The sequence below is a fragment of the Helicoverpa zea genome, chromosome 19 (assembly GCF_022581195.2).
Source record: "Helicoverpa zea isolate HzStark_Cry1AcR chromosome 19, ilHelZeax1.1, whole genome shotgun sequence".
Taxonomy (NCBI): domain Eukaryota; kingdom Metazoa; phylum Arthropoda; class Insecta; order Lepidoptera; family Noctuidae; genus Helicoverpa; species Helicoverpa zea.
In genome coordinates, this window is record NC_061470.1 from 8964252 (window position 1) to 9108430 (window position 144179).

The window sequence follows — 144179 nt, forward strand, 5'->3', positions numbered from 1 at the left end:
CGCTTCTTGTAAAGCACTGGTACTCAGCTGAATCCGGTTAGACTGGAAGCCGACCCCAACATGATTGGGAAAAAGGCTCGGAGGATGAATATGTTTTAGCACTATTCATGTGAAATCATGTGGATCCTACATTGGACATTTGTCATGCTCCTATAAAATTAAATTATGGTATCCACAGTGAAAATCATTCCTACTTTACTTTGTTATTCTCTTTTGTTTAATAATGTTTTTATATGTAATACTATTCGTTTTTCTAAAATGAATGGTAAAATTCATCAAACTATGATATTGATTGTATTAATTTCATATTTTGAAACATAATGTATAAGTTTAAGTTACAATGGGTCAATCCAAAAACATGATAAGTTATTATGTTTTTCTAGGTTTATTTACTTATGGTAATTTGGCATTGTTTAATAAGTTGTAAATATTGTAAAAATGCCCAATGAAATAATTATAATTATTTGAAATCGTCATTTTTGGTTTTCATTTATAATTCTCTTTTTGGTTGCTTGGGAGAAAAATGAAACTAGGAAGCTGTAAAAATAATATGTATTGAATTACTAATTAATTACAATAAATACAATTAGAATCAAATTTCTAATAACTACCGAGCTTCAAATCCAAATTGTTTTCGTTTATGTACTTGTGAATGTCTGTCATCTCCTCTGAAAAGTCAACTGTGAACATTTGAAGTCTTTCACACATTTGTATTACTCTTTTTACGACATTCTTTGAAACTTCCAAAGTGCAGTCCAACCACAAATAGCTAATATTCTTCAAATGTCCTTTTTCTATTAAATGCAATAATGTGTCATCTATATTAGTCTTAGTCTGATATTTCAAAACTAGTTTTTGCAAATTATCTGTACATTCTACGAAAAAGGTCAACATTTGATCTATAGAAAAATTTTCATTACCTATTGTCAAATTCCTGAGTTCTGAGAATATTTTGTTTGGTCGCCGAAAATACCTGGGAATGACCAAACACTTCGACTGAGTCATTAAACAGAGTGTATTCAAGTTTGGGCAGCACCTTCCGAGCGAGATGACCGCGTCCAGGGTTAACGAGTGATCTATCTCCCACAGGGAGAAGTGTGTGAGGTAGCTGCCCTTCACTGATAGAAGCTGCTGCATCGAATCCGAGTACGAAAAGAAAGAAAGATCCAGCCTATTCAATCTCAAGTCACTCACTGAAATCTGTTCTAAAATCGCATCTTTATTATGTTCTGATAAATGTGTTACTGACAATTCCCGTAAGAATGGACATATTTTAATTAATTTCCTAATACCCGCTGCAGATGCGAAATGACAATTCATTTTTCTGAGACTAAGAGGCCCTATATCCAAGACACTACTGATCAACGTAGACCCGATGTCGCAGGACTCGATCCGTAGCTCCTCCAGGTAAGGAAGCTCGTTGACCAACAGAGTGATACCTGCTTGCGAGACACAACGCCCGATACGATTCGCGCGTTCATTTCTGGGAGGGTCCATTGCCAAGATTCTTAAATGTTTTAAATTCGTAACGAAACAAAGCCCAGCATCTGAGACGTTCCTAATCAAAACGGAAGCATTAAAAAGGGATTTGCAGATGTCTACTCTAGAGACAATATTGATTTCTTCAAGTAAGGGACAACTTTCACCGATGACCTCGAGTATCTCGTCGGTGCAAATGAATTTGAGATCGAGAACGACTAAGCGGCTGAAGGTGGAGAGTGTGGCGATCCAGAACCGCTGGGGTATGCTGTTATCGAGGTCGCATTTGCGGAAGACGGTCATGTTGGGGTGCGTCAGGACTTGCAGCTGAATGCGAGGGTCGCCGCGATACTGGCAGCATGTTCTTTCAGAACAGAGGACATCGAATAACCTGAAAAAAGCAATAACAAGTAAATATTTTTATTTATTAGTGTCTTAATGGCTAAAATATTTGGATGAATAAAATGCTTTTATTATTTTGAACCTGCCTCCTGTGTCAGTATATTGTAAATATAATTTAGTTTACAATATAATATTCTTTCTTAATACAGTGTATTCACACTCATGACGCTTGCTGCTTCCATAGGAATTAACTACTTTATAATTGTAATGATATTACTAATTATTGGCAAAAACACATTTGTCTAACGAAAACAGAGATAAAACTCTAAAAAATAAGTATGAATGTCCAAATCATATTATCCTTATTTATTAGTGACTCAGAAACAAAAACTATTTGGCACCATCAAGGTGACTAAAGGTTACAATGTGTAGGTGGGTAGAACATAATTTTATTTAATAATTCTCTCAGCTTTCACCATTTACATGCCCTTTACTTTAGATAAAATAGATTCTTTGCCAAGAATTTAGAATGACATGTGAATTAAGACAGTCTGTCATAATTACAGTATGAAAGTACTTTCTGTTCATAAACTTTTATTTCACTATAGTTCGGCCATTCAGAGAATGCGTTCCTGACACGTCGCGATTGAACTGACGACGTAACTTTGCAATGGCGTTGCAGTTACGATAAAAATATTTTTGCTGGTTGTTTACCGTTTTAACAATTGAGGAGCATTAAAACAACATTATTATATCAATAATCAATGAATGTTATTACGTCGTCAGTTCAATCGCGACGTGTCAGGAACGCATTCTCTGAATGGCCGAACTATAGATTCATATGTGATTTCATAAGATTTTATTTCGTTTGATTTAGTGAATTTGTAGTCATGTGCTGTTTGGAACTTAGCCAATGTTCAAATTGTTTGAAACACAAGAAACAGGTTTTTAATACATTAATGACCTACTTGTAAGACAATTAACTTATTATTATTTAATTAATATATGCCTGATTTACTTTATGAACAAGTTAAGTACATAATTGTTATTAACAAAAATTTTAGATCTTTGCATTTCTGTAAATTCTTGAAGCGAAATTATTGAAATTGCACCATCAATTAATTAACTGTTTTGGACCACAACCCATTTAGTTAATTAGTAAAGAACTAATCAGTAAATAAAGCATTTTCTACTAGCTGTGTTTAGCTAGATAAATAAGGCTAACATGGCTAACAAGTGTAACATCTTTGTTTAAAAATTATGTTGAATAGATAATACAGAATAATTAACATTAATAGTACATGACGCGATATAATTATTAGATAAGTGATACTTCACACTTTTAGAATTTTTGTGTGCATAAGTCAGCAAGATTTAAATGAATGAAGGACAACAAACTTGAAATTTGAGTACATAACATTATCATATTGTTTAATTCTAAATTATTCCAGTTTACAGTCAGACGGTCGTATTTCAAACAGAACTGGATTTTAATACAAAAGTATAGATAAGAATAAACAAAGAATGTACCTGGCTGGCAGCATCAACATTAATTGGCATTTTAAATCAAACGCCTCCCTCTCACACTCGTGGAATTTATTCTCAGGATACGTCTTTTCAATAACATAACAAGCTGAATTAATAAGACTAATGGAACTTTTAACACACAACTGAAAAAGACTACAGGGCTGCTTTGGAGGCGACATCTCGACGCCCAAAGCGATTCTATGGCAAGTTAACTTGTATTGTACTGTATGAGTATGATAACTGAGTTTATTACATCGAACAACTGAATTATTTTAAACATTTACTAATCAAACTAATTTCTACTTTACTTTGTTATTATTGTGAACAATATTTTGCCATTTATTGATTCTTATTTTTGACAGTTATCTGATCCAGTTTGACAGGTTTGTAAGCAACCATAGACATAATATTAGTAAACAGGACTGCGCATATAAACCCAAAAAACGAGCCGAGTGAAACAGTTAGTACGGAGGCTGTCTGTCCCTTTCTAATAGGGTGACTATGAGATTAAGCTATGTGAGACAAATCCGAATTTGCTAAGATTATTAAACACAGATTAGTATTGAAGTTTTAACTTACGCAGTTTGTGACCTTAAGATACTAATAAAGGCTTTTAATAATTAGCGGAAATTAGCAGTATAAAAGCAGGAAGATTCGAAGTGAAGACTGTTTTTTTTTGTATTTCTACTTCATATATAGACTGCTGAGCCATTTATGTCGCCTTTCTTCATTTTTTGGGAAGCTATAACAATAGTACAACAGTTTTAAAATCCATCACCCATATTTTGACTCGTTACAAGAATTCATGGGCACCCTAGTTGTTTGGTTTACGAAAATGTTATTATTAGCTAACCTGTGGAACGATATATTGCAACCACCATAGGATTCACTTTTGCAAGTAGAAACGCAACACTTTTTCACCATTTTAATAGTTTAAATTGATTTAATACAAAAAAATATAAACAAAATTTTAAATGCTGATTACGCGCTAAGAATGTTCAGGGTTACCGCTAGAAAATAAAAAAAAGCAAAATAAAAAATTATGTTGTTTATGTTTTAATAATAAATACGAATAAATTAATGCGATTGTTATTTATTTGTTGACTTACAATTGTTAAAATAAGATAAAAATATAAGTGATTCAATTGTTTTTGGGAAGACAAAACTTTTGATCACAACATTTTTTTATGCTGGCAAGGTGTTAGAAAGAGACAAACAGCCTCCGTTCGAACTATCCCTCTCGGCTCGGATTTGCCTCTGTGTATTATGCAACCAATTTAGTACCTTATTGCGTTAGAATAGAGTTCATTTTCGTAAATATAAATTTTGAGCGTGCGCAATCTTGTTTAGTAATATTATATCTATGTAAGCAACAGATATCCATGGCCCTAGAGATGGGCTGTCAGAATGTCGTTCTTTCATTCACTACGAACAGATTATAAAAAAATATTTGTTTGGTAGGAAATGAGATAGATATGAGAAGACTACTATCCTGGGTGTGGGATTGGGAGTGTAACTAACGAGCTAGCTAATGTGTGTAACGGGGATCCCCAAGCCTGAATCCCATCAAAAAATCGAGTCTAATTATTGTTAAAAAGTTTCAAACCCACATACCTTCGTACACATAGGCTGATCGCGTCGGCTCGGGTCTTTGTAAAGTATCGTGCATTAAAGAATTCTCTCATCATTTTTACGCTATTAGTATGACGCGATACCTCTGGTCAGATCTACAAATAGCGAACCAATACGGCTAAAAACAGTGGTCAGGGAGCGTTCAAGTAATACGTAATGCAATTTGGGGGGAGGGGGGGTCTTGTAAAACGTTACGATGCGTTACAGGGGGGGTCTTTCTTACAACACATTACGTATCTAACATTGTTTTTTTTTTTTTTAATAAAAAATTAGGGAATTAAAACTCCAAAACTGGCAACCCTTTTCATTTACGTTTTACAGGGAGTCCCTTGATTGTATTAGTCTGGTCGTCATTTTTGATTTGTTCTCGCAAGTTGGCAAACATTTTTGTTTATATTTCACGGGGAATCCCTAGATTGTATTGCGTCATTTATGGTTGTTCTCGTTGTCAGTATTCGTTAGTGTTTAATTGTTTATGGAGAAGCACATTGCTATAGTCGGTGTTGAGTTCATAGTGTTCATACTGTAATGTCCTCAAAAGAGGGAGATTTGTATCATCAGCTGTTTCTGGCCTATAAAGGCTCTCATGCTGTCTTGCCAGCGCAAGAGTGTCAAAAAAATGCCAACGCAATTTGGAAAACGGCTAAAGAAAAACTAAAAAATAAAGAGAAGTTTATAGAACATATAAATGAAAAAATAAACAAAAGTACGCAGGTGTTGCGGATTAAAAATCTCTTGTTTTATTTACTATGTATTATTACCCTAAAGGCAATTAAAACTATACCAAGGATAAAATCTGTAACATACTTTTTTGCGAGTTTAGGGTAAAAATGGTCACTTAAGTGTTACGTAACGTTTAGGGGTGGGGGGTGCAGAAAAACGTTACGGTGCGTTACGAGGGGTGGAGGGGGGGGGGGGTAAAAAATCTTAAAAAATTGCGTTACGTAATACTTGAACGCTCCCTCAGGCAAGTCCACTTCGATCACCGGTAGCTAGGTAATTACTTACCTCAATGCGATTATGCGATGTGGGTTTTCTTAAACTTTCACAAAGCAGCCCGTAGTCTGGAAGTTGGTGATTGATTCACCCGTGCATCGGAGAGCACGTAAATGTCGGTCCTGCGCCTGATCTCTTTCCGGTCCTGTCGGATTGCCGCCCCATCGGGTTAAGAGAGTGAAGGAATAGGGAGTGCACCTGTGTCTGCGCAAATGCTCGTGCACTATAATATGTCCTGCGCAGCTGGCTGATCTCCTTAGGTGAGAACGGCCGCCGTGGCCGAAATCGGCCGTGGACGCCATTATTATTATTTATAATTACTTACCTGACTTAAATCATTACCGGTAACATTTAATTCTTAAGTAGGTATGTTTTGTGCTAAATAGGCACTTACCTAATAAAGTATTAAAGAACTGGTTGGTTTATTGAGCAGGTAAGTAATAAAAAAGACAAGTTAATTTTTAACATTTTATTTTTATTTCCATTTTTTTCGTATGAGATTACACCTAAAACTAATAATTAATGATTAATTAAAAATATACATTCTTCATAATAAATACATCTCACGAAATAAAGTCTGGTTTTCTTTAAATTAAAATATGTCAGTGTTTAATACGAGTTTGTACAAAAGATCTTTGAGAATTATATTACTCTTATGCTGTTTGAATTACGTAAACGAAATGTACATTTTTTTGTACTTAATAAGTAAAGGAAAAAGCCCTGAAACTTTAATTTATTAGGGTCAATTCCCACTGAAAGAGCAGCGGCCGGCAGCGGCCGTAAATGCAAGTGATTGAGCGCGAGCGCGGCGGGCCGCGCGACGCCGCGCCGCGCCGCGCTCTTACATTGTCCGTGCTCTTACGGCCGCTGCCGGCCGCTGCTCTTTCGGTGGGAATTGACCCCAGTTGAATAACTTTTAAAGTCAATAAAAGAAAAAATAGTTTTGCTCAATCATACAAACTCGTATATTATTTTATAATGAAAAGTATTCAAATTTGTTAGAAGGTAATAGTTAGGTAGGTACATATTTTTTCTGGAACTCAACAAAGCTTGTGCTACGGTAAAAAACAATAATACACCTATAGTAATAAAGTGTAAAATTGTACCCAGTTGTTTAGGTTCAGTTTATTTTAGATTATGTAATATTAAAATTCGGATTTCTTTGTTTAGTGCATATTCAGGGCAAGGATGTAAGGGCAAGCAATACTATTTTGAATTAATAATCTTAGAAAAAATATGAAAATGTAAACCATTAGGTACCTAATGATGACAAAATCAGTAAACAAAATAAATAGGTAAACTTAAAGTAAAAAAAAAAAATGGTTTTATAAGGTCAGAATTATCAAAATAATATTTTTATAATATAATAAGGAAAGGTAGGTTGGGCCACATAATTGTATTTTTTTCTCATTCCAGTCATTTGTTTTTACATTTGGAATACCTATTAAAACGTCTTTCAATGTACTTAAGTCTTCATTTTTTTTTAAATCTACTAGTTTCTGATTTTGCTACCTGTTCTATTTATTATGGCTTTGGCTAGGAATTTTTAATAAATGGAAGTAATTTAGATCCTTGAACTAAATGTTTTTAATAGGTTCCCAAGTATGAAGTGAATTCATTCTTATGTCAGAATTTAAAGGGTATAATTGTATCCTCCGCTCTTCTTTTTCAGAGGCATGTTATAGTGGTAGGTAGGTATATCTATGTATTAATTATTGTATTATTTAATCTCCAAGATCTAAGTTGAGAAACTTACTCTGTACCGATATATTTATTAATCTCTCTAGTTTCTTAAACATTAAGGGATTAAAAATTATGATTTATTTGTTATCAATTACTATCTTTCAGTTAAGCATAATTGATACCTATAATAATCTAAGTTCAGTGATTATCTAAAATCTTTGTTGTTTATAATAATTCTCTAATTAATAGTTACATTCGAATAAACGATTTATTTATGACATTATTTACAATAATTGTAACATCTACATAAATTATTTAATTTAAAAAGATTCTACTATAAATAGTTATTTGGCACTAATATTAAAACAAACGGACTTTTAAATTATATATTTTTTACAACTAGCTACCTATCTACTTAGTATCAAGAGTTCGTAAATTAATAGGATTTTTTATTAAATGTTAAATATTAATAATATAATTTAATGTTGTGCTCATTTTTATTAGGTAGGTACACAGCAAAGGAAATGTCTTTGTTTTAATATTCGTTAACATTAAAATAAAGTGTTGCATAAGTTATTTACGCGAAAATAAATATAATTTATTTAGTAAATAACCATTAAATGGTAGATACATATTTCTTGCTTAAGCTCAATAACATTTCAACTCAAGATAACAATAACATTGCATTTATTAATTCATAAAACTCTCAATAAATTATATATTATAACAGATACTTAAAAGACATATTCAATAAATATATGTAAAATAACGTCTACATTATTCAAAGTTTTGCCGGAAAGTTCGCCAAGAGAACTTTTTAAGCTAAAATTAAGAGAATTAGAAGGAACAATAATACGTTTTTTAAAACGTTATTCAAATATAATATCAATTGTTCATTTTATTTGTGCACCATAAAACAACAAGACTAGAATATGAACAGATATTTATAACTTAACAGATATTAGACTCTATTATCTATGTGCTAAGGTCTAAAGTATCTACAATAGACTTCTAGATAGATAGAACTACGACAAGAGTAGATGAAATAGAAACAGTATAGATAGATATACTTCTTGTGTGGCACTTAATAATTTAGGGATGTTTAGGTACTTTAAGAAGTGTCCTTTCGATTATAAGATTTAACGACACTGGAGTAGCATATATTTTTAAGGAACGGTTTTACCATTTTTGAAACGGTCCGAATTCAAAAAAATGTCCCCAAAATTATCCAGCGCCAAACAGAAAAACAGTCACACATTATTTCTCATTCATAGCACAACACATATCACTTATTGTAGTACTAAGAAAATTACATAGCCAAAATCATCATCAAACAAAATAATGACGATCAGTAATTGACCGCTGACTGACAGCTGATCGAATATGTTCGGATTCACATTCTCTCGTTCGTTATTATCTTTATGACTAATCTCTCTATCATTTTGGCCTCCATTCCCCGCTTGCGCTCCTTGTCCTACATCATTATAACCTACACTATCATTTTCACGTTTACCTCCACTATTAACTTTACCCGCATTTTGATCACATTTACCCCTATCTCGATCTTTACCCTTTGGTTCATGAGTTTTTCTTACACCGTCCTGCTTTGCATTTACCTGAGAACTTTGAGCCGTATCGCGTATCACATATGTTTGATTTGGACCTCTTTGGAAGGCGTGGGACTGAGCGCGTCCGCTCGGCCAAGCGGATCAGAGTCTCTTGTGCGAGTCGGTGCTGGCGCTCTTGAGGGAGCCGAAGCGGCGCGCCTGCGAGGTGGTGGGCGCGCTGTCGCGGTCCAGGCTCGCCGCGCGCAGGATCAGGCCTCGTGACTGACGGAGGGACGATTCTGGTCGCACCTGGAAAAACGAAAGGCGATAAGCCTTAGCTTCCACGGGATTTCTCAAGGAATTTGCATCAGAATTAAAGGGTCCCATGTCCTTTTTTCAAACCCAAATCTGTTAAACTGTTATAAGGAATGATATGAGCGGTAATAAAAACTTTGGATACTACGACTTTATCAAGTCCTTCCTGGAAGGTTATCATGGTGGTTATTTAGTGTATGATTCCTATATGTGTCAAAAATCTAAGTTACTGGTACGTACCGGTTCTCCCACAGATGCAACACGCCTCTGCCTCGGCTCCCTGCCGGTTCTGCTGGTCTGCTCAGTGAAGGAGGTTTCCAAAGATCGCTGCGAAGCATCACTGATAGACTGCGAGAGAAGGTGGGTGGTCGATGACGAGTTCGAGTCTTCGATGTTCGAGTACTCGTCTGGACTGTCATCTCGCTGGGGGGTGTCTGACTCCTATAAAAGTAAAATGAAATGCATAAACTAATTGTTCTCTAACGGACGTTCCCAATATACCATCTACCTGTTGATTTCCATACTAGAGACAGAATTTTGACATTAGCCACAAACAAGTGACGTCTATAATACCTCCCTAAGCGAACACCAGATAGATACTGGATAAAATATTGCTAGGAACGATAAGTTAACTACATAATGTATTCTGATTCCATGAGTCGATTTATTCGATCGATTTTAAAGAAGTTATTATACCTCTTCTAAATCTCGGAGGGTGGTTGGGTAAAGGTGTCGCCTAGCGTCTTCTCTCTCCTTCTCTCTTTCCCTTTTTTCGAGCTCATCCGCTAACATCATGACCTCCCAATCACCTCCACTGCCAGGTAACGCTGTAATGGAAATACCATTTTTTTAATTGCTTTTAACAGAAAATGCCATATTATTATTTTAGGTTTATTTTTTAGAGGAATTCGCTTTGAAAAAAAGGATCGAAGGCTTCTAAGATAGGAATGAAGATTTTTGCTACAATTATATTCTAGCACTATTTCAGAAAGTTACATAGAACAAATGATTCTGCAAAGGATTTACCTCTAATTGGTGACGAGCTACCGTGACTCGAGCTGCTGGCGCGCCCTCTCCGGGAGTTGTTCTCCACGAACTCTTCAAACATAGGCGTGCGAGGTAATGACTCCGAGTCGCTGCTAGATGATGTTGAGGCCCTGGAAGTTACATCATATCCCGAATAAGTATTTATTCCCTTATCCTTGGACTCTGCAAAATTTAAAATTAAATTTAAGAAATGGCTAATTGACAAATGTTTTTATTCAATAGCTGAAGTACGTCGAGAAATATAGAAAGTTATTTGTAATTTTTTTTGTTACATCGCATTTATTTATATACATATAATTTGGTTTGTCGAATATGCCTAAAGACTTTGTTTTAATATTCAATATTATTTTAGATTTTTTAAATTGTAATTCCACATTATGATAATGGTCATAATAATATTTGCATGCCGATTAAACGGCGAGACATGTGAAACACATACCTACTGTAACATCTTGTAATACCATACCATGTTTCTAGCAAATAAAATTTCTGATTTCTGATTTCTCTAAAGAGCTAAATAATTACCATACGCTAACTATGAAGGGTAGTCAGAAGCCAGAAAATTTAACAGCCAGTCTTACCATAGGGTATCAGGTAGCGCGGGTAACGGTGTTGAGGCGGTCAGATTGGTAGTCGCTTTATGAAAAAGTCGGTACTAAGTTGCACGATTAAACTGGGAGCCGACCCCAATTGAGTGAGTTGCTGTTGAAGTAGCGTAGTAATAAGGATCCACTTACGCGTCACTCCAGCTGCAATCACTGCCCATATCAAGAACGACATCATTGCAGTTGTTGGTAGGTTTGTGAGTCGCTGTCCGATGGAAGAGCGAGCCCAAACTAAACTTGCGGTGCTGCCGCGGACGACCTTCTGGAAAACAGATGCCTAAACATTTTAATAGAAATAAAGATATTACAAAGCGATCCATTGTAACGTGTAGCCTTTGTGAACATTGTGATATTGCATGCAATTTTGATAACGTAGCGGTAGAGACAAATTACAATAAGCATATTCTTAGGTTTAAATAGTATCGTGCATTTTCATCTAAAACAAATCACGTTAGAACGCCAATCAGAACAAAAGACTACACGATAGAGTTAAAATGGGACGCAAAACTAACTCCTTTCGTTTTTGCCAGTGTGATGCATCCCCGTATCCACTGAAAGGGTCTTCTTGATCTTGGACTTGGTGTTGTCTAGGTGTGAGCCGAAGAAGTGGAAGGTTCTTCGACCGGAACGAAAACTGGACTGCTCGGGGCTCAGGAGGGAGCGGTCTTCCGATGTGGTGTGTGGAGACAACGGCCTGAAAGAGGGAGTGCTTCTGCGGTCTGTAGGTGAACTCTTTTTTGTTTCTAACAAAGTCGAAGTTAATTAATTTAGAAAACAAATAAGACCGAATTATGATTACATAAATTATCGATTAAAACAAACAATTATTCATTTGGGGAAATACGTAATGATAACATGAATGATAGAGAATATTTCCAGAGATTTAGAAATAGATATTGTATGATTTTATTAGATAAATCTTTATACCTTGTTAAATCTTGCATCTCCATGCTTTCTTGATCACTCTGATCTTCCCAAGATTTCCTCTGCCTTAACTTAGCCGCTCGTTTTCTCGAATACGTCCCAGCTTTACCATCTAGGTTCAGATCTAACCTCTTTGATTTGCTAACAGTCCACTGTTCTTTACTAGATGAAGTTTTATCAGTTTTTGAAAGTGATACGGCTAAGCTTTGCAATTCTGCGTAAGATAACTTCGATAGTTCAATTCCTTCAGTCAATTCTCTTAGGTTCTCTTCTGTGAGGTCTTCAGCTGATAAAGTTTCTCTTGCTTCTGCATTTTCTCTTTCTGGTGATCTATCCTTTTCTGCTTCATCAGCGCTGGCTGTTGGTGGAGATGTTGCGAATACTGTATCAAGCGAGTCGCCTCTCTGAAACGTTTATGCAAGTTTATTAAGATGGTCGAAATCAAAAGTTTCTTTTGAAAACCTTTTGTATATTTTTCTTACCATAAATCCTTCTTCAGCGGCCGAAGCATCTTCACTTCCTGAGCTACCACTCTTGGAAACAGGTTGACTAGATGATGTTGTTTCTATTGACCCCATTGTTACAGTAGGCTCCTCGCCAGGTTGATGCGACGTAGGACTCATACCAGCCAGTCCTAGTTTTTCTAACTCTTGAATACGCTTTTGTAGCTGACTAATTATTTCGTCTCGTTTTCGAACTTCATTTTCTAAACTATTGAACCTTAAAAAGAGAAATTATAATTTGTATTTTCGATCCAGAGTTAGAAGATTTCACAATAGGTATATAACTCTACATAAAGGATTATGCTACATACACATATATTATTAACCGGATGGTAAAAGTTGGTAACATACCTTTCTTGAAATTTTCCTTGCACATCGTGTAGATGTCCTTGAATAACTTGCTTGATTCCTAATAGTACTTCTCCGAAATATTCCTGTTCTTCTAATGAGCCTGTCAATGAATACAAGCCTTAGTCATTTATTAATTGTCTTTTTTTGCAACATGAATGAAGAAAATATATGTTAGAGTTAATATTTACCTCGCAATAATTTCCTTTGGTTGGCAACCGCTGATATTAACGTGAGTTTAGGTTTGTCTGAAGGCACTTTTATTTCTTCAGGTCTTAACGATTTTAAATCTAGCATTGGGTCAATGTTTTGTTGCAGTTCATATTCAGCTCTTATATTTAACCCATAGTCCTGAGTCACATTTTCTTCTGCTGATCTTGCAATTTGGTTATTTGGGCATTCGGGTGCTGTTACTTCGACATCAGGAGGCAATGGGGGAGATATTTGTGGTATTAGATCAACGCTAACTTCTGGCATCGTGAATACATCATCATTTTGTATATCAGCTGGTGCACTTCCCGGAGGGGAGGGTAATGTGTGACGATGGAAGGTAACACTTTTGGCAAATTTTGAATGTCTTGCCGCATACCCTTCTAATGTTGGTGCTCGAATTAACCTTTTTAACTCATTACTGCGTTCAGGACTTTCCGCGGGGGTTACATCCTCTGACAGTTTCTTTAAAATTGATTTTAGTTCTCTTCTTTCTAGAGTTTCGTTAGATTCGTGACTTCTGCAAGAGTCAATGGATTTCCGTTTGAATTTTCTTTTATCCATAGTGCTACCTTCTGAATGACTTCTAGTTAAAGTATCACATAGTAAATCTTCCGACGAGCTCGTACAATCTAAGCTTGAACTGCGTATTTTTACAACTTTTTCTAATTCTGCTAATTTTTGCCTTTCATTCAAAATCTTTAGCTTTTTAACAAACGGGAGCCCACCGTATTCTGGTGACAAATCATCAATTGACCTATATTTTTTAACTCTGGGCAACAGCATTCCCGGTGACATATTAGTTTTAGTTTCCGCCGGCTTTGTGGCGTTAGTAACATTCTTCTTTGGAGATAAAGTTAATAAATCTACTGATTTCTCTTGGACGGGTTCCAAAGGGCCTGTTAAGCAAAGCTTAGGTTTATCTTTATCATTATCACTAGCAACTTCAACATTATTATTGTCTATTTTAACAAGCTCCGCCGTGGTAACTATAGGCACACATATATTTACAACTGCCTCTGCTATACCTTCTTCTTTTTTCTCACTATTCGAACTTAAACTTTCATCTCTTTTTTCTTCTAAACTAGTTTTGCTTTGGCTTTTCGATTCCCCTAATATAGCTGCCTTTTTAAGTTTAGTCCAAGGTTTTTTACTTTTAGGTTCTTCTTTAACTTCCGTGGCAGGCGGCGGCATGGGACTAACTTCTGCTGGAGTTTTGTCTATTGATGAAGATTTTGGTTTTTCTGTGGCTAAACTATCAGTATCTTTTGGTCCACTTTGTAATAGTTTTAGTTTATCTCGGAATGTTGAGCCTACGGCTTTCGCTGGAGACTTGATTTTGCTAACAACGGAATGTGGTATTGAAATTAAGTTGCTTTCTGACTTTGGTGTCGGTTCTACTACCGCCGCTGGTTTCTCACTTATATCCTTATTGAGTGGTTGACATACTGCGGTGCCATCACTCTGCACTTGTAATATTTTATCTCTAAAACTAACTTTTGGGCGAGACGCACCATCACTTGACCCGGATGAATTTTTCCTAGATGTTTTAGTAGTTGGACTTTGTAGTTTACCTGGGGAGCTAGACTCAGAACCTTTTCTAATTGGGCTAAGAGTCTTTATCGTTGGACTTAAAGGACTTTTAATTGAACTAGGGCTAATAGTATCGGAGCTGGAGGGCTGATTGCTCATAGTTGGAGTAAGCTGGTTTTTATCTCTTTCTTCCTTTGCTTTTAGTAAGAGTAACCTCTGAATGAGTGGTAGACCAGCTCCTATCACCTCTGGTTCGATATCTGGAGCGGAACTTGTTGAAGGAGTGGGTTGTGGTGTTAGCGAGAGTACTGATGATGTTGAATGCCTTTGTTTGGCTACTTTTTCTTCACGATCCTAGAAAAAGAGAAATCATTTTCGATGTAATAATAATTCCAGGTTTATCTGTTTATGTTATTGTTGTTTTGAATTGTACCTGTTTTTCTTTGAGAAGCTTTAATCGCGAGAGTAGTGGTAGACCGGCTCCGATAGGCGATATGCATTTCTCACCATCTTTGCTACCAGAAGTGGTTTCACCATTATTATCCTGAAATAAGATATCAATGAACACCAAAGTACTTGCTCAAGACCATTTATGTCCTCCGATATGATAACTTACTTCTTGATTCTGTGGATGAGCAGAATCATCGCTTTCCACTCTCGGCATTCTTCTCAACATCTTTCCTTCTGTAGTGCCTGCTCTTTCAGCTCCAGCCAAAGTCTGTAGTTCTAATGATTCTCCAGACCTACGCCCTGCTCGAGATCTACTACGAATAGCGTTCCGTATACCCTGGAAAGCGTATTAATATACTTTATACATACATGACTTGAAGATACGCTTAAATTAAATTATCACCATATCTCGTTAGGTTAAAATCTGTCAGAGTTGTGATAAATGAATTGAAACCTAACAATTTTAACAGTCCACGCAAACATGACATTAAATTAAACACAAATGAAGTTCCATTGCTCTGCTATCACAGTGGTTTATTAAATCCATTCATTACACGAACATGTTTGCTTCCAAATTTTCGCATTCAAATTCCAATAGCTTGAAATATCTACTCGTATAAATTAAGCTTTGGTTCATTCATTTTGCTGATGTTATTTTATTCATACGCTAAGAAGTTGTTCAATGTGTGAAAATTGATATTAAATTCTACGTAACATCGTACGCATGATTCCCCTGAGGGATACAGAATACAGCAACAGATAACGGCTTTATGACGTCGAATTTTCTTACCTAGACATAAAATTGGTGATGGGCTACCTACATATTCTTATACATACATTCACCTAGATTGGTCTGTTTCCGTTTCATTACAAGACCCTTAGACACTTTTGCTGAGTGAAAAAATTGATGAAGCACTTACAACCACCTCACCAACGACGCATGATATTAAAATTCCAAATCAAATATTGCTTCCAATTCAGAAACGATTGGTTAAAGTTTTATAACCCAACCTACCTTAACATCACTTCGTAACTTATGCACTATCCTTTTCGACGTGCTGTCGTCCCCAGACATCTTATCCGGACTGATCTCGCCTAGAAAAGACATTTCATTAACATTTTGCTCCGTCAATATCGGAAATTAGATTTCTCATTAGCAAATTGTAAGGCATTATGAACAAGTATTTACATTTATTTCGCTCTTATTGGTTTCGGGAATATTAATGTAGGTTTGTGATTAACTCCGAATGTCTGACCTTTTTGCTGGGTAATTTTATTTCAAGCATCCTCCCACTCGTAATTAATTTTAGGGATAGCAGAAAATGGTTTCTACTTATCGTACTTTTTATTAAAAAGTTCCTGTTTACTTTTGTATAATACAATATCTTGCCTTTCCAAGTTACAAGCGTGCCCTTGTAGTTTCAAGGTGAACAGTTAATAAAAAATCTAATAATTACCTACCTATTTTATTGTTCTCACCTTTGACTTTCTTCGATACTGTTTTAGCTTCTTGACGGGGCTTCCTTCCTAAAGTTTTTAATAGGTTCCTTATTTACAGACTCTACTTTATATTATACTTTTATTTGAGTTAAAGGAATAGGGAGGGGTATTTATAAGCATTAATTTCATTTCTCCTATCGAGAAATAATTAATGAGCTGCCAGAAATAGATTTTAGCACTAGAAATTAGCGTTCGCTTACCCTTCCTAGCCTCAAAATGTAGAATATGATTGCGATTGGCTTTACCTTTGCATTTCTTCGACATATTTTTAGCTTCTTGCAGACGTTTCCTTCCTAAAGTCTGCAGAATTTCCTGGGCCTCGGGGTAATCCTTCATTGCTGCTAACACATCTTCCCGAGACAGCGAGAAGAGTTCGGAGTACCCAACCGATCTTACGTCTGCTGTACGTCTAAATAAAAAAAAGTTAGGAATAAGTGTCAAAAATAATTTTCATAATCTGAGATAAAGTTGATAGTGGTAAAATAATTACACAGCACTTAAAAGATTGAAACGAAAGTACAATAAATAAATTTTAATTCAAAGCGAATACATATTCAGGAATCAGGAATCCACAATCCCAAGAATTGCAGTTACGAATTCACGAGTTTTTAAATTTTAAACTGTAGACCAACGATTAAATATTCAGTGTAATATTAAAGTTACACCATTTATCGTAAACTTTGCATGATTACGTTAAAGGACCAATATTTATATCGCTTTTTAGATAGAAATTCAAATCTTACTTGTTCAGTCCATCGAGGTTTAAAATCCCGATTTCTCCAAAGAAGTCCCCTGCTTTCATGGTAGTTAGCACCCGACCTTGTTCCGATATCACTTCAAGTATACCGTCGGCTATTATGAACATTTCACGGGCGACTTCACCTGCAACAAAGTGGAAATTATGTCACTATGAAGCTAGTCTTGCAACAAATTTTCGTAGTTGCTTTGTTGTATGGGTTCAGGCAAAGCATATTATCTACTTCTATTTCAACGTTCTGTGGTATAAACTAAATCTAAGTCTTTGTTATTGACCATTTGTAAGCTACTCTTACTTTGCTGAAAATAACAGAAGTATTCCAGCCACAAAAGTTTGTTTCTCTAATTGAATCCGACAAAATCCCAAATTAGTTTTACATTGATGACATTTTAATATCTCAAACTTGTCAAACTTCCAAAGGGCACTCCCAACGCCTGAAATACCCTTTGATTTCCATGATTCGTTTCTATCAAAAGAGAAACGATTGGAATAGCTTCCCTTGTGCACGTAACACGATTTCACGACTTACCTTTTCTACAAATGGAATCACCGGGAGTGAATATGTATGCTTTCATTTTCAACACGAGGTCGTGCAGGAATTCCGGCTGGCACTCTTGGAATATTGTCACCTGTGAAAACGTAATTAATTGTTCAAAAGTTCATTTTATCGCTTTTAATGGACTATGGTTTGTTTTTTTTTTTTTTTAATTTTGGAGCATAATGAATGCAGAATTCTTTTAAATTTAGGTTTTAAAGGCAAAAAACTAGTGACAAGTAGTCGTTTTAACAGTGCACTTAGTGCTAGAAGTAGGTTGTAAAGTGTCCAATATGTAGTCACAATAATTACAACGAACGGAAGTAAAATAGAACTTAAACTGGGTTCAATTTAAATATTCAAGAGGGCCAACTTGACACCCTTACTTCAAAGAGACATTTACGACTAGTAAAGTTTTATGAGAAACTATTCCATAGTGAACTAGAAATTAAAGAACCGTAGAATGTTTGTTGACCTTCAGACGTCTCGTAGACAACCGAGGGATATAGGTCACCCCGGTGTTTGGTAGCTAACTACTAGTAGACTAGTCTCTGTAATTAAGTACCCTTTTTTCATGTCTTGCTACTCTAATAAAGGGGTCTTTGCAAACTCACTACTCTTGCTACTTTTACATCCTAAAAGGACTATTTCGAAGTCCTCTTTTGTCAGTCTCATTTAATGATTTACGGATGATTACGAAGCCTTCTGAATTTCACACATTTTCCTTATCAGATTTGCCATGTCATTTTATCATCATCTTCCAAATCCTATTGAAAAGCGAGTCATAACGAAACCTTTTTTTGCCTTTCACATACCTTCTTCAGCACACTAAGATTGACGTGCAAAGCGAGTTCGGTCTTCAGTTTGTCAGGTAACAGTCCCAGTGCGGTGTTGATGTCCCCTCCCCCTTGTATCCGACCCCTGGACCAGGAGTAATCGTACCAGCGCAGCACGCGTCGCTTCATGCCACCTGGCACCTGTTAAATATATCACCTCGTTTGTATGGCGCGGGAATGTTTTGCTTCAGCGCTCTTTGAGTTTCCTTACTTATTGCTGAGGACGTTTTTATTTAGGAGTATATTGAATACATATTTAGATGGAGCAATTTTAATTCTTGATGATTGTACATTTCAAAAGGGTCTTAAACCATTGTACGACTGAGTATCAAATGAAAATAGTGTAAAATTAAGTAGAAAGATCTAATTTTATATATCAGCTTTTTAACGGCAATTTATCAAATAAATAAGGACTAATTAATCTTTCCTGTCTACTCAGCTTTCGACTCGTTTTTGTGACTTTGGGTATGACACCCCTAAAGTATTTTTGCTCCTGACGTTATCCTCTTGGCTCCACTAAACTTACCTTATGGTGTCTCATATAAGTTTTAGCGCCATCCAGCAGTCTCTCAAACTCGAGCCTGTTGGCGTTCCTATTGGTGATGACATTGCCGACTTGCCCCACTATAGTGGCGAATATGAATACGCCAATCAGATAGCTCACTATTGTGAAAACGTACCTGAAAATCACAACATATAAGGCCAAAGCTGAATAAATAAATCTCATTATTATATAAAGAATTAATCTCTATATTTTTAAAACGTTTTAAAATAAATTGAGGTGTCGAAAAACCAAAAACAGTGTTGCTACATTAAAATAATAAGAGACAGATTACGGAAACCAAAAACTATTCAACAACCATCTACAATGAAGTTTAACAACTAAAACAACAAACAAAATATAAATAGTGCAAAGTTTTCGAACAGTTGCGATAATACAAAACACCCCAAAAGCAATAATAACGGACAAAATAAGCGATACGTTTGACAAAATGGCGGAATCAGTGAAGGCTGTTCGAAAACTTTCTAAAACTCGTTGTACGACATCGATGAGTGATTTAATAAATAAAAGTAACAAATAAAAGAAATACAGTTTATGATGGAGTAACTAGTCACATTTATAGTCGTCCGAAGTTAGTCGCTGCGAAGCGAACAGCCTCCAAATTTCTGCCGCCGCCATTTTTATTTTTATTACGCTCCACACTGGCTGTTTCCCTCCAACAAAATGTTTGAGACAGTGTTTATGTCGAATTTATGAACGGAGAAATTTATACGTGGTACCGTATAAAATACACGGTATTACAAACCATTGTGTGTTGTAGTGTGTTGCTCAAATGTCTCGCACGATTGCCGCCATATTTCTGAGACTAATATTTAAATATTTGTTTGTTCTACTGAAGCTCTAATAAATACGACAATCCTATTTTTGTGTGCTTTGCAAATAATTGTGTGCGAAAACTTCAGCAGTCTTTTTCCACATAGTGGCGAAGCTGTAAAATCCTTTCCGTGCAATAAAACGCGTTATTGCGTATCTTTATATGTGCAATACGAGTCACTCTAACATTTTAATTCCGTCCTTATTACCAATAAATAGTGTTTATATTCGCATGCAGTAAACACTGTCCACAAAACACATGTCGTAAGAAAACATTTGAAACGTTATAATAATTTATATTATATGAGAATGGTGGTGTAATTTATATAAGGTGTTTACATTTTACGGAAGCCTGCGATTGGTCAGATCATAACGATGTTCTAAAAGTGTTTGTTCCATAAAATTATCATAACTGCCTTGTTATGCGGGCTCTTATTGAAGGGAATTAGGTAGTCAAAATACTTTCATATATCCTGAAACGTTCTTATTGCGTTAAGAAAGTTCACGTAGGTACCTAAATGTTACTTTGGTATAGTTCAATGACCTTATATCTAATGAAAAAGATACAATCAGCATGTATCTTTGAAAGAAATGTACGCCTTTTTTATCCCGAAGTGTTATCCTTCGCTTTCTTCACAGATTACGAAGGGTACTGAGATATTTCGAAACACAAAATTAATTGGAAGCTTAATCTAAGTCGCGGCTCAGTCGCACTTGCAAAGGGAAATTCACTTTAGAAAGAAAATGAGACAACATTATGAAGACAGCGAACCTTATAAAATTTGGTTGAGTGGTCGTTTATGAAAAAAAAAAGAGTGGCATTCTTAGTTATACCTATTAAATTCAATTGAAACTTGACGTTTGAAATAAATATAGAAAAAACAATGTGGTTATGGTAATTATTCTGTCACCTACTAGGCACCCATTGATTTAGCATCAAGTTTAAATTATGTTGTATTTGTGCATGTCAAAATTCGAATTCCAACAAAACATAAAACGACTGACTATTCGAAATTCAAATTAAAACGGCTTCACTCGAAAGTTTACCGAACAGTTTGAATTTGACGTCCAACCTCTATGGAAAACAAAACACGCCACAGACTAACAATATTTGTCATTTTTCAACCCACATTGGGACCAATGTTTTACGTCCAATACTAGAAATTCTACTTAGAATTTTCGTTGAAGCTTGGCCCTAATGTTTGTGGTATGTCAAGCGTTAGGCTGTCGGTTCTAACGTTAGTCGAGAAAGGTATCGCTGTAATTAAAACTCGCTTTCTAACGAGACAGGGAAACACCGGGGTAGCTCGTGTTTTGTTTTTAAAGTCTTCCACTTACGACTTTCTACGGAATTCTGTTTTACACATTTAGTAATGGCTTGTGCAATTGGACGTTTTATCGATGTGGTTACTTTGCTTGATCATGATAGTTACAAAAATTTTGAATTACGAGATAAACTACTTTAATTAAAAAGTTGCAGAAATGTTGATTTTAAAACCACATATACAACATGTAACGTAATTAACGCACACCCTAAACACCCCAATTAGAATATTATGTTATAATCATAATACATACACTGAATTTTTAATTTAACATGTATATGCATTGTTATTTACTAAATTAGTTATACCAATTCTTGGAGAACTTTTTGGTCATACTACTACGCACGCAAAAATCGCGCCGCGCGCCGCTCGACTCGACACAACATAACGAAACTACGGAAAAGCCGACAATACACGAAGTCTTATTACTTTGAGTTACGGTCTATTTGAATTTGTTTTAACTGTACAGGGTTAATATGACAATAATTTCCGTAGTTTTAATTATTTTTGGGATAAAAAATTACCTATATTAAAAATGCTATAAGTCGATTCAGTAAACGATTCTGAACAAACAAATTTTAGGATGTGCGTTAATTAAGTTACATGTTGTATATAAAAAGAGTTATTATTTAAAAAGATCAATAGCAATGCAGTATTTTAATACACAAGTCAAACATCATGCCTTCAGAACGCATAATCTAGAATTTCATTGGACAAAACAATTTTCCAGTACACCGACTTGTGAAATGAACTAATTCAAACTTGTACTGAAATGTGTATCAACCGTTAGTTGTGTACTGTGTACTTGTGTACAAATGAACTTTTGACTTCAACTGTACCTGTGTTTTATTATAATTTCTATGCCATTAAGCAATAAGCTGCAGTTCGAATTAACAGATGAAATATTATATTTACTTTTGAATAACTTTTTTGACAATGATGACAAAACTTTTGATGTTTTTAATTAACTTTTTTCTAATAAGGTATTGTGAATTAAAATATTAGGTTGTTTTACCATTTTACCACATTAAAATATCTACCGCCTACTACCATTTTTAAGCTGAGAATTAAAATAACATCACTTCTATTTGAAAGCTTAACAATACAGCAAAAATATGGCTCATAAATCCCGCATTAAATGAGTGAGAAAAGTAATTCAGTGCAGATCTCAACCATTTGAAAGCTAGAAGTATCAGCTATAATATCCATTTCACCTGGCCATTCAAACGGTACTCTCTCGTCTTTTAAAGAGCATTAAGAATTTAATAAATTTTCTCTTTTAAGACACCTTACTCGTGGGTTCTAAATGTCATACATTCATATTGGCGAAGTGTCTTTTATAAACGCGTGCTGTAAGCAACTGCTTATGTGCCTATTAGATGATTAGATTTTATTTTCACTAGCTATTTTCCCGCGGTTTCACACGAGTCCCGAGATAACTGCTTCCCACAGCCGGATGATGACAAAAACAATCCTATGTTCTCCACCGGCTACCTCCCTTCAAACTGCCAGGCTAAACGGTTCAGCCATTCTCGAGTAATAAGTAGTGTAACAAACACGACTTTCTTTTATATAGATTTGCATCTCCCTTTTTCTTTAAACTTGAGCACATGGAACAAATGTGCATTTAAGCGTCAGTGAATATAAAGCTTAGAGATAATTGAATAGAATTTCACTAAACTCACAGTCCCCCGGTGTGACAAAGAGATTTTGAAGTAAGAAAGTGGTTAAACTTTGTGATGTTTGATTTAAACTTAGAGAACTTTTTGTCAGTTTAACAGCAAAGTTAGAACTTAGACCGTCATCTAAGAGGTCTGGAGTAAGTTTCAGTCTGTAGATTGTTATTTTTGTGAAGGACGAATTCAGTGTAAGTAGTAGTAAATCAGTTAATTTTATATTACTTAATTTTTGAGGCCAAAAACAAGCCAAGACTAATTAAAGTGGTTCTTGTTATAATCCCATCCTATTTTTTCCAGTTTGTTTGAGCAAATCGAAAAGGCCACTTTCATAAAGCCTTCCGTAAACCGGACCGGCAATTTCCAGTATCAAAAGATTATGAAACTAAATCGAGAAGTCGCGTAATTCCTTGACCTTAGCAATGACGTTTAACCTTTCTCAAGGGGGTGGTTTATCGCTAGATCTAAGGGTAGTTTTGGGCCATCATAAATCAGACATGGACAGGAGATACTCGGGCAGTGTTTGACCGCTGGTTATTTATCGGGAGCCTCTTCATTTTCTACGACAGATTTATTGAAGTCCACCCATATTATACCCGCCAATTTTGGGGACCGCCATTAATTTTTTTGACCTTTCCGACAAGATTTTCGGGTGCAAAGCCACCGAGTGTTGTTGAGCTAGGGTTTCGTGAAGGATTTAAGAAAATAAGCTTTATTATTTAGTGTTCAGGAACGTCGATAATTGCTCAGTCGTTAGCAATAACCACAATACTAAATTAAAATTAGATAAACAAACTTGTGTTTTGGAAAGCAAAGTAACTTTAGAACAAATTATAAATTGTTTGCATAGTTTTAATAACATCGTTTTTCATTCGAGATAAAAACGTGGTGGAAGACAATCTAGGTTAAAGTTTTTAGTGCTAAGTAATGTCGTGGTAATTAATCACAACATCCTTAGACAGTTAAGAACAATGGAGAATTTTTCATTGTGGATATGCTCTTGAATAACTCATTAAATATAAAGAAGGAATGAACCCAACGATATGAAACATCGTAGCAAATACATTGTAGCGATTCGGAGCAATTCGTAGGCCTGAATAGCATACAACGCTACGAATCAGTTTAAGATTCGATTATTGAACTATCATTCGATTCTTTTTAAATCGATTTGTGTAATCGTTCATATCCGACCAGTATTGTCGATTGGCTCCTCGAAATCGCGCACAGATAGACTTGTCACTCGGTTTGATATCAGACATGTGATGCAAATCGATTTGTCTGTGGAACTGAGTGGAGCCCAGTGCATTAGAGAGCCAATGAAATGGGACGAGAACTCTGCAAGATTTTGTTATATTTTTCAAGTATAGTTATATCAATATTTGCACGTGTTGGAAATGTGAGAGGATTTTTCCTTTTAACTAAATGGAAGATGTGCATTGTGCAAAATGCATTCTTAGTAGATTTTGTGCAGGTTGTAAAAGCTTTTGGGTGTTATTACATACAATACATATATGTATAGTGTCGTCGGTGTTAATGTAAAAAATGAATAAAAATAAAAGGTAGTAAAGGTAGTAGTAAAACATTAACAAGAAAAAAGTAATCCTGAAAGTTTTGTTTTTACAAAATATTTTTCTAACATCGTTTAAAGTAACACAGGGCAAAAAAGTATGCGTAGATAAAAACATGTATAGACGCTATAAATTCGAGTGCTTTCCTTATCTCATTCGGTTTAGCGTAATTCCGTTAGAAATGTTTACTCCACTGTGAAATTTGGAGAGAGGAAACTTCTTACATAAAATGTGCTGTGTTCATATTTGTAACTAGATGTGAAAGAACTGTTATTTGTGAAGGTATTTGACCTCTAAGAGTATCCGCACACTAAAAACTTTTAGTCGGCCGATAGTTTGTTCGAGCTCATAAATCAGCATGAAGATTAATGTATTAAGTACCTACACATATTATCAAGAGCAGTCATAAATAGATACAAGAATCAAACATAGCCATATCAGATCAACTGAAAAATTTGAATTAAATCAAGATTTTCTTGCTAAACAAAATTCGGTCGTCATCGGGTCAACTGTCGGTCGACTATTTATTTTGCAGAATAGAACGGATTTTTGTATCTTCTTTTGTTTTTGAAGAAGAAAAAAACAGGATCAGTTTCTCAAAATTAGAAAGTAATACAAGGTCTTTCGAAGGCCGAAAAACAATGTATCGAATATTTTGTCACAATTTATACACGTATTACGTAAAAGCCACGTTTATTTACTTTTAGTCCTGACTCTAGGCACTTTATCAATTTATTACCGTACCGAAATAAACATGTATTCATACTCTCGCTGATCACATTAATATGTCTTTTCTGCGACACGCTCAATCATATTTTGCTATATTGACTGAAATTAAGGTGCCATTTAAAAGGCGAACCTTTTACGAGCATATTATTACTTTATATACTTATAAAACTTCCTATTTTTGTATTTTGAGTTTCCTTTTTGACGTTCCCAATATAGTTATGAAAGTTATTTTCAGAGCAACGGGTATGTTGCGTTTTTGACAACATTTTTCTGTGAAAATTGAGTGTTTTCAAATAAAATTCTTAAAAATATGTTTAAACAATCTAATAGTAAAATAAGGTACGTGTTAAAGACTAGCGACACGTACAAAAATACGAGTAGTTAATGTACCTACAATTCTATGTCCATTTTGTGTATCTAGCAACATCGTCGCCTCAACTCGCAGAGAAAAATAGACGCAATTAGTTAACATCATAAAGACTAAATTGTCTTGTTTATCTTATTTATTTTGCTTGGTTCGTGCAGCGTTTTCTTACGAGCTCTAGAACAATATACAATTGAGTCTAACTAGATAATTCAAGGCATTTCATTAGGGGTAATGTACGTTGAATTTATGAATTCAAATGGTTTCGGCTCATTGATTATCCTGGGATGAATTCTAGTAAATCAATATCTCTAGATCAGTGGTTCCCAAACTTATTTTGTCTACTGCCCACTTTGAGAATAAATATTTTTTTAGCGCCCCCCATTTTTTTCACCTATTTAAAAACCACTATAACTTCAAATTAAATTAATTAATTATTGTGACCTATATATGTTTATTAACGGAGAGTTCTAAACGAAACTTTTACTATAACCCGCAACTTGAAACCTGAGCGCAGGTAGGTAACATCCCGCGGCGCTTAGGTCTCAAGTTGACTCTTACAGTGGCGGCGTAGCTTCGGGTGGCACCCGGGGCGGACTACCTATTGAGCACCCCCCAAAAAAACGACAAAATATGGTGCAATATGGTCATTCATGGTGCTTTTTGCCTGGTTTAACATAAAGAAACCGGAGACAGATCTTTTGAAGCGCTAGCGAAGCGAGCCCGTAATTTTTGAGTTTTGGGACATAATAGAACCCAAACATGTTTTATAAAAACCAGTCACAAGTGAAAAAGCCGCGAGCGCAGCGAGCGCGAAATTTTCGAGTTTTGGAAGAGTACCAAAACAAGTTTAAAAAATCCGCGCAAATTGTTTAGTTTTGGGGCACAAAAGTACCTCAACAAGTGTGGAAAAAAAAACACTGAAAAGAGAAGAAGCCGCGAGCGCAATTTTTTTGATTTTTGGGACGCAATGATACCTAAAGAAATTAGAAAATAGTCACTGTTAAGTGAAAGGCGCGAGTGCAGCGAGCGCAACATTTTTTGACTGACTCAAAGGGCGCAGAATAAACCAGAAATGTTGAAAAAACTGTTTTTTTTTTATAACTTTGAGGAATTAATTTAAGTAAACCAGGAAAAAACATAAATAAACGAGAAAGAGAGGGGTGACAGCCGGACTGGCACCCCTCCAGTGCCGCCTCGACGTCATGCCTTGTTTGCGCATGCACTGTTGTAGTTTTGTTTAAAATTTGAATAATGAAGTGAACCTAGGCTTTGCAGATTAGAATGGCACCCTCAGTGACTTGTCTCTTCTGCCCGTGCCATCCTGGTCGTACAACTTGAACCAGCCGACTGATACAGGAATTCACAATTCGGGTTATTTAACAAAAACTTGTTAAAACATGATAGATATCTACGAGTACTAATAACTATCAAAATGCGATAGTGTGTCTGTTGCCTTTTTATTTGTTTGTTTGTGTCTACTTTAATTACGAAACGGAGCGACCGATTGACATTGACATGATTTTTATTTTTTCTATATTCAGTAAAATAGGACAGATATATGAACTACGTGGAGAGAAATATAGAACAGAGTCTGAGCAATCTTGTAATTCATATTAGTTGATGTTCACAAGTCGTTGTCTAAGAGGCCTCCTAGCTAAATAAAATTACAAATCACCCCCCAGGGGCCCGATTCTCCTAATTTTACTTAAGCGTCATACGATTCACGTTCGACTCGATTCGACTGATATCCAATCCCGACTCGATTACGATTGAAGCGTATGTGGCATTCCGCTATTTTTTCTTTGAGATAAACGTTTTTATCCTTTTCGTCATTCAATAATGAATCATTTTGTCTGCAAATGATTTACGATTGCAAAATGATTGTACAGCAAACTACCGTATAGACCAAAATCACCAAAATAGCAGACCAATCGCACACCAATCAAATGTCAATCGAATACGATTGGTCTTTTATTAGTAGCAGAATGCCCGATAATGGTTAAAACTGATATTACGATCATATTGCGATTCGATTTCTATTCGATTTTGACATTATTAACTTAGGAGAATCGGGCCTCAGGCCTCTACAAAACGCCCCTATTTTCTTTCTGGGTCTCTTACCGCCCCCCTTGAGACCTGCAGCGCCCACAAGGGGGCGTTATCGCCCACTTTGGGAAACACTGCTCTAGATATATAAAAGAAAGTTGTGTTAGTTACACTACTTATAACTACAAGAATGGCTGAACCATTTAGGCTGACAATTAGAGGGGAGATTGCTTGCACCTGGGAGGACATAGCAGTTTTTGTCACCATTCAGCTACGTGAAGCAGTTATCTCGGGATGCGGGTGAAATCAAGGGCTGGTCTAGTATAACAAATATTTGACTGCTTATCATTCAAATGTCCCTCCATATTTCCGATCCGTCAAATAAATCGCACGTTTTATGGAAATAGAAAAGGTTTTATACAGGGACTGCGCAATGTGGAAGTGATGTGATGAGAGTGCAGAAATACGATATATACAGGGTGCTTCTATTGGTAATGGGAGCCTGTCACTCAGCAAAGGTTTTTGTGTGAAAACAAGATGGCGTGAACCCAAGTGCTGTTGGAGATTTTATATTAAATGTTTTCTTTTGTAACTGAAGAAAGTGAGGAATGCCCTTTGCCTTTGGTAAATAATATCTTTGAAGGGATAAAAAGGTTATATTAGTCGTGGAAATACTCTACGTATTGTTCAGCGTTCTTGTATTAAACTTTTAAATCGTAAAGTGTACGAGATACTAACTTCTAAAAATTTCTTGTTTGTCAGATAATTTGATGGCACTAAGTGAGTAACGTTACATACTTTAAGAGGCAACATACAAATTGTGTTTATCAAAGTTTTGACATTGTGATAAACCTTAAAGAGGTACAAGTTTTGTAGGACCCCTGACATGTACTACTTAACGGAGACTTTTTTATATATTTTTTAAACTTTTGAATAAAATGGCCGTTTAATTTAAAAGTTTGCGAAAAAAATTACCAATGTACGTACCGTAAAACAAACAAAGTACATAAAACAAACATGGAAAGTAGAATATCTAATAACCTGGTTTTAAGGATAATCCCTTGTAGATGAGTGACAGTGATTTTCATTTCATACAATATTCGAAGTTAGCCAATATTCTGAACTTTACGTATCATACCACGAATTTTAGCCACGCTTTAGCCTTGCTATTATTATGTTTGTAGGTAGTTGTTGCCATATCCTGATTTAAGAACACCATAACATCAAAAACATTCATTTTTCAAACATGTTTTTTCTACTTTTGATTGTGGTTTACCTTTTTTAAAATACTTAAATCAATCTCAATCGATCGATGACAATTTAAAATTGTCTACATCGTCCACAAAATGTTCAAGATAAAAGTTTAAGGACTCCTAATTCGATTTGACTGTTGATATTTGTGTCTTTCTTCTTAAAACGTGAATCTTAAGTGAGTAAACAATACATTTTATTCCTGCGGCCTTGACTTAATTAGGACAACTTCAGAAATTCAAAGAATTGTTTTCCATAAATTTTGAAATAAATAAAGCAATGTTATTTATTTTGTGATTTATTATTGTTTCTCGGTGAATCCCTGACGAGATATGACGAGATGTAAGTTGGAATACGTAAATGTAAGTTGTACAAGGATATAGAGGAACTAGACTCCCCCCTGGCTTTACATGCAAGTGATGGAGCACGGTAAACTCGTCGGCTTTAGAGTACACGTAGACGCTAGCCAGCCGGACTTTGTATAGATCTTACCGCAGAACGTTGTAGGATTATCTCAAATCTTACAACACTCGAGTATTTTGAACGTGTGTTCTGTATCGTTTTAAAATTCGTAAATGGAATAAATCATCGATTTAAAATTCGAACAATGCTTACTTAAAATTCGATCGATGTTGATTTAAAATCGAACAATGTTTATTTAAAATTCGAACAATGTTTATTTAAAATCCGAACATTTTTTATTTAAAATTCGATCAATCTTTATTCAAAATTTGAAAAATAGAACCGGTTATTTGAAAATGATCTGACCAATCGCTTGCGCAATGAGACATACCCTTTATTGGACCTGAACTGCAGCAGGCGGGATTTGAGCCCGCGGCGCGGCAGAAATTTGGGGCCTCCTTGCGTGCTACCACACATACAACCTCTGTTAATTCTGTTAGTTTCAGTTAGATACTGTTACTATCCGTAATACACGGTACAACGAGACTGGTATTGAAACAAGTGACTGCAAAAATGGTAGAACTATTAAACATTGATTTCAAGGTACGTTTTGAATGCTAGCTGCCGACTGCAACTGCCGACCGCACATGTCTGAAAACAATCGATATCTAAAGGCGACTGCACGTGCTGCTGCCGTTTCAATCTGAAACGGTTTCATGTAAATTGAGTAACATACAGACCAGTGCAGCTGCTGCCGATTTGATGCAGTCGCAGCATGTGCTTTCGGCAGTTGCAGTAGGCATTCACAACGTGCCTTTAGCAACGTCAGGTTAAAGATTCAATAGTTTCCATCCCCATTTTAGCTGTACAACACTCCATGCAAATCCATTGGCTCGACAGTAGCTTGTTTCAAAGCCTAACCCTACAATGCTACCCGCTCTTTACCGCGAGAAAGATTGGACGAGAAAACCCCTCGGAAAGCAATCTCGGGTAATTGTATTTTTACAAGAGCTGTGCTCGGAACAAAACAGTTACTTTTTTGAGGTAAAGTGCGTACGTGAAGAGGGTTAATCACAGCAGTATCGTCTTTCCTAATTGAATTACAGATTGTAATACCCGGCTTAAGTATTTGTTAGTCGTACTTTTATTATTTCATTAGTTGCAACGTATTTTTTCTCTAAGAAACGCTTTACGTAGGTACATGTATCTCTCTTAAATTCCTCAATGTGTTTGTTAGATATCTTTTCTAGTTTTGGCAATAAAGCATTGACAGTAGAAAAATGCCTAACCTTAATACAGTTAAACGTATTTGATGAAAAAAGTTTTGGTCCGAGTTTCCAGGAAACTAGTTTTTAGTTAGATAAGAAACACAAAGAAATAGATTCTATGAAGTTTTCAGCCAAAGGTTTTAGTTGAGTAGTTTTCAGGCTTTAACAAAAACTGTTAGAAAAACATTATTTATGGTGAAAAGTGATGTATGGTAGTCAAAGATTTACGTACAAAAACAACCTTTTTTTGTAATCAGCCACTTAGTGATTAATTTTTGATCGATATTCGACCTTATTCGAGCCTAGTTCTAATTTGTATTTGCACTTCCACTCAAATTGGACTGTGTCCTAATGTGATAGAATATTTTATTCGATTCTCTGGCCAAGAGTTCGTTGGATCAATAAATTAATCATGTGTTTTAGGTTCCCCAGACTCAAATATTAACGAATTTAGTAATTCTTATAATATGCTTTGCCATGAAGAAACGTAACCTACAAATTAAATAAATAATTAACTCCGAAAGTACATAAATGTTGGTGTGAAAAGAAAAGAATGCCTTAGTTAGATTATATAAAAAAAAACACATGGTCAAAAATAAAAATGAAATGAAAAATGAGTGTATGAAATATTATGATCATCATAAAAGCATTTAGAACTTTCTTTATGACGTTATATGAACGTTATGTCCAGTATAAAAACCGGACCAGAAAATTATGTTATCAAGGTATTTTTAGACTTTTTTATAGAGATAAAAGCAGGAAATTGTTATTTTTATAGGCTTCCACGATCCTATGTCTATTCATAGCATTTAAAGTTATTGCTTTTCAATACATTATAAGGGTATATCCACGTGCGATGATAAAAAAGTGGATCGGTATTTTCTTTATCCAGAAAATATAATGACCATTAATACGTAATAATACCATTCCGGAGTTTATGAAGGTGTGATGTACCTTCAGGCAAGACCTAAATGTCGAAAGCAATGTACCAAATAATATTACGGTAATAATGAATCCCAGTAATATTAAAGGTTATCATATAACACGTTATGGGTAATGAATGTGAAAAGAAAATCGAACAATCGAGATTTCTAATAACGTAAGTAATTTAAACTTAAAAAACTTAAAAGTAAGAGTACATTTATTTGTTGTTGTTTTTTCTATTTAAAGAAGATTGCATGACAAAGTAATTTTAATTATAACCTTCATTCACTAATCGCTTCTTAGATCGTTAATACTTGATAACAATTTTGGCTTCTACTTTTAATTACTTGCGTAAATTCTTGGAGAGTTCTGCTGTATTCTTAAGTTCGACATTCCAGTTTTTAATGATCCGGGACCGTACTAATGATTGGGGGAAACCGAAATTGGAATTCAACCCGACGCTTAATGAGGCTGTTTTTAAGGGCATACTGGTACAACATACCCTCGTTTCGTTGTTAACCCGTGCCGTTGCTATTAATACAAATGACGTAACACTAATTTGGTTAATGTTAAAGACGAAAAAATTAAATACATACATAATAAAAATTTCTGTCGTGGAAAACTTTGATGTTGACTTAGTGACATATTCTACTCAAAATTATAAACAAATAAATAAGGACCATAAAAGTTGACCATTCATAAGAAAAGGCAGCATGATAATGATTATGTTTTTGCTCTAAACGTGACGGAAATAATAAAAAAAGAAACAAAATGGGGTCCTATTATCTTTTCGAAAATGTCATAACGTTACAAAATAAAAAGCAAGAGGCAGGGTAATTGAAATTATATAAACAAGGGGACGCCTCGGTCTCATTTTTTCTCGACGAAAAAGAATAAAAAGTTTCAACGAAAGTCGTGAAGAGCCTTTTTTAGAAACTGTCACCTACTTGAGTCTGTAATGTTGGTACTTGGTCGGAGTTTCTGAAGGTTGGCACTTGGAAGAAGTGGAGTGATATTAACACAATAGGTCATGAGTTTTGGGGGAATGTGGAAATCGCTTTTAAGGTCAAGGGTGTTCGTTTTACCCTTGTTTCACTGAAATGTCTACTCTCATATGTTGAATACATACAACCTTTCAAAAAATTTTACATGAATAAGCGAGACTGCTGTCTTAACCCTCCACATACTTTTGAAGAAACGTTAAGAAAGTATACGCGTTCCTTAGATAAATAAAATTGTTATTCTATCGATACCTATATGAATAATATGTAGTTAACGTTATTTTAAGTTTTTATGGAATATTTTGTAAGACAGTCCATTTGAGGGAATATTCTTTCATCTAGTGCTATTTGGCTAACTCCACAGGTCCTAAGGTACCTAAGATAACCTAAGATATTGTAAGGTATGAATAATTAAGGCATTTAATTTGTCGATAGTAATTTTAAATGCACATGCCTATAGTGACAAAAAGTTAATGACGATATTTATAGTTAAAAGTTTAACCGTGGTAGCGTTTAAGAGTAAGCATATAAACCCTTCTTATTACTAAGTAGTAGTATATTAATTGCCCAATACAACAGCAGATAGCGTAGAAAGTTTACGCTATAGCACCCCTCAACAGTGAGTAACCAGCGAAAAGTTGTTTGAAAGTAATAAAACATGCTTGTACTCACTCGGCGTTGGTTTCAGGAGTCGGTAGATCTCCTATGGTGGTCAGAGTGAGAGTAGACCAGTATAGAGAGCCGAGGTACTTCCTCGTGAGCGTGGCGTAGTCTCCCGGCCGGTGGGGGTACACCCAGTCGCCCTGAAAGAAGATTTGTTTGATAGACTGTTGGTGGTATATGTAATACAAATGAGTGCGGGTCTTGTTCCGATTTGATAATAATGAGGATAATGTCTTCTTAGCCGAACATCGGTAACGGAGACTATTCTCGTATACCTAAGATCGGCTGTCTGCATGGGACATAAACCCGACTGCTGTGCACGAACGACACTTCGTGCACAGCAGTCGTGTTATGCGACAGCTAGACCAACGAGGCAGATTTGATAATAATGTTGGTACCTACATGCTATACATAATTGACGATATATATAAACCTTTGATGAACGAAGTTTGTATCCGTGGTTAATATCAAGGTGCACTATGAATCCACCAGGCATGTACCTACTCTTCTAGCTATTGAGAAATTCTACATGGATAGTCAAATTAATTACACGGGAATCGAACATAGCGTGATCCAAACTCATTCCCAAAAGTCAAGTGTGAGAGCAACTGACTTCTGAGAGACCTAAGTCCTAATGTAAGTTCATGTTATAAACCACTGAGTACATCTCATGCTTCACACTTTCTGAGTATTACCTCTCGTTCTGTGACAGTTCATGAATATAAATAAGACATCTTGTAGTGAGGTATGTCGCGAGATTTTTACAACATAACGAGCAAAGGTATCTCGACATAAGTCGTGAATAAATTATAGCAATCTCACGGTGCAGGTAATTTCAAATGAACTTATTACTTTCTTAAAAAAACGAGGAATGTTATAAATTGAACGTCAGATTTTTCCACGGTTTCTATATGTGCCAAATTCTATCAATACCCGCCAAACGATACATCATTTCGACGTACCAGTGAGATAAAAAGTAATCCTTAATTTATCTCGGCCGACTAATACGAAATGAGGGCTACTCCGCAAAAACCTTTTGAGGGTTTGCAAATCAGCTTAGCAAGGATCCAACAATGGCGCCTCGTCATTAGAGGACGGCTATAAACTTAGTTTTCTACACTGACCGTATATTTGTTTGGTAGAGAGTGGAAGTTTAAGCCATGGAGAACAAAATGACTAGTGGAGGTTATATAACGAAAAATCGGTTATCGCAAGTTCGGGTAAGGAGGAAAGTAATAAGATCTGCCCTTACAAGCATTCTGTGGGACTATCCCATTATTTTTAAAATAAAATGACCAGTCAATCAAGACCAATCTTTGACAGAGTAGTTTTGTTTTGACTAGGAACCCGAACGTCTCGTTAGTTCTAGTAACTGATCACGCCAACAGTTCGTTACTTGACCTACAAGAAGTCGGCTGACCTATCTTCCATGGCGTCTCCGCTATCTTTCCTTTACTCCGTGATTTAAACTCTATTGTTTACGAGTGACATATCTTAAGTGGGATAATAGAATGGTTCGCTACAGGGTCATTTGAAAATGTGTGACTGTTTTCAACTTTTAATAGGGTAAACCGATCATTTATGTATGTTAATAATTTAGTTAAAAACGAGTAGTTGGTGAAGCTTTTGTTCTAGGTACTTTTCCATTTGAACACTTCAAACGAGAAGCAGTAACGTACCTAAAAAAAGCAATGGAGAACTAATTTCGTTTTCATGGTATCTATTTAAGAAATTTTAGGTACATACCTCGTACATGCAAACAGATTACACCCAGGTACATTTAAATATGTTTTCTTACATAAAGTTTATAATTTGGTCAACTCGAAAGTTCCATGGAAATGTAGGTACCATTTACATATTATTTTCATAAAGCGTTTTTCCGTGCCGTGTAGATTTTAACAAACAATATTTTTTCTGTGTGTATCAGTAACATAAATTCACCTTTGATCTTGTATTTTGTACAAATAATTTTCGAAACAATAACTTTATGGTCGTGGAATAAAACCAGTACATGTAACAACACTATTAAAAAGACCGTGGTCTTTAAACTTATATTCTCCAGTATAAAAGAGTAAAGTATAATTTGAAACTGAAATTGCGTCATAATGTAACAGAGAATATAGTTTAAACTACAGTCTGTTGTACCAAAGTTCATACATTGTTTGTTCTACTTTCTTGAAAACTTCTTTCAGCATTATAATTAAAGCAATGAGTCTTATTTTAAGACTGGTTTCAGTCGCGGATTCGTCCATACGTCCCTCACCCGGATGACAAGTACGCAGCACCTACTTTCGACTGTACATATGTCACCATGTCATATGCTATATAATATGTATATTATCTATCACTATGTCAAACTTTTCAATCAGTTCAGCCGATTTACCGTAAAAGCTTTTTTTTCGCATTGTTATGTCGACGAGTGGATCGAAATGTGTTTCCTACGTCTCACAGGTGAAATGATCAATCATCATCATCAGTTTTATATTTACACCGAATTTCTATTAGGTATGTAACGCAATAAACGTACTTGAATATTTTGTGGTTGGTCCTGAGTTTCGGATCTTAACACTGAAATAGTAAGTCCTGATTAATATCCATGATTTTCGAGATCTTTTGGATACTCCCGTGTATTCGGGAGGACCAAATACACGGGACTACGTCAACATACGTCAAACTTCAAAATCTCAAAACTAGACAATCGTTTTACAAAATCTCCAAAAGGACGTAAAACATTACGTTTGTTCGCGGCATTAACCGAGTGTTAGTACCGTACTTTACGTCCAACGTGTCGTAATGAGAACTGTCGGCTACAAATTAACGATCCTCAGTTCCGTGACCTAGGGTTTATATCTTGACTAATCTAAGAACCCGTTTGTAGGGTAGTTGGATCTAGGAAACGTATGTTGAAGTTCTCAAGTGTGTTTTGTCTCTACGGGGTTGCTTCTACTTTCTTTTACGATTTTACCTCGTGTTTCTTTATAAAATGGTTTGTTTGTTCAGTTTTAGGTGACAGCAATACCAGTTGGTTTTCACCCACTAGTTTTCATTTCAGAATTGATTTTGAGTTCCTAAGATGACGTAATCAATTCATTATATTTCAGAAGCTATGGCTTAATTTCCATATTTAACTCAACGTCATTCTCATTTTACTTCCCTTTATCTTCAACTTTTTAACTTCATCATCATTCTGTAGGCTTATTCATCTCTATGCTTAGGTAGAGAAGTACCTAAGAAGTCCACTCCAGAAGTCCAAAACCCTAATGTCGTCCTTAGCTTATATTATCATCCTCATTCTACCATTACCATCGACCTAATCAATACTTTCAAAACCTGTAATAAGCACAAAACCAAGAAGTGATTGAATTACTCCCACCTATTAACGTCACACGCTAAATGAATAAATCACTCTAAAAGATTTACGTCCCGAACCATATCGACAGGCATTTTCATTACGTCGGTTAACCGCGGCACGAGATCCGGCCTATCTGAATCTCGTTCAAATCCGTATATAACCATTGTCAAAGGAATTCTATGTCCTGTATTCAATATAAAAGTTTTTAGGACACTCAAACGTGGAAGGACATTAAATGGCTCTGCTATAGATTCAAATTGAATTCCTAAGCTGAGTTCAATAGACAAAGTAATATGAGTGGTTATAGTCAGACGTAAAGATATAAGTCTTGGAAGACTAAACCTCCACTTAATCATGAGCATAAAAGGGGGAAGTTTGTGGATAATACATTAATAAACTAGTACGACATTCATTATTATAGGAGTTTTTCATTAGCCATATATTTTATTTTTCTATACGGTATGATTTAAATGTGTTCACCAAGCGGTGAATTATTTATAACGCATTTAAAATCACATCTGTATAAATACGATGAATATAAATATACCTACATGGATTTTCGATTGAGCTCAGTAACTTGATGATTTTGAGATAAGTTTATCGACTTCTCTAAGAAATAAAAGTTTATTTACTGTAGTAAGTAAAGTCTAGAAAATAATCTCAAGGGTACTGTCAAATATTTTTTCAATCAGTGTATTTCAAACATAACGTTATATTTACATAGATATTGTCTACACCCAAATAATTTAATCCCTGGATAGTCGTAGGAGTACCCTAATAATTTGAAATTCAAAAGCAAATTGACTATAACCGTGAATATGATATGCGTTACCTACGCCCTTTGCAAATCTCATCATAGAATTGTGTGTTTAAGAAATCTAGTGAATATGAAATCTAGATAATTTCCAAGTAATTTCATTGTTTATGTAATGTATTAATATAGTAAATAAGTGTCCTGATAATAGTACGTAACTTGTCTTACATTTCCTCTTATATTCGATTATGGATTGGGTCGTGAAACTAAGTTGTACCTATTATGTATTTTGCAGAAGCTTCAATGTAACTGGCATAATTGAATACACTTTCTGAAATTCGGCCCAAACTTGTGAAGTAAGAAAACTTCAATCTCGTAAATTATTTATTAATTACTTATTACATCTAATTGCGCGTGATTTTAATAAGAATCTTAAGCTTAGCACTAGTTTTGCGAAAAAGCCTTAGGTCATCTATACATATAATAAATCTGTAGAAAAGTAATTTTTGTACATTGAAGAAATTGACAAAAAAAATAGCCAGCATGTTAAAGGATAACTAACAGAACCCATTTCCATCATTTTTGTCATTTTTGTCTGTTTGTCTGTTTGTCTGTTTGTCTGTTTATCTGTTTGTTTGTTCGGGATTCACGTAAAATCTACGAATTAAATGCAGACAATGCTTATATACAAAAATTCTACGTAACTTGGGGTATTACTTAGTTTTTGTTTCATCGAAATCGATTCACTCTATCAAAAGATATGATTAATTTTGTGAATTCAAGATGTAAAATATTACGACACGCAATCTATTTGTCATAACTGTACATTTGAATGTTGTACTTATATTAGTTGATCGGCCTATTATTAATCTTTACACCGAAAATCACACCTTTATAAGTAACATCGGAAGAAAAAAAAAAATGAAAATTTTGTTTAGCCAAGGTTAAAGTAGCTCCATCTGTGGTAAATACAATACATCATCAATTTGTCAAAGGAGCGAGGTGGTAAATTACAATATTACCATACATTCTTTATAGAGGATTATTATTTCAACAGATGGAGTTGTGTATTTTCCGTAATTCACCATATTTTAACACGAAGTGTAATTTTTCGATAGACATTTCAATAGTGTTTGTCAGTTTGCCGTGCCACATCAAAATCCAACTATAATTATTACCTTGATGAAAGGAAAATTAATAGTTCTCGGCCAAATTTAAAACGGTGCCATCTAAATAATTTTTTGAACATTATGTCAAAAATGATGACTTTAGTGGAACAATTAATTATCATTTAAAGTTACAGATGGAGTTCATATCAGGATTTTTTCATAAACATAGTTTAGCTTATCTTCCACTAATGTGGTGGCCTTAAAACAAAGTACTTTGAGTGAGTAGTATTAAGTAGACCTTAATTATTTTTTCTGATGCAAAATATGTAAACTTAATCCTAGAAGAAATGAGGATCTATCTCTCGCAAGCGCTGCTAAGCGTGAGGAAGGTAATGTAGGATTCTGTAGCTTTAAAAACAAGCCCAGATACAAAGTGCAGATAAGAAATGGGAGCTCTCTCTATTTAATACCATCATCATCCTCCGAGCCTTTTCCCAACTATGTTGGGGTCGGCTTCCAGTCTAACCGGATTCAGCTGAGTACCAGTGCTTTACAAGAAGCGACTGCCTATCTGACCTCCTCAACCCAGTTACCCGGGCAACCCGATACCCCTTAGTTAGACTGGTGTCAGATTTACTGGCTTCTGACTACCCGTAACGACTGTCAAGGATGTTCAATGACAGCCGGGACCTACAGTTTAACGTGCCATCCGAAACACAGTCATTGGTGTCTAAGATATACTTAGATAGTACTTACAAACTTAGAAAAGTTGCATTGGTACTTGCCTGACCTGGGATCGAACCCGCGCCCTCATACTCTATTTAATACCATACACACGTAAAATGCTTTATGCGTCTGAAAACGTACAAATTACGCGCCGCATACCAGATACATGCTTACTTTCAACTTCTGATCGCAAATACACTGTTCACGATTACGAACAGTCTCAGTAAGACCCGAGCCAAGTCTAAAAAAACACCTTTTATATAAAACTACGTTTGATATCATTTAATCACAAAGACAGAATTGTTCTCTGTTGCAAATCCTATCCACCTATATCCTATCCTAATCCAGAATGCATTGCAGGTGTGCATTGCGCAAAAACCAATGGTATCCTATTCGAGAAGTCAAAAGAGTTGACCTGCCAACGTCAGCTTCTGCGCTAAGCAAGTGTTCTTAATAGTACCATCAGAATTGATCAGAATTACATTCATCGTTGAATGAGGTGAATAAATGTTCAGAAACCATCCATTTTCATAGAGCTCTGATTGGTCCCAGGTGACCAAGTCAGGTCTGATTTGTTCGTTCATTAGATCTTTGAAAGTGTTTCGGTGGATACTTACTGTCGTCCTGTTTACGTGTGACACAAAATATGGTATATAAACGTCCTCCGCAAGAGCGAAATTTTCCCGGTGTGCGGTAGTGACGCACAGTATACAACACTTATGTTTCTTTTGATTTGCTGGCTCCACCAAGAAATGACAAATTGCGAGCGTGCATTTTGAAAATCTTGGCAAAACTACAGGTTTCAAGTACGAACACATGAAGTGGACTCTCACAGATACGTACATTTTGCCTATTCGTGAACTAATGCAAACATTTCGGTGGAGTCCTGGCTTAGGCCTTCCCCACATTAGGCGTGCGCGATCCTCGGGCGTGTGAGTAGCGCGGGCGCCGCGCGTGCGTCGCGAGCGCGTTGCGTAAGCGTCGCGTTTTGTTGCCCTGCGGCATTTGCAGCGCGCTCGCGGCGCGCACGCGCCGCTCTCCTTGACGTTTAACTGCTAAGGCGTTTAGCGGGCGGCGGGGATAGCAGGCGAAGGGGTAAGAACGCAACTCGAGCGCCGCGTGCTCGCCGCGAGCGCGTCGCTTGCACTCTTCACACATGCCGCAGGGCAGCAAAACGCGACGTTCACGCAGCGTGCTCGCGACGCCCGCACTACTCACACGCCCGAGGATCGCGCACGCCTAATGTGTGGTCAGCCTTACCATGAGTAAGTGAAACTATCCTACCCTATGCGCCTGCTGATGATGATGACTCATTTTATCATCCATCCAGCTATTCCCCAACTATGTTGGTGTTGGCTTCCAGTCACCGAATCTGTTTTAGTACCAATATTTTGCTTGGAGCGACTACCTATCTACAATCCAGTCAACTACACAAGACGATATCCATATTATGGTAAGACTGACAGACTTTCTGGCTTCTGATTAGTCACAGCAGCTGCAGAAAATGTACAAATGACAGCTTTATCAGACTCAAAGCATGTAGACATAGATTATAGCTGTTTCCTGTGAAAATTACTTACGCACCATACGTAATAATTTTCCAAATTGGCTGAACAACGTCACAAACTTTACTTCTTTTGTTTAGATAAATGGTCACATCCACAACACAACCTTGATCAATGAATCTTTGCGACTGCGAAGTGCTAATCCTAATTATACTGTCACGTGAAAGAATGCACCTACGGGATAAGTAGTATTTTGACGATTCTATATTGCCCACGCAGACGAAGTTGCGGGCAACAGCTAGTTAGAAATATTGATCTAGACTTTATTAGAAATATTGATCTAGACTTTATCTCTTCTCTGCACAGGTCTTGCCACGTCTTCCCTTTAGGTCTTAGCGGTATTACGGAACCCAGCTCAAAATTTGGGGACTACCTACCTACTTGAAAATTTGCATATTTTTTACTAATAATACATTCAGGGAAATTTCATTAGTTAAATCATATTCTAGGTAGCAATTGAGACGGGTTTGATATTCCAAGCCTCTTGTGTGATATGGTGAAGAAAATACGTACAAAGAATTGGATCACGCTATGCTATATGAATAAGTTTTACAGCGATAATGCTAATTCAGAATTGTGTGAGAGTGATAATTTTCATATTGAGACATAAAAAACAATACAGCTTTGCTTCAATTATATACCTAAGTGTGACAGAAGTAGGTACTAACCTGGAACCCTTCCGCTTCTGATAACAAGAAGTAGAAGCAGCCGAACCAGTGCGCCAGGATCAGCAGGATATGGATGAGGTTGATGACGCGCCAGAAGTTCGGGTACACCGTCCTGGACTCCACTATGTAGTAGAAGTCCACTGCTCTGTACACCTGGAAGAAAGACTTTATTAGTTTTGGAAAATAAAAAGATGTGAATACACGAAATGACTTTCAGTTTTGGAAATTGCTGAAGTGAGTTTCTTTCAAGTAATTGAAAGTATAAATCCTGACTCAGAATTTGTCCCAGCTGACTTATGAGTAGTTCTTCGGAGAAGTTTCGGAATCTTAATGATCATAGCGAAGTTATTATAACCAAGTAAATACCATCATAATTTGATAAATATTCATAAAAATGCAATTATTTCAAGTCCAAATTACTTATATGCATATTGCGCGGTGGTTATTTGTGAAGAAATAATGAAAAGTCGTGGTGGCCTAGTGGGTAAACAACCAACCTCTCGAGTATGAGGGTGTGGGTTCGATTCCAGGTCAGGCAAGTACCAATGCATCTTTTCTAAGTTTGTATGTACTTTCTAAGTATATCTTAGACACCAATGGCTGATAAAAAGGTGAAGGAAAACATCTTGAGGAAACCTGGACTATAGTCTGAAATCACCAACCCGCATTGAGCAAGCGTGGTGATTAATGCTCAATCCTTCTCCGTATGAGAGGAGGCCTGTGCCCAGCAGTGGGACGATAAAAAAAGGCTGTAACAGTAACAGTAACAGTAAGTGAATGCGGAATATTAAGATTTCCTACGTTAGCACCTTCTTATAAAATTTTATAATAACGAGTCTCGTTTTACGTGACTGCTCCATCTTGTAGTATTAATAGGAAACCGATAATATGTGCTTACAGACTATAATAGTCCGTTCAAGGAAGCTATTGCACCTATAATAAGGCCTTGCTATAACTATCAAGGATTTATCACGGCACACCATTTTCACCTTTAATGTGAAAGTTATGGTCTTAGGAAGGAGTTTTATGCCATAAAGTATGATCTGGAAGATGCATGTCATTTATATTAATACTATATATAAATATTATATTCTAGTTTTTTACTGCAGTTTCACTCGCATCCCGTTTCAACTACTGCACGCACCCGGGTGGTAAACTATAGCCTATGCCACCCGGGACACTGTACTTAGTGTAATGATTGTTTAATTCGTTTCAGTAGGCAAAAAAATGTTTCTTCTTTATTATATACCAGCGGTTTTCCCCTGGTTTCACACGCATCCCGTGGGAACTAATGCCCGTATCGGCATAAAACATAGCCTATGTTACGCGTACCTACTGCTAATGTAGCTTTCTAGTAGCGAAATAGTTTTAAAAATCGGTCCACTAATTTTTGAGTTTATTTACAAACAAACAAAAATATATTTCTTCCTTTTTATATTCTTAATAAGTACCTATAGATTTATAGATGAAACTCCATTTGGCAGATTTTTTATTCTTGGCCTATCTTCTAGTCTAGATATCCAGTGATTGAGCGTCCTTGATCGAAAGCTTTTATCGAAACATGAACCCAGTGCCGTAGGCTCCGTTGCCTTATTTTCTATTCTGTGTCAATAGACAGTACAGTTTCTCGTAGATTTCAGTCAGGTTTTATTTATATTCTTCTATAAAATCATTTGCATGTTACAAAAGCTTAGTAAAAAAAAAATTGAAAGCGATTATCAATATTCTATAACTGTAATAATCAAAATTAAAACAGACCACCCTTGTACTGGTAATATCCACATTCTATTATCCTTCAACCACAAAGTTCTACAATCTTAAAGTTAACTCAACGAAGCAACGTAAAAGTATTTCAATAAACAACATCGAATCACAATGATTACTGTCGGAAATCCAAACGTTTGGAGACCGTAACATAATGAACAAAGTCCCAATCTTACAAATATTCATTGAAATTAAAGCTATTCAAAGCGAGTGTAAAACCGTTTTGATTGCAAATATTTCATTCGTAAAGGTTAGTTCACATTTGGAACGTAACGTTGTGTTGCTTGTGTCACTGATCCTCTTGAAAAACCTACTTTAAAAAATGTCTGTGATGGTCTCCATTATTTTATATGTCGGATGTCTTATAATATAAAATCACATGCAAGCCATCAACCCCACCTACTGCCCGATTTTTCAAATCGCCAGATGATTTTATTCCGAAGAATAAGTTTTGACATTTGACAGCTTTTGTGTAGAAAATATTTCAAATCGCCATATTTTATTCCTCAGGTTAATAAGTTAACTGATGATTACTAAATCGGCTTAGATGTATTAAGTGTTATGTTATGAACGTCGAAAAACGGTAGGTCAAAGGTACTTCACACAGCTTCTTAAAGGAGTTGATTAAGTAGGGTTTTTGAACAATCATTTAATAATATAATTCAACAAAATACCAGCAGGTCTCGCCCAGATGTGGACTAAGCTTTATGCTTGTTTCCTCGTGAAACGATTTTGAAGGAGGTCTTAATTACGACTGTTACATTTTATGTCTAAATTAAGAGTTTATGTAGCATTCAGTACTGAACTGACGACGTCTTTCATTTGTTTAAGTAAGTACGATTACACGGAGTATTGCCCTTAAGCAATGTTTTGTTTTTGTTTATTAATTTGATTACATTCTTGGTTATTACTAAATTGAATTTGGAATTTTCCTTTTATAATTTTGTGTGAACTCTATTTGCATACGATTAAGGGATTGAGGAATAAATGTAGTTACTTGACATATTTTCTATAGCAACAAAAGCTATCAAAACGTCAAACTATACTATTTTAAGTTATTTGCGCTTGTAAAATCGTTCCTTATGGATCCTTGAAAATTATGTTTGACGTATTGACAGCTTCTTATGTCAAACCGCTTCCTCAGATAAAAGTTATCTATTGAAAAATCGGCCCTGAAGTTATACCTTCTGTTATTCATCCCCTAAAATGCCTTGCCATACGATGACACAAATAGGCGCCGGATCTAAGTAATAAGAAAATATTGCGTGCTTACCTTACAAAACCTAGGGAAGCGGATGATGGGGTTGGTTCCGATGTGGAGCTGCAGTAAATCTAGGGGAGCTAGTGACACTATGTCGAGGAGGAAGTTACGCGACTTCAGGTAATGTTTCGCTAGTTTCTTCGAGTCGTATACCTGGGAACAAAAATTGTGTATTTGGTTAATATATGCAATATTAATAATTACCTGCTAAAACTATCCTTACAGGATTTACACGATTTACGTGCTTTTTGCGATATCGTCGCTATTTTGTATCTGATATCCTTTCTGTTGTTGACAAAACGGCTAATTACTTTAAAACGGCTGAGCTCATTTTGATGAAACCTGTCTCTTAGAACAACACAGATAAACCAGCTTTCGAATAAAAAAAAACCTGCATCCAACTCGGTTCATCGCTTTAAAAGCTTCGGTAACATGAACGGAAGTACAGAAAGGTTGAAATAACCTTTTTTACGTCAGGACTTAAAAACTGGTAAAGACTATAAAAAGTAACATAGTTATGCTCACCATCAGTCCCTGCTCCAAGTAGCCAGTTCTGAGCTGCACAACGAGGTCCAGAGCGAAGACCACGTCGCTTATACCGTCCACCGTCAGCCAGAAGAAATGACACATTATCTGTCGACAGAAAGAAAAAACTTCAATCCTACCTGCGTACTATTTTATATTAAAAAATTATAGTGCCTGTGATTTTTAGTTTGGCGATTGACCCAATTATTCGGCAGCTAAATTCTGAATTTAACGTGTGGTATCTCGACGACGGGACCCTGGGAGGCAACAGAGATACTGTTCTTAATGATTTAGTTTTCCTAAAAGATAAATTCCACGACATTGGCCTCGACCTCAACCTTTCTAAATGTGAACTTTTTATACCCGACTCGACTGACAGACAGACTATTCTTCAAAATTTCCTCACAATAGCTCCTGAAATTAAACCGATAGACCAAAGTTCTCTTTGCCTCCTTGAGAAGAAAATTCAAAATTTGAATGATGTTTCGGAAAGGATACTCAAAATTAATATGCATGCAGCCATCACCATCATACGGTACTGCTGTGCCATACAAGTGCCATCCAACGTGGCAATGCTGCCAGTCTTTTGGGTACATTACCCAGTGACAGCGATGAGGAGCAATTTTTTGATGCACTATATTAGTTTTAAGTTGTATACAGGAATTAATTTTAAGCAGTGCGCAAAAAAAACTGGTGGTCCAGAATCGTTAACAGAACATATCTGCATCATCAGAATAAGAATTTTTTTCATTCTTTTGTCTGCCCTAAAATCAGCAAAATATGGATACCAACTATTCTTACGCGCGCCGAGCGGTGCTCCGTCAGTAAACCGGTTTCGCGTTGCCGCCGTGCATACTATGATGACTGTGACCATACTATCGGTTACAAAATAAATATCTTTCGTTATCAATAACTTTTCCTTTTGTACTAAAACACTACAAAATAAAAATATACGTATCTATAAAACTATAGCGTGTGGCTGTATGTCGCGCAAGTAGTTTGCCGCCCTGTTAGTTAGTTACACGCGCCGCAAGAGGGCGCGTGGAAGGGGACGCGACATCGCGCAGCCGCTCACGCGGACAGTGAGCAAGAAGCGTGTGCCGCGAGTGCGCGTCGGATGCGCCTCGCTTGAGTCTCGTCATGTAGTTGAATACGCTCGCCCCATTGTTTCAACTCAGGGTTTAGTTCATTAGTTAGTTTTGTAACGTTCGTGGTTGTTGTCCAACTGTATAACTGTTTCGTTTCGTGTTTTCTTTGAAATAAACTTAAACTCAAACAGTATCCAGTGGTTTCCATTCGTTAAATAGCCTAGTTTAGTGACGCCCATCGTGTGTAGGGCTCCGCTAGGGCTATAAGTGGCGGCCCAACGTGTGATAAGTGGCTGCCCAACGTGTTACAAAACTTATTTAACTATAAGTCGACAAAGTTTGCGCACTGGATAAAATTCATTCCTGTATATATATAAGTTTTTTTTTTTTTTTCAATTAATGTAAATATTTTGTGAATAAAATGCTTCAAAATTTAAAAGCAATAAAAAAAATATATATATAATGAAGAAAGTTTGTGGGTTTGTATATTTGTTTCTCTATTGGGCTTTACCTAATGACTTAAAGAATTACGATGGACAAAATGTAGCTTATACCCACATCAGGCTATAATATAGTCTGATTTTTATTCGAGTACAAGAAGTATTCCCCAAAGGAACGTGAAAACCGCGGGCAGAAGTTAGCAGAAAAAAACTTTTACAAAAAAAAAAAACAATTAGGTATGTAATCGCCAGAGACTTGTATAAACACAGTTTTATAAAACTTTTATTACTTTTCTTTGAAAACTCAATAAACTTAGATATTCTTGTCAAATTAAATAGAAATGTGTTTCCAAACTTATTTCACCTGTCAATCTTAATTCCAATGAAGAGAATTTTATTATTTTTATTTGTTCAAACTTTTATAGAAAATTACATTGAAATCTCAGGATGGTCTAGAGCAGTGGTTCTTAACCGGTGGTCCGCGGACCACTGGTGGTCCCTGGAGGCATTCCAAGTGGTCCGCGAAGCTTTGCTTCGCGACGTTGCTATCCATCTTACTTGACCAACAGAAAAAAATTAAGGTTTAAAATGTAGCCCTTTTACGTAATTTTGGTTCTGAGTCTTAAAAAATAATTAAAATTTCCCGCTCGCTTCGCTCGCGCATTCAGAAACTATATGCCCTCGTTTTTGCATTTCTCGACAAACAAAAAGTTAAGTAGGTACGTTTGGGCTACATTTTACGTCCGTACGAGTTCGAAAAAAATTTCGCGCTCGCTTCGCTCGCATATTTGTAAGTAGAACTGAACCAAGAATTCGGAAGTTAGCTAAGAGAATGCAGTCACAAAAATCTCATTAAATTAAAATCTGTAGCTTTTTTGCTAAATAATAAAGAAATGAGTGCTAATTATAAAGTGTGCTTGTATTCTTTATCAAAGAACCCTCAATTTAGACAAACCAATGGGGTGGTCCCCGGCAAGACAAACTTTTGGTAAAGTGGTCCCTCATGACAAAAAGGTTAAGAACCACTGGTCTAGAGTAAAAATAATATGTTATCTACCAAGTATTAACAATTAAAGAAATGTTCTGACCAGGTCATTCGGCTTATTCCCACGTGCTTTGCCCAACTACTCCAAAGCTTTTATAAAAAGAACCCCTTTTTCCGAACTTCTAAATATAATAATATAAAGACAATAAAAATATTTGGACATTATGATCACAATTTTTCAATTCGCATTCGAATTACAAAATTGTATCATCAAATAAATATGCATCGAATACCTATACCTACAATATTAATCAATTACGGAACTTTTTAACATTGCATGATTTTAATACAAAGCATCATCAATCATTTACTTACAATCTTATTACCAACCATGTAGTAAGTAATCCTAACTAATATTATAAATGTGAAAGTAACTCTGTCTGTCTGTCTGTCTGTCTGTCTTTTCTTCACGCCTAAACTACTGAACCGATTTGTGTGAAATTTGGTACAGACATAGTTTGGAACTTGAGAAAGGACACAGGATAGTTTTTATTTAAAAAAAAAAAAAAAAATTATTCCGGACATATAGCGCCATCTATTGGTCAAACCAAAAATATGCCGGAAGTCACTATTCCATGCGAACGAAGTCGCGGGCAAAAGCTAGTATGCCTATATGTACAACCATATTACCAACAAATACATTCGTTAGAATCTGGATATAATAACAATGAAGAATATAAAAGAGGATCAAAAGAAAGTTACTAGACAGTGAAATCTTTTATATTTCTATTTTATATAGGTACGTTAGTTAGAGGTTATTTATAAAACCTAGTCCTATATATTGTAGGTAATAAGTACCTACACATTCTGAAAAAAGTTTTTCACATTTATTTTTTATTTTTATTGAAACATTTTTAATAATGCTGTTGGAATTTTTGTATTTAGAAAAAATAAGGTGGTTCAGAACGTTTATTTTTTATTTTTTCTTTGAAAAGACAACAAAAAATATTGATAAAAAAGAGGTTAATATACGCACAATATTAAAAACGTTTTTGTTCTCTCGCCTCTGACTTTCGGAATTAAATTAAATGTATGGAGTAGGAATAATACCTAAAATAACTTCGTTTTACGACTTCGCATAAGTCTTGTGCGTAAAGTTTAGCAATTTTTCATTTTATACGTTCGTCGGCGTTATTAACAGAAATACTTATTGTGGAACTCTCTCAGTTCAGGGATAATGTAGGCATTTTTCTTATTCACACTCAAACTGCTGTGTTTATGTAGATTTGAATTGCTCCCTTTTTGTTCAGTGATACTCATGTCCTTGATGGGTTGGTATCTCGTGGGAATTATCTTCTTTTCATAATATCACATATTTTGTGGTGTAAGTACTCCTCATACTAACCTACTTATATTTGATACCAACAGTTTCATTGTAGAATGTCACAACTCATCTGATCATTGTAAAATGTCATCACATCAAGCACTAAATATGTTTGTTAAATGATTATTTTCAATAAATATTTTTTTTACAGAATTGTAAGATCATTCATATTTACGTGTTTTTAAGTTTATCGTTCAAAAGAGGTAAGTACTTATACTTATTCATAAGCAGTTGTTTACGACTTTTGGGTGTTACACTCATTTTTCCTTTATAAGCAATAAATTACTCTTTTCACAGCTTATATTTTATACCATTGTTAGGCACCCCAAAATACCAGCATAAATACGTAAAAAAAGATTTCTACTTACAAAATGTAACCTCCTTTCTTAAAAAAATGTAACCCAGAGTAGGTAACATAGATAAGAGATGACAAGTGGGATACGAATGAAATCGATAGACGTTTTATGGCTTGCCTCGGGGTTACGCCCTTAAGGGAAAGTTGACACTTTCGCGGCCCCTGTTTACGTGGCCATTCCCAAGAGACGAAAGGGTTGACTGCCCTGTAGATATTGAAAAGACTGTGAAAGCGATGGATAGAAAAGTTGTATTTTGTTTTCGTTGTTTGTTTTAATAGGTCCCTTGGTTTTAATGGTAACAAGCGTGACTGATGTACACTGGCTCCATTCTTGGGTTTGCTGAAATCACTTTGTGGGTTAACAGCTCAGAGTTTGGAAGTCGGCGGCGTTCCACCCTCAGGCACTGTGAGGACACGTAAACCCAATGTCCCCGAACGTTACCTACTCACTAGCATATTGTTAAGATATGACTTCCGTCTGTATGTTTTTGCCATTTTAGTTTTGAATATAAATTTAAAAGCTATAGATCCTGATACCACAACATTTTTTTATGTTGTAACTGCAGTTGGAACCAGAAATCATCATCATCCGAGCCTTTTTCCCAATCATGATGGGGTCGGCTTCCAGTCTAACCGGATTCAGCTGAGTACCAGTGCTTTACAAGAAGCGACTGCCTATCTGACCTCCTCAACCCAGTTATCCGGGCAACCCGATACCCCTTGGTTAGACTGGTGTCAGACTTACTGGCTTCTGACTACCCGTAACGACTGCCAAGGATGTTCAATGACAGCCGGGACCTACAGTTTAACGTGCCATCCGAAACACAGTCAATGATGTCTAAGATATACTTAGAAAGTACATACAAACTTAGAAAAGTTGCATTGGTACTTGCCTGACCTGGGATCGAACCCGCGCCTCCATACTTGAGAGGTTGGTCCTTTACCCACTAGGCCACCACAACTTTCAGTTGGAACCAGAAATAAAAAGCAAAATTGAATAAAAGCAAAACAAAATCGTAAATAACAAACGAAATATTCCTCTATTTGTCTACATTAGCTTACATTCAAAATTCGAATACATATTTTATTTGAAAACAGAACGCCGAAGCTTTGACGACTCAAACCGACCGAAGCTAGACTGAACAATAGTTTCCTTCGATGCATTTTTATTCTCAATTTAAAAGTAAAATCGTCCTCGAACAGCCAATGGCGCGCAATAACAGGCTTCCGATACAGTAAACTGTCAGTATCTGTGATTGCATCGTTAAAAATATTCGGATCTACAATTTCTATTCAGTTTATAGGATAATGTCTAAATAAAATGCTGGGAGTTATAAAGAATACTATGGCTCGATTGGCTCTTATTTTTTTAGTTATATTTACATAGGCACATATGTAATTATAAAATTGTTGTTCAAAATAAAATCAAGTTCCACAGATAATTACTCCAGGTATTAAAAAATACATTGCACCACTGCCTTCTTTTCAAACTTGCACGAAAAGAATATTTTTAACTCAGACCATTTCATACAATTTCACGGCCACCAAGCAATTCTACAACTTAATCGCTAGGTTTAAGGTTCATATTCCTCTGTAATTGGACCGCGAGTTTGACCTGAATAATGGATTATCCAATAGAAGACGCGACGTTACATTGAACTGCTGTATTTTCATGACACGATATTACCTACTATTGTTGGGCGAACCAACTGTTTATCGTCAATATATGTTATTATCGTCAATAGACAAAATTGTCGAAAAATTTGTTTGTAACCAAATATACACATTTTATGGAAAAAATTCTATTATAAATGAGTCACAATATGGTTTTCAGCCAAATAAAAGCACTACTGAGTTGCTCTCAAAATTTACAGATCACATTAACACTGCACTCAATGAAAAAAAACATGTTCTAGCACTATTCATTGACTTCTCCCGTGCATTCGACACTCTAGACCACCACAAACTATTAGAGAAATTAAAAGACAGTGGATTGCGGGGTCCAATGTACGCCTGGTGTGCTGACTACCTAAAAAACAGGAAATATCACGTTAGAATAGATAACAGCCTAAGTGACCCCGTGTGTGTGACCAACGGTACAGCTCAAGGATCCGTATGTGGTCCTCTGCATTTCCTGGCTTATGTTAACGACATGAATGCAATATTTCTCAATTCTAAATCATATCAGTTTGCTGACGATACATGTCTCCTTATCGAAGGGAAGGACTTGACCCTTATAGGTGCACTTCTACAAAATGACTTCGACAGGCTTAGTATGTGGTGTCATGATCTGGGACTCGTAATGAATGCCCAAAAAACAAAAATAATGCACATAAAATCAGCTTACTTGAAAGATAACACCCCAATCTTCAAGCTAGTAGCACACTCACACAGTTGTCTCCATGAAAATCCTCTTGATTGTGATACCAAATGTTCAGTTATTGAACAGGTTGATACGCATATGTATTTAGGATTACTTATTGATAGTAAATTTAACTGGCGTCCCCATATTGCACGAGTGTGTGATAAGTTACGTGCGATTCTTGCTAAATTTTATATTATAAAAAACCGCCTGCCTTATAAAACTAGACTCATGTTGTATAATGCACTATTTGATTCAGTCATATCGTACGGGTTATCCAGCTACGGACGTACTTTTAAAACCTACCTGGATCCAATTCTTGCATTACAACTCAGGACATTAAAATTAATAATTTTACCTAAAGTCAAATCTACATTAACACATGACCTTGAATATTTTAAGCACTGCGAGACATTACCTGTACACGATAAGTTTAAGTTTAACATCCTAAAAGAACAATTTTTCAATAACTCAATAAAGTTCGAAAAATGTCATCCTGTATACACGCGGAGCGTAGCACAAAAAAAACTTGTCACCACATCTGCAAAAAATTTCTACGGCACAAGAACGAGTGCATATATAATACCTCGATTAATCAATTCTTTACCTACTGATACTCGTGATGCCATAACAAAAAATAACATAAAATATAAATTAAGAACACACTTCTTCTTAAATCTGTAACAGAACACTGTCGAATGTATTCTAAGTAGTGGGTACTTGGAAAATATTCGGCAGTGTTGATTAATTGTTTGTGTTTGTTATAAAATGTGTAACGTAACGTTTACCTATGTATAATTTATTGTGTGAGACGAATAGAATTGTGAAGTATCACATACAAACCTGAGAGGTTTAAGTGATGCTGAATCAGTGAAAAAAAAATGTAAACATTATTTTTGATAATTAAATAAATAAAAAAAAAAAAAAATTATGTATTGGCTTTTTGATAGTTTTGGTTCAGTAGCGTGGGAAAGAATACATTAGTCTTATTCATAAATGATTATTAGCTGTTACTGTAAGCTTTGATTTTGTTGTTTAGAAATTTACTTACCGACCTCTTTTAAAAGGGTATCGAACAATTTCGATTTCAATTTTAATCTGACCGCAAAACGAGTACCTAAGTATAAAGTTTCTCTCTATTTATGTCGTTATATAGGTAGGTACTAAGCTAAACTGTTGCAGGTATTACTTCTTCTGACGACTAATAAACTGACGTCTGCCTTTCATCCCTTTCAATTACATATTAATTAAATCTCAATCAAAACATAGTATTGAAGACAAAAATAGCAAAAAAAGCTTACCTGTAACTCAGGAAAGCTCTGCCTAACGATGAGGGTCCAAAGATTATACAGCACGAAGACGGTGATGAGCCACAGCCAATAGAAGAAGAAGTTCTCGTCCGGGTTGACAACGGTGCGCGGCGCTCGAATCTTGCGCCGCCTCTGTCGGTTCGTGGATCTGTGCTCGCCTGCCGCGCCCTCTGATCCAGTGTCTTCTACCTATGTTGAAATAACGTGAATTATATTTTTTGGATGGAAATTAGAAGATAGGAAAATCAACATTTGGAATAAAAACGGCAAAATTTGGTCTAAGATTTATATTTGTACGTCTAAGAGGCCAAACATGATGCTTACTTTATATTATTTTTATAACAAACTGCATAATTCTATGTGCATATTATGTCTATAATATTGAAAATAAATTATGTCTAACTTTTACCTATTGGTATTCAATAAATATCAATTATTTGTGGAAAACTGATGTGAAAAAGAAAATTATCTAAAAATAATTACCTTAGGAATGTGGTTCTATGCTTTCTAATTTTATCCTATTCTACAGGTGTAGTAGGATATTAGACGAAGATAGACGGAAGTAGATTAATATCAACGAGGCAAAAAATTATAATCAATTAATCAGCATAAAAGCCTCTTCCGAAAATACCTTAATCCATTTAGTAGTTGTAATGTCCGTAACGTGATCCATCACTCAATTTAAATCTAATAAATACACATTGGGCTCACGGTAATTCAATTTGGTCTCACTGCATATCCGATAAGGTTATTACTAGGACATATACGATGTGACATGAAATTCAGTTCAAAATTTCCGTTGCATAATTGCCAAAATTTTATATTCTATACTCGTTTTTATCTGATATAGTTTTTATGAATGTTTCAACTTTTCTCTCATAATATGCTATATTTACTACAGCATATTATATGAAACAAGTTTTACGACTACATCATAAAAACACCCAAAATCGGAAGTGTCATTTCAATTTACGTGCCCCAAAAGTTTGGGGACACGCGTTACCACGCTAATATAAAGTGACTCAAACTACTTCCATACAGTCTGTAACCTTAATCTGTACTGAGGCTTCTAAATTCAATATCGTTTAAGGTACGTTTTGAATGCCAGCGACTAGAACTGCCAACCGCACATGCTGCGACTGCATGAAAACAATTGATATCTAAGGGCGACTGTATGTGCTGCCGCCGCTTCGATCCAAAACGGTTTCGTATAAATATTTAATCATCATCTCCCAAGCCTTTTCCCAATTATGTTGGGGTCGGCTTCCTGTCTCAACGGATACAGATAAGTGGCAGTGCTGTACAAGGAGCGACTGCCTATCTATGTTAAGTGACAGTCATCGGTGTTCAAGATATACTTAGTATATGTTCTCTATACAAAGAAAAATTGCATTGGTACTTGCCTGACCTGGCATCGAACTCTCACACTTATATTTAAGAGGTTCTTTACCTATCAGGCCAGGCAATAGTGCAGTACAAACCAGTATTGCAGTATTTTAATACAGTCACGGCATGAGCAGTCGGCAGTTGCAGTCGGCGGTTGACATTGAAAACGTACCTTTACTCAAATGCATGACCTAGTGGCAGTTGATACGCGTAACACGATCGATGGTGTAATGTTACGCTTCAGGGTGTAACATTACAGGGAACGGGAATTAACGCGTAACTAGCTGAATAATTGCCAGCTTGTTTGGGTGAAAATTGGTGTGAGGTTTGTGTAAATGTGTTGGATTCTAAGGTTATTGACATGATATTATGTATTGTTGTTAAAATGTATCTAGGATTAAAATTGGAATTGGTACATACATGTGAAAGATATTTAAATTTAGAGATTAAAGTTGATTGAAGTACCTATTTAGATGTTATCATGTTATGGGAATAAATTTTTTTTATTGCAGATGCACAGTGCATTCAACGAGATGACCTGACATGAATAAAGCTGACAGAGAAATGACAACATCAATTAAACTCTTTGGCACAAAATGAGATTGATTGATGGTAGAACGTGGAAAGACCTTGTTTCATTGTAAAAATACTCACAGTTTCTTGCGTTAACGGTGTTTGTCTAGTGGAAAATCTCTTCAAGAAGGAATCTTCTCTCTTGAGCGGCGGTTTCTTCTGTATCGCGGAGCTGAGCTGCACGGTCGTCCGCAGCTTCATCCATCTTTGATTCGATTTTGTTCTGCAGTCATACAAGCTCGTCAGTATCAAGCCAACTCGCCACACTACAGTAGGGAGTTTAGTAAGCAAAAGTAGCCATGCTTTCAGATAGTTCAAGTATATTAGATAGACAAGAAATGACAGGATTACTTCAATTACTCTCTTAAGCACAGATTTCTGGAAGATTCTGTTCATTTATTTTTAAGGAAAGTGTTATTGACATTGGAATATACAAATCTCTATTGTTACTTTGTTATGTGCGGTGATGCACTAGAACTTCGTGAACAGAAAAATCTCAAACACGTGCAAATAAATTACTCTATTTCGACATGCGGCATGGCAACTCACACTAGAGAAACAAAAAGTCCAACTCGAATATAATAATATGATAGTTTGTAGAGTGAGATATCAGTGAATTGAATCTATCAGTTCTAAACTAGTAACTAGGCATCTAAAGTTAGGAGCTCGAAACTATTCGTCTATTGAAACATTAAAAATGCAGTTAAACAATGAAATAACATTGAACACGTTTTTATTGTCTCAAGTACAGTAGGAAAGTAGAATCACTTGGTGAACTAGTAAGACACAATATTCACAAGAAAAACACACATAATCCAGTGAGTAAAGTACCATTCCCGAAGTTCCTATACACTGACGAAGGTAGCACATTAGTGGGAAATCATAAACAAACAATGAAATATAATAACAATCGACAACGATGCGGCTTTACCGGTGGTCCGATTGTGTTCGAACCTCTTTATTTTCCTGAGTGCTTGGTAGTATGCCATGACAGCTTGGACGTGTCTCCATTTATGGCCGCGTTTGTCTGTGTCTGACCCCGCCCTCTCAGTGTCCTGCATGGACTTGCGAGAGCTTGACGAACTCGATGCAATGATCGGTCGCCTATAAAGGGATGTATCGTGTTATACGGAGACAGTGGTGTAGTGTGTGCAATGTTGGTGGAAGCCTGCTGTGACCGTTGCGCGCTTTGGTGGGCCCGAACGGTAGCCCTCACGTGCCATCTAGAGCTAAAGATCTATGAGTCTACTGATCATTCGGAACTAAAGTCTAATAAAATCTATAGAAGCGGTAGCAGACATTAAGATTTAAAAAAGTAAAAAAGAGGTAGTTCGTTCCACCAAAGCGGACAACACGTCACAGGACACGATACATTGTCAACGAGACTTCACAAATTATCACATGCATAATGCCTACATCTCGTCAACGGACAGTACAATTTAATAAGTGTTTATACAATATTTTAGCATTAGGTGTCGTCTACACGGCCAGCTGTGCAAGGTCGTGAACTAACTTCAACAGTTATACTATTGCATTATGCACAATTATCGTGTAGGCTTAGGGCACCAATTACGTATCAGTCGTTCGTATAGTCGACGATTTAATCTGGCTATCAAGTGACGTATACAATGTCTTTCAACTAAAACTCGACACGCAATTCCGCCAATTTTTCCGGTTCATATTTGAAGATACATATTAGAAAGTTCGTCAAGGGTTGAAATTGATTGTCCGTGTACGTAAGTCATTGCAAACGTCACTGATAGCCTTCATCTATCGGGCATACGTAATCAATCAGCATTGGTATTGGATCGTGCTCGTTGCTAGGGTCGCAGCTAAGCGTATCCAAAGCGTACTGTGCTTACATCAGGCCACTTACATATCATCAGGCCTCGCATTTGGAGTGAATGGAGATAACTTGCTCAACAGCCTGAACAGGTTGGGAAAATTGCTTATCATCAATTTCTATTACATTTTTAATGTCTATCGTAATTTCTATGACATGGAATTAAAGCCTCAGATATATAAGATATTTTAAGTTTAATTTTGTATGCATGAAAGTAATAAATCATCTTTATAAGATGAGATATTTTGTAAAATATGTACTTTAATATGTTATGCATACTCAGTAGGTAAATTAATGTAGAAATTATGTAAATATTTAACGCACGATTTCAGGTGTAGGTATTGCAAATTATATTTGGCTTAAAATTTACATATCTTATATATAGGGTTATATAATGAATAATTTGATATTGTACACTTAAATGACAGTAAAGAAAATAAATGAAATATAATTATGATGAGTTATAAATTATTTATAATACAGGTTTATCTGGTTTATACACAAATAAAATATACATCTTATAAATATTGTTAAGCTATTGTTTTGTTAAAAAATACTGTTATTTGCATGGACTGAAAAAATATAAGCGTCCTTCAAAACATTATGGGATATTGTTCATATTAATATATCTTCCTAATTTGACCATACATCAGTCTTTATGGCATTCTATGGAGAGATCCGACATAAAAATGTCGTTGTCCGTTTAATCTTGGCCATTTGGGGCAATTCTCCCATAATTACCACCCGTGGTATGCTGCTAATGGTGTTCAGAGAATTGTTAGCGAAATAACAATATAAACCAACTAATGTATTAACGATTAACACCCTTAAGAACATCTTGTCAGATGTTCTATAGATAATTGGAAATGGATCCATACAGTGCTTTCACACTAGGGGTATTTTCAAGCGACAGCAAACAATTGACAACTACCAGTTTTGACGCCACACGTGAAACTAAAATGATAACCCTAAAAAGCCCGACTATTTTACAAGTCCTTACTAAACTAACTTCTCTTTTCAAATACCGTTAAAGACCGACCAATAAAAACCTGTAGACTTAAATTGAATTTTCCGTTAAAATGAATTTAATTGAACCAGGTAATTGGATTAACCCGAGCAATTAATTACTTTTGGGCGTAAGAAAGTTTGCTAGTGTTGAATTAGTTAAGGGTTGGTAATGCCCCGCTATTATCCGAGTGTCGGTTCAATTTAAAGAAGATAAATGGTTAAATAAGGGTCAAGTTATAGGCTTAAGCGATTGAGGTGTTAAAAGTAGCTAGGCGATTTTGATTTAAGTAGGTTTTAGAGGTCGTTGGATACCTGAGTTAAATGGCCAAAAAGGTTTTGTTAAATGCTGTCTTTCTGAATAAACTATATGGAGACATTTACTATATTTTTATAGCCAGCCAGGATTTTCTTTAGAGTACCTACCCACACTATCTGCCGTCAGTCGGTAGACAGTTGATCCGATGATTGGTAAAAAAGAAAATTAAAAGAAAATTTTGATTCCAATGAATGTTTTTTCAGTCTAGCTGTTACCGGGTCTGATCTTTGTAATATGCGTACTACTATTCATCTTCATACTAATTTATGAGCCAAAACAACTTACGGCGGACTAACAGTTTGCAGTGTGCGGTTACTCTTACTACCTATAATTTATTCTTAAATAAAAAATATTTCCGCCAAAAAGAATGAATACAAAGTTGAATGTCTTAAATGCATTACCGATACCGATTTGATGACATCGATATAACCTATATCCTACCGCGGGTTACCGCATAAGCCACCGAGCGCCGCCGTCTATAATCGAGTTAGGAATCGAGTCAACTTATCGATTAGTTGTATTCGCTTGAATATGGGGCGCCTACTGACATTGAAGTATAATATCTCGATGATGGACCACTGGTTGCTCAGTGGCTGCCATCTGGAAACTGGGGCTGATATGTACCTAGTTGATCTTTGAACTTTGATTAGGTCAGTTTGGTCACGCGTAAAATGATTACCTATAGAAGATATACCTATAGGTGATAAAGGGTAGTCCCGGGCCATCATATTATGTTCATAATACCTACCTATAAATAAAAAAATTGAAACCCACATAAAGCCTATACATATGTATGTGTATTGTTTCTGTGATCTAAGTAATTCAATTTCCTGACTTAACGCCGACTTAACCGTATAATACAAAATAATAAGTAATTCGTTTATTGTTATAGGATTTTTCAAAATGATTTTAGAGTCGAAAGAGGAACTTTTATCAAGTCACCTCTGGTCTCTAAAACAACTCCGTCTCTTTGAGCGAGTACCAGGAGCTCATAAAAGTGCAAGAGGTCACTTTACCATCCTTCACACTTTTAATGTCTCCCTCAGACGAAGTCTATTCCGCAAGAAAATTTTAATTTTGTCATTACCTTGCTTCCTTATTGTAATGAATTGAATTTCTAAGCATAATAAAAATGTACATTAAATTAACTTTTCTGCAGAAGAATATTAACAACCTTTAAACCATTCTAAAGCTTTGCATTTTATGGTTTATGGAGAAATAAAAGTTCTACTAGATCGACATATATTTTTAACTGAAAGAATATTTTGCTTTTGAAAGCAAAATTATCGAGGTATTAGTATGGTTCTAATCAAGACAGTTATTTATATTTTAAACCAAATTAATGCTTTACAAAATTCAAGATATTTAGGCATCTATATGCCTATTCATTTTAGTGTCATAGACATTTCTATGATAATAAATTAAGATCCCAAGTTTCACGTGTAGGATTGCGAAACTTGTAGATAGGTAATGATCCTAATTTTGCTGTATCTGACAAACTATAATTTATTGTCTATAGATTATTGAAAGATGGTACTTTATACTAAATCTTATTGCTTAAAATATATACCTACCTACTTGCTTCGCTGCACCCATTCGATTGAATTGTGATAATGTAGTAATTTTTACAATGAAATGATAAACCCCATTTCACATTTTATGAACAGCATTGATAAGCCTTAAGTGCCAATAAACGTGTGTTTTGTAATAAAACTGTATTATATTGTACATATTTTACATTTATAACATAATTATAAATCATACACATGAATATACAGTAATATACTTAGTTACCAGAATTATAATATTTAGATATAGAATAATGGCATAGATTAAAAATTTGGAATTGGTCAATAGATAGGTACATAAAAAGGTATATTCAATTAAAGAATTTAGCTCATATTTTTACAACTACATTGCCGAATTACCACGAACTTTTCGACCACATCTGTCATAGAAATAGCACTTTAGCTTTCAAACCGGAAAACTCACAATTCTAATAATTACCTGACACGTAGAATTCTTTTAAAAAATACTGAAAACCTCAAATAATTTGTTGACGATGATAAAATGCTGAACCTGATGAATGAATGGTTAAAAAATAAAAAATAAATTTATCAAACTTAATCTACCTACTCAGAAAAGGGACCGGGGACATCGCAAACATTTGATTTCTGATACTGATTCAGTATTTGGGACTTATAGATAGTAGAATGGTTATTACAAGGTAATAATGGCATATTTCAGCTATTATTAGGTATTTTGGAATTGTTTATACTTATTGGTTTAAATTCACTTCGTTGATACGAAACACATTTTAGCCTGAATATTTTGGCGTGTAAAAGTAAAATGACTGTTAAATAAACTTTTTTAGCGAAAGTTAATATTAAAAAATAAAACTATAAGAATACTTAGTTTTGTCTTGAGTAAGCTTCTAGTTCAAGCCTTATTGAATTAATTTAGTCTAAAATGTAAATCATTGTTTATTTGTTTTTCATAAAACTCGACATATCACAAACATGTTTCAGATTTATTAACAATATTAAAATTCGAATAAAGAACATAATTTTACCGATTTCGTATCATCGAACCGAACTTCTTGGTCTTAAACCTACTTAATTCAACAGTCATCAACACTCCTTTCAACGTACCTCTGCCCAGGGCTCTTGCTTTCACTGCTGGCATTGTTACTGGAGTCATCGTCTTCTTCCCTGGAGGTGGCCGCCGAGAGTACCCGAGAGGAACCAGCATTAACCTCGCTCCCATCATTGTCCTCACCTTCGGATGTGCGGTTTGTGCCTTCTTCTGCCTGCCGAATAAAGAAAAAATAATGAAGTTTAGTCTGTGGACGAGTGGTAGATGGAGTCGTTCTATTTTTGAATTTAGATTTAGTTTTAAAATCTGTGAAAAAGTTTTGATCATGCGCTCATGCAAATTGTTAGATATGTTAAATTTTGTTTTTAGAGTGGTATATGTAGCTATAGGTATGTTTATTTTTGTGCGGTGGAAATTGAAATGAGAGGCTTCGAATATTTCATTCAAGTTAAAAGGAAGAGTCTGGCTCGATAACTTTTCTGGTATTTATTAAGAGCTAACAGAACAAAGTACCTTAGGTAGGTATAGGTATTCTTAGAAAATGGAGGTTCCTGTTAAATTAGGTTCTATTCATTGCGATAATCTAAAATTTAATTACGTACAAACGAAAGCATTTCTCATTTCCGTAACAGAAACATTTGTAGGTACCCTCTGTAACAGGACCTCTTAATTTTAATTAATCGAATTGCATCCCAAAAAGGCCCTCCTTTTATGAACTAATACAATCTTGATAAAATATAAAATCCATTACTTACAGCTAAGTATTATCAGGGCTCGCGGAAATAAGCAAAATCGAATAATTTCCGGCCGGCGTTATCCTCCATCGCTACCTGACCGTCTAATAGAAATAATCATTTCAAAAGAACATGAAAAAACTTCCAAATGAGGAAAGGAAATGATAAATTAAAATAATAAATATGAAGTTCACGAGAGTGACTTTTTGAATATTTTGTTTATTTACTCGTTTTTGATAGACAGGCTTCCATAACAATTTTATTTTGATTTTGTGTGTCACGTTTTGAATTTTAATGTCAAATTAATGTTTTAATCTGTAGTGACAGAATATGAGTAACTTGACTGTATCTTTCAGGAAAAAAAATATGATAAGTATGTATCATGAAAAAAAAGACAAACTACGCATGAATAACCGCGATTTTTTCAATTAAAAGAGTTTTTAAGAAACAACTAAGAACTTGGCTAAGTATATTCTACAGACTTACAAAAAAACAGAGGTTCCTAATTAAGTGTGTGATGATGATGATGATGATGATGTCCTCCTAGCCGATTATCGGCTACAGCGGCTGTTCTCATGTAAGGAGATTAGCCAACTGCGCAGGACATATTGTAGTGCATAAGCATTTGCGCAGACACAGGCAGAAGTATGTAATAAGTACCTACCTAAACAAAATGAACTCATTCAATATGGCCAGCTAATTGTTTGATAGTTAACCGAACTGCGGTAACCTATCTCCTAATGGTAATTGATAGAGGAGTAAACGTTATTTAAGTCCGCCATTTTGTGAATGTTTGCCCATTAGACGACAGGTGGACTCTAATTACATTTTACTGCTAAGTATTCGTGTAATGTTCATCAATACTCGTTTGAACGGAGTCATTTTTCTAAGAAGTACATAACATGGAAAAAGTTAGAATGTTTTTCAATCACATTTGTGTATGAAAACGCAAATACCTACCTCTACCTAATATAATAAGCAGAGGAGAGAATACTATGATAAAGAATTTCCATATATTTTCATTGCCTTAGGTATATTAGATACCTGATAGGAATGAGGAGAGTACATAAGAGGGCGTTTGAAAGCGGTACCGATTACCGAAAAATTATGTGGAAACCGGCTGTCATGGTATGGGTATATAATTGGAATAAGGGCCGGTAGAAGGATAATGCTATCAAAGAGTTACCTAATAATTGATTAATATAAATTAGAAATTATTTCTTAGTCAAAAAACTTTGTTTATTTTCTAAACGAGGTATACTTAGGTACATAGATAAGACATTGGTCTATCAAGCCATAGATAAGTAAATATGTACTATTGATTGAGTGCTGTCGAGACGTCTGGTCAAGGTTATGGCAAATTACACAAAGATACTGTATAGTGTATACTTTCGCCATCAATCCGCCATATTGAACGACTCTTCTAAAATTATTGAGTTCGATAAAAGGTCATCCGTTACAAATTCTCAAAATAAATCCGTCTTTTCATTTAAAAGTATTTCTTTTCTTATTCTTACATTAATTATCTATCATCCTCCGAGCCTTTTTCCTAACTATGTTGGGGTCGGCTTCCAGTCTAACTGGATGAAGCTGAGTAAAAGCGCTTTAATTATCTAATTCGAGCTTATATGGTAGACTTAATTTTCTCAAACCTCAAATTATTTCTGAATGTAGGCACTTGTACATTGTTCAGAAATTATGACTCTCAAAACTTTTTCAATTTAATTTCCATTCGCGTAGCAATTAACAATTCCATGTTCAGACATCAGAATAGAGAAATGTGATAGCAATTTATTTTATTCAAAAAGCACATAAATTCTCTAAAAATTTAATGATTTAAAAACGAGAGAAAGTGCCTATATTTCAGTTTTTTGTTCGAGATAATGCAATAAGAATGATCAATAAAAGACATTATGAAACTATAAAAAATCCCATAGCAAAATACTTGAATATCAACAAAATATAAACATTCCAAAAACTTTTAACGAGAAAATAACTATTCGAAGGCCTCTTCAATAATTTCCGAATGTCGCCAAAAGTTTTCCGAGAGCGCTTAAATTATACCAATTAAACTTAATTCTTCAGCTGAATTCTACAAGTTTGGGAACTTACCTGGATCCTTATAAGTGGTATAGTCTCCTCTTTGTACATAATATTTGTGTTTCAGAGTTAAAATCACTTGGTTTCTTTATTAAATTACATGTATGTATTTGGCGGGATGGCACCACTGTTCATTGAATATATTTACCGCTAAATACCTTTTATTCATAATTTTTTTCTGCATGACTGTAAAAACAGAGAATGTAAACAAATAGAGCATCATAGGAATAAGTATATTTTCTAGTTGATGTGGTTCTAGTAGAACTATTAATAGTCGTATTTGAAAAATATCTATATTGAATTTATATTGACTCTGATAGGTACAAAAACTGTTTTAAAGCATTTTACAGCAATGTACGGCCGGTTTTCTTGTGTCAACTTTAAGTATATTTAGCGGAAAATATATTTAGTGAACATTGGTGCAAGCCCCCTCAATATTGTATATTTTACAGGAATTTACATAATTGTGTCATGTTTCTAAAATGTCTAGGTAATGTTGTGTTATGATCATGTGATGTTGTTTGCTTTACAGCACTAGGTTAAATGTGGAAGCTATCTCTGTAGGTAAGCACAGGAGTTCAATAACTGTTTAAATAAGAGTTCTCTTGAAACATAACCAGCTGTTATTCTTATTGACTCTATCAGCCGTGTCTCAACGTAACGAGTGAAGCAAAGCTATACTTGATGAGAAAGTAACATTTGTTACTATATTTTGATTAGATATAAATGCAACGTAAAGTGTCATTGAATTCCTGTGTCGGGAATGTCAGTGAGTTAGGGGCGATGTAAGTGTACCTCATCTACTTACTTACCTTACTATAGTATATACTAATATATGTTAAGATACCCGAAACGGATTCTTTCGTTCATAAGGCTTCAACATAAATCGGTCGTTTACCGTTTCAATTCACGCCTTGATGAATTATTTCATGTAGCTATTAAATTTACATAACCCGAAGACATTTATGACCACCAAACATAAACTAATGTCATATAGTAAAGTCAATAATAACAGCACATAAAACCAAGATATAGTTATAAAATAACTGGAACTGTAAGCTGTTTCACGCGTACTAAAATATTATTTCTAACAAGACTGGATACCTCGGGCGAGTATGCAAATGTAGAAATTGAATTTGAATAAGACGTTCAGATGTACTCCGCTACTGGAGATATAATGAATACAGTAAGACGGAGAGAAAACATGTGGGTTCTAGTAATTGAAAAACAATTGAACGTCTTACAATTGTAGGAGATAAGACCTTGTGAATGGTCTATAGAATTTACACTGTAATGCAAAATGGGATTACAGGTAATTTTAAAATTAGGTTTATGAAATAAAATATGTACCTATGTATATTATTCCTATATAATTAACGCTGTAATGCAAACCTCGGTTAGGAGTAAGTAATTTTAAAATTAAGATTTTGAGAATGTCTGTTAAAGACCTTTAAGAATAAAAATAGTTGCTAAACGCTACTTAATTACTTACCTAAGTTGTAAAATAAGTTTAAGATTGAAAATGTGAGTGAATAGATGAGGAATTAGCGATATTGATAAAAAAGCATGCAGTGCAAAATAAAATTATAGTGAAGAGATAATTTGTCAAAAAACGTCCTCAGTAAAAATACCTATAAAAAGTGCATACAAAAAACGTGCATGAATAGAAAATATGGTAAAATTATGTACACTATAAATTGTATTTAAAAAATCTTACACATAATAAATACACCAACTACTTGAAGAAAGCTTTAAAAATGTTTATTCGAAAAAGCAACTTCAATACCAAATTATGTTTCACGATTCTTTCTTTACGAGAAATTAACACATCACCTAGAAAGATACGTACGTATCGATATTATTTCTTCATTTCAAAATCCTTGATCCATTACGTGTTTGAGGAAAAAAACATTATAGAGAAAAACAAGGGCCTTGACCCAATTTTACGGTCATCTGTCCATTTCCCGCCTAAAGCCGAGCGATATAGGATACATTCCATGAAGCAAAGAAAGATGAGCGGAGATGCTATAATGCAAGTAGGTAGGTTAGGCGCCTTCTATTAGGTCAAAAACATACGGTGGGCATGACCAAAAGTGGACTAACGATGCGTTCGGGTTAGGCCATGTTTCAACGATTTCTGGTATTACAAAAAATATCGGGTCCATAGAAGGTGTATAAGGGCGAGAACAGTAACGTTCCTCGTCCTCCGGTTACTTTTTCGACGCACTACGTTCTTAGGAGATTTCCTGTTATGGCTCCTCCGCTAGTTTTGTTCTCCGTGATATAGCCACTAGTGTCGGCCATGTTTTGTTCCAAAGGCCGATGAAAAACGTAATCCGATTGGATCTGTTTGAAGGGGACATTGACAGCTGACGGCTACCGACCGGTGTTGCCACATTGGATTGACGAATATTTTCACGATAGTGTCGTGTTGTGTTCATAGGTAAATGGAAACAAATAGTTTGTGTGATTTAATGGACTGGTAGTGATACTGTGTGGCTTCCTAGTTTTTTTAAACACTGTGACCGTAGTATACATTCTAAGGTTGTTTTTAACTTACGAAGCTGCAGTTCGGGATATTTTATTTCACTTTAATAGGGCTATATAAAAATTTTAGGTACCTCTGTACTCTTTTGATACGCGAGACACAAATGCCCACCTAACAATGCTCTCACAAACACTAAATAAAAATATTTTTTATTTTCTATGAAAAACAAAAGGCTGGCAACCCTACAATGATCCAGCAAACAGACCGGATAACTGCAATCCAAATGCTGACAGATTTCATACTCTTTTCCGTTGATCGCCAAACGTCGGATATATTGAACAGTATCGACAGTTTTTTGTTTATCTCTTATGAAACTCCCGGCTGACCGTGTTTGATTGACACTTCGTACAAATGATTGACGGAATAAAATGTTTTGGGATTTAGAAAATGCGTTTGTTTATTGTTTGAGTTTTGTTGGTTGTGGTATGTAATTGTTTATTTTGTTTTGAAGTTTTGTATCTTCAGATTTGAAAATAACATTTCTTAGAAATGTAAGTTCCTTAAGCTTTAACTCATGACTCGAGAGTTTTACTCGCTGCACCCAACTCAAAAGTAGCCTGTATATTATTTTGATGTATCATTTAAGTGCTAGTGTTATTGGTAATCAAACTTTTGTACTTACTTTTTGTATGTAAAAGAGTTACAAAGTTCCACACATTAAAACGCGTAGTTGTGTTATGTTGATGTGATTTTAAAAATTAGTTCCAAACAGGATAACATTAGTTACCCAACAGATTTTTCAGTGCTGAAATCGGAGAGATTGCAAGATTACAAGGGTTTCCCAGAAATCCATCATTATATTCGTTGTTTACCGGAGTGTAAGGTAGTCGTTATAAATCTGCTGACACTTCTCAAGCCTCTTTATTAACTCAAGTTCTTGACAGCCAATCAGGATAAGAGGGGATGACATCATCCTATAATTAGGGGCTTACTTTCCTTTTAGGGGGTGTGGCAGGAGAATTTTTGACTTTGTTGTGCAAAAATATTTGTAAATATGAACTCTGGTCGTAGGAGTTTTTCACAGTTAAAGAATATAAAAATAATGATTTTGTTTGACTATGTCTTTCTGTCTGTCAGTCGCATTTTTAACTAGCTCATGCTACGCTAAAGCTATTGAACCAAGTAAAATGAGATCGGTACACAAATAGTCTACCTAGAGCTTGAGAAAGGATATACATACTTCAATCGAGCTGCTTTAGGTAGTTCTTTAGACACATGAGTGGAACCGCATTAAGCGGCTACAATTTCTTAATAGTAGTAAGAAGAAAAGCCTTGTACTTAATGATTTTGTATCAAGCTTCCACAACACTATTTCAAGAGGAAATTACTCCGTAAGGCTTTTACGTGTAAACCGCAGAAATGCGTACAACTGATTTGGGTAAAAGCATCACTTCCTATCTCGTGGGACTAGAGGAGAATGTGGGTATAACATAAATACATCGTTACCTTTTTTTTAACGACGTCAGAAATCATCAAATGACCCCTCCCGCTGGGGGTTAGCAGCGGTGAGGGAGTGTCAGACTCTTACTGACTAAAAACCGTCGTGTTCCGTCGTGGGCCTTTCATGTGCCAGGGCCGCGGTATCTCTTTCGAACAACCCGCAGCCCCGGCAGAAATACATCTTTACCTTATTCTCTGGTAAAGTAAGCGTGAATTTCTGTAGTGTTTATAAGATGTATTAGCTGTAGCCAGCCATGGCTGTGGTTCACTACATTTACGCTCTGATTTACACTCGCGTAGATACTATTGTTATTTCTTTTTCAGGCTTCATGCTGATGAGCAGAGTGTTAACTGGCTTATGATCTGCCTGAACTTTTGACCCGTCAAATATGCAGTTTATTTGACAGATACTTCAGAAATGAATGAGTTCTTAAGACGCTAAACTTAAGCCAAAACCTAACATAGTAAAAAGATAAAAAGTAGCTTTAGAAAAGTTTCATAGCTAAGTTTCATAAAAAAACCCTGAAAACCTGACATCCGCATTTAAACATTAGTAAGGATATTCAGTTCTACCAAGATTAGTAAACAGATAAACTAAACAATAACATAACGCTTGCCTGACAGGCACTTGGCTGGTTGTCAAGAGCACTTCTTAGAGAGAGTAATTGTGAGCTACTAACTAGCGACTGCTTCGTTAAACTGAAGCTTGGATTAACAATGGATAGGACTAGCATGGGGGACAATGGCCGTGTTATAACGTTCGTCTAAATGGGGTTGTCGTGGTGAGTATTTTTTTTTATTAACACGCTTATATTAACTTCACGTGTAACTATGTACCTATGTAAGAAACGTCATTGCAAATCCAATATGGCGGCCTCTTCAAGATGGTGGACTGGCTGTTTGAAATAAAAAAGCGTGTATTTTAGTGGTTTAAATTATTATTTGATTTTAAAGTTTTGTAAGTTTAGGTTTTTTAAAGTTTTTCTTATTTAATACACATTTAGGTGTATTAGGTAAGCCCAAAAGTAGCTCTATCTATATCTGTAGTATGGGACGCAAACTGTGTCGATACTCTTGCACCATCCCACCTTGCAAGTTCTGCGTGCTGTGTTGCTGCTGCCGCTGCGGCTGCGGCGAGCCTCAAGCGGTGGAAATGTAGTGGCCTTGTCAACTTTCTTTTCGAACCGAAGAAGTACTTGGCTGGTTGTCAAGAGCACTTCTTTGAGAGAGTAATTGTGAGCTACTAACTAGCGACTGCTTCGTTAAACTGAAGCTTGGATTAACAATAGATAGGACTAGGATGGGGGACAATAGTCGTGTTATATGCCTCGGTTATAACGCGGTCTAAATGGGGTTGTCATTATGAGTAGGATTTTTTTGCATTTATAAGATTGTCTATGTATGTTTTAAAAGTTTTTCTTATTTAATACATACGCAAGTTTATTTACGCTGTATTTTTAGTATGGGACGTTTAATGCCTGTAGTGTCTAGTTGGCAACTATATTTTTGAATAGAACAAGCATTTGGCTGGTTGTTTATATAAAGTCATTTTCTCCCATAACAGAGAGAGAGAGACAGCTCTCAATCTGTTTGAGAGCTGTCTATATCCTCAGAATAGCAACATTATTTTAGTACCATAACAATATCTACTCAACGCTTCACAAAATACAATTCCATAGCTGTAGTTTTATAAAAACTAAAAACAGACTGTTTGACCTTATCGTTCCATCGAAAAAGCTCGATAACTTTGTAAACGATAAAATGAAGCTACAGTACAGATCTGGGTCATAATGAGCGGTGCTCGGCCCGTCAGCACTTGTCGATGAGCACCCAGTCTGCTCCACTGCGGTATTACAAACTCCTTGCTTTTTGGTTTATGATTCTTTTTTCGAATAACAGTTGACCGGTTGCTGGCTGAATTTGTTGATTGTGTTTTTTTTTATTTGAATTGTTGTGCTTTAATTGGGTAAAATATGCACCTACGCTGCTGCAAGCAAGCACATATAACTTTACATAACTACACATAACATAGTAATTTACATAACTTTATAATACAAAAATCTGCACCGCGTCTTATCTAGGTTGATGAATAAATAAATCTATCTGTCAACAATAAACTCGTAAACGCACAGATTTGTTGACACAGCGATTCATGAAGAAGGTTCAGCTATACATACATATATATACCCTTTGCACAGCCGGAGCTAGCCAGGTCTAGCCATATAATCAGATATAGTTATTCGTCTAGCTAGAACTTTCCCAACAATATTGAGGTCGGTCCAGTCTGACCGGAACCAGGTGTAAACTTTCTCCATATAATTTCAGAGCTAAGCCACAATTAGTTAGCTGAAAAGCGAATGGAAAAACTGTAGATTGCTCTGAAAGCTATTTGCTTGATAATTACCTAGCATAACATTTATATGAAGTGGCAACCACTTATGAGTTTAATTACTAGCTAACGATGTTAGCTGTGAGTACTCTTGAAACTACTTGAAACTCGTTAACATGAAATTTTCATCTCTATATTATTTTTGTTGAACTTATTCGTTTTTACACCTTTATAAATTCCAAAAGTATTATTTTTAAACTAAATTGTAATATTTTCAAATCTTATGTATTATTTTATGTCATCTCTTACGTCGGCCATTTTGGTAATAATGTGTCAAAGATTCTACAAAGAATATCATTAGAGTCATCTATACTAATATTATAAAGAGGAAAACTTTGTTTGTTTGTCTGTTTGGTTGTAATGAATAGGCTCAAAAACTGCTGGACCGTTTTAAAAAATTCTTGCACCATTCGAAAGCTACATTATCCACGAGTAACATAGGCTATATTTTATGCCGGTACGGGCAGTAGTTACCACGGGATGCGGGTGAAACCGCGGGAAAAGAAGACGGCTAGTTAGTTATAAATTCCCATAGTTCCAAAAATAAATTTCAAACTTCGAACCAAAACATTTGCACTCAACTACTCGTCAAATATTTGTTACAAATCGGGTGTTCCCTTGTGGAATCGAATCTGTGATTCGAATTTAGAATTCGCAATTGAACTGGGAGTTATTGCTTTATTGGCAGTTGTCTCGTTGACGCGTCAATTTCTGCCAAGAATCACCGTGGTGTGGTAATTTGGTAGTTGGATAATAATAATTGTAGTAAGATATGTAGATAAACAAAAATATTATTAATAGCAGACTCCTTACATAAAAAACGCATTTAAGCTGTAATTATTTTGACTCTAAGAAATAAGAATGAAAACTTTCCTGGTAAGACTGTGAAAATTTTGTTTGACATCTAGATGCATTTATCAGAATTCTCGCAGCACATTTATATCCGAATTCGTGGCAATCTTAAAAGTACCTAAATATCAAACGTTTAATGTACTTACATGACCATAGTCACCCACCTTTTTACCCGATGTAAATATGTGTAAACTGTGTTACACAAGTAATCAACGCATATTCCACGTTGACAGTGTAATTGTTTATTCAGCAGATAGGGAATCAAAACGCCCGGGATTGGAAAACAACGCGATGACAACTGACGTACACAAATGTTGTGCTGAATTTTATGATTTGGTTAGCTTTTCTAGTCTGGTTTGTTAGGGATTTTTGTTAGCTATACTAATATTATAAGCCGAGGATTTGGTTTGGTTTAACGTGTTTTTTTTTGAACTTCGCATCCGATAAAAATATAAATTCGTAATACGTCGTAAAAATACATATAACAGGATTTTGTATTAGCTGTATATTTCTGTTCTATGTGTATATATATGATGATGATGTCCTCCTAGCCGATTATCGGCTACGGCGGCTGTTCTCATGTAAGGAGATTAGCCAACTGCGCAGGACATATTATAGTGCACAAGCATTTGCGCAGACACAGGTGCACTCCCTATTCCTTCACTCTCATAGCCCGATGGGACGGCAATCCGACACGACCGGAAAGAGATCAGGCGCAGGACCGACATTTACGTGTCCTCCGATGCACGGGTGAATCAATCACCAACTTCCAGGCTTCGGGCTGCTTTGTGAAAGTCTTCTAAAACCCACAAAGCGATTTCGGCCCGACTCGGGAATCGAACCCGAGACCTCGTGCTCAGCAGCCACACTTGCGACAGCTAGACCAACGAGGCAGTTAAATATATATACCTAGGTACTAACCATTCGAGATGCTAGTTCATCATCTGCCTAGCCTTTTCCCAACAACACTGAGGTCGGCTTTTAGTCTAACCTAGACCTAAGTACGAGATTTTAGTTACCCTTCTTAAGAAGTAACATAAAAAAAAACAAAAGACATACTATCTATATTATTACACTATAATAGTAAAATTTATTATCTTCACTTTTCTATAGGTACATAACTCCTATTCAATTCCCATGGCTGTAGATTTTGTTCCAAATAGTATTTTCCATCGTAAGGCATGTACCTAATGGAAATAGATTATTCTTTATAACCCTCTTCATAGTATATATAAAAGATTGGCTTCCCCTTCGTTTACCGAAGTCTTTACCATTCGTGACTTTTTTTCAGGAAATAGAGGGCTTATTTATAGAGGAAAAGATAAGTGGACCTACGTGATCTTTTGTAGGTTGTTAAGTGAAAAAAATGCTTTTTGGTGTCTTATTTTAGACTGTCTATGTATGGTATGATTTTTTATTTTAGATTAGGGAATATATTTGTATATATAATTTTTTGTTAGTTGTATGATATATTTGTACAAAAACGTGAGCAGATTGACTACAATCTATCACGGGAACAAAGATCTTGTTTTTAAAATTGCAGTTTCTTCTGAGCTTAAATTAAGTTCTTTTATGAAAAATACTTTTTGTAGGCAGCAGATACCTAATAAGATGGACATATATGCCTGTGTAATGTAAAAAAAAACATGAGCTATGAGTTTTTGAAAACTGATTCTGTTTTTTAAAAGGAAGCAAGGAAAATGGTCGCCGCAGCATCAATTTTAGTTCCATAACTTTCAAATTTCGAAAAGTTGTCTTTTGTTTTTCAGTTGCTAAAAAGTTCGATCGTCGTATATTTAGTTACGTAATTGAAAGCTAACCCATGAATGTTGGTTTAGTTCAAGTTGAAACCCAAAAAGTTTTGTTTGCTTGGTAACCGCATCATTTGCTACATCGATGGGCTAGTTACAACACGCTAGCGTATGGTTAAAGTTACTTATTTTATCAGTAGGAAACAGTATACTATTAAATATTAAGTTGGTACTTTATTACAACTATACTAACAGTACACTACTGAAAATCCCTATTTGGTTAAACACATCTTAGGAACTGCTGATCTGATATGAAAAAATCCTCCAGCGTTAGATTATTTACCTACACTACTAATGGTTAAAGTGCGAGAAGTTTCTCCGTGGTCTATTTATTAAGTATATATCATTTACTTATTCGGCGATGGCTAAACCGATTCAGTCAAATAATTTCAAAACCAAAGACCTACGTCTTAACTCGTTCCCTTTTCTAAAATGGGTTGAAAACGATCATCCCCTCGACTCAAGAAGTGCCAGAAACAAGCTGTTTCTCACAAAACAACTGTATAAGTGGGTGAAAAGAGGTTCTCAAGTTTTGACAATGACTTCTCTTGCCTTCGTATTTTGTATTGCAATGCTCCATATACATACCTAGGTATATTTCTTACGTTGTATTAATTGGATAGGTGGTTGTATAAGGCTTGAAAATATTTACCTAAGAATATCGAATACGAAATATCAGCATAATTTTTTTCTTTACACGTTTTGTAACATCATAAAATGATAGCATTACTTTCCCAACCAACCAGAACGCACCATCGTTCAGATGTAGGTATACATATAAATATCTTTACATGTATTCTTTATACAGGTGAATCTATTTCCGTGCACACTCCGTGACAATGTGTACTCGTATCAACCCTTTCCAACTTGGAGCATTCAACCTACTGAATCTGCCAGGAGCACCAATTTGTACGCGAAAACCCGTCAATTTACACGCGGGGCGAGGCAGGCGAGGAGTGATACTCACTCAGGCGCTTTCGACCACATATTATCACGTATACTACAACATTTCCAAACAAGCATATATTTGACGCACATATATCTACTCAGTCTCGTACTCAGTGGGATCTCACCATTGGCAGACGGAAGGTACGGTAATGGCGCATCCCGTTGGTGAAATGTTCTAAGCTTTCGATTGTATATCAAGTTGTCAGTGAATTTCGGTTGTTCTGTTTACGTTGAAGCCCAAAGGTATTTGTTTCGGCTGCTGTTTGATTTTCTGGTTTTGTGTAACGTAGACTTTCGTTTGATTTTATTCGGTTTTTACTATTTACTGAAGTTTATCGCTTCATAGTGAGTCGAAAATATTTTTTTTCACACTTTAGACATTTGTTCGGTACCTTAATATATTCTCATACCTAGTCTCCATCAACAGTTCACCAGTAGAACTATTCTGCGAACTCGGATAAAAAGTAGCCTTTATAAACAAATAGGCTATGTAACTCTGAAAGTTTTTTCTAATCAGAACTGACCTGAGCAATTTGTTATAATCAGAAGTGGCAAGCAAATAAACATTGGGATAACATTTTTATCCACATTGGGATAGCCACAAATTCTTCGCCAAAGGCTAATCGTATTTTTCCTTCAAGTTTACACCTTTTTGCCATTTAATTGGGCGCCATCTTTAATTCCGAATCTGAATACATACTTTGTAACCACTTCAAAGCCTATTTGGGGTTGCTCCAGGTTATATTTACGTTAGAATTAAAGTAAACGATTTGCTTTGACCAGTACTTGAAACGGCTGAGAGGATATGAGAGGTGGAATAATTTGATTTAAAGTATAAATCGAATTACACCGTGCCTTTTGGATAACTCCTTAGGATTGATGATTCGTTATGCGAGTAAAAAAGAACCGTTTAAATGGATTGAGATAATATAAGTACCCACCTATTTCCTTTTTCGCTGTTTACAGCGGTTTCACGCTAGCAGATTACCTTTCCGTTTTTTCGAGAGCAACGTACATACGCGTGTGACAGTCAACAATAGGCATGATGACAAATTTTTAAATTCCTTTGTATGATGTAGGTATACGTCTATTTTATATGAAAAATTATTAATTTTAAGAAAATGCGAAGTTTTTTTATCAAATAATTGCATTTTTCTCTGTCCACTTTGAATCCGGCGCGAAAACGCTTGTCAGTGTCATGTCGTCACTTGTGACGTCACGACTGAAATTACAAGACGCAAGTAAACAACGCTCGTGCAATAATTAAGTTTTTTGTGTTATTAAAAATGAATTCGAAAGTGCATAGGTGTTGTGGGGTCCCCCAATGTAAGAACACATCCAAAACAACTCCTGATAAGTTATTTGTGTACGTTCCTCACAATAAAAAAATACGAAACAAGTGGCTTAAACTTGCAAGGCGAGATTCAAAAGCAATATTGCCCAGGGTACAACTTTATTTTTGTGAAGATCACTTTGATGTAAGTTATTACATAGTTCTCTAGATTCTAGCATAGTTTATAATGTAAATAACTATTTCGAGGTTAGGTTTCATCTCTCATTGTTTTTTAATTAAACTAGTATACTTACATGGAAGTTTTAACATTTCTAAATTCAGCTGAACAAAAATCTTTATTTGATGCCAAACACTTTCCCAGCATTATGATATCAATTCTAGGCAAATTAGCGCTGTTTGCCTTGATAAATCCGGGCTCCATAACTCGTGTTATAAACAATTAATTAATTAGAAACAAAGATCGCAGTGGAAGTTACACAATAACGAAATGTGACGTTCGCGCGCTTTCGCGCGAATTGTTTTCAGAGATGACGTCACGAGCTCTGATTGGTGTTCAAGATATCATGGCGGATTGCCTTATTTCGTAATTTTATTTTATAAAAATACATATTAATCACATTATTAATAAAGAAAACAATGCGCGTTTTATATTCCAAGCTTCAAGTTTAATTTAATAAATATATTATTTTAATGATTTTTTATTACTGTCATCATGCCTATTGAAAATCGCGCGCCACGACTTTTGCCGCTCAAAAAGTGTCGCCTGTGAAAACCCGATTGTTAAATCCGCTTGTGTGAAAACGCTGTTAATTCTATCTGCTAGAAAACTAATTTCACGAACCATTTTGCCCTATCAAATAACTCAAATAAGCCATTGACAGTAATAACTTACGAGTAGACAGGCATACATAATTATGTTTCTATGAATGACATAGTAATTTACTATGTCGTTAGCTGTCGTGTATACGGAACCAATAACAGGCTAATGACTGCGGAACTTACATGTACATTAAAGTACGATAAGCTGTTTACAAATAGGAATTTTGTTGTGGAACCCTAATTGTGTTGGTAGGGAATACTGAATGTAAAGCACTACTTATAACGTGGATCAAAATTGATCTAAAATGCAGTAGGTAAGTAGGCACTATATTGTAGGTATGAGTGAAAAAACAGATCTCAGTCATTATTATTTTTAACTACCGGCCTCCGCCAATGTTATCATTTATGTATATACCGTAGGAACTGAATAAAATGTAGCCTATTTAGCCTATATAGCCTTTTTAGGTAAATGGGATTTTTAGCATACCTAGTTTTTTTTTTAGGGTTTAGTAGATAGTTCATGGGAATAGCGTGGTGAAACAAATATTTCTATTTAAAATATTATATTAGTCTATCTATCTACAGTATGAGTTAGTTAAAATTTAAAATATTTTTTAAGCCCACTTAGTATAGATTTCTCATCATAACTTCCGACAAATCCAAGACTTAGAAATCCTTAGAAGGACGTGTTAAAGATAGAAGTTTCGAGAACAAAGTTTGTTAGAAAACTGCTTTGAGAAGTAATAAATCATTTAACGGCTTAAACTCGTCGATTGCTTTGAAATCTTGCTTTGAGTTTTAAATAAAGTTCGGTTAACATTCCAATAGTTGTGGGTTTCAGTTTACTGATGAGCCTTTTGGATTATTAGGGCCTTACTACAAAAACTTTAAACACATTTTTTTAGACAAGGCATAAACTGACGTTTAAAAGTTTTTGTGGTAAGACGGTTAATGTTTGTTTCTCTAGTTGTTTAAGTTTAATTAAGATGAAATTGTTATCGAAGTGTTAGGTATTTATGTAATAAGTTTAGAGATTCAATTGGGTATTGTTAGCTAAATATCTGTTAATCCATTGACAGTAAGTAACTATGTTTATGCAAGACAGCTTAAGTTATTTTAATTTGTGTAATTGTAAGAAGTTTAGCGAGAAATTGTAAAGGACAGATAAGGACCACGTAATCATTAATATCTCTAGTATTATAACCAAAATTGTTCAAAGAAGGATAAATGTAGAAGCCTTCTATTAAGAAATTAGCGAAATCAAAGACGAACCCTCAAAGACGTTTATCATAGACATTGTTTTGCCAATTGAAATAAACTTAGTTACTGAAGCAAGATCTTAACAATTCCTTTAGGCAATTTTATGGTCCTGTATACGGTGGTAGTATCGTACTCAGTAATAAACATGACATTCAATTTTGATATCTAAGAAGGTATAAATAAGATATAAATTGAAATGAAAGCTCCTTGTAAGATTTTTTATAGAGCAGTTAAAAGTCGTGACGAGTGGCAATTCTGTTATATGCATCAAGTTTTACGATTACAAGTAATTACCTGTTTCTGTGTAAAACTAAGCCATTAGTAGAAAACAGAGTTTTGAATTGCTTTCCACTAATTAACTAGGTACTTTCTCCGTTAACAAACTGTTCCCACAATGGGTAAAAATTGAGTTGCCTTTTTTATAACACTCTGAAACTTTTTTTTCCTAAGACAGCTCTAACTAACTTTGTATCTAACTGGTTCCTCCTGTATTCCGAATATTTTTCCGCCCGCGGATTAAAAGTAGCCAGTCACTATCTCATCAGAGCAGCAGTTTAACGAACACACTTTTCATGACTTTGAAACATAAAAAGTAAGTAAAAACTAAACAAAATTAAACAAATAGAGGTGCAAGCTAGCGCACGGTACTTTCATAAGTAACTTTGAAAGATAAAAAGTGTAAAAACGTCACAAGTAATCAGTCATTCTTTAAAGTAAGACGGGACGGACACCGAACTGCTCTAAGCCAAGCTGTCTTAGACACGTTTTAAGTCACATCACGTAAAGCTCTATATGTTTGATGCTCTCCTGGTACTTTCAGATACTGATGGGTTTTTATTTGTCCCTCATAAAAATGCTTATTTTTGCTTTTATTTCTAATTTTATTAATTGTAAGTAATTCGTTATTGTAAGTTATTTTTATTTTCTAAAGATTAAAAAAAACTGTGCGTATGGCTACACCCCAGAGTTTTCTTTATGTATCCTAGATAGATTTATTAGAAACATTGCTTTAGTTTGTACCTAACCTACATTGTAGTTTGCAGAGCAATGTCAAAAACTTTTATATATAATGGGACCTTTTTTAGCTACATCATGACCCAACAGCCTATCCCTACACTTTGCATAGCGTAGGTCAAAACGTTCTCAAAACTTCAGAGCACCGCTGTAGGCACAATTTCTAGCCATAATACCTACTTTCATTGAAGTGGGTGATCAAAACTTTGTTCATCTCCATAAAAGTGGCTTGCGCGATATTACGAATATTGATAGATTGCCTCAAGTTTTTTGACTGATTTATTATTAAAAAAATAGTTTACGTATTTCTATAGCTTGATTTTGAACAAGATCAGAAAATAAACAAGTTGTCAGGCAAGAAAATAACCAAATAAAATCTATAGTCATAGCGATGGTATTTTACCTTAACATTTGAAAAACGTAGTCTTCTTCATATCGAAAGAACTAGTGAACGCTATTGGCAGACTTTCCTCAAATGTAGGTATCCGAAAATGTAATAATATTATTAACTTAAGCATCTAACCCGAATCTATCAATGCAACATCAGGCCTCCCTAGAGACTACCCTAGATCAGACGTCTATTCAAATCGGTATCTCACTTAGACTTCCCAGCGGCCCTGCAGAGTAATAAACATATATCTTCACTACGAAGTAGCTTTCGTTTATGCAGCTAAAATAGCCCAAAAGGCATGGAGAACAAAATGACTAGCGGTGGCGTCGGGAAAGGACAATGGGCACTTCGTATGAGATTTGGTACCCGCTCCAACAGTAACGTATGATATATCATTAGAAAGGTATTTGCGTGAAGAATAATGAAAACTATGGGGCCTGCCTCAATTAGCTGTCCGATCCGAGTAACGATAAAAATTGAATCGACATAGAAACAAGTATGTCATCCATATATGCAAATTCATTAAGAGGCATATGTCGTCAGTGTAATAATTTTAAACTCAGTTAATAGACATCTTACATTGTTTGAGATACACTCTATTATAATCTAAAGTTTGCAATATTCTATGGAGTCATACTACGGAAACACAATCGTCATCTGATTTGACAAAAGTTCAAAACATTTCTATTCATCTTTTTTTAAGAAGAAATTCATCATTATCTCAGCACCTCTTGAGGAGCAAGATTAAGTCGTAATATGTACTATGTTAACATCGTCTCCTAACTTTTCAACCTTAATTGATTGTAAATACTGAAAGACTTTCATCAAATACATAACCTAGTTCTGCGTGAACTGCAAAGGTTTGCACAGTCTTTTTTTAAAGCAGTCGGCAGGCCAACATTTTAAGAAGGCCTAATTCCTGTTTTTTGTTACTTTACCAGTTTTTATTAAATACAGTTCGATTTAAGAACTACATCTACGTTGATGATTTATGAACATTACACATTCTATTAGTCGATGTCACGCGAAATGGACAAGGATTTGGGACTAGTCGTCATAGTAAACATTTTTTGCCTTGCCAAGACCTACGCAATGGTACTAGAATCAACACTGTTGGACAGGGTACCAAAACGCCCATCGTCCTTTGCGGAGTTTCGGGGGACGAGGAACGTTACTATACAGGAATGAATTTTATCTAGTGCGTAAACTTTGTCAACTTATAGTTAAATTAGTTTTATAGATACGTATATTTTTATTTTGTTGTGTTTTAGTACAAAAAAGAATAGTTATTGTCACAGTCGACTAGTACTTAGTAGGCACGGCGCGGGCGGCAACGTCAAACCGGTTTACTGACGCGAGCGCTGTTCGGCGCTCGTAAGAATAGTTAGTATCCATATTTTGCTTATTTTAGGGCGGATAAAAAAAAATAATTTTACTGATGATGCAGAAATGTTCTGTTAATGATTCTGGACTACCAGTTTTTTTGCACTGTTCAATCCTGTATATCTCCGCCTTTACACGCCTTCTATTGAACCCTCCATAAATGAAATCACCAATCAATCAAACACAATCTTTGTCACATTTGGCAGATTGGTTTTGATTTGACAGGGAACCCGAACGCTACAATAGCTGGAGTGACTACTTAATCAGTACCTTTGTTTTGACCTACAAGAAAGCGCCTGACCTACCTTCCTTATCAGATCTTTGCTATCTTTCCTTTTCCATGCCAAAAGGTTATATGGCTAAAAGCACAGGCTAAAAGGCTATTTCGATCTGTTGGAATCCAATAATTGGTGTGTAATCACAGTGGTGGCGAGCCTGCTGAATAATGAATAGACGACGGACAATGGGTCTGAGCTGTGAACAGAATAAATGGAGGATAAATGTAAATAAGGAATATACAGGAGTTTTACGCTGCGTTTACGAGTATGTTGAATATTATCTTGTGCATTATAACATAGATATAATGACTGAGATATAGTGTATTGTACATCATCTTCTCCAAAATGTGTATGTGTGTGTGTGTTTGTAAGTTTGGAGAGATATTGTTTTGTTTATGCACGTTGAATTAAAAATAAAATATGTTTTGTCATATGATGATCATTTAATATCATGAAACAAAGAATGACGTTTTTAGATGGCGGGGCACTATGTAAAATTATACAGTATGCTTCTGTGCATGAAAATGTCTATAACAGGAACACAAAGAAATACGAAATTATTAGAGCTGATTTTAAAGCAAATATTTAGACTGTTTTACATTTTAATCTTCACCTTTTCTTCCACAAGACCTAAATTAGTTTCACCAAAAGGTTTCTAACTCTCACAGTGTAAACAATCATTAAACATTTAATGCGCTATGCGAATATAAATCGCATAGCGCGGAAACAGAACATTGGAGTTTCTCTCACAATAGACTCAAAATAGCTCTTTTACCATCAAAGGAAATACGTTAAGAGTTGAAGAAGCTTTTGTAATTATTACGAAAATACTTCGTCGCCAATTTTCTTTCGTCTGTAACTTATTTTAATAAGATAATTATTTTAGACTGTAATTAATAAGGCTATTTAGAGGTAAGACATCCGTAAATGGGCTCTAATCTTATTTCATTAAGTGTAACCTTTCAAGTTTTTAATTTAGTGGGTAAATACTGAGTTTTTGGAAGATTATTATGAATTATTAATTTTAAGTCCCACGTTGGGCGCCAAAACTCCTTAGGCTTTAATAACGTGGTTGATGATATTTGCTTTTATTCAATTTTATTAAATGGAAAAACTTCTTGACAGTCTCGCAAGAAAATACATATAAAATTACAAGTGAACGAGTTGAAAAAACTAAAAAGGTCTTCTATTTTTCGATAAGTGGAAGAAAAAAAACCGGCCAAGTGCGAGTCGGACTCGCGCACGAGGGCATTATTTATAACAAGGAAAAAAAACACGTTTGTTGTATGGGAAATGAGTCCCGTTTGTATAAGATGATGTTAGTAAAGTTATAACTTAATAAAGGGCAAACTCGTTACTTAACATAGTCCAGTAAATAAAAAAACAAATGTCATGACATTTAAAGACAAGAAAATTAATTAAAAAAGGGTGGAATAGAAAGTCAACTTGTTAAACTTCTCCAGAAAGTCACTTTGCAAATAATTTTTCATTTAAATTGTTTGGCAATGAAATGAGCTATTTGACTTATCATTTTCTCGGGGTAAAAAATGTAATACAGTCGCGGTAGCCTAGTGGGTAAAGAACCAACCTCTCGAGTATGAGGGTGGTAATTCGATTCCAGGTCAGGCAAGTACCAATGCAACTTTTCTAAGTTTGTATGTACTTTCTAAGTATATGCTGGTTAGTGGACTGTTTAAAGATGAAGGAAGACATCTTGAGGAATTCTGGATTATAGAGTCTGAAAACACCTACCCACATTGAGCAAGCGTGGTGATCGCTCAATCCTTCTCTGTGTGAGAGGAGACCTGTGCCCAACAGTGGGACGATAAAAGGCTGATGATGATGATGATCAAAAAAAGTGATTATTTTTATCTGAACCTGAACTATTCTTTTTATTTTTTCTGAATAAACACTCAAGCACGTGTTTATGGATTGAGACCTATTCAATAGGAGGATTTTCTCTTAGCACCCTTTTGATTGTATTTCTTTTATATTTGGCCAAATGAAATGTTCCTCTTTTCAAGGTGTTTTCTATAGGAAAGTGTAGGATTTAGGCCGCTTTGTATTTGTAACACAATAACACAATCCAAATCAATCTGGGCTTTATAGACTTTTTGGTTTACACGTGCTTACTCTAGTTAAAAGGGAAGTCCGCGCCAAGCTTTTTGTCGTCACGGAAAATTAACAGTGTTTTTACAAAAAAAAAAGAAATTTTTACTCCAAATACGTGTCAAGCGTTAGTTTTACTTTTTCTTAACAAATTCATGGAAGTTTCAATAAAAAAGAAATACATAAGTAGATGTTCTTTGCCGCACCTGGATATAAAATTGCCTATATCATGTATGTCAAGATCATTACTATTTGTGTTCTAAGCATTTAAATCGGTTCAGTAGTTATGGCGTAAAAGTCGGAGAGACGTAAACATTATCTACTTACTTTCGGAGTGATAACATCAGTAAGAATAGTTGTATTCATTGTCTTCGTCTCTTTTTACCTGCTTGCAAAAGAAAGCTTACATTTTTTTTACTAAAAATAAATGGTTTCTAGAAACTTTCTAGAGTGCCGCTGCCTTTGTGGACAAAATACTACCAAACTGAACTTCCGTAAGATATTTTTAACCAACTTCATAATGCCTTTTTAATTGAGTCGACATTGTTAAAATGGTTTGACAAACTTTATTCTCTTCCGCCTTTACAGAAATGTGAGAAATGAGCGTTTAATGATTTTCTATAAAATATACTGTTTTTGACCAATTTCTCAAAATGCAGATATTTAATTCGGATTCTGTATTATTTTCAGTAAATACAACTCCAGGTATTATTATTTTTAAATTGTTTATTTATTTCTTTTTAAACATATAAATTACATTTTTAAATATTAAACATAAAAATAACAAACATTTAAAAATAAAAAAAATTGATGTATATTGTATCTACTCAATGCATTTTTTTGCACTCATCGGTTACTTGATAATGTTAATTGAATATAATATAGGTATAATGTGAAACAAAGTTTGTAAGTACCTGAAAACTAGATTCAAGTATTTTAGTATAGTTGGTCATTTTCTTACAAGTTTCAACTGTCCATCAGAAAGATGAATATTATCACATGACACCATATTACTATTTACTTACACGACATACATATTACAACTCGCGGCATTCAGTGGACGCGTCGGTTCACTCAAAACGTCGCCCTCTATCACTCGAAGTGCCCACGTTTTTTTGCTGAGATGTGTAATATTTTTTCGCAAAAGGAAGAAGTGCTTATGTGTCACAAATGGGGTATTTTGTTGAGTATGGTTAACGCTGGAAATATCTTTTGATAAGAATAGATAGGTAGATAGACAGATATATGCTTTATTAAGTACACTAACTTTGACATATTTGGTCTTAGGACCAATTATTAAAACAAAAAGTTTGTCTTGATACAAAAAGTTAGCATTTTCATATTTCAAACTTTTTACTTCTTAACAAACTGAGTTTACATTAAATGAATGTGTCGAAAATAATTCAATTTGCATTTAAAAGCATCAGTATTCCTTGTTACAAAACATTGTGACAAGGAACAATTTATGTCATTAACAAGCTTCTTAATTAAGTGCTACAATACTTCGGCAAAGGAACTTGGTTAGATTTTTATGTAGGTTAAATTTTTATGTAGAAAGTGACTTTAGAATAGTTGAATACAAAGTCTACAGTCTGTTGTTTGTTAATGATCTGATGTAAAGCCTAAAATTGCGCATATCTACCTACTACCTAATTAGACATTAAGTGGGCAGTCATTATTCCATTCATCAAACAATTCGGATCGTTGAAACCGTTTTCGAATTGTAAATAAATTCACCAACATTTCAATACAATCTATTTCCTAACAACTTTTTCATAAAATAAAACAACCAAATATCTCGTGTACCATTTAAAAACTTAGCGAGCACTTAAAAGATTTTTCCTCTCCGTTTTTCGCCAATACTCTCTCCATTAGTTACAACATTCTCACGTTCAGCGTATATAATGTACCGTACATTATAATGTACCGTACAGTATAATGTACGTACAGTATAGTGTACGGTTCAGTATAGTGAACGTTCCCTTATAAAGCTCACACGTACCTTCCACCGTGTACTGCAAAGTGCTGGTGCACTACCTTATATTAATATATTGCTTTAGGTAAGGTATACTCTGAAAGTGAAGCGAGATCAGGTTCCATTTGGAAAATGCTGCTGCTTCTTGGTGAAAAATTTAGTCTTATGGTAAGTTTATTTAACCATCTTAATTTAAGTACCTAAGTAAATTCCTCCTTATTTAGGTACCTGAAATAGTAAAAGAAGGGATTTTTCCACTATGTATATATAAACATATATTATAAAAAGAAGTCTTTTCCGTGTGTTATTTCATAGTCGTAGTGTGTTTTGAATAAATTGGCAAGATGTTATCCCCACGAAAGCGGATGAGAAAAACTTGTGTCTGTAAATACCTAGTAGTACATACACATTGTCTTTATGGGTAATCTCAGTAGTGGCCGATTCATCGACTCATACAAAAACAATATGCATGTATATGTGTGTGTAACACACAAGTATCACACACCCACGAAATAAAACATCTATACCTGAGACCAACATGATCTCCCAACAAGTTCAACACAAAATATCGTTATCAATCTTCGTTATCTCCCGTACCTACAAACTTCCCATAACATCACCGTTTGGTAACAGCGATAAATTATAACGTGAACCCACCCCTACGTACATGACGTATAAAAATAATATTTGTACCATTTGTACCAGTGGTATGAGGAAACTTAGTTTATTACGGAGCATCCAGCTAATACTTTGGCAATATAGAAGTATTTTTGGTATGTTAGTGTGTATTTAGGTGTGAATTATTAGGATTTTTTTTATGTTTTGTCGAAAAGTAAATGTTGAAGTATATGATAATGTTGGAGAACTTACACGGAGATACTTGATACACGGATAGTCTAGAGGTTGAGAAAATACACAGGTTACTTTTTATCTGCTACGTCGTTACGCAGGTGAAACCGTAAAATAACTGTTACTAAGATAAAGGCTGTTATTTTTAATAATCGCTACATTCAATGTCTTGTCAGGTTGGAATTTTATCATGGTAGCCAATCACACCAAACAAGAGCACCTATCAGTGTTGAATGCATTAAAGAACACAAGCGCACATGCTCTCTCTCGAGCTCACAAAAAATCCCATGGATCTGCAATCGGACACGATCTGGGAGAGTTAGGCATGGGCTGCTTAATCTACCTCTGCGTGTACTACGGAGAAATCTGTTCAAACCACCAAAAATACCTAAAAGTAACTATAAAAAACTTAGGCTTAGATCAAACTGACCCTAACATTCATCAGCTCGTACCTTTGGTTAGTCAATTAGGTCACGTAGATAAGGTTTGCTTAACTGCTAAAATGCTACATAACTGCATCAAAGTTGAGCCCGTCAGGGAGGCCGGAGCGACGCCGATATTGATCGCCAGTATTGATTGCAATTAGGCCTTTGTCAATCTTACCTATGCTGGTTTACATGGTAGATTTCTGTGTTTGGTAGTTTTGTAAAAGAAGACACGGTTTTATTGAAGGTTGGCAGACATTACATTAGGCTACAGAATAGTGTTGTAAATAATGTTTTAAATCATCCTATTATTTACAGGTAAGTAGATACGGGCCAAAATCTAGATTAATTTTGAGTAATAATACATGAGAAAATCCGGTTTAGGTAGCAATCTAACTAAACTTTGCTCATAGCTTCAGAAAGCTGCAGATTTAATCACCTAACAAGACCTAGAGTCAGAGTTTTCTCAAACACGCCTGACGGTTTCTAACGTGGAATTGTAATAACGACTGCTACTGTCCTATAAAGACGAACCAAGCAAATATTCTGATTTATTATATTTGATAAGAAAAACTCAATTTCCAACCAAACTCCAATAATATTCCCCGAAAAACTTATCCAAAGAAAAAGTTAAATAACGATTTATTAGTCTTATAGGCAAAACTTCGTTACCAAGGAAACAAAATAAATAAAAATACACAAGTTAGAAACAAGTGAAGTGCGAAATGAAACATCTTAGCAACGCCTTCTAACTAACGTTATATGATTTGTTTTTCCTTGTAATAATTTGTTTTTATTACCAAGGTTGTAGGCTGTAACTTTCTTCATGCTTATTAGGTTTATTCGGTTTATTGGAGCGGTATTTACTTTGGATATTGCGGTTATATTGCTTGGTTTATTGAGTATGGGATGTAGGTGTCGCGTGAAAGTAAACTGGGGTAAGGGTTGTTATACTCTATCCACGGAAGCAAGAGCTAAAAGGTAAACAAAGAATGACACTTTTTCAAGATGGCGGTGTAACCCGACCGATGACAAAATCACAGATACTGCGAACATTTTACACAAAAAATTAAATTATAAATTTAAAAAACCCCCGACCCAAAAAAGCACGCAATTATTATGACGGACGCGAGAGGGCGCTGCGCTGGGCCTCACGCAAAATAAAAGTGCTCCGTAATAAAAAATCTTTAAAAATATAAATAGTGAATTAAAGTGTATGAAACTTAACTAGTATGTGACACATATAGTAGTTAATACGAGACAATATAGTGAAACAGTGCTTATTAAGATACAGTGTACATAATTAAGAAAAACAATAACTCTGAGTGCAATTAAAAAAAAAAAGTGTGTAAAGTAACTAAATTCATAATAAAACAAAGTGTAAAAACATAAAATACCGTATTCTATAAACGTTATAAACATTAAAGTAAGTTTAGTGCAAAAACAATAACATTTTAAAAAATAACAACAAAGTTTTCAAAAAAGTGACGCCAAAAAGTGATTTGAATTTAAATTGCCATAACGGATTGTTTGTTTGTATAAACATCTAATAACCAGAAAGCACACACTAAATTCGACATCACATATTAAGTACCGATAGCCCCGTACAAAGGAGTCCTACTTTTGCCGTTCAACAAATCCACGTGAATGTCCGTGAGTTCAAATCCCACTACGTGCATTCGCTTTTCGTTAAGAGCAACATTTTTCAAATAATATTTGTAAGTTATTATTACTACAATGTCCTTAAATTTGACAAGAAATAACAACAGTATCCGTAAGATGGCGCCACTGGTACCTTGTCATAAATGTAAAAAAATGGTCTATATAAAAAATACCGCTCTATGCTCTGCCTGCAAAAATAGATACGAGCTAGACTGCGACGGCTATCCCGAAGCAACATATCGTCTTAAGGACGCAGAAGCTAAAAAGAAATGGAGGTGTAAGTTGTGCATAAAAAATAAGAAATATGCAGACGATAATGTACAGTCTAATATTACCTTACGGAAAAAGCAACCACTCACTAAACCAGTGTCTCCGATACAACTAGCTGCTAACATAAATGAAAATGTAAATGTTGAAACGCTACACCAATCGCCAGTACAACACAGCACTATGCTATTTGACTCACACATACTCACAGAATGCGAGACTTCTGATGAATCATACAGTACCCCCAAGATATCTAGAAGTGTTGATAAAACAATAACTGACCTAGTATCAACCTCAGAAATGAGGTGCACAATAACTCAACTTACACTTAAACTTGAAAGTACAGAAAATAAACTGGGAGATTTGCTATCAGAAAACAGTGACTTACGGGAACAAATGAAAAAGTTAACTGTAGAAAACCAGAGACTGGAATCTGTCATAAGCCATACCAATCAGAAGTTAAACTGTTCCCTTACACAACAGAACAACATGTCCACTGCACAAACCTCACCAACTTCAGACGGTCCCTTTACCAATAATGACTACGGGAAGATAACATTGCTGAAACAAGAAATTGACACTCTACAACAACAACTACAGGTCGCAGATCAAAAGATCTCAAAACTCACTGGTCGCATTAAAGAACTGATGCGGCATAATCACTACACAAATAAGAATGAGTCTCTAAAAGCTACACAAAATACGAGTCTAAACAGTATGCCTAATGCTACGAAGAGGCTGACACCAACTAACGAAAAGAAGATAGTTATCTACGGCTCCCAGCGGTGCGTCGGACTAGCAGCAGCCATATCACGCTCGCGTGCCAACACACAGTATGAGAGGTACAGAGTCGTCGCTGAAACGAAACCGAATGCTCCGACCAGAGAAATTTTAGCCAACTGTAGAAATAGCGAATTCTCATCTGATGACAAATTAATTATATGTGTAGGGGAAAACGACCATAATCCGACACTAATCTTATCTCAGCTAGAAATAATATTAGATAAATTTAAAAATAACTGTGTGATTGTACTGAATGTCTTAAATAATATACATATAAATGTTAATAAATTGAATTACTCTATAGAAAACCTTTGTAAAAAATATGAAAAATGCTACTTCTTAAACAAAAAGCGCAATAAATACTTCGAAATATGTGAGTCAATAAATTATGCTATTGATTGTTGCGACTATAATGATAAATACTTGAACCCTAGCTCTATTCGGAAATGGTTAGTGCGTAACAAATCAAGTTCCAATACAAACACCAGTGTAAATGAGCCCAAGAAAGGAACAATTCCTTATTACTTTACATGCTTAAAAGAAAGTAGTCACGATGAACGCTGCGTGAATATACAGCCCGACGTAAAGGCTTCAAAAGGGACCATACCCTATTACTTTCCCGTTTTAAATAAGAATAAAAATCAATCGTTTTTTCGTGCCTGAAAATAAAGAAAATATACACAATTTTAGAATACTGCACCAAAATATAGCGAGTATCTTGTCCAAAAAAGAATTATTAGAAATAACAATTGAAGAATTAAAGGAATTAAATAATGATCCAGATGTAATATGCCTATCAGAAACATTTATAAAAAAAGGAAATGAGCTCTACGCTAAAATACATAATTACAGTATGGCTTCTAATTATTCGAGAGAAAAGCAAAGAGGTGGTACTTGCATATTCGTAAAAAAGGGGCTAAATTATAAAGAGTTAATATTCTTAAATAATTACGCGGCTCAAAATGTATTTGAAGTCTGCGGTGTAGAAATAATATCTTCTAATAAAATTGTAATAATATGTGTATACAGAACACCCCAATCTGATCCACATCAATTCTTAAACAAATTAGGTAACCTTTTACACAACTTATCAAATAAATACAAATCTAAAACGAATATTGTGATAACCGGCGACTTTAATATAAATACACTAAGAAAAGGTAATGTAACAAATGAACTGCATGACTTGGCAGATAACTATAACTATAAAATCCACATCAATGTCCCAACCCGGAAATTGTCTTGTATCGATCACATATTAAGCAATATTACTAATGCAAATGCTACTGTCCTACCTCTACATCTGTCTGATCACGATACTGCACAAATGTTAACCTTTCCTATTAAACCAGCCTCACAAAACTCCGAAAAATATTATATTTACAAAAGAGACTTTAATTTAGATTACATTCGTAAATTTAAGGTTCACTTGCAGAACCTGTCATGGTCCAATGTTTACCTAAATAATGATTTAAATTCCGCATTTAATGAGTTCCATGATTGGCTTTGCCTGCTATATAACCTCTGCTTTCCAAAAACAAGACTTAAGGTAAATAACAATAATAAAAAACAAAAGTGGATCAGCAGAGGATTAAAACAAAGTTGTAAAACTAAACGCAAGCTACGTTATCTATATTATAAAAACAAAAATACAAGCAATAGAAATAAATATAATTGTTACTCTGATTTATTAAAAAAGTGTATAAGCTTATCAAAAAAGAATATAAATATAAAATATATTAACAATCACGATAACAAATGCTTAGCAACTTGGTCAGTTATTAAAAGCGAAATAAATAAATTACCCTCTAAAAACACCATAGAAACAATAAAGTCAAATGGTAAAGACATTAAAGACCCAATTAAAATAGCCTCTGTATTTAACGATCATTACACCAACTTACCACAGATCAAAGCAAAGACGAACAACCAACATCTTAGTGCAAGCAAATATCCAAACTCGATGTTTCTAAAACCCATGTTACCCAGTGAAGTGCGGCAGGAAATAATGTCCTTAAGCAATACCCAATCAGAGGGTTACGATGAAATTAACACAAAAATCATAAAAGCTTGCTGTGATGAATTATGTGAAATCTTAACGTACCTAATCAATATGTCGTTTTCAATGGGCATATTCCCCGACAGATTAAAACTCTCCATAGTAAAACCAATATTTAAAAAAGGGGACTTTGATGTCAATAATTATCGCCCAATAACTCTTATACCCATCTTATCGAAAGTGTTTGAAAAGTGTATGCATAAGAGATTAATCGATTATTGCAGTAAATTTAAAATTATTGCTGAAGAACAGTTCGGATTTCAAAAAAACAAGTCTACATCCTTAGCTATATTTACACTTATGAAAACCATACTCTCTAAGGTTAATAATAATTACCTCACTACTGGCCTTTTCTTCGATTTATCAAAAGCTTTTGATCTAGTCTCACACGAATTACTATTAAAAAAATTAGATTCTTTCGGAGTTAGAGGTCCTGCGCATGAGTGGATATCGTCATATCTAAGTGATAGGCAACAAAGCGTCGTTATTAACAAAATTAATAAAAATAAAGACATGGCATCATACTATTCAAAATATAATTTAAACAAATATGGCGTTCCACAAGGAAGTGTGCTTGGCCCTGTATTATTCTTAATTTATATAAACGATATCATTAAAATAACCATACATAAGTGCATATTATTTGCTGATGATATTTCCATCATAGTAACGTCCAACAAAACATGTCATACTGTTAAAGACCACGAGGCTGAAATAAATAATACAATAGACTCATTACTCTCGTGGCTAAATATAAACTGTTTGAAAATAAACTTAGAAAAATCCGTCTTCATTCAATTTAACCAAACTAACAATTACAAAAATAACATCTATCTCAACATTCCTACTATCAAAGAAGTTACACATACTCGGTTCTTAGGCGTTATAATAGATAAAAATATAAATTGGAAAGATCACGTTGATAATCTCAGTAGCAAAATCAATAAATTTGTATATGCTTTAAAAATAGTGAAAAGAGTAACAAACCTCAAAACGGCAATCATGTCTTATCATGCCTACGTTGAATCGTTGCTGCGCTATGGGCTTATCATGTGGGGTAATAGCACCGACATGAACCGTGCATTTATTGCACAAAAAAAGTGCATAAGATCGATTTGGGGTATGCAACCTGACGATTCATGTCGACCAGTATTTAAAAAGCTTGGTTTGTTACCACTACCATCACCACAGATTATATAATAGTTACTACGTAACAGATAAATCACTCTATACAAAAAAGTCCATACCTACTGTTATAAGCACCTACAAGTTCCCCAACTACCTACAAATTCCTAGCTGCTTTATAAAATGAACCTTAAAAGCTCGAGCGCTTGATTGTTATTCCAATGCGATAGCGCACAGTTCAGTGACCGCAACCGTGCCGTGGCCGTGCTTAGGGTTGCTTCTTACAATTTATTAATATTTAAGTAGGAAAACAAAGTTACGCTTATTTTAAGATAGCCTAAAATGGAGTATGGATACATATTAATAAATATTACCTAATACGTAAGCATAGGTAAGTACTTAAGTAAAGCTTTCGTCAAAATCAAAGGCGGTTTCCAACTATTTTACGAGCACAAGTGCCATACCCCATATGGTACAACTCCGTCGAGTGTTGATACATACCTAAAATTGGTTTCTGCGTAGCGACACGCGTAATATTCCGAGTCGTCATTAAGTTGGACCAGAACTATACCTACTTACACTCGAGATGTGTTTTGAGCTACAAAACTCACAATACAGTTCATATAACTAAGTAGGTATCTAAAGTAAAATAAGTACCTAATGATCTCTGTTGTTAAAATCATAAAGTAGATAAGTATTAATTTATTAAAAAAAAATAGAATTACTAGATAAGCTCATACATATAAAATGTTTCTAAATCTTACAATAGTCGCATATAAACCAACACAACTCAAAATAATCCATCAGTCTGTGAGGTAGCTTAAAAAACCTAATAAAAACCAACAGCATAACATGCCACGAAATAAAAATAATAATATTGGAGCGCGCGCGGCGCGTGTGACTGTTGAAAGCCCTGAGCCGCGTGGGGCTACCGGTAACCCAGCGAGCGGTAGGCATTTATCGCGCGCAAGTACGTCGAGTGACAGAGGCCTGCCATCACTTTATATTTATGAAACTTGTATGTTTGTAGCAAAAAACAAAAAATTGTTTAAGTCAGCAAATGAAGTATTACAGCGAAGCAGACGTGATCCATACACGCTAGTACTTGATGACCTACCTAGACTGACAAAGTATAACAAAAACTGCCTTGCAATGTGTGTACGTATTTACAATAAAATTCCCAGAAATCTTAAATTATTACATGTAAGAGCTTTGAAGGTAAAACTACACGAATGGCTAGTCAAATGTAGCTTTTATAGAGTAAGTGAATTTCTTGACAGAAATTTTGATCTCAGATAGGTTAATGTTAATATGATATTAAGATGTTAGTTTTAAGTTTGAAATTTTTGCATGCTATTGTACCTATAGCTAAACTAAACATGCTTGCTCCTTTATACAAGGTGTTGATTTGCATTTGTGCCATAGTTCAGGAGGAGGACATACAATACGTAAATAATCGATTGGAATTACAGTAGATGGGAAATAACTAATATGCACTGCTTTTTTTGTCATTGTAATGTCGTGGTATTTCCGAAGTAATCCAATTTTATGAATGAAAATTATGAGTGATCGTTGCGTATGCTTTGTGTTTGCGTTTGTGTGAGGGTGCACCACGGTTTTAACGCCAGTAACATACGCGCCAAGTTTAAATAAGGCTAGATGACATTTACGGAATTCCGAAAAAAAATTAAAGAAAAAAAATTACGTACCAATTCTTTTATTTATTTGGGTCGAGAATCATTAGCATAATTACCTCCTTGAATATGGCACGGATGCAAATCAACAGCTTGTATATAATATGTAACACCAAAAATACCATGTTTAAAGCAAATAAAAGATTTATTATTATTATTTCTAGTTATTATTAAAATATCTCACATCTATGTGTGGCTTGAGATTGCACGGGCCGAAGCCAAGTGCCTTTAGGTAAGTGGGTTGAACAAAATTATGAATTTAAAAATTTACGTGTTAATCTGCATGTATTTAGGATAACTGCCTTTTGGAGAAGAAGATAGGTAGATGGACTGATGTTTAATGAATTAAGACTGTTGTGTAATGTTTTTGGGATGCCTCCTGTGCTGGATAGTACGATGGGGATAGTTTTGGTGTGTGTGATATTCCACTGCTTTTTGAGCTCTATAGATAAATCTGTGTACTTCGCTATTTTCTCGGTGTGTGTGCTAGTGAGATTATGGGTGTTGCATATAGCTATGTCTATTATGTACACAAATTTATTTTGTTTATCTACCATAAGTATGTCTGGTCTATTGTTATAAATGGTTTTATCGGTGATTATGGTTCTATCCCAGTACAATTTGAATTTATCGTTTTCTAATACTGCTTGTGGTTTGTATTTGTAGTAGGCTACTTTGTCTGTAATTAGTTTTGTTTGGATTGCTAGTGATTGATGGATTATTGCAGCTACTTGGTCATGGCGGTGTTTGTAGTCTGTTTGGGCTATGGCTCTACACGCACCCGTGATGTGCTGGATGGTCTCGGACGCGCCATGACATCGTCTGCAGGAGTCGTTGTAGTTGGGTCGGCGTATAATAAACTTTTGGTAGTTGGCTGTGTCAATGACCTGATCCTGGATGGCGATCATAAATCCCTCCGTCTCAGGGAAGAGTTCACCTCGCTGCAGCCACGCGTTCGATGCTTTCATATCGACATGAGGTTGCTGCAAGTCGAGGCGATGTCTTCCGTGAAGGGATTTACGCTCCCAAGCTACTATTTTGTCTGCTTTGCTGGTGATATGTTCATTGGTTTGTGGGTCAGTGCTGTGTAAATTAAGTGGAGTAATTTTTTTATCTGTTTGGGTGATGATTTTGTGAAGAGGTGATTGAAGGGCTTTCTGTGTGAAAAACTTTCTTAAGCTGGTTATTTGTTTGTTGTGTAAATTTTCTATATCTATAAGACCGCGGCCTCCTTCGTCTCGCGGTAGGGTGAGTCTTTGAACACAGGATCGTGGGTGGTGTTTTCTGTTCTTCGTTAGGGTAGTGTTTATAGAGCGCTGTAGTTTAGTAAGATCAGATTTGGACCAATTTATAATGCCGAAAGAGTAGGTAAGTAGAGGAATAGCAAACGAATTTATGGATTTTATTAAATTACGCGACGTCAGTTGCGATTTTACCAGCGTGTTCAGTCTGTGTCTGTATTTAGTGATTATTTTGTTTTTTGTGTGTTTTTGATTAATTTGGTGTGATTGTTCAAAGCCTAAGTATTTGTATGTGTCATTTTGTGATAAGGGTTCTATTGTTTTGCCAGAGTCTAATACATATGGGTTTCTATCAACATCTTTTCCATTTCGTAAAGTAAATGTTTTACATTTGTCAATACCGAATAACATGTTTATATCACCAGAAAAAGTTTGAGTAAGATCTGCTAGTGAGTGAAGTCCTGATATAGTATTGCTATAGAGTTTGATATCGTCCATAAACATTAAATGGGTCAGCTGATAGTTATCCTGTGTTTCATTATTTTTAATTATAAGGCCATTGTCAGAAGAGTTCAAAAGGTTAGATAGAGGGTTTAAAGCTAGGCAAAACCAAAGAGGGCTTAAAGCGTCTCCTTGATAGATTCCTCGTTTTATGGGTATGGGATCTGTTTCTATTGATTTTCCTACTCTAAGTTTAGTATTCCAATGTTTCATGGACTGTGTCAAAAAATGAATTATTTCGGGATGAATTTTGTAATGTTTTAATATGTATAATAGCCAGCTATGGGGAACAGAGTCAAAAGCTTTTATTATTATGACAAAAGGTTAAAAACGCTAAACCCTATAAAAAGCAAAAAATAACTTTTAACACTACGTAAGTACCAACTAAAGCATGTCAGACTAAACTAAATTTTGTCGTGTCGGGGGACCGCTCTAATTTATAATTTATAACCGCTCTAATTAGCCTAACGTTAGAAGTAATCATATACTACTACATTACATATACTTCTTATAACTTTTTATACAATTTTGTTTAGATACGTGTTTTTTTTATACGAATGTTGTAATTAGGTAGGTATCATTTGATTTATGTAAGTATTTTTAAAGGTAAAAAGCGGTCCCCCGACACGTCAAAATTTAGTTTAGTCTGACATGCTTTAGTTGGTACTTACGTAGTGTTAAAAGTTATTTTTTGCTTTTTATAGGGTTTAGCGTTTTTAACCTTTTGTCATAATAATTGAGTGTTTTTTTTTGGGTCGGGGGTTTTTTAAATTTATAATTTAATTTTATTTCATGCTTTTTGAAGGAGCTCCTTAATTTTTCCTTCTTTCATTTAATTTCTTTTATTTTAAGATGGGGTCGCTATATGCGATCTCGGCCAAAAGAAGCTGTTTAACAATCCTCATGACAAACCAGCTCTGGGAGAATTGCACAGATTGAGAAACAACAAAGATTAACCTTTGGTCATTCTAGATTTTCAGCAAAAATATAAATCGGTTTATCCGTTTCATTCCGGCATTCCAGGGTTTCATCCGCCACATCCAGCATCAGGTTCTCGTCAATCAGAAACATGAAGAGAACTCGTCAAGACAAATTCAACGAGCCCAAACTCGATGGGTTTACTAAACGGCAGTTCAGGGTTACGTCTCCTATCTTCGTGTCCTAGCAGCAGACCAGCTCAGTGGTTCCAGAAGACATTAGTATTTCAAATTTCAGATGCCACATATGCTTGCAAGTAAACTGAGCGTGTAACATTCCTATCACACCTAACAAACGAGCTGATGACCTTGAAGACCTGAACCGATTTCCACCAAACATAGCTAAGAACACTCCCGAATGACATTCCTTTCAAACAAAAAAAACCGCATTACAATCGGATCATCCGTTTGGGAGCTACGATGCCACATACACACACACACACACACACACACACACAGACACGTCAAACTTATAACACCCCGTCGTTTTTGCGTCGGGGGTTAAAAATGTGACGTTTTGTCATCGGTCGGGTTATACCGCCATCTTGAAAAAGTGTCATTCTTTGTTTACTTTTTAGCTCTTGCTTCCGTGGATAGAGTATAGATAAGTTTTTAAATATGGAACTTTTAAGGGACTCACATTTTTATGAGCTTAAGAATCATGTTTAAACTTAAACAGTAACTCAGTTGACACAAAAATATGTTTTTTTTTTTTTTGTAAAATACCTAATTAATTTACTACTTTACTACCACTTTACCCTAAAATCACGGAATTACTGCCTTAAAAGTCAAATTGAAATGTGATTGAAAAAATATTTATAAATCGCCAACTGAAATTGAGAATTTAGCCATCATAAAAAATAATCATTTAGAAAGAAAACTTAAAAGTGTAATCCTACAGTAATAAACTGCTATTAGTACCAGCAGTAACAGGCAATTTCCTGAGTAACGAGCTCAGAAACAGCAATAAGAATAAAAACACCATTAATATAAAATCCTGCTCAGCGTTTAATTAAAAGATGATGTCGTGTGAAGGGACAGTTTGAAAAACTTTACGATTTTGATTGATGTCCTTATACGAGAGATGAGAATATTAAAACTGTTTTTATAAGTAGGTATTTTGAAAGTTTCTGCGTTGGCTTATCCATAAATTCAATGGAAAGTAGCTTATTTTTATTCCCTAATATATACCTACATCATTTAAATACCGGAAAATTTTAAACATTTAGAGAGAGAGATAAACTTATTCAAAATTATTTTATAAACTGAACATCAAGCCTAGTTTTCACCTAGACTTTATGTCCACCTTTCATTTGGAGCAATTCAATTGGTTAAATCTAATTCTAAACTTCTAAACATTGATTGGTTCATGATCTAGTTTCTCTTATACTTACATGTGGAGGTACAAGTATCTTAAGATTACTTTTGGTAGTCCGTCTCTCAATCGGCAGTGCCTTTTCATATATAGGTACCTTTTTTTGTTTTTTTTTTTTTTTTTTTTTTTACGACGTCAAAAGTCATCAAATGACCCCTCCCACTGTGGGTTAGCAGCGGTGAGGGAGTGTCAGACTCTTACTGACTAAAAACCGTTGTGTTCCGTCATAGGCCTTTTATGTACCAGAGCCGCGGTATCTCTTTCGAACAACCCGCAGCATATATAGGTACCTTCTTTGGTATTTTCAATGTAATCAAACGAAAACTATATTTATCTGGCAATGTTTTGACAACTTTTATCTCCTTCATCATATCTCACGCTGGATAAGATCAAAACGTGTTACATATCAAATGTCATATTTTATCTTGTATATTGTATGACATTTGGGCGGGCAGGCACTAACTTGGAGAGATCTTCCGCATTAAGCAATCGATACTGGCTTCCGCATCATAAATTCTGAAGACATGTTATTGTGAAAACGATTTATACTTAAGTTATGGATTAATATTATAATACTGTATATGCGTAACTTAGAATAATAATGGTGGTGTACTTAGAAAACATTGCTTCAAAAATTTCTTTAACAAAGGAATGATAGATATGTATAATTTTAAAACGTAACTTACGCACTGTGTGACATGACTATAGTTCGGCCATTCAGAGAATGCGTTCCTGACACGTCGCGATTGAACTGACGACGTAACTACATTCATTGATTATTGATATAATAATGTTGTTTTAATGCTCCTCAATTGTTAAAACGGTAAACAACCAGCAAAAATATTTTTATCGTAACTGCAACGCCATTGCAAAGTTACGTCGTCAGTTCAATCGCGACGTGTCAGGAACGCATTCTCTGAATGGCCGAACTATAGTAAGTATAAAAAGTATTTTCTGTCGGTGTGTCTGTCTAATACTGTACTTTATGTCTGTAGTTCCTATTTTGAATTAAAGTGTTCGACCCCATTTAAGCCGTCAGTCGAACTTCTAAATTCTATTTCATAATAAATTATAAATGTTGAGAAAGTTTTGGGTCCTAAATGTATTTCTATGTCATATGAAAGTTGAGTATTTGTACATGTTCATTTAATGGCTTTCAAAAAGTTTTTCAGTTAGGTTACTTTGCCTTAGGATTCCCACATTTATAAATATTATTTTGTATGTACATCTAATATTTACAGACCGCGAAAAGCGCTATTACAAGAGAAAATACAAAAGTTAGAATTATATTTCTTTCATAAAAAACAGGCTGAATTGGTTCTACTAGGTTCATAGTTACTAGGCAAACATAAGTCACGAAGAAGACTCTCGACGAACTATCATAGTGTAGTGCCAATCATCGTAGTGAATGCGTACTTGAGTCGCGGTGTATCCAGCCAACATGTTACGATGCTTGTCGTTTGAGATCGAATGGATTCTAGCTATTTTTAGCTCCTCCACTTACTGCTGCCCTGGTATTCATCATTTATAGAAATACTTTGCTATCAATCGGCACTTACTATCTTTAGGTATACCATCATCTGTTCTTTTATTGTTTTATATAGACAAGGTACTACAGAAGTACCGTAAAGCCAAAAAGGGGTTAAATTTTCCTTATAAAGAGTCAATAAGTACTTTTTATTAAATCATAATATCTATCACTCAACCATTTTTATACCATAGGGGTAGGGGTAGAAAAAAGTCATGGTGGCCTAGTGGGCAAAGAACCAACCTCTCGAGTATGAGGGTGCGGGTTCGATTCCAGGTCAGGCAAGTACCAATGCAACTTTTCTAAGTTTGTATGTACTTTCTAAGTATATCTTAGATACCAATGACTGTGTTTCGGATGGCACGTTAAACTGTAGGTCCCGGCTGTCATTGAGCATCCTTGACAGTCGTTACGGGTAGTCAGAAGCCAAATAATAATAAGCCAATATTAGGTATTGAAGTCTGACACCAGTCTAACCAAGGGGTATCGGGTTGCCCGGGTAACTGGGTTGAGGAGGTCAGATAGGCAGTCGCTTCTTGTAAAGCACTGGTACTCAGCTGAATCCGGTTAGACTGGAAGCCGACCCTAACATAGTTTGGGAAAAAGGCTCGGAGGATGAGGGGTAGGGGTAGATCTACTGCACCAACATACTCTGTGGCATAAGTCTCAAAGAAAAACAACTTGCTTCCGTGACATAAACAAAACTTTTTTTTGTATCAGCGGAATAATGTTGTTTTACAAAATATTATTGTTGTCTTTGTTTATGATAAACACTCTTTTGAGTGCGTGCGAGAAAATAGCTGGAAGCTCTTTGGGAGTTCAAAAGTTAAGGATTTTGTTTTAATATGCATTTGTTTTTTGTACAATACCTCACATATTTTAATAAATCAAAAATTTGTTTGTTCCTGACATATTAAAGGTTTTGAGAAACCTACCTTAATATTAAAATGGCATTAGCTTTTTTAATGGCAGGTTTCTGAGTGTCTTTACCGAGAGTAATAGAAAATTAATTAATGAAGTTCAAGAACCGATCATAAATCTGAAAACATACTTAAAAATAAATAAAACATCAATTGGAGTGGCTCATAAAAGTTCAAAATCAGATACGACCCTTATTACCATAACTGCCTGTAAATATTTTGACAGTTGAAGCATAAGTTGATCAGACGAAACTCGATAGAAACTTGATAACTCTCAGCTTGATATCGTATAAAAAGAGTGAACGAAAAATGTACTGATCCTGTTCAATACAATATGGAACCAATAAATAACGTGGACCCTTACTACGATATCATTTTCAATATTAGGTATTGAATTCTGGGGTTTAAAGAGACAAAGATGAAAGTTCACTCACTCTTTGAAGGAGATCCTACCATTTTGAATATGGTGGACGGACAGCAGTTTTTGTTCGATGGAATATTTGGTCGTTTGAACGAAGATGTGTTATGTTATGTTGGTATTTATAAAGGAAATTGAGGGGTTTTATGCATATTTTCTTCTTTTAAGATTTGATACTCTGTCTGCTAAAAGGTTATGTTTTTCTTTCCTCTACATTGTAATAATGAAGATTTTTGACTACCCTATTATTTGGTTTTATTTAATTTACCTTCTAGATGAGCTATTCCTAATGTTATCAATAGTTGAAAACACAAAAGTGGCTCTTATTTGTTTATTGAAGTTCCAACGAATGCATCGGACCTTCAAATGTTTTTTTTTTTCAGCTATACAGCATGTTCAAAGCCAGTTTCTCAGTGGTTGATAATGGTCTGACTTTCATAAGTTTGATACCTGGACATATGACCTTCGAAAGCGAGAATATGCTTATGTATGTATCAGTGGCGAAGGGTGGTTTATTGAAATAGGGAAGCCGCAGCAAAAAAAAACTGGGGGGGGGGGGTCTCAGGGACGGGGGGAGAGGTAATGGAGGTAATTTCTCAGTCCACCTTTTAGCACTGACTGAGAGACTGAAAGTTTGAACATGTTTTCTCGAGGAATTCTGCAGATTATTAATATCTATAAAACTTTATTCCATAAACTACTAGAATCTGAGAAAAGTTGGCACTAGAAACAATACATTTTATTTAATTTACAACGGCATGTTAGCCATTGATATTTATCGTATAGGAATACATTTCATGTTTCATAAATCCGTCACGACGTTAGTAATTTTAATATTGACGAAATATTGATAGGTAATTCACCCGTGCGGCGTGCCCGAGTTTAATAACACGTTTTTATTCTTAAAACATATCCTTGAAAAACAAGTTTCTTCCTAAAGTAAATAATCTGTCAGAAAACAGTCTAATGCGACCAATGCTATCCTAGTTAAGTTTTAAAAGTAGGTAGGTACACTAAAAAGAAACCTGATGCTAACTGTCCACTTACCAAAATAACTCATTTCAACGTAGGTCTCTCTATTTTCACAACACAATACACACACGAACTATGTTATTTCCAAATGATACACACACTAATAAATTCAATTAAATAATACAACGAACAAATTGTTAATGATATTATCTAAAACAAAATAAGAATAATGAGAGTGGATTTGTCTGATTTGTTTGTTTACATATTTGAGAGCTCTAAGCGCTGTCACTCGCGCGTAGACAGATATAGCTACTCTACTCTTGACGCGTTCTTTCTCGTTCACTCGCGAGTTTTGATTGGCTGGAAGCCGCTCCGTGAGCCGGCTTACCGCTCGCCCATATTTTGCGAACATCGCGCGGCGCGGCGTGGATGACGTCACGCAAGCGTAGTTTTGTATGGAGGAGGAAGCCGAGACGCTTACCGGCTTGTTTAGTAGGAGCAAAATGTTTCAAGTAATTTATAGTCATTTTTTTTACGGTGGTAGGCGTTTTGTTATACCTACATATTTAAATTGTGTGGTTTAAATGATTATATTCATTATACCTATACCTACATTATAACTTATACCTATGCTTCTTTCTTGAAATTCGAAAGGGAATGTATGGGTGTATGTATTCTGTTTCATATAGACACAATGCAAGTAAAACAAAAGCCTATCGCCAATACAACGCCAATTAGCCATCCATAGGTAGTAGAGATCCATGAAATACGTACTACAGTATAATACATGATAAAATGACGTTGTACGTGCACCCTCACCGCATTGACAACGAGGCGTTTACGCTGAGTGGTCGCTGCGGTAACGCTGCGGTGACGCTGCGTGCCAGCCATGTTGATTAAGTGGTGGCTAGACTGGATAGTATGTCGGGTTTTTAGTTATGTATTGTGAAGTATGTATTTGAAAATATAGAGTGAAGTATTTAGTGGCAACAGTTGGTTATGCCAATTTGATTAGAATTTTAGTATGGGAACCTTTGTTCAGTCAAAAATATTTTGCTTGGAACGCGTTCAAATAGACATCAGCCCAAAAGGACTCTATCGATATATTAAGTGGAGAAAATCATGTATATTGATACAATAATTTTTCGAGAATTTTAAGAGATCTGAGTAAAAACTTAATGAGTTGGATGCATTTTGTCACAATATTCCGTCAAGATTTGGGTTCCTTACATCAAAAAAGTACTTATCTAAGAGGATTCATTATGTGACTAATATAAAATGACAGATGGTGCGACAGATTTGCAGAATCACCGAGCCCGCCTTCATTGCATCGTCCGATATTTTTTGTACCCGGTCTCGCCCGCAATTTGGTCTATAATCGTCTCCGTTGTTACAGCTGAAATACGTCCACGGCTGGTCAAAGTCTTCAGTCATCGCTATGTTGGGTAATTTAGTTATATTTTTATTCGTCACCGTAAAAATAGAGTACAAGAGAGAAGACATAATACGATACTTTTATGGTGAAAATATTGATATACCTATGTTCTTTTCTATCAGTGTGGAAGCTCCCCACCATCTTCACTTATCAGTGTATTGAATATTGGACCACTGTTGTCCAGAGCCCGGCCCTCCCCTAACGACCGCCGTATTGCCTGTCCTTCGAAACATTCAATTTCTACTCTGCAGCCCTTCACAGATCGTCACAACGTTGGTATCTAATTCCCTGTATAACAATGTAACCATGAGCTCAATATAATTGATATAAATAACATCTCGGCTCCGGCCTATATTCAGTCACATTGAACGTAAACCGGCTGACCGAAAGGGTCGTTTCATAATCAATACCAAGGATTGTCACTGTTATTTTTATAGAACGCAACCATTATTGCGAAATGATTTAATATCTGTATGCTGTATGATTATCTACTTTTATTTATTTACTGATTATTAATCATGTTACTTGTTTCATAGAGCTCTCGCACTAGCGAACTTCACGCTCTGTATATATCGTGCGGAAAAAAACATTGCGTGGTTCCAAGAGTCACGATGCGTCCTGCGTGGAGGAATCAATGCGAACGCGAATGCGAAGCGATTCGCATATCGCAAGATGCACCAAGCCACGTAACCTAAGCCACTGCAAAAGAAACCGACTGTTTTTTGTTTTCGAAATGGATCCAAATTACTCACATAGGACGCACCGTCATTGTTTGAACCGGTAGCTGTCAATTGTTTTCTCATACACTTTTAAGAAAATTATAATACAAGGAAAAAGAAAAGTCATATCACAGGTTCTATGTTATATGTAGTTAGCTACGACCGCTGTTCACGTTCATACGGATGTGACGGCGCTGTTTGTGTGAGGTGGACTCAGCTAATCCAATTGTGCACTTCTTAAGGTTTCAAGAAAATGTATGATCATTCAACATGTGTTTACTGTTCATACTGGAATATCTATACTTAAGTTATAAATAGAAAATGTTCCATGTTTGTTTGTTTGTTTGTTTGTTTGCAAAGGATCCGAAACTGCTGAACCGATTTGGAGAATTCTGACTCTGTTGAGACGCTACACTTTTTCCGGATGACATATTATATCCGAGGCTTTATTTTGTCCGAGATATAACCGCGGGAAACTGCTGGTATGAGATATAAAGAAAAATTACTTTCATTTACAGTATTACACATAATCTTAATTGTTTAATCATACAAAACGCTGATAGACAAAATACCAGAGACCATGATAATCTGACTCAGCTGAAATAAATTCCCAGACGTATTGGATTTTCGATTTCTATTCAATTGTTAAGTTAAAGCAGAGTTCAAACTACAGCTTAACCAAAACTGGGTTTTAATTAACACGAATATTTGGCATACTGTAGACTAAACAGTGGGCCGACAGTTAACTCGATCGTCGCCAGAAAATTGATTCTAATCAAAGTTTTCAATAGTTCTTATACCAGTGAAATACCTGATCTTTGTAATGTGCGTACTACCATTCATCTTCATACTGATTTATGAGCCCAAACGAACTATCGGCCGACTACAAGTTTGCAGTTTACGGCTACTGTTAAGAGCGGGTTTGAATCGACATTTGAGCAATACTGGCCATTCAGTCTGATTCAGTTTTGTTCCTAATTCAAATTGATTTGAGTGGTTTCAGATTTAGATTGAAAGTGATTTCTTAAAAGGATCGTGACCTTTTTTAACGTCTGCGAGCCTGGTAGGTAATGCTGTTTTTATAAGCCCTGAGCAAAGAAAGAAATCGAACAAACGATGGATGGATTGAAACGCGTTAAAGGCTGGAATAATGTTGTCTTGTAAGAAGACGTCAGATAAAATATGGTAGCAGGTTGTATGGAATGCAAGAAATGTCATCTTCAATCTAGCCTTTTCCCAACTAAATATGTTGGAGTCGGCTCCCTGTCTAACCTGATTCAGCTGAGTACATATGGGAGACCTATTCAATCAGACAAGTAACTTTCTTTACTTCATGTTTACTTTAGCATTTACAAATTTTAATATAGGTAGTAGATACTTATTTTCAGTTTCCAAAATACGGAAAGTAGCAGTTGCCAAGTGTCGGCCAATCGTACGGCGTGACATCTGCCCCGCGGAATATTTCTTGGCAAACATTATGAATGTATACGTATAATATTTTGTATCTAGTCAAGTTCTTTGCTAACACTTTTGTAAGAATGGTTTGTATGAAAGTTGCACGTATGATTATGTTGGATTTCCACGACTTATCATAATGTTAGGAATATTCTATATGAGAGTATTTTCCAGCAACAAATACAGATTGCGTGGGTGCCTATAAGCTGATATTATGAAAATATTTAACTACATATTATGCGAATAGGACCAGAAAATATGTACCTCTACAAGTTTATTTTTTATTCATATTTGCTTCATTTAAACCTACCTATCTTTCACAAACTTTTATCACCGTTTACTATTAAATCCCCAATAAAATTCTCCACCTCTCCCATTTCACCAGTGACGTCCCACCTACCTCGATATATCCGCGATAAGTCACAACACTAGCTCTGAGCGTAACAATAAACCACTAGGGCAGTTCTAAAGCCGATCGTTACTCGGACATTATACGCCGACCTCAGAAACATCACCAATGAAATAACAATGATAATTTTACTGTGTCTACTGGCTTATGACGATTTTTTATGAGTAGTTGGAAGCAATGGGTCTCATGAAGTATTTTCTATGATTATGTTGTAAGAATAGGATATTTTGAGGTCAATAACCGTCGAACCCCCGGCTTCACACAGGCAGGTATATGCGCCACTATAACTAATCCTTATCCATGAGTACCTCTATTTGCTGGCGAAAATCGTAGGAAAATTACATAGAATATATAGTACCTATGAAATATTATTTACTACTTAGTAATTTTTTTGTGAACAGATTCCTAGACGAAATAAGTTTAATAATATGGATAGTAATTGCTGTATCTATGAAGAGAGAATTATGTACGATCGAAGAGCCAAATTTTCCTAAGTTAAGTAACATTTCTCTGTAATAAATCAGTCGGCTTGTTATCTGTATGACATTAAATTGTTTATATAATGGCTTTACAATCTTGGGGAACAATTTATGTATTGAGCCTTCTCCCTTAGCCCTTAATCATTGTGTTACTGTCACATATGAATCTTACAAAACTAAGGCCAAAAGACTTTGTTCAACGTTAATCATCATCTGACTAGTATCTTCCGAACTATGTTGGGAGGAACTTGTCATGACAATGATCATTTATCTACGGACCTACTGCGCCAAGTATGAATTAACCTTATGATCGTTCGATTCTTGTGGCTGTTCCTTAACCAGCTCTTTGGAATGCATCATCAGCCTCCCAGCCTGTTCCCAACTATGTTGGAGGCGGCTTCCAGTCTAACCCGATGCATGCGCTTTACAAGGCAACGCTTTTCAAGGCTTTTCGCAGCTCTTTGCGATGATAATCATAAGAGGAAAAATATTGTAAAAAATAGAATGGATTCTTGAAAATCCAATCCTTAATATCCTTGAAAGTTATTATTTATGGGACTTGTTATCGCGTCTTTATTGACTGGCCTCTTGAGAGGAACGCCCTTTGTTCCGTTCGAGGGCAGAATAAAAAGGAATTTCTATGACCTAACTCCTAGCTTTTGTTGACCCCTTTTATTTTATTTTAGTATCTCTCAATTATATTGGTATGGTTGGGGGAATTGTTAAGAAAGTAGCTACTTATCATTATTTTCTTATATATCTCAGTTTACAATAGCTTAAACTGGGGTTTAAAAATTTGCGACGATTTATAACTTACATATGGAGAATTTTCTCTTCAAAAATATTTCTCTTATGGTAAAATATATTCGACAACTGCATCAGAATCAGTACCCAGTAGGTAGGCACCAAAATATTTTCCAAAAATGCAAATAGACTTCTTTAAAATACTGTACGAAAATATTCGAGCACAAAACGAAATCTTTTTACGCGCTCCGATTGAACCCAAAGAGGTAATCTGCAAACGTATTCCTGAAAAGAATTCATACCATAAAATGATTTCAAATTTTCTAGTACCTTAGTATATTGAATATGCAACCATGCGTCAGCTAGTCTTGAGACAAATTCGAGTTTGGAAATTCAGTAGTAAGCTACATAGACCGTATTTACGGCGAAGTTTTATCTACATTTTGCCGAAGAGTTTTTAGACTTACCACAAAGGCTATCGGTTTGCGTCTGGGTAACTGAGGTGAAGAGGTCAGATAGGGCAGGCGCTCCATGTAAAGCACTGGTACTCAGCTGCGTTCGGTTAGACTGGAAGCCGATCCCACTAGTGGGAAAAGGCTAGGCAGATGACGATTTTGTTGAAGTATTTAATAGCACTTTAAAAAAAGTTTCAGTATTAATCTGGTCTACGTTCAAGTTTATTTATATCACAAAAAAATACATTTTATTTAATTAACGAAAGTAACCGAACAAATCCTATTTGTTCCACTCTAATACATCATTAAACATTACTCCCACACTTTCTCTAATGTAACCCAAAAACAGATCCGCGTTTGATATCCTAAAGCCTATGATTACTGGCATTTATACATTTCGATTACGGCACGATTAAACGATTACCTGTGCATTTACATTAGTAATAGACATTACGTGCTCAAATATATTTAATTAGATGTTAAAGCTTTTGATGGCACTTCAAAAGATTATTTATAGGTAATTTAATAGGCTGTTCTCCGTGTTTTTCCCGTCGAGTTCAGAAATATCGCATTTTCAAGAGAACTCTTCAAAAGAGCGGGATGAAAACTATCCTATGTTCTTTCTCAAGGTCAACTCTATCTCTGTACCAAATTTTATCAAAATCAGGTTTAGACGTGAAAGCGTAACAAACAGACAGACAGAGTTACTTTCGAATTTATAATATTAGTAGGGATGTTACTCGGGAAGAGTGTAGCTAACTAACTATAATTTAGGATCCTTACAAAAAATCCTCTTTATAATATAGGTTATTTAACTAGGTAATCCCCGCCTGCTGAGGGAACCATAGCTATTAGGTAATACCTACATACGTTGGTTGCACGTTGTGAAATAAGGTTGTATTCATAAATTCAATGAATAAATACGCGTTCGTGATTATTCCATTTTTATGCCTTTTCAATGTGCATATATTACGAAATATACCATTTAAATGTATTTCATGCCTCTGTGTTGCCTAAAAAATTTGAAAAAACAATTGCGTTTGGACTGTAATTGCAAGCTTAATGTTAGATAGTCCATTTATTAAGGAAGGCTTTATTGAACATAGAAGAGAATAACGTACACCGGTAGTTCGTTGACATGTGCAGTCAACATCAGCTCGACCGTTTTTAAGTCACTCAGCTTATCGTAAAAGCTAAACTAATATTCATATCAGTAGATAATTTTCGTTCAGTACTATCATATAAACTCTCTTAGAAACAAACATACACCTCAAAGTAATAATAGGTCCATATAATATATAATACCTATGAAATAATATTAGGCTCTAGACTTATCTATTTCCCTATATTTTATTAACCAAATAAGTAAATCTGAAAGGATAGTGAGTAATAAAGGCAAATCATAGAACATTCGAGGTCACTCCATATTGACATAGCGAATAAGTTTATTGACACTAGGAGAAAAGGAATGTGAAGAGGTAATCAATGTCTGTACGCCAAAGGTCGGACGATGGACACCCTCTGTCAATTACTGTATTCCTGGTACTGTCAAACAACTTCAGATACTAAAGATTCATGGAATTTTCTAGATATTGGAGATAATATGATGAGTCCTTTTTGTAGACACACCTTGGAATGTCTCATACCTACACTGAGCTTTTTTCGGATGAACTCGTTTTATAAAGTTGAAAAATTTGTATGGTTAGTTGATCGCGCCAATCTTGAGAAATACTGGTCTGACTTGATAAGTTCTTCAGTGTTTTGAAATGAACTTGTTTTTCGAAAATGAGAAGGCTATTTATTTTTGGAGTTTTCAAAAAGTTCCTCCGAGACTCAGACAAAACAGCGAACGGAAGATTGTTACAAAAAAAAATATTAGGATAAAGTAATAGATGTCCAATATTTTTCTCCAAGTGGAGCAAGACAGGTCACTAACGTCTTATTTCTTAGAAAAATAATATTCAATTGTAACGTACAAAAGTGGCGGCTACTAATACTGTTCTCTGAGTTATTTGAATAAGATATGAGCATGTCTATTGGGGATTTGACCGATATTTGAGGTCAGACCTTAGATGAAACTGTTAGCAAATTAAGACCACTTTGTGCCTTGGTGCACGTTATGCCGTCGAATTTAAATCTGTAAGTTAATTTGTGTTTAATTGCACAATGTTTTCTGTTCTGACCTTTCTAAATAACTAACTATCCACTATAACTGACTATCAAAGAAGTGAAGGCGGGGTCACAAATTTGTTTCCTAAAAAAAATGCCACAGCTAGGGTGTCTAGGAAGCTAGGAGGTTGCAATTTTGAGGACATTTAAGAAACTTTCGCACATAATTTGTTACTGTTTACTAGAGCGAGTTCACCAGTATAAAAAAATGCATGGAGTACACTTGTACTCTACCGTACACCGGTGAAGTCTCAGCTTAGGACTGACTTAATGTGCATTTCGATTTCAAGTCACGGAGAAACGCGAAATGAATCATAGAAGGTCACCAATTTGCGAATTGAGCTTAACTTTATTTAGCTTAGTATTTAGCCACAAGCTTCTCTTAGCACAAATAAGTTGTCCAAGTCTGTATCAAGTCGTCACTCGAAGCATCTAATTTTATAGGAGATCGATCGAAGCCTACCTATACGCCTGGACCGCTTTCTATATTTAGTTTGTACTCAATCTGGCATCGCGACTCGTGTATCTTACACATGAAATGTCTATGTAAAAATAAAAACATATATTAGGAAACGTTTGCACCTACCACTGATATTTCTCCACTACTCAATAGTAAAGATAAAGACTGTATAAAACGCCTAAGGCGTTAAGTCCGCCGTTGTACAAAATGTGCGAAAAGTACTTAATAAATAAAATATATAAAGTGTGCAGTAAAGTTCATCAAAATAAGTTGAGTTATTGCATATTTTGTTGTATTTTCAAAATGATGATAATTCATTAATTTACAGTTAAATAATCCACCAAAACGCAGAAAAAAATAATTTATTGAAGAAAACAACTGGACAGTTTACACTCAATTTCAAAATAAATGACCCACCAAAACGATTAACGTAAACAAGTCCTAAATCCAGTCAACGTTAACATACAGATAGCAAACAGCCAGTCAATATTAAAGTAAGAACAATGAATTGAGTGGGGGACATTGGGGGACATTTTGGGGGATATTACCTCGTAAAGATGGCCCCCAAACCATCGGCTGCAACAAACAGGGGTTTTATTGACTATTGTTAGTAGCTAGACTGAATAGGGTTGTCGGGGATGAGAAAATTGTTTCTGTTTTGAAATTAAATTAAGTCTTAAATATATCCTGAGTTAATACGAATAAAAAAGAACTAGTATTGCTTTAAATGTATATGATATTAATGATACCGAAATTATAACGGCTTTACTTTACTTTACTTTTCCTGAATTATCGTCTTATCTCATAGGTGAGCACTTATTGCTTACTGCAAATAAGGGATGATTGCTTAAATTTAGGCTGAAATGCCAAAGAATTTTCACGAGACATTTTTCACGATTCTACACTTCTCACTCACCCATCCGACACCAGACTATCTTACACTTCAATCCGTTCAAAATTGAAACAAAATTTTTACTTACTAAATAAAAAAGTATACAACACTTTCTCACTAAAAGCCATTAAGACCATACGACAGTTCAAGGTACACATACATGCCATAGACACACACACAACTAGAAACGACAAAGGGAGCCAGCAGCAGCTGCAAGCATACGCCTGAGTTTCTCACAATAAATTCCTTGCGAGGAATTATATGCTAACGTTTTGACAGAGCGCTTTATGTATGTTTAATTCTGTGGAACGGTATTTGTTCTTTAATGATGGAGTATGGTGATAATATTTTAGCGAGTTATTACGCTTTTGAAGCAAATATTTGATATTTAAATTATAACGTTAATTTATGTAAGGGTGTCCCTTTCATTTATTATTATTTGCTACCACGCATTATTTGTCAAGAAGTGTGTATTTGTGATTACAGCAATTTTCAGTTGGAAGTTGTTTTGATTGATTCAATATGTAATGTAAATAACATATCATACTATCATGTAGGTTTTTCTTAATACACTTAGATAATATTTTCATAAATAAATGACAGATACTTCTCTTCTGAAAAGGTGAAGATTTTTTTTTCAGCAATTTTACATAACGCAATTTTTTAAATTAAAAAATACATTCTCGATAGCTATCACAATTTTTTTTGTATATTTTGTAGAACGAGGTGACCCTATCTTAAGAAGAGGCGATGACGCGCAGAAAAAAATACTTTTCCTCAAAAAACACGGAAAATGAAATTCGTGACTCAACTTGTAAATCTTGTAAACTGTGACGAACACAAAATGTTTGCCCACAATAGTAAACGGAGCCACAAATTGTGTTGTAACTGAATTTTTATACATCATGTAGTTTTATGTCTTATACAAAGCGACAGCCGAACAAAAGATATTATAAAGTTACACTCGCGAGCATTTTATTTGAACCAGTTTGGACAAATAAGATAATATTGAGAATTTTCTAGTTAAAATATTCACTGGTATTTCAAGCGTGATATTGTAAAAATTTGAATACCACACCGCAGAATACTTTCTACTTATTTACAGAAAGACCATCAGAGTATTAATAAAAAAACATTCATTTTTATCATACTTATCAGCTGTCATATTTATTTTTATTAAACTATAAAATAAATCTAGTTCAAATCTACCACATCAAAAGCTATAAAATAGTACTAAAGATACAATTTTTCACGACCCGGATTCACTGCTCGCAAGTGTAAAGGCAGTTAGAAGTTTTCCTTAGCCAAGCTAGCTCGTTTGTTATGCAACCGAGTGTAAACATGCTTGTTCTCGACCTTACTAATTGTACCTCGTAAGGCGACGTAAGGGAATTGCATTAAACTGACTAATTGGACTAATATATGTATATAACAATATGTATTACATACCTACGTCCAAATATAGACTGTAATATTCAATTTCTCGTAGAAACTCGTCGCTAAGTAACAGCACGGTTCATTGATCATAAGGTTAAGCAATGCTTGGTGCGATCGGATGGGTGATCTTGTCATGACGACTTCCTTCATGCTTTAGAAAGCACGTTAAATTAGTGGGTCCCGGCTGTCATTAATTTGAAAACCTTTGACGGTAGTTACGGGTGACAACCAGTCTTACCAAGGGGTATCGGGCTGCCTGGGTAGCTGGGTTGATGAAGCCAAATACTCCATATACAGCCGGGAAAATTAAGTCCATTCACTGTTAAAATGAACCATTTATGACCAGCCTGCGTCCCATACATTAACTGGTTATGGCAACAAATTGTGTTAAATATCCCATAGGAGCCTGAGATAATGCTCTTGTCAAGCAAGGATCGCTGCTATTTTGAAGGAAAAATATACGGGCTGACCAAGGAGAAAATTATAAATGGATCGTTGAGGCTTCAAAGTCGTCCATCGTGATCGGATTCAAAGGAAAAGAATTACAATACTCTCGGCTTGTATTTCTGTTGACGACTGAAGCAATTATTAATTAGATGTTAAGTACTTAACACAATCGCAATGTCAGCGCGTTCAATGATTTATTTATCTATCAAACATTTGTCATGAGAACAAAAGCTCTTGATAAAATTGATTTTGAATGAAAATATTCTCTTGAATAGTGCATGTTTTTCTGTTTTGCAACCCATGAACGATCAATAAGTTTTTTTAGTTCAACACAAAAAAAGCAGGGTTCATGTATGTACAACCTTACTTATAATTTAATTGCAAAGGTTCTGTCTATTTTCCTATATTTCGCATTTTCACGCTAATATGCAAGGCATGCGAGGGTAACTACAACAAGGGCTACTTTATATCCGGATGCGGGGAGTAGTTTCCTCTGGATGCTGGGAGATCTATGAATGATCCATTCGCTATCTACTCTTTGCTCACAACTTTGTGGTAATCCTGACGGACACTGAGCTTATGTCCGAGGGACGTGTTAGCGAGGTGCGATAACACGCAACATCCAGGATTGTTCCGCTAAATGGTTGAACTGTGTTGTGAGACCGGGGTTATTTCTATATCTCGGTAGATTACTTGGTATCATCACAAACTGAAAATGAAGTTAATGTTAATAAAAGGGCAAAATGTGGCATTAGTATATGCATTACAGGTATAATGAGCAGAACCTAGATACCATAAAAAAGATTGATATAATTAATAAGCATTTACTTCCATAAGTTATCATATAACTCTGCATCTAGAATTGTTATACGGTAAATATACATAATAAAAACAAACGTCAACTTTAAATTAGTTTCCTAACTTCGGTTTGAAGGTACCTTCGTTTCTTCAAACATTCTTAAAGCCCAGGTTCACCGCCAACATAAACGTCCGTTTTTCTTAAAACAACTGTTTAGTTTGAAAATTTAATGGCAAAAAATCGTAGTAAACAGTCCTCAAATATTTTTTTGTTAATTTTGTTGATTGGCAAAAACATACAAACTTTTGAGCTTCATAATAGGTATTAGTTTATTTTGGTATGGATATAGTAAAAAACACGCAATAAAATTCTAGAATTCTTGCACATTAAAATATTCATATAAAAACCAACGTCAACTTTAAATTAGTATCAGAACTTCGTTCGTTTTCTTCGTTTCTTCAAATATTGCTAAGTAAGTCGAAACTCTTCGTTATTAGGTGTACAAGTTGCAATTACTGGCCGACTGATTTATCGGCACCGAATTCTTTCATTATTACACTGTCTGACAGTATTAAATACCCAGCTTTTCTCCGTTAAGCAATTTCGCAGACACTTAAGTGGGCTGGATTTTCTTTGAATGAACAAATAAATGTTGTTGAGGAGTTAGTAAAAGAAACATTCCGAATCACATTTTGATTTTCTTTTGTTTAGTTGAATTTTGACTAGGATTCTGAACAAAGGTGTTGTTTGTACAGCAACAGAATTGTACAAAGGGTCATTGACCCCATTGGTTGTTTATCTGGAATTTTTATATTTACTTTGTTAAATCGGTTGTCTGAATTGACCCAGACAGACAGTATCGGTAGTATTTTATTCCCCTTTCATGTAGCAGAACGAAAAAAACTTAGATAGCTAGCGATTTTAGGTCACAATTTTAGATCATATTGTTTTTCTTTCAACGAGACTATTACTGAGCCTTAGCTGTGCGTCTATCTCCGCACCTGTTCTCTGCACCATACTAATTGATATTGTAAATGAGAAAGTAACTCGGGCTATCGCGTTTTCAAGCCAAAACTACTGAACCGTTTTAAATGTGTTCCAGATAGTTTAAAGTCTTTGAAAGCACATAGGCTACTTATTACCCGATCGCGTAGAGTGGTTCTTCTAGGACGTTAGTTAACCTGTGGGAACAGCTGTTAATAAAAAAATACCGCCCAATACAAAAAGCTTGTCTTTACCAGCATTTCATCTCACACGATCACACAACTTTATTACCAAATTCCCATCTCCGATCACGAACATCAGTCTATTTTTAGCCGTATGTCAAACACACCTGTCAGAGAGTACTGAGCAGAACAGTCTACTGCCCTCTCTGTATGAATAAATTACAATTTTAATAACCCCCGTGATTACGGAATATACCCGCTTTAGTTTGGAAACCCAATTAGTTAGGTGAAGCTGTGATTTTGAAGCTTAATATTTATGTGTTGTAGGGGAAAGTAACTGTATGTTTTGAGGTCTAGATGCTAAACCACGGACGTTTCAAAAAATAGAATGGACCGAATAATATACCCAAAATCTCCTAAGTGTTATAAAGAGGCACGTACTATTGGGAAGACCACTTTAAAATCGAACCAGAATAACGTGAAATAATCACACACAAATGTACAAACAGGTTAGCCCGAGAACCTCATTTTTAAAGTCGTTAAAAAATTACAATTATTTGGTTGTGTATGGTGACTAAATGTGGAACGTAATATCTAACATCAGTGTGATATAGAAAACCCTCGATATTGGTGATATTTCCATTGAAAACCAACCACATTCATATTTAGGTTTACATCATGTATAGATTTTTGCCGTCCATTGGTAGTACCAGGTAATATTTGGGACATTATAATTAGCATAGCCATTTGTATGGCTCGTATTTGGTTATAATACGCATTTTACAATAGAAATGTATTTCTGGACTATTCGTTGAAAATAAACTCCTATAAAGTAACTAAATAAGAATCACGAGAAAGTAAATTGTAAAGATGTAAATAATAAATAAGACTTCGTTGTATAAATTTACATAATTAATGAATGAAAATAGTAGAAGATTCAATTACTACAGTTCTGCTGAACTTACAATCATTGTTCATTTGTTTTGTATAATTAATTATTACTTGACTTTCTCATTTACGTATTTTATTTACAAAGAAAAAATGACAATTATCACAGCCTTTTTTGTATATATTTTTTTTGTCATCATATTTTTTTAGTGAATGGAACCTTAACTTTTGTCTGCATTTAGCAATATGAAAACAACAGTAAAATCTTCGGTTTCGCTTTATCGTTACTAATATTTTAAACGCGATAATTTGTGAATTACAAGATGGTTTTTGATAAAACTTGGCAATTATAAAGTTAATACACCAGAATAATATATATTAGAGGCTACTTTTTATGAAGTCGTGGTGGCCTAGTGGGCAAAGAACCGACCTCTCGAGTAGGAGGGCGCGGGTTCGATTCCAGGTCAGGCAAGTACCAATGCAACTTTTCAAGTTTGTATGTACTTTCTAAGTATATCTTAGACACCAATGACTGTGTTTCGGATGGCACGTTAAACTGTAGGTCCCGGCTGTCATTGAACATCCTTGGCAGTCGTTACGGGTAGTCAGAAGCCAGTAAGTCTGACACCAGTCTAACCAAGGGGTATCGGGTTGCCCGGGTATCTGGGTTGAGGAGGTCAGATAGGCAGTCGCTTCTTGTAAAGCACTGGTACTCAGCTGAATCCGGTTAGACTGGAAGCCGACCCCAACATAGTTTGGGAAAAGGCTCGGAGGATGGGAAGCTACTTTTTATCCACATGAGGAAAGTAGTACCCTCAGCAAGCAGGTTAAACCGCTATCAGCAACTAATGTATATATATATCAATCATAGGTTTACACTTAAACTAAATATCTAATAATGCCTTCATTTGATTTTAATCGAATTTTCCTTTATCCTTTATCAAGAGATAGGTTTGCGTGCCTACTAAGTGCTGCTTATACTTAACTACACAATTAGTATGCATATGTCGTGTTCAATTCTTCCTTCTGTATGTATGTATGTAATGTAATGCTAGGGGTTAAAATGTGTAATCATTGTCTAAAGGAATAAAATTGTATTTCCAATGAGATTAGATTTTATTATCTCTCAGATTATTCGATATAGGTAGGTGACGTAGTCGACAAAATTAGACATGTCTTGAATTTAACAATGTTTATTTTTTTTCTTTGGTATGTTAACTCTTGAAAACCTTTAATGATTCTTATTTCAATGAACGCCTCAAATCTCTGGCTTCATTTAGGTTATGTACCTTTAAAACCCGAAAAAAAAAAACTATTTGTTTTCCATACAAAAGACCAAATCCTTCAACAATCTCCTTACAAAAACAAAACGCCCATAGACAAAACAACTACCAAAGCACCAAAAAGGTAGAGGCAGAGGCTCTCAATATTCGTCAGATATTTTTCAATATGTCCGCCAGAAACATAGGCACGAAACCATTTAGATTACGTGTTACGAAAGGTTAATACGATTAGACTGTGCCAGGGATGCCCTTGATCACTAATACTCTTTTAGCATACCTATTTGGGTCACCTATGTTGTTTTTTTTAGTAGCTTGTCTTTGGAAATATCGTTTAGGAATGGTCAAGTGAATATCTAGGTAGTAAAGAACTGAGAATGCTGAAGGGAGAGTAGGTCCTTACCTACGTTATTTTTTTACAGTGGTATAGGTATTATGTTATGTATTGCTCGGAGTTTAGGCCTAGGAAATGGACAGATTTGTAAAATTAACCCATTAATTATAATCTGAAACTATAAATCATACTTACTTTGTTTATGAAAATAAATATTATCGTCAGTAATAACCAGACGACCTTCAAAAAGAAAAAAGATTCTTGCCGAAAAAACATTTTGATAAATATTTATAATAGTAACACTGCAACAATAACTTTTTCAATAAACCGAGACCGTTATTAACGTTTCACTGAACAAAATAACTTTGCAGATAAAAAGCTACATAAAAGAGATCGAGCAAAATTATATAAACAACATAACAAGCCAAACTACGTTCGAATCATGTAAAAACCTGTAAACATGCCACTATGTAAAACACTTTCATTGCATCCTGTGCATTTCCAAAAATTTTGCAAAATCTTACCACAGACGGCAAACGGACTACATTATTTTTTTTAGTTGCCATTAAGGCAGCATTAATTCTATTTTTGAATTGGCAATTTTTTTTGTCACACTGTCACATTATTAGAGAAAAACAAAACACGCGCGTTTTTTTGACGTTCGTTTTTTGAATTTGTTCGTTTTTATTTTGTTGTTGACACTAGGGTTAGCACTTTTTTTTGTTGTAATTGTTTTGTTTGTCGGAGTTTGTGTGTCGCGTTGTTTTTGTGGGCGCGCGCTCGTGACGGAAGACCCTCTCGTATCGTCGCCGACGTTAGACTGAGTTGGGACCACCTATAAACTGTACAGACGAACGGTGAAGTGATTTATCTTTTGATATTTTAATTAGCTACTGAGGTTTGTCGAGCTTTGAATGTGTAGGCATTTCAATTTGGATTAATTTTCAGTTCAATCATATTTTTATAGGTAATCATTTTAGAGTACTGGCTATAAGCGTTATGGCCGTCGCTTTTGAGAGTCCAGCTCAAAAGCCCTAAAAATAGAGGTGTTTAAAAATATTTCAACGACGTGAAGTGTTTTAATTTTTATAGGGAAAATTAAATTCTGTGGTATTTAGTCTAGACTTTGACAATTAGTTTTCGTCTTAAATATTATTTTTTACAGCTACTATGTATATTAGGACGGGTTTACATTTAATAGTACCTACTGGCCACTTTAAATAAGATTTTCTTCTGTTATTCCAAAACAGTATCTAATTAAACTGGTTATGAATAAAATAGCTCAAGAAAAACTTTTTTACGTACGTAATGCTTAAGATAGAAACAGCGAATAAAAAAAAAATCTAAAAGAAAAAAAGATGATTTTTCAGAACTTTGATTTGAAACAATCGTAACAAAGTCAATAGTTTTGTGTACATACGATCTTTTTGTTCCCTCTGTAATAAGGTCGATACCAAATTAATATTTAACGTTTTAATATTGAATGTAGGGTCCCATTTTCCCCGAAAGAGAACTTTTGGAGTTTCTGCGGTTGGATTATTCTTTGTCTCTCGATAAAAGCGGTCTCCGAGGAATGTAATTGACAATAATACCTACATTAGAAGTCGGTTGGCCGAATGTTGACGACAACTTCCGAAGTTGCCCGAAGTGAGAGTTAGTATGATTCTTGACGTAATGGTTATTGCTTGTCGAAGGTTAAACTGATGCTTAATAAGTTACTTTGCATGGAGGGTTTGATTGCGTTGTTGATATTGTAGCGGCACTACAACTGTTAACACCGCCATCTACACAGTCGCCGACGCAACTCTCAGACAAGAATCCTGCATCGCACATGCAGTGTTCGCGCGCACATTAATACGCGTAGATCACCCCGACAACAACTGTCGGGCAGTAGCCCGCCGGGCAAAAACACCTGTCCGGTCGGAGGATCCTCCCTTTAGTGCGAGGTATGATGAGCTTTACTCTCTGCTCTCATACCTCCACAATATGATTATTTTATTATATAGATCTTCATCAATCTTGTCCTTTTCCCACTGCTGGGACTTTGGGAATAGACCTGCCTGCACATTGCCATAGTAAGGAATGAGACTTTATCTCCACGCTTGCTTAAAGATAGGTGATGTCAGACTTAGTCCAAATTTCCTCAAGTTCTTTTCATTTACCTTCCTTTAGAAATTGGTGTCTAAGATATACTGAGAAAATACAAAGGTACATGTAATTTAAAAAAGCTGTAAAGAACTTACTGTCCGTAAGAAGAAACTGACCCAGAATCAAACTCGTTTACTCGTACTTGAGAGACGGGTGTTTTAACCACTAATCCACCACGATTCCATGACTCACATGTATAACGGAAAAATAACAGAAAAAATCTGCGTATAAGCAATCAATAGGTCACCCTTTTATTTCCCAAGGGCGCCATCAAAGCGGATCGATACAATGGGCAGGAACCTCCTGAGTGTTATCTCAAAGGATGCTTGTCGGCCAAATGTGCCGGTGTCGGCGTTTGTCGGCCAAATGTGTCGGCGTAAGCGTTACGCTGAGAGGGATTTGGAGGCAGCTTGATTAATGGTATTGGTCATTATAATTATGTGGGTTTGTAAAGATAATGTAATTTTATTTGGAAAGGAAATGTTAATAGAGGGAAGAATAAAAGGATCTTGTTTGTTGACTATTTTTTAAGAAACGGAGAGTAGGTGTAATTTCGATTGTAAAACAGAAAAAAACTTTTCAACGTTCAAACAATTATAATTAAGTGAGTCAATTACGTAAATGTACATAGATTTAAGTGGTTGCCGTCGCTGACATAATACGTAAACTTTGTAGAGATAAATATATTAGAATCCGAAATAACAATGTGATTAATGTCAATTGCTACGAATAAAAATTGGCAAAAATAGATTTTACAATGCTTTAACCAACAATCACCGTCAATCGCATTAAAAAACTGTGCACTCTAAAAGCAAAACTTATTTATGCATAAAACCTCTACGTTTGAACAAAAACAATAGCACATCGTTAAAAAAATTCCCCAAATTTTTAACTGTCACTGTTTTGTACTCACCTGTAGCATATTGACAACGATGTATAGCGGTACAGTTGTTAACAAAATTAATTGGGGCTGATCAAATTGCCGATTGATATTATGTGTTGGTTAACTTTGTTTTGCCGGACTTTGTTTATCGGGCGGCTAAATTGATTTGTTTTTTTTTATGCCGTGGGTGTGTAGTGTATTAGTTTAAGGTAAAAAGTTTGTGGAGGTTGGTAAGTATGGTCTAGTAGGTAGATTGATCTATTACTGGATTTAGGAGTAGGAGAAAAGTGTAGGTGGTGATTGAAAAATAAGCAGTTTATTGTTTTTTTCTGAGCAAAATGTATAAATTTGTGTGTAGGTATTGTTATATAAAGATTTTGATATAGTTATGTTTGTTAATAGAATTGTAGGACACTTTTGAATTAATGAAAGTGTCAAGTTACTATCACATGTCGTTATTTAGACGTCAAACTATTTGCATGACGTATCTGCATTTGATAAAGCTTTACGAACGTTAGATAGGAAATCGTATAAAAAAAAGATAGACAATAAAAGAAAAAGATAAAAAAATAAAAAAGCTAGAAATACTTATTAACATCGTCAATGTGAAAATAACTTTGTCTGCCGCGCTTTCACGCCATAATTTCTGAGAATTTGACAAATATATAATTGGGAGCCTGAGAAAGGACTAAAGGCTACTTTTCAACCAGTTTCATCAAATAGTTTCCTCGAGACACGAGTAGAACTACGGGTAACACCTATTGAGATATATACCTATTTTATTAAGACTAGAATCTCCAACTTGACATAACAAAAGTAAAGGTACCTTCAAAGTAATGACAGTTTAGACTAGTTTTGAACTAAATCTGATCAGATTTGACCTATCTGACCTCAGGGTGTAACCCCATGACATCTTGTGAACTAAATAACAATATTGTTATTACGATTATTTACGTTGAAGATGCTATTTTCTTCGCCCCATATAACTTGCGTTAATTTGAATAGTAATAATTATTTATTTTAATTTCATTACTTATTAATTTAGGTATATGAAAAAATAAAGAGGTAGTATAATAAAGAGGTTTGTTTTTGTTTTTTAAATACCCCGAAAGTATGAACCAATTTGAAAAATTATTTCAGTTAGAATAAAGCTAGAAGCTAAACCATCCCCTGATAACGTAGGCTATGTTTTTACAGGTGCATACAGTCGTTCCAATGGGACGTGGGTGAAACCGCGGGAAAGCGGCTAGTTATCAAATAAACGTAGTCCAATACTGACATGAATGTGTGCCTGTGAACTTATGTATATGCGAAACATTCGATTTGTTTCCTGTGAGAAGTGAACCAATCAATCAATTACATTGATTTTGCTTTAAATAACAGGTATACTTATATATCTAACTAGCTATTCCACGCAGTTCCACCCACATCCCGTGGGAACTACTGCCTATGTTATTCGGGTATAATGTAGCTTTTCCAACAGTCAAAGAATTTTTCAAATCAGGTAAGTAATTTTGGGACCTTTACGGTATAAACAAGCAAACAAAATAATGTTTCCTCTTAATTGTATTAGTATTGAAAAAGGAGATAAGAGCGTATCAAAATAGAATTACCAACAAATAAAAATCATCATCTCTATAGGTTTTTGAAAATCCTTTTTATCATATTTTTGACCCTAACACTAAACTGTCTAAAGGTCTATAGATCAAAGTAAATCAGTTCAAAGATCGTTCAAATCTTCATCAATCATTTTCTGTTAGACCTTTTTATTATATTATAACATTATTATTTTATCTATGCTTTATGCAAATAAAACTTTATCTTTAAAACACAATAACTGCTATAATAAGATAAAACGAACAAATGTTAGCTTTTGCAACGCTATTGTATTGAGTTATATATTATTCTTTTTTTTCGAATATATTTGTTCAAAGCTATTCGAAAGTGGCATTGATTATATTATATTAAAATGAATATTTTTTTTTATGTTAAATCATCAAATGACCCCTCCCGTTATGGGTGCAGCGTGACGAAGTGTCAGACTCTTGCTGACTAAAACCCGTCATGTTTCTTCTGCCATTATGAACCAGGGCCGCGGTACTTCTTTCGAACAATCCCGCAGCCTGCGTCAATCTATACTTGACTTTTATTTTTAATAAAGCATATTCGCGTAAGTATCAGAAATCAATATTTAATTTCAAATTCAATATTTTAATGCTCATAACTCCACGGTTAAAAAAATAACGACATTATACTGAATACTGCTAATAAATAACCAATAATAACCGTATAATAATCAAATTTTAAAATAAGTCTGTTTTTATGCACAATGAATTCCACAAGGTCGATATAAAAACTCATTGGTCCGAACCTGATATGCACTTGACTCCACTCTACGTAATTGAGTTTTCATTTGGTAGCACAGCTGTGTGGCTATTTTAAATTCCATATTTTCCGCGTTATCCATAAAAATACGTACTATTGTTTTTATATGAAATGATTTGAATCAATTTTACTAGTGTTTTATTAAAGTTAGTAATTTTAGTCAAAATAAATAATTTTCTGTTAATGAAATACTGAAAATCTAATTGCAGTTAGTCAATAAAAAGTTTAATTAAGTCGTAATAAACTATTCTTATTTACAAACTTTATTGTGAAAGTTACAACCACAAAATTAATTACAACGCAAAGTGCTACGGTGCTACGCTCCGCTACGCTCCGCTACGCCGTAGCCAGTTACGTAGGCATTGTGCTACGAATGAAATTAAAAGTTGCGTATACACTATATAGAAATATGGTGCGTATAAGGAAGACCTCGTTAAGTTAAGGCTAAGTCAAAGCCATGCGGACCGATTGATCATAAGCAACTAAGGTTAAGCGACGCTCAGCGCGGTAGGTCCGTGGATGTGTGACCATCATGGCCAGTTTTTCCGAGGATAGAAAGCACGATATTTTGGTGAGCCCTGGTTATCATTTGAACATCCTTTTGGTCCTTACGGGTGGTCAAAACGCCAGAAAGTATAATGACCAGAGTTATTCAGGGCTTTTGGATTGCCTTGGTAACTGGGTTGAGAAGGTCAGATAGGCCGTCGCTCCTTGTAAAGCACTGGTACACAGCTACATCCAGTTAGACTGAAAGTCAACACCAACATAGTTGGGAAAACACATATGAAGGAAGTATATCCGTCAGAGTGTTTTCTTAGAATATTTTGTTTAACAAATCACATTACGTTTTCATTGCTTGTGTTTCGCTTGAAGCTTCGGGCGTTTCATACATATCGTCCTATTACAGGAAAGCAATTTCCGTTTCCCTTTTATTTGTTTGAAATTGAATTAGGTTTTGTGAAATCTGTATCAGATATGTAAGTGAGTATATGTTAGAAAGTCTTTTATCCCCCATTTGCAAATGCGTTTGAAGAAAATAATTTAGGCCCGATATTAAAAATTCCGTATTTCTCAAAACAACTGTTTACTTTTAAAAATAAACGTGAAAACCAAATATTTGTGGTGTATATAGGGTATTATAATATGTATATATGTGTTAGCACCCATAACACAAGTTAGTTAATAACTTACCATGGGGCTAACCGACCGTGTGTGGAAAAAGTGTCCCGACATTTATTCATTGTACCGACATTTTATTATTTGTTTTAAGAAAAAACATGTTTTTAAAGAGAAACCCACTTTAATAATATACCCAAAACTCCGACAAACACTATGTTGAAATCCTCAAAATCGGTACAGCCAAAAGTTCACGTGTCACGCACAAACATTCATGCAAAACTGAAAATCTCCTTTTTTGAAGTTGGTCAAACAAGTCACGAAAATCATCAAGTTTTCATCTTTTTTCTAATCATTCTAGGTCAAAACGTGTTTTCCCAAGTTCAATTATATCAGTAACCATAATGTAATATATTTTCGCGTATTTCAGTAGAACTAACTTCTGGATAGTTCGCGAACACTTTGAATACATACCCTCAATAGAACTTCTCGAATTAGGAATTAGTTTCGCAAAGAATAACTAATTAATTACGTTTATTTGAAGTTTGGCTATGAATGGATTATTTTGATCATAGTTGTTGAAGCTCGAATATTAGTTATTTAGTTGGATATATCCTAATTATTATGTTTGATATTAACATTTTGAGTTGACTACCCTTAATGCGGTTGGTAAAGTCTCATATAATATTTGTTATAAATAGAATATACATAGCAACAATCTTTTTACTGTCCCATTTCAAGGCTCAGGCTTCCTCTCACACAAACACAGGCATGATTGTTAATTACCCCGCTTGTACAAGGCGATTTGATGATTTCAGGCTTTAAACTTCAAGTTCTTATAAACTTTTGTAAAAATTGGTTGCTATCTCTTTACTATTTTGGTATCTTTTTTTTCAAAGTTAGGTATATGAAAAAAAAAAATATTCCAGTATGGATAACCTTAAGTTAACATTATTAAAAGTTATGTTTAAGTTGTAAGATAACCTTCTGAAACTAAGAACAATAACATTCCCAATCGTAAAATATTCGAACCTTCACCTTTCACCCACTTTCGACCTCTCCATACAAATAACTTGACTTAGCTAAACTTATTCCAAAGTGGCATCACTTTTTAATGATCTTATTGCATTTATGGTTATGTGTTAAAATATAGGTTAAATAATGTCATTGAAAAATGATGTATTATTAGCTTCCGTCGGGGTACATTCGTCTCGTGAGAACAACTTGGCGCATCAGGATAAAAAGTAGCCTACCTAGCCTTACCCTGTGAAATCAAACAAAAAACGTATAAACATTATTCGTAGTTTTTCCTCGCTTATTCATCTTTTTCTCCAAAAAAATATTTTTTCTTCAATAACACACTTTTACTTTCAAAGTGTGTAATTTCTTTTTTTCTAACTAGACATAAAATATATTAATATGCTAAACACTACAAAATTTTTGTTTTATTCAACTAAAACCACTTAAACAAACACCACAAAACAATTACATTTCTATTTACTTAAACGAAAACTAAAAAATAAAAACAATAACAAGATTTCCATAATATTTGAATTTATTTGCACGAAAAACAATTTCAATGTGTTTATTTAAACCATAGACAAAATAAAGAGACAGAGAAACTTCGTTGAGTACACAGAAATACATTTTCAATTTGAATAAAAGGTTTCTATCTATGGTGTTTCAATTTAAATAAAGAATACCTAAGTTATAAGGTTTTACGACGGTCGATACTTACGGTAGGAAGGTATGACCTGGTTCCTATTTTTAAACAAATGTAATCCAAACTTGGACGAGAAAGTAGTTCTGTTTAGTAATATTATAAATGGGGTAAGTTTATAAGTTAGCAGTAGTAGTAGCAGTTCATTCATTAAGAAAGAAACATTATTATATTTGAGAGCTTTAAGTCCATACTACATTGATATCGTTGGATAAAAGCTGTTAAATAGGAAATTATTCACAGTGACTGATACACTTTTTTATGAAAATTTTGAGACCGAAAAAAAAGTGTTTTTGTATTTGTCATAGAAAAAAATACTTTGGGTTTACTGCAAAAATAACTTTATTCTGAAAATAACTATAATAGTTTATTTGTGCAATTTTCTGAATAAAGATATTTTCATGCAATTTGAGGTATGCTCGAGTGAGGCAGTAGAAAGCAATTCGACAGCTGTTGCCTCTCACGAGCAATTGCAAAGCGTTTTGTATTTATTATTCAGACTAGTGGGTTTTCTCAGGAACCTTTTGCACCTAAGTGACAAATTACACTAATCAGTTGCATTGTTGCCTTCATATTATGCTGCATTTGAATTTTTCCCACTTATGTTTCCATAGAAAATATAGTGATGATATATAGTTTGTGACTTTGTATGTTTCACGTTTGTTTGAAGCGTTACTATAAAACGTATATTCAGGCCTAAAGCGGTCTCAGCTGAATCTGGTTAGACTGGAAGCTGACCCCAACATAGTTAGGAAAAATGCTTGGGGATATTATTTTCTGTGAATTATAAAATTTTTACTACATTATTTACTTTATCATTTAAACAAAAAACATTTTTAAGGACAATAATACAAACAAACATAAAACGCAAATAACTCAATTAAAACCACAACCTATTCGTCCTAATTACAACACTATCTTCCATCTTTTGTCTACTCATAAATCTATGCTCCATACACATAAACTGACCTGAAGGGGAGGGGGTCACGCATGGAGGAAGGAAATATTAGCGGAGATGCAATAAGGAAGGTAGGTCAGGCACTTTCTTGTAGGTCAAGCAACATACGGTAGGCGTGATCAGTTACTAGAACTAACGAGGCATATCGTTCCTTGTCAAATTAAAGCCAATCTGTCAAAGATTGTTCTTGATTGATTGGTGACTCTATTTTGAAAATAATGGGCATATACCACAGTAAGCGTGTAAGGGTGGAGCTAATAACGTTCCTCGTCCCCCGAACACCCGAATATTGCCGCGCTACTTTCATAGGAGATCTTCTTCTTATCGAGTAAGTCGCAGGGTTAATCACCTAGAAAGCCTGTCAGAGTTTTCTCAAATCTGCCTGACGGTCTCTAACGTGGTAAGGAGTTATTGCGTTATGACACCTCCGGTAGTCATTTTGTCCTCCATGGGTCACGATTCTAATGCTTATCACGTAGGAAGCGTGTGTGGACGCTATGGCCGAGTAAGTGAGGTCCACTGCATTCATTTGACCACCGAATTTATTGTGTAGGCTGTTGTAGCAAGCTGTTTTTATGTTTATGAGGATAGTGGGAGTAAGATAGTTATAATAACTTAGAGTATGAGATACAGACTTCCAGAGTGGGAAAATTTCAAAGTCGTGCGAGTTGTATTATTTATTTATTTTGGAAAATACAGATAAATTCTTAGAGCGCAAAATTTTTCTATGCACGGCAATTTACAACTCCCTATAACTCCGTGAGAAAAAATATTAGTCAAGTATCATTCACGAAAAACAAAAGAACAAGTAAAAGAGCGTTTTCAAACCAATGATATACTAGTGCTTAGTCTTTGCTAACTATGTTGAGATCGGCTTCCACTCTTATTAGATGCATCTGGGTACCAGTAAATCACATCTTGATTAACAGCCGAATGCACTTATATGAGAAATATTCGATGTCTTTGAATCCTAAATTATTTCTAGTCAATTCAATAGTTTGACACTAAAAACACGATAAAATACTGGCGTGAGTGTAAAATCTATTTCAAAAGATTGCCGTTGCCAACACTTATAGATCCTCTGGATTTAAGGTCTGGTCTCAATATAACTTAACACTCTAGACGTTGTAAAAGTATTTACGACCAGCATTGCGCTGGTGACTCAATTTTTATGACATAATACTCATCACACTTAAATATAATGCAGGACAAAATGGCCGATATTACCCGTTATTGGATTTAGTACCGTAATTTTGTTCCAATGAATACGAATAGTTTGAGGAAAAATAGCTAATGTTTTATGTAAGGTTTGTTTTGGGTGTGAGAAGGAACTGAATTGGAAGGAATATATACCTATATAATATAACCTACTTTTTATTGTTCTAGTAAGCTATATTTAGGCGTACGCTTCTCGAAATAAGACGCCCTCTGAAGTGTTCAGCTTTCACGTTAGTGGATTTTCCAAACAATTTTTTCTAAACGCAATACATTTCAAGTGGCTAAAATCTGTGCGGTTTTTGATGTCATTTGTCAAACTAGCAGTAGACATAGCATAGACAAATCCGTTAGTGTGAAAGCGCTAGCGGAATCCCCAAGGCTTAGAGATATCAAACCTACTAATTTCAGTTCTAGTTTTACCATACATCTAACAGTCTCAAACTCTCGATTAACAAGAAAACATCTACAATCCAACAGTAAGACTAATTTACTTGTACCCAACGTCTTTAACCAAAGCAATCTTTGTCCGTACAAACGACGGACAGACAGCCATACATACATGTTTGTAGAGAAACAACTGCAGTTTATTATCAGCACGGCTCCCTACAGATAATTATCAGCAGACGCTTAGACTGCACTGTGTGTGGCTATGAAGTACGTGAGCTTGACAGATTATGAGGATAGGTGGTTGGGATGAAAAGTAATGTGTTGTTTTTTCGTTGGATTGGAGTAGGTATTTTGTTTCGTGAATTTATCGTATTAAGATTTTAAATTTTACGAATGTGCGAATAACGAATTACCTGATAAAATTAAGAGATTCATTGAAATATTGGTCAAAATAAAATCAATTTGTGCAGAAATATGTGACTTTATTGAACCATGCCACAGATTATAAAGGGTTTTGTGCAATATTTTTTTAGCCTATATAGGCAAAGGCCCAGTAGCTTCATAGTAGGTATATCATCTATCGAGTTCTTGGGAACAATTTTTTTAAACTCAAAAAGGAAACATTTCATTCATCCCCGCTATCCTAACGGCCCGGCATAATAGTAAGGAGTTGTATACACGCACGGCGTGACGGCGGGGCGTCTCGTCATTACTCCTCACAGCTGGTCTGTAGGATATTGCTTGTAATTTTGAGAACAATTTGTACATAAATCTTTGCCTTCATTGAACCATGCCACAGATTATAAAGGTCTTGGTGCAATGTTTTTTTTTTCCTTGGTATTTTGGCAAATGACCTATAACATAGCAGATACTACGCCATCTATCGAGTTCTTGGGAAATATGTTTTAAACTCAAAAAGAAGACCTCCTACTCGTAACTAGTTTGACGTTTTGAAAGAGCTTTTATAAGCCTATTTTAAATTAAAAAAAAATTACTTTGCCTTTAATCTCGCTACCGTAATGGCCCCATTCTAACAGTAAGGCGTAGTGTACACGCACGACCGTGACAGCGGGACGTCTCGCCATTACGCCTCACAGCTGAGCTGTAGGATATTGCTTGTAATTACTTGTTCGTCATTTTGTTACTATTAATGTTGGAGATTGTTGCTTAATGTGGGCGTGAGGAATTGATTGTTGTGGGTGATTGATACGTTTTGTAAATACACACATCAAAAGTGTCGAGGGATCAAGCACTTTATTGGGGATTTCTAGAGATTGGAATTTAGCTTTGTAATAAATCTAATTTATGTAGATCCTTTTTAGTTTAGGTTCATAATTTAAAACAGGAACAGTCAATTAAATTAAGAAAAACATGAAAATCTAGTGTCAATATTTTTTTCTACTTTTAGATGCTAAAATAACTCACCTGTTTAGATAATACGCAAAATATTTTAAAAAGGTTACGATAAATTCGAACCAATTTCGCAGGTAAAACCTAGTTCCTCAACAAAACCTTTCAGAAAACTGTAGATCTAAATTACATATATCCATTTAACATTCTTAGGCTAGCGTCACTCTTAATTACAGCACAAAACAAACTGGCAACCAGAATCAAATATTCAAGTTGCCCGACATTTCGTTTGTCGCCTGCCTATGAACGTAACATGAACAGAATTAGAAATACGGAATGAAAATCAGGAATTCACTGTCTTGCGGCTTTTGTTTTGTAATTACACTTAATGCCAATGAATTTGGGTCACAAGTTTTGTTCGCTCAGAAGAAATGAATTATTGAATAAGTTGGGAAAGGTTCCAAACAATTTGAGGATGGTGGACTCATCAGGAGTTTATTGAATTTGAAGTGAAAATGTGAATTAGATAAAAGTACGAACGGTACTTATTTTAGACTTTTCATATCCTAAAAATATTATGAAACTGAAGAGTTTCTTTGTTTGAACGCGCTAACCTCGGGAACTACTAGTCTAAAATTCCTTCAGTGTTAGACAGCACATTTATCGTTTACTAGCTTCTGCCAGCGGTTTCACCCGCATCCCGTGGGAACTACTTCCCGTACCAGGATAAAAAGTAGCCTATAGCCTTCCTCGATAAATGGGCTATCTAACACTGAAGGAATTTTAGACTAGTAGTTCCCGAGGTTAGCGCGTTCAAACAAACAAACAAACAAACTCTTCAGCTTTATAATATTAGTATAGATTAAGGCTATGCCTTTATTCGATTGGGTCAAGTAGTCCCCTTGGGATGCGGGTGAAACCGCGGGCAGAAGCTAGTGTTAATATATGAACAATGATAGACCACTTTTTTATTCCTGGCAAAATAACATTAAAGATTTTCCGCCTAAACGTACGTAGGTTTGTGTAGGTCACCAAATAAAGTAAATAGTGAAAACAGTATTATTTTCAACAATACATCAAGGGTATAAAATGTCTTTTTCCAGACAGATTGTTAGTGAATATTTTATGACGGTGAATAAAAATAAACTGAATATTATTGGGAACTTAATATTTTTGTCTTTTTTCTTATCTACTTTTACATAAGGATGTACGAACAAAAGATAATTTGAAGATAAAAACAATATAAATTACGGAGAAGTGCAGAACAATTTTCAGACTTTCAGACTTTGCTTTAGAAGCATAAATTGTTATTTAGTTAATTTAGAAAAAGTCAATATATATTTTGTAGCACACAAAATAATTCTTACCAAAATTTTTTATGCCTCTATGAAAAATAAAAATGTTTGAAAAAACGAAAATCACCTAAATACCGCTATGACAAATATCACGCTCCCTAAATCACTACGAACACAATAAAGGCGGGCACACACATACAAAATTTACTATCCGTCCCGACTCCTAACTCTTACATGGAGACCTCCTTAACAGCGTGAATAATTGAAGCCTAACTTCACTTGTGGTTTGTGTGAAAAGTCATAGATGGCGCTACTTTACTCAACGTAGAACTGAAAGTATGGTTTGAGTAAACTTTGAGTGAGATTGTGTGTTTCGATCTAGTGTGTGCTATATTTGAAAATCTTGTTTGTAAGTTTATATTTAACGATAGGTTTAGTGGATTCCAAAAATAGTTTCGTTGATAAAAATTATTTTTCTTCCTGATTGGGCGATTTTTTGTTTCTACCCTTAAAGATAAAAGTATAGGCTTTCAAACGAGACCATAATAAACATTTAACTGTAAATATTGTATCATTGGCAATCTTTGTAATTGTATAGCGCAAGGGGGCGATTCCATTTTTTGCTCGGGAGTGTACTTAAAAAGAAAAAGTGAGCATATTATAAATAATTTTATGTAACGTAACCTTCGAGCTTAGGCTACAATAAATCTAATAAATATTTATCAAAAATAGCCTTCCTACATTGAGATCATAAGATATACCCTCCAGGCCATTGTAAGGCCCACACATTTTTCTAAGACGCAGTAAATTGCTTGTAAATGATAAGTGGCTGAAATCATTTTTGTTTCATATAACACCTAAAATTTATTTAAGTAGCTTGTAGACTTTTAGCACTAACTGTCAGTTGCACAAAGGTCCAATAAAATCAAAACTTCATTAAATCTATTGCTATCACTTAATATCTTGTTGACAAAGAAAGAGACAGCAATAGATTTAAAGAAGCTTTAACTTTAATGGACCTTTGGGCAACTGACTGTAAGTCGAAGTACTTGGCTTGATTAATTCTGTCATTGCTGTAAGTAGATAATTTGCACGAATCTAACTGGTCAAAGAAGATTGGATGTCGAAGCAACCCCTTTTTTCTGTCATTCCGCACTAATGCGAATCAACCCTGTTTTTAACATACTTCCCAAAAAGAAGGAATTTCTCTATCCGGATGTCAGTAGGTACTTTCCCGTCGTTCATTCACACAAACGTCGTTTATTACTTCATCCTTTTTAGTTAGTATCTTTTTAACAACCACCCAATTTATTTATGAAAATATCATGTATATTAGGAAAAACCTACTGATAAAATATGTGATAGACATTTATTGATACAAAAAAATATATAAGGATCACTGTTTTGTCATCAAAACGACTTCTAAAAAAGCCATTGGAACAGAAAGAAATCAAGAAATAGAGCCTAAAACACATAAAGATGTCAATACGGATTCTATGATTCCTGTAATGTGTCGGGCACCGTTGAAATTGATGGCGCTATATACATATTGAAAAAGTTGAAAGAAAATATACCAATGACAGTACATTTTCGTAGGTAGTCAGAAGTTTGATAACCAGTGTTAGCAAGAAGTATTATGTCGCCCGGTTTACTAGGTTGAGGAGATCAGATCTAGGCAGTCGCTCCTTGTAAAACATTGGTACTCAGCTGCATGCAGTTAGACTGGAAGCCGACCCCAACATAGTTGGGAAAAAGGCTCGGCAGATGATGATGTTTGCATATTCGTAGGTTAATAGAAATTTTTGTTTATTCGAACTTTTTTATTGGCTGGGCGAAGAAAAGTAGTCGTAGTAGTCGAAACGGCGGCCCCGATTGAGATAAGGTCTAGAGATAAGTAGCCCTCCAGAGCTTACGAGATGATTACAGGCTTTTTACACAAATAAGGAGTCCTTTCTCTGAGACAATTACCAGACCAGTCTTAATTCATTCCATACATACAGAAAGAAAAGTGTAAACCACATTTTACTTTCTTCATTTATCTTTTCATCATTTTAATTATTTGGTCCTATTTTATTTACTTGACCCAAATGACCAGTATTTAGAAACATTACGCTGAATATTGGAAACCAATAAATTGGGTACGGAGCCCATTTTTCACACCAAAACGGCCTTTTCGTTAATTGACAGCTGGTAATAGTCATTAAGCTATCTGCGAAGGATTAGACTTCTAATCGAGTTAGTTTGAGCCTTTTAAAAGAACCTTTTGTGGTATTTTTTGTATCTTATGTTGAGATAGGTCATGACTAAAACGAAAAGATTGGGAGGCTGTTAGATAAATAAATCAAAATACGGAGAGAATCAAAATCTATCAAAAGGAACCCTTTTTTCGGGTGCAGTTGGGTAAATACTAATTTACAAATGGGAATTTTGTAGATAAAACAGTTCATAGTTCATAAGTAAAAGGTGCAACTGACTAAAAATACTTTTCTCGTCCGATTTTCAAGTGAAATTATCAAGGATCGGTTTAAGAATGTTCTAAAGGGCCAAACATAAGTTCTATATAATATTTTTCTAAAAATCTCTTTATTGCTTGTTAACCGACATCCCAAAAAGAAGGAGTTTCTCAATTCGGATGTTTGTAGTTAATCGAAATAATCTAAATAACACTATAAATTATACCAACAACGTATCTATAAGTACCAGGAGCACATATATCCCAAGAAGTAATCGAACAAATCTATCGTATGGAATAAGCGAAGTATTTGAAACTCGAATGTGGGGACCGCGGAACGGGGTTACATTTCTATTTCGGGAGAGGCAAAGGTCGTGGGTTAGGAAGGTACGTTTTATATGGGTATGTATGCAAGCCATGGACGTAACGAGAAGAGGTCATGCGACTTGATATATGATGGATCAAACTTGGATGAGTTTGAAATATTATACAACATATGCAATAAAGAGGAAACATTTTTTTGTTTACCTGGTTTGTGCCTCAAAAGCTCCGAAACTACTGACCCGATTTAAGAAATTCTTTCACTGTTATTTAGCTACATTATTCCCGATTAACATAGGCTATATTGTAACCCAGCTACGGGCAGTAGTTCCCACGAGACGCGGGTTTTACCACGGGAAAACAATTCGTTTTCAATAAAGAGAGCATCATATGCTAAAAAGGAAAAAGAAATAAAAGTAATGGTTTAATCGTAAAGTTCCAACAAAAAGCGCAAACGCTCGGGACCTCCTATTTAATTAATTTATCGTAAACATCAATTGCGTACTGGCCATAAACACGCCAAGAACCGACGCTGTTAAAGTAAAATATTCCTAATTCAAAATTCCTTTTTTTTCTGCACTTGGCTTTATAGACTACTTTTGTTTGCTAAAGCGTTTTTAGAAATAAGGTTTTAATGTAAGGTATAATACTATCGTAAAATAAACAATAAATTGCGGTGGCCTAGTAGATAAAGCAATAAACTCTCAAGCAAGAGTGGTTTGATTCCCGGTCAACCAAGTACCAATGTAATTTTCCTAAGGTTGTATCTACTTTCTAAGGATGTCGTAGACACCAATGACTGATTAAAAGGTGAAAGAAAACATATCGAGGAAACTTGGACTGTACAGTCTGAAATCACCGACCCGTATTGAGCAAGCGTGGTGATTACCGCTCAATCCTTCTCCGTGTGAGATAAGGCCTGTGCCCAGCAGTGGGACGACAAAAAGGCTGCTGTTTTGAAAATAAACTAAGTACCATGTTATACTCTGTTGTATCATAATTTTAGTTAGTGAATGTAACTGCAATAAACCTGCACTCATTTGCAGAGAATATACGGCTCCTTTAGAATCCTTTCATAATAGAAACTTCAGTATTTTGGCTCGGGTCCAGGTAATTGTATTCTAACAGCAAGATACATAAATATGACACATTTTGTTTCTTAGTTTTTGTGAAAAAAGTTTTTTGTTTTCAGGCTATATTTAAGCTTTAAATTTTGAATACAATGGATTATTTATTCCACGTAACTTCTATTTATAAGTATGTGAGTACTATATTTTTAGAAACTGAATATTATTTACAGAACATTTTTGTCTTTCATTACTGTGTAGGTCACACATGTGTAGGTACTAAATTAAAATCTTGATTTCCCATCTGCAACGAAGTATATCGCGTAAATTATTGCGTTTAATCTGCTTAATTATATGGCTGTTAATAAAACGGCAGACACAATAGCCCCAAATAAACAAAATTAAGTAAAGACCATTCGAGGCCCTTAAGGGACTCTCAGGAGCATCTAACACAAACTGCATTATTTGTTTTTATACCTGCTTTAAAACAATATAAAATAAGGCCTCTCCCAGGTCGTTAAATGGCCATCTTATTAATATTTAATTCGGCTAATGGGATGCTAATAAAATGGCTGACGATACGATGGTACACTAGTTCATTCTTTATGGTGTGCTCGTGGCAATTGTCATTTGTTTTCATTTAGAAATTGTAGCTTGTGCCTCTCATTACTTGAGTGTTATGGTTTGATGATATTTTTTGTACAAGTGTACAAGAGCTTTGTGATTGAAAAATGAGTGGTCAATAAGTAGTTCAGTTTTAAAATCAATAAAATTAAAGCTTAAGTATTGAATATCTCTATTCTCCTTATCCTAATTTTTTATTTGGGGTCGGCGCAGCATGTTTTCAAATTCCATACTCTTCAGTCTGCCATCATCCCATAAGTATGTCTGGTATATCTACCAAGATGTATTGTATTTATATTTAACCAACCATGCAACAAGGTTAGTGTTTTTTTTTTAATTTGGATTAAAAAGACTAAATTCAAATACAGAGATCGTTCATATTTTTTTAAACAAAAGAAGAATCCCGTTCCAAGTCTACAAAGTTAAGAACAATAATATATCTAAAAGCATAGTTTATCAGCGGCAGTTGATCCCAAAGCGAACGTGTTACTCACGTCTATAATCATAGTAGATGTGAACCATCCATCAGCGTTGTCTGGGTCTAATGTCTAGACGCTTAGTCTAGTCTGGGACCGAGTCAAATCTGGACATGGAAGTTTATGTGAAGTTCACCTGGTAGAATATTAAATGGTTGAATTATAAAAGTGTAAAAAGGATTGGTAGAAATTTTCCAATACAGTGTTGTTTTTGAAGCCAAAAGGTAATCTATAGAGACTAACTTCCGCTAGTGGTGTCACTTGCTTCCCGATAAAAATATTTCCAATGAAAGGGCTATAATACTACTACAAAAAATCGAATCAGTCTAGTAGTTTTTGAGACGCAGCACGTCCAAGGAAACTATCAGTGATCTGTGTAAATATCAGAATTAATAACACTGTGTAGTGAACAAAGCAAGTTCCACGTATAGATATCCTTTCTAGGAGGATTTCAATGCAACTTGCACAGGAGGATATTGCAAAACTTTGCCATTTTATCAAAAAACTAATCAGAAATCTTAACAACAAACACTATAATATCTAGAAAGAACAAAGTTATCTACTAATTAAACAGAAGTGCCACTTTAAGTATAAAACACAGACATTATCCGGAGATAGCACCAATATTTTGCGAGATAACGGCACGATATCGTTTCCGAACTAAAATCATAAATTCCTGGACAAGTGCTGTTGAGATTGGAACTATTTGGAGTTCTTTGGCTGTTAGGTTAATGACCCTCGTCCATGGAGATAAAATGACTAACGGAGGTGCCATGACGGAAAATGGCCTAAGAAAGTAGCACGCCAAAATTCGGGTAACCGAACGAGGAACATTACTGTTTTCGCCCTTATACGCCTTCTTTGGAATCTACCATTTTTTGTCATAGCAAAAATAGTAGAAGGCGTCTGACCTACCTGCATTATGGCATCTCCGCTCATCTATCCTTACTACGCACCCTCGCCCCTATGAGTTCATTTTGGCGCGAAGGAGTAACTATTGTTTATTTTTCTGAAAGAAAATAATTGGGATCGTTCAACTTGGTACATTTAGATAGTAGTGAAAATTGCAGACGGTACGCTTACGAACATGAGGTCTATTTATTTAGTTAAACCTGAATTGAATTGTTTTTTAAGCGGCTGTTTTCTTTAAGGAGGTTTTTGTAGACGTATTTTTCGATTTTATAATAGGATTTTCCAGGATAGGATTATAAATAAGGATTCTACATGTAGTGTTGTATGTCTTAACATGATTATAATGTAATTACTAGTACTATTACTTTTATTACTAGTCTAGCTAAAGTTACCTTGTTAAAGAATACACCTCGTATCATGTAAAATTGTAAAGTTCTATTCTAGATATTTTATATCGATCATACCGACCCTGATTGATGTATTCAGCCGAGGCCATGTTAACAACCACGTTGGCTTGCCTGCCTACATACCAACTAGTTTGTCTAAACTAAAAGCTAGCCGATAGACCAACTATGATGGCATATAAAAGGTAGTAGCTACGTACTGGGGAAAATCGTTCATATAGAGATCAATCTTTGTGAGAGAAAATCATCCCGAATAAAGAAAGTACCTATGATGGAGAAAAATAAATTAAGTCAAAATAAAAATACATTGTCCAGAAATAAAACTTTCAATATGAAAGATAATAAAAAAATAATTGCCAAAAAGCAAGCAAATTCTTTTTTCGCAAAACTAATAAAGCTATTTGCGAAAATAATACTGGAAAGAATCAGCGCACTACTAGATGACCAACAACCAGTTGAACAAGCTGGCTTCAGAAAAGGTTTCTCAACTATCGACCATATACATACCATCAAACAGGTGCTAGAAAAATGCAACGAATACAATAAGAAAATTTATCTCGCTTTTATAGATTATGCCAAAGCCTTTGACAGCCTAAACCACAAGTATATATGGGAAAGTCTAGAACAACAAGGAATACCAAACCAGTATACCAATATTATAAAAACCATCTACTCGAACAGCAAGGCAAAAATCCAATTGGAAACACTTGGGGAAGAATTCATTATACAGAGAGGCGTCAGACAAGGTGACCCACTATCACCAAAATTATTCTCTGCAGTGCTTGAAAATATCTTCCGCAAACTGACCTGGGACAAATATGGTATCAACATAAATGGATCAAAATTGCACCACCTAAAATTCGCGGATGATCTCATTCTACTCGACGAACATCCTAAAAACCTCGAAAGTATGATAAACAGCTTGAACGAAGAAAGCATTAAAGTAGGGCTTAAAATGAACACCAGTAAGACCAAAGTAATGACAAACACTGCAAAGGTCACCATAACAGTGAATAACAGTGCCCTGGAATATGTTGAAGACTATATCTACCTGGGTCAAGTCATTTCGACTAAAGACCAAATGACAAAAGAAATCAACCTCCGAATAGCCAGCGGATGGAAGAAATACTGGGCGCTGAAAGAAATAATGAAATCTAAAGAATTGGGAATCTCAATGAAGAGAAAGACATTCAACTCCTGTATACTTCCCTGCCTAACTTACGGATGCGAAACCTGGACCCTCACAAAAGCACTAAGAGAAAAACTGGCAGTAGCACAGAGAGCAATGGAGAGAAGCCTGACCGGTTATAAACGACAGGATAAGATAAGAAATAACGACCTAAGGTCAATAACAAAACTCACGGACGTACTAACACGAGTCGACCAACAGAAGTGGAGGTGGACAGGGCATATGATGCGTGATAAACTAGGAAAATGGAGCAGGAAGGTAACGGAGTGGTATCCGAGAGATGGTAAGAGAAACCGAGGAAGACAGAACTCTAGATGGGAAGATGAGCTTAAGAGGACCGCAGGTCCTTACTGGAGAAGGGTTACTCAGGACAGGCAACAGTGGAAATTGTTGGAGGAGGCCTTTGCCAATAGGCACGCCGAAGTCAGGGATATATTATAAGAAAAACTCAATGTATATTAGTATTATTATTTTCGGAATAAAGGGCTTTTTTATTTATTTATTTATTTATAAGCAAATTCTTTAATTTTCACCCCCGCAAAACGAAATGAAACTACCAGGATCGCATAACCGACTAACAACCTTCAATGCAGCGTAAAGCGAAACCACAGCACACAGTTCAACAGCTCATACAAACAAAATCAAATAAAGGTAAAACCACTAGAACATAGCAACTAGTAACTGTAACCACTCGTTACTAGTTACTAACTAACCGTTGGCAAGTTAATTTGTCACTCTGTCACTCTCCATATATGTATGTTCGCGGCAAACGGGAGAGTTTTAACCCATGTGCAAATTGATAAAGTTGAACGTGAATTGTAGTTTATTGTGAAACTTTTTACTGTTGACTCAGTTTTTTGTGTTTTTTCAAGGCAATGTAATAGGTATATTGTGGTTTTTGTATATGTGTTTTTTCAAGGTAATGATTGCTTTTATAGCCTAATGGTCTTAATCATCTGCTGAAAGTAAATTCCCAGACATTTAGGTATTATTGAAGAAAAATATTATCAGTAACAAGCAGAATATGTATCAGGAATTGCTAAAGAATTGAAACTCGACTACTGGTCTACTTTATAGAGCAAAGTTGATAAAAATTGTAATAGGCATTTTGAAACAAACGGGCAACAATTTGGAGGTTATATTCTAACCTATAACCCAGTCACTAAGTAATTTTAGTCTTCCCACCTAATTCTAAAGTCCAATTACTTAGTTTTCGCTAAAACAATGTTCTGACCTCTTCCTGACTGATGTCTCGCGGAGTCTGGACTATTTTATGGGCAAACTTTGAGCGGCAATTAAAATTGCGGACAGCGCCATCTGTTAGTGAGCTCCAGAGTTAATGCAAGTAATAAATGGTCTGCGAAAGTTGGTGGCTCTGTTCATTGAGATGGATTAATCATTTTGATTATTTGTTACTTATTCGGGAAGATAAATGCAGAGGTTTTTTTTTACATTTGTACCAATTAATTTTTATTAATTATCTTTTTATTTGTTAAATAGAATGCATTTGACGCATATTTTTTTTTTGATAGATAAGCTAGGAATACCCAAAAATAGTTAGTTGGGTATAAAAACTGAGATGAACAGATTTTCTTATTTCAATTATTGGTCTAAACTTTTCACCATATTGAGACCACTTCAAACAAATTCTGACTTTCTCAAACAAGTAGACATGAATTCCAAAATTAATTTCTATTTTGTTCAAAAATTTTGTATCATAGCTAGATAGGTCTGGTCCTATACAAATACATTTTCAAATATTATTGAAAGAAGCTTCAATATGACATTTATTTCACCTATAAATCACGATGAGAAATTCTCGGTTTATATTTCAAATGAAATATGTAAATAAGATTAGATTTTTATCATTTTTATTCACACCTTCTAATGTTTTATCTCTTCCCTTTTCAGTATAAAATGGTTCATAATGTTGGCCCTTTTTTATTCCCCAGAAAATGCATTCATAGCGTTTTAAAGTAACTTTGTATGTCTGAGCTATCAATCGATTTTAAAGTTTGGTACACAGATAGTCACATATGTACAGATAGTACATACATAGACAAGGTGATAGCTTAGGGTCTTGTTTTTTTCAACGACGTTAAAAATCATCAAATGACCTCTCCCGCTGTGGGTTAGCAGTGGCGAGGGAGTGTCAGACTCTTACTGACTAAAAACCGTCGTGTTCCATCGTAGGCCTTTTATGTTCCAGGGCCGCAGTAACTCTTTCGAACAATCTCGCAGCCCCGGCAGGCCTTGGCCCTGCTGGGCCCCGCTGATAGCTTAGAAAGCGAATGTGCATTTCTTCCCGGGTGCGCGAAGTAGATCCCTCGTAAAGCGTGTAAAATCGCTATATGAAGCTAGTAGCTAATCAATTAAAGCGAAAGGTCACTAGCTGACTTGAAACCTGCAAGTCTCGAATTTCCTTTTAATAGAAATAGATTCATTATTATGGGAGTTTGCAAAATTAAACAATTACGGTTTTAAATAATAATACTGGCGTACTAATTCTAAGCCAGCATCATCTCCTTACTTAAGCACAGGTATTTAGTAAGTAAGCACCGCATGTATGATGGAAACGTGAGCAAAATGCTAGTATTACATACCTGTGCCAAGTGGCAGATAGATAGCCGAACTTCCTTCAACTACGTTACCTTACTAATAAATTAAACTAACCTATTAAACTAATTCCGAACATGTCTGAAACAATTTAAGTACCATATTGTTTAATTAGTGAAATTGTTGAGTCTAAAGTGCCCTCAACACGACAGTCTTGTTATTAATCACTCTGTGTTAACCTTGGATATTTTAAACAACTGGAGATGCCATTTCCGTGCCTTTTCCTCCATCAACGTTGTAAGAGCACCCTTTCTTTCTTTCTCATATTCTAATGGGTACGTGTGCGTCAAGTTTATGCTCGTGTTTGACAATAAATTGCCTTATTCTGACTGCGTAATGAAGACATTAAAAGTGCATAAGCTTGCAATAACTATTTGTTGCGTTGCCTCTTCAATCTTTTAGCAGGTTTTTTTGGATAGTTTGTGTGGCGCAGCGGTTCCGGTTGGTGAAATGATCTAAGGTGTTAGCGCGCGTTTACATTGTATAAGGTAATGTAAGTTTATTAAGCTTGCTTTATTTTATTATAGCTGTTAGTGACTACGGTTCGATGGGAATGACGTCTTTGTTCCTACGCGGATTTTAAAGTCAGATTATTCGTTTATTTGTTTTTCTTTGAGGTTGAATGCAAAAAAGTGAACCTATTTGTTAAGAGAAAGAAAAGTTATAAAACTGCCTACACTAGATTTTTTGTGTTCGCAAATTATTTTGTACATAAATTAACCATTAATTTTTCATAGAGAAATACTCAATTTACGATTATTTTGATTACAGAGAAATAAATGCCATATTGAAAGTCACATCCACAACGAAAACGCACTACGGAAATCCTTACAATTTGGAATTCCAGTCACTTTCATTTGCAGATCGAGTCACCCGAGGATCAAAATTTCGCACCAATTTAAAAAGAAAACGAAACGAATACCGATGATACCGGTTCCAAGAATAATTCGGTCCATGTTCTAAAAGTGTTAATCTCTTAATGCGATCATCCGGAGCGTGCCGTGCCGGACCGGATTGGACCGGATCGCGCCGGATATATCCGCCGTGCGTAAAAGCTTCTCTTCAGAAATGCAGTGTGACAAATGTGATAGAATAGTGTTATGGATTGGTACTTTTTTTTCCTATACTAAAGCAATTTTTCTCTATGATTTTTTGTTTAAATTGAAATATGAAAATAGTTGTGACCTTCACTATTATTTTTATTCTCATGATTTTCTTTTTAATTCCAGGAAAAATCTAAAGAACGTGACTGCGAGAAAGATTTATGCGCTTACCTATGTAAACTGGCTCTGTAGCACTACCAGTAAAAAGCTATGGTTAATATGATGATGATGATGTCCTAGCCGATTATCGGCTACGGCGGCTGTTCTCATGTAAGGAGATTAGCCAACTGCGCAGGACATATTATAGTGAACAAGCATTTGCGCAGACACATGTGCACTCCCTATTCCTTCACTCTCATAGCCCGATGGGACGGCAATCCGACACGACCGGAGAGAGATCAGGCGCAGGACCGACATTTACGTGCTCTCCGATGCACGGGTGTATCAATCACCAACTTCCAGGCTCCGGGCTGCTTTGTGAAAGTCTTCTAAAACCCACAAAGCGATTTCGGCCCGACTCGGGAATCGAACCCGAGACCTCGTGCTCAGCAGCCGCACTTGCGACAACTAGACCAACGAGGCAGTTAAATGGTTATATGTATAATGGTTATGGTTAATATACAATACCTTATACATTAGTGGTGTTTATTGAAATATAGGTAAGTACTTCCCAAGTCCACTCAAAAAAAATACTAACTTAGCAGAAGCCAAGCATGTAAGCAACATATAAAGTGTAGTTTATATCGAATGAACAAACTTTATAATGCATTACATTTAAATAAATATAATTTTCACCAAAGTACCTATTTACTTAATTAATTAAATCCAATTTATAATAATCCAATCCATTTATTAATTTTGAGGAAACTTTCAGTGATGCGTAACTGAAAACAGCGCCATCTCTGTTTCTGAAACTGTACTATCACAGTTGAAAGCTTCAGCGCTAGGATTCGTGTGTATCTCTTAGTTTTCAATAGACGGCGTGTTATGACTGCTGTTAGTTTTAATAATGAGTTACAAAAGCAGCAAGGTAACGTGAATATTTTTGATTTGTGTTTATTATCATTTAAAGGTGATAAAGATTATTATTCGACTGAAAATGTACGGACTTTTACGGGCTTTTGAGAGAGTTTTCATATCAACATGTAATGCACATAGTATGTTTATTTGATTTATTGAATTAATCGTCAAAATTTCTCAATGACGAAAAATCCCATCTTTCCTTCATTATAGAAGACTTTTACTATCTGCTCCTTCATTTTTCTACTCAAATTAATTTTCTTCAAAACATCCATTGAGTTCCAGACTAAAATAAGCCTACCAAAACTCAACATATTGTCAAATTATTCACCTCCTTATACATTCAGGCGCCTTAAGCCTTAATATAGGTTGTTCCTTTCTAGTTGTTTACAAAAGAACCTTAAAATACATATCTTTGTATCTGACATTATGAATTGTGGCGATATTTCCACTGGAATGCTGCCAAAGTCACAATAAAAATACACCAATCATGTCTTGTTTATTTTTTGTATTGATATCTTCATTTCATGGTCGTATTTTGTATTTTTTTGTAAATGGCTGGTGGTGATGTCATTGTACTTACTTAATTGTTTTGGTTAAGGAGTATCAATAACATTATGTCATCATGATTTACGTTTTTCTTCAAGTATTGTATATAAATCACCCTCGAATACGTAAGAACATCCATGTAACTTATGCTCTCCTGATACTTGCAATGACAATTAAACACAGATAGATCTTATCCAGATGCGGGAAGTATGTAGCTCTCTCGGGACACGAGTCAACCACGGGGAAAAAAGCCAGTATTATAGATAATTGGTAAATTATAAGACAAGTTACCCACTGATAACTTAAAAGATAACAATTTTCAAAACATGTTTGAACAAAATTCTAGGAAAAAGAGAACAAGGGTAAAGTTGTGGCAAGCAATTATAAGTTTCACATGGGGCACTAAGTTTGACACCCGGCGTTGTTTGTAAAGGACCTTTTGGTGTATGTAGTGGTCGTGTACTTGGCGTGTGGTCGATAATATGGAATTGATTAATTTCAAAGTATGTAACCCAGTATTGAGCTACCATACATAGGCACATTACATCCTTTCGATTAATACATGAATCTGGCTTCGAAACAGCAAAGAATCTCTTTTTACTGTGGAGAAACTATGCCCCATTTTGCTGAGGTCAATTGAAAACAAATGAATAAGCAGTTCCTACGAATGAACTCAGTAATCGTAGGATTAAATAAATAAATAATGTTGGGACACCTTTTCACACACGGTCGGTTAGCCCCATGCTAAGTTATTAATTAACTTGTGTTATGGGTGCTAACACAACTGATAAACTACATATAGCTACATATCGGGTGTGTCGTTCAAAATCACATCAAATCATATCGCATATACTTTATGATATTCTATGACGAATTGTAAAAAAAATAACCTAATCCATTCAGTGGTTTAACCACAGGAGTAATTTTTCGTTTTTATAATTTACAACATCATGTAGAGATAAAGTTAGGAGTATCGTATGTTTTGATCAGTTGACAGCTGTCAGTTTTCAAGGGAGAATTTCAGTTGTTTGTAATGACTGACTTTTATATGGTGTTCTAATTTCTGCACATTTTTATTCCATTTACTTTGTTTGAAAAAAAAACATTTTTTTTATTTTTACGTATTTTTCTTTTATCTTTGTGTTAATTGATATATATTAACCAGTATATTAAAGCATTTCATTTAATGTGATTATGAACGACACACCCGATATATACATGTAGGATCAGGAGAGCCGAGCGGTACACCATCAGGGTTTGGAGTCCCCATTTTATTGGGATAGACAAGACTTTATAACAAAATAACAATGTTTAATTACACAAAATAATAATCCACACAGTATACACACTTTAAAACAATAAATTAGGTAGACCACGAACAGACCTTACGGTCACAGTTCGTACAGTGGCATAGGCCACCCACATACACAGTATGTTAGTAAATAATATGGCGACACGAACAGACTTTACAGTCACAGTTCGTACAGCGGCGTAAGCCACCCACATACACAGTATGTTAGTAAATAATATGGCGACACGAACAG

At 35.2% G+C, this 144179-nt stretch overlaps 2 protein-coding genes across 2 annotated transcripts; both read right to left on the reverse strand.

Annotated features, from left to right (window-relative positions):
• Positions 1 to 537: 537 nt before the first annotated feature.
• Positions 538 to 3718, reverse strand: LOC124639479. The gene is made up of 2 exons (XM_047176859.1): positions 3352 to 3718; positions 538 to 1870 (listed from the first exon to the last, which is right to left on the reverse strand). The coding sequence occupies exons 1-2, from the start codon at positions 3525 to 3527 to the stop codon at positions 601 to 603; spliced, it is 1446 nt and encodes a 481-aa protein (XP_047032815.1). The 5' UTR covers positions 3528 to 3718; the 3' UTR covers positions 538 to 600.
• Positions 3719 to 7507: 3789 nt separating this feature from the next.
• Positions 7508 to 63618, reverse strand: LOC124639646. Its single transcript, XM_047177087.1, has 29 exons — positions 63580 to 63618; positions 60790 to 60947; positions 56848 to 56898; positions 55053 to 55194; positions 53004 to 53201; positions 45089 to 45196; positions 44576 to 44716; positions 41539 to 41691; positions 33374 to 33504; positions 29900 to 29974; positions 19296 to 19449; positions 18749 to 18910; positions 17928 to 18027; positions 17385 to 17523; positions 16887 to 17050; positions 16621 to 16668; positions 16157 to 16236; positions 15308 to 15478; positions 15125 to 15235; positions 13140 to 15045; positions 12952 to 13051; positions 12580 to 12817; positions 12101 to 12501; positions 11686 to 11885; positions 11306 to 11450; positions 10548 to 10678; positions 10218 to 10348; positions 9762 to 9962; positions 7508 to 9515 (listed from the first exon to the last, which is right to left on the reverse strand). The coding sequence occupies exons 1-29, from the start codon at positions 63616 to 63618 to the stop codon at positions 9369 to 9371; spliced, it is 5925 nt and encodes a 1974-aa protein (XP_047033043.1). The 3' UTR covers positions 7508 to 9368.
• Between the last annotated feature and the right edge of the window lie 80561 nt (positions 63619 to 144179).

Bases quoted from the DNA above. Each gene is read 5' to 3' on its own strand.
- LOC124639479 (XM_047176859.1), bottom strand. From the start codon at position 3,527: ATGTCGCCTCCAAAGCAGCCCTGTAGTCTTTTTCAGTTGTGTGTTAAA. The intron at 1,871-3,351 runs GTACATTCTTTG...TGCTTTTTTCAG, and splicing joins ATGTTGATGCTGCCAGCCAG to GTTATTCGATGTCCTCTGTT.
- LOC124639646 (XM_047177087.1), bottom strand. From the start codon at position 63,618: ATGTACAAAGAGGAGACTATACCACTTATAAGGATCCAG. The intron at 45,197-53,003 runs GTAAGCTTTTTT...TTCTGTCGACAG, and splicing joins AGAGCTTTCCTGAGTTACAG to ATAATGTGTCATTTCTTCTG. The intron at 11,451-11,685 runs GTTAGTTTTGCG...TAAAATGTTTAG, and splicing joins CACTGGCAAAAACGAAAGGA to GCATCTGTTTTCCAGAAGGT.